This window comes from Limanda limanda, chromosome 8 (assembly GCF_963576545.1).
Source record: "Limanda limanda chromosome 8, fLimLim1.1, whole genome shotgun sequence".
In the NCBI taxonomy this organism is placed as follows: Eukaryota; Metazoa; Chordata; class Actinopteri; order Pleuronectiformes; family Pleuronectidae; genus Limanda; species Limanda limanda.
In genome coordinates, this window is record NC_083643.1 from 9,874,849 (window position 1) to 9,993,009 (window position 118,161).

Sequence of the window (118,161 nt, forward strand, 5' to 3'; positions counted from 1 at the left end):
CCGTAGGAGCGGAGCATTGATTGCCCTGGTTACTGAGAATAACAGCGACAGGTTACATCAGCTTTCCAGCCCCAACAAGGAGTCGGGAAACTCAAAGAGGAAAATGTTAGTCGGTGTTATAACAGTAACACAAGTTGTACATTTTTCACTCTACAGTATGAAAGAGAAAATTGTGTATCAATCAGCACGCAGCTTTTTTCTCGTTTTGGATGATTACCCTCGAGGGCTGAGGTAAAGCTTGATAACAGCCTAGCTCTAATTTAATAAGCAGCTCACTGTGGACAAAAGCCGGGTGTCTCATGTTTCATGTGCGATCTCATCTGCAAAGCTTTGTTGCATTGTGAAGGGGCAGCACCCTTGCATGTTAAATGGTCTGTGTTTGTAATCAATCACCCCCAAAAGTTACAGAGCCAAAACCTGGGTTCATTACACATCCGGCTTAAAGGAACGCCACCACTACACACATCCATCAACCTCACAGACACACACGGCAACGTAACACGAGCTGGATGGGAAACGGTGGAGGCGCTTCCTCACCCAAACACAAACACTCTCACACATACAAATATACATAGATGCACACATGCACACATCCACACACATGCATACATCCACACACACACACACTTGCCTGTGACCTATAATGTTATAGGCAAAGTCATGCAAATAAATTATAACAGTGCGGCAGGAAATGGCATTTAAGAGCAAGTGGAATATTTAATGCAGGTGTAATAATAGAAAGCTTGGAGGCAATCATTGAAGGGTCACCTTTGATATAATGAAAAAGGAAAAGACTAAAATTCTGTCCGCAATAGTCCCGCATGACGTCGATGAGCTGGCGTGTGAGAGACAAACTTGTAAAAAACGCCACCTATGTCTGGTCACGTAGCAACAAAAAAAATGAGATGAAAGCTCAACTAATTGTTTGCGTGACTGTGTGTGAGCCAGCGACTGAGCGGTCCAGCTGTCAGAGGCACCGAGGGGAAGAGAGAGAGCCGTGCATGTGTGTGTGCGTCCGCAAGCGCAGGAGGGAACAACAACAAACGCTTCCTCCACTTTGAAGTGGACCCTATCGCCTTCCCCCCTCTCCGCTCCCCCCCCCCCCCCCCTTCACTGTCCATCAGCGAGCCATAAATCCAGGCTCTCATCTGCCGATGTGCCTCTGAAGTTCAGGAATGTCCACGTGGGACTTGAGGCCCCCGATGAGTTATGGGAACACCTGGGACGGGTGATGAGGCGCAGGCATGGCTCAGAGCAGAAAGGGGGGGGGGGGGTGCTCAGGCGTACGTGTACCTATGGAGGGCAACATGTCGACAGCCAACGAGACTGATGGATTCGTTCTGGTGCTCAACTATCTTAGGTGTGGGTAATACGCCTTTGAACCACGGGAGAAGCATGAAACACAAGGCTACTGACGGCCTGTGCGTGTACCCACACACACCTTTTGGGTTTTTTTACGAGACGGGAACATGAGCGTGTTATACCCGGCTTGCGTGTCCATCAGCAGCTTCAGACGGAGAGAAATGGCAGAGGGTTCAGGGGTAGGGAGGAGAGCGGTGTTTTTTTGAAAAGGCAGAAGGTTATAAAAACAGAACATGGCCGGGGTCGTGGCTCAGCCTGACTCCGCTGTTCCTGCTCAGCAAGCTCACATTCTTTGAGCCGGCACACTCAAAGTCCCCCATCTGCTTGTCCCTGTCCCGGTGCAGGCACTACACTGCACTTGTTCTGTCTCTCTGAGAGCAGAGGTTTGTTTGAAGCTGTGCACCAGGTGTGTGTCCTTGGTTCTTTCTTGTCCTGCTATTTGTTGTGTATATGCTATATATCTGTGAGTCTAATGAAACTGATGACTTTCATGGGGAAAGTATGGGGCCCCGAAATATCGTATAAATCTTTTTGGGTCCATTCATGCACAGATCCAGCATCTTCTTTTTTTTCTTCAGTTTTGTAACATTGCCAAATTGGGCAGTTTTTATTGTTTCTTTTTCAGGGAATAATGCTTGGATCTTACTTTAAAAAATCACACTTGTGGGTTGATATATATGACTGTGCACATTTTGGCTCAGTCTTGGATTGTTCAACCATGTTGAAGTTGATTAATCTTTAAAAGTTTTCTTTTTGCTTAATCAGTTAAAATGCAGCCAAAAAAAAAGTTCATGCCCCCCTAATGCAACACAATTTTTATCAACAATATTTTTTGGAAAGCCACAGATACAAGAGGAGCCAAGTTTAATTTTGTGGGGATTAAGGAAATGAGTCAGGACAGCTTGATACCAGCCGTAAACTCTTGTTTGTTTATTTTCCTTAAATAAATCACATGAATTCCACTGAGTTCAAATTATCCACACACCACGCCAGTCTCTGAAAACATGTATCTTGTGTATGATTTTGAAAAATTAAAAAATACCCTACCTTACTTAAAACTAATGAAAAGCACTTCAACACGCTCTGATTGGATAAACGCCAAAAGGGGAAGAAATATATTCGACTGATAATAACTAATCATCTCAGTATGCGTCTTCTTCTACATGTGAGTGAAGCTGAGCACTCTATCGCTCCCTGTGTCGTCCACATGTCAAGCAACCGCAGGAGGAACATAAACGTCACATGAATATATCACTCTGTTGCCCTCTCTTTGCCCTTTGCTGGAGATGTCTGTTTTCTGTCCCGGTGCATCTCAGAGCCAATCTCTATAGCTGTTCCATTACCTGATGGGAGGCTGTAAATTCTGCCATTAAAATTGACTCATATACACGAGGCTGATCACAGTGATATATTTCGAACCTCAAGCATCCAATAAAACCCCTCTTTTCTCTTTTAAAGGATAAATGATATAGAACAAATGGGATGGTTCAAAAAAATCGAAGGAGTGGGGGGGGGGGACACTAGATATTCGCCTGTGGTAGACAGTGCTATATTACAAAGGATAGTGGAACCCCTTAAAAGATTTAGTTTCTCTTTCAGTGGCATCGATTTTGCGGAAGATGTCTTTGTAACCGGCCCAGATGATTTGCCCCCCCCCCCACACTCCCGCAATCAATCAATGCTCGCAGGATCTCACAATGGCAATATTTGCACAGGCCAAATAGATGAGAAGGAGCAGATTGAGAAAGAAGAAGGGGAATTAAGGGAAAAGGCTCAGAGCAAAGAAAAAGAAGACACAGGAGAGATAAAACCGAAACAAGAACAGGAGTCACATCCCTAAATCAAAGCCTTGTTGTGTGGAAGTCAACCTCGCTGATTCACAAGATGATACGGCTCCTCGGAATTTCCTGCATCCCCGCCCTGTCTGTCAAGCGCTCTTTTTTTTTAGTGAGAGGATAATGAAACCTTCCACTCTCAGCATTGCAGTCACATTGCTCCAGGATGTGTGTTGTGTAAAGTGTAAGGTTAGAACCTTATAGAGCTTTTGCTACTTGAATTGCCTCTCAATGTGGTGGGAAGTGAACCGCTACACCCTCTATTGTTTTCCCCTTTGGTTCGGGTAACGTGAGGGTGTCATGAAGTGCTCGACACCAAGCCTCACCCTGCAGTCATGTCGGAGGACAGTGTAATTGCTGTGGCTGCTGGCGTGGGAGGCCTGGATGTCTTAGCCTTGTTATTTGAGATGAGGCAGGCTACAGGTGTGGAAGGGGAGGAATGTCTTTTAAGCGCGCATAATAATATATAATTAAAAGTACCTTATAGAATACAAGGGGAACACTATATATGTTTGTGTTTTTAGTACCTGGGGTGGATGTAAGATGATGACTTATAGCATAGAAGACTGCAGAAGCGTCAAGATGGCCCCCCCCCCATTCATTTCTAATCAAAGTTACTCTCCAGTCACATACAGTCCACTGTCTTCCCTACCTGCTGCTCCTCTTATTTCATTATCACCAGCGAGAAACCCGTCGATAAGTTGAATATTGTGAAGCCGGCAGCTGGAATATGGGACGTGTTGCTGTCGGCAGGTGCATTATGGGGGATGCGTTGTTAAAAACGTCTCTTTCAATTTTACGCCACTAATATGGTCTTGAGCCTGTGAAAAAAATATTTCACTTTTTGTTAAAAACGAGAGATTCCTCTGCGAACAGATGCCGTCCAGCTATATATTTTTTTTTTTATCGAGCACATAAAAAGATAATAATGTTGGTGGGAGCTGAGATTACCCAGCATGCAATGCTGCCAAGATTTGCAACAAGGTTTGTGAAATCCTGAAGTAGAGTAGGCATGAAATTACACAAGGTTTTATGAGGTTATTGTATATAATATCAGCACAATGTATAGAAACATTGGCCCATTCTAATAGGCACTCCCATCTCACCTTCACTAAGGCATAGCCAATGTTGTTCAAATCACATTGATACTGCAGAGTCAGCCATAAAGCCCCCCCCCAATGTTTGTCTCTAGTGAGCACTTCCCTCTCGACAAAGAGAGGCCGGCGCCTGGACGCAACCCAAAACGACTTCCTCCCCCTTATGCCTGTCTTCATTGCTGCTAAACGTCCTCCTCTGTGCGCTCGAGTCGACTCATCTACTTAACTGATTGACTGTCATGACATTTTCTCACAGTTAGCTTTAATCATATCAGTGTAACAGTGGACCATTACGGAACGAGGCAAGCCAGAGCATTTGTGTGGTACAACAGCTTACTATGGTGGCAAAGAGTGTGATTTACATAGAAATGACACAATTACCGAGCACCGGCGCAACCATTGAGTGCCATAATTCAAAATAACTACAGCGCGAGCAACTCCACGCAGGACTCCGACACGGTGCAGCCTCCAGCCAGCAGTAACATTCAAAAAACAAGTGGTCAGCCGGCAGGAAGGAATGTGCTGTTTCAGCAGGTAGCGGGTATTTTGTCATCAAGTATCACACATCCCTTTGCCCTTCTGTGTATTGATTCTCTCTGCACTTCAAGCATAGAGAGGACACAGCTCCTATGACACAGTCACGGCACACACACAAAGCAAAAAAAATGAACAGATACTTTTGTGCTGATGAGTAGACGGAGGGTTTTGTAAGCGCTGTGCAGTGGTGCAGCATTTCCTCACCTTTCCAGTATTTGAAAGCTCTTCCTCTCATCATTGTTGTGCGCACGTAATCATATGTCCAGACACTTAATTTGGACCAATCAACTTTTTGTCTGGCATCAAGGATTCACATTCAGATTTTCCCCTCGTAACATTTGCATAGAAACATCTTAATTACGACCAAAGTCTCTGTTTCGGTGCAGGCGGCCGTGAGAAAAAACCCATTCAACAGAAAAGTAATAGATTATCTACCTGTGAATGCAATCAGTCATTCTTTGAGGTAGAAGAGTCATTTCCATAAGCATACCATTTCAGAATGGCATACGGATGAACTCGGATGCATAGTAATGACACAGTATGTACGAGATACACGTCCACAGACTGTACAGAGGAGTCAATAAGCATCAGCCAGAGCAAAATCAAAATCCTTCAAGCGTTTCAATCAAAGGCTGTGCAACCTTTCGGTCAATATTACGTGAGGTGGAACACCAGGGAAAAACATTTGAACACAACCAGCTTCTTACAAGACAGGTATTGTCACGCCTGGGTAGTCCTAGATCAAAGAAACAAAAGAAGACTTTTGAGGACATGTGCTGCAGTGGTGAAAAAAAAAGAAGCTTTTGCTCTTTCTCAAACTTTTCCTTCGGCAGGTCTGACTTCAAACTACAGGCGAAACTTTTTCATCTAAATGTGCCTTTACTGTGTGGAAAGCCGTCGTTATACAGAAGATTTATTCCTATTGTCACGGCACATATACCGTTTACATTCTGAAATGGCGCTGCATACCCATTCTCTTTCTGCAATAAAATGCAAATGTTTTACATGAAACCAAATGAGGCTTATGAATTTCTGCAGGCTATGGTGTGACGTTTTTGCAGACAGAGCTTGAGGGACGAAGCATAACAAATAGGATGGAATTAAGTGGTGAAATTAATCAGGATTTATTTTTATGTATGCGTCGACTGGCGTGACGCAAATCGTATTAAGGGAACATAGAGGGAATCCAAACTGAGGTTAAACAGTTCTTGTTTCAGAAACAGTTTAATGGATTATATGCAGATCACCGTCTCCCTCTATACATACTGCCGGCTATATTCTTGCTCCATATCTAATAATACCATTAAGTGGTATAATGAGGAATACTAAAACCTTAGATGACTGCTATCGTGTGTGTTTCTGTCAACATAGCCTCCATCAAAATCTGACATGTCATTAGAGATTGAAAAAATAATCTAGAACAACAGCAGCAACCGCCTTTTGTGATGAGAAGGGACATGATGGATGTAATCTCCCTGTAATCTGCGAGCGTGGCGACCGTGAGAGAGAGGACAACAGCTGGACAGATGTAATAGTCGGTTCCCATGTGACTGGAGCAAAAACAATTCCCAGCCCAAGGTTGGAGGTTTTTCGACTGACGACAGAATTCAGAATTTATGGCAACCTGGTGTTGCAGAAAGCAGAAATCTGTTTTAGTTTTACATGTTCTCATACACGGAGACAGACTGACACTTCACCTTCTCTTTTTAACCTTTTTTCTCTCCCTCTTTACATTTTTATTAACTCCCATTTATCAAGCACTTGTGCAATCTCAGCCGACTTTACAACTACATCCATTAGGGAGAAATAAACCGAGCTGGCCGTCCCTCGTGATGTTTCCAGGTGCAACTATAGCTACATACCACAAATCAAAAACTCACGTCTATGGATAGTCTCTAACTAAAAATACAGCATCTAACATCAACGTTATTTGTAAAGATAGAGAAAGGAACAGGGCGTCTTTATATTTGGCCTGATTAGATTTAGGCACAACATGCTGGGCTGAAAACAGGGGAGGTCACTACGCTTAACAGTTTTTCCTCTCGTTATTATTTGAGGAATGGACGGACCCCCTCAAGTTACTCATTACCTTCGACTTTGTCTTGAGAAAGAATTCCCAAGAGGCCCTGACCTTATGTTTAGAGCCGTAGTTTGGACAAAGCCAGGCTTTGTGCCAGCTCTGCAGGCACACCACAGTCTGGATGTTCAGCCCTTACCACCACCAGAGACCCTCCAGTTGTTGCCCCAGCCCCCCGGTTTACCCTTCATGGCCCATATCCGCTCAGCTGTGACTAAGTGACTCTCCCCCCTAGTATGTGCTGTGTTTCGTAATGAAATCATTCAGTCGTGCCCAGGAAGTTGCTGCTCTGAAAGAATGCCACTTATGTCCATCCACTCACACATGGCAGGTCCACTGGGAGAAGGGAACAGTTTCAGTCAGTTTCCTGATGTTTGGAAAAAACACTGAGTCTTTTATACCCGGTATAATTAAGCAACTGTCAGGTTCTTAACTGCATTGTAAGCAATTTTAATTGATGATATTTTGGACATTTTGTTTGATTTAAGGATTTCCATATTAAGAGGGAAAAGATGGGGAAAGCCTATTTGCTTTTGTCGTTCATTATATGAGAATATTGATACTTCTCTCATGCCTGTCCGCAGAGGGATGTCAGCAGCCTCGAGCTTAGCCTTGCGTAAAGATAGCCGGGCTCTTTTTGAACGCCACAAAGTCCACCTCGGAGCACTCACTCTGCAGCTCACTAATTAACAGGAGACAGTTTTATGAGGTTTGTGTGCTGGACTGTTTCTTGGTCAGTAACTGTCATCGCCTTGAGGTTGCCAGGCAACCAGCAGAGACTTAAAAAAAGTTACCGTGGCCAAGAAATACCTTCAAAACCAGTGTGTCTTTCTGTTGCTTCTTTTGCAGCAAAAAAACAAGCGATTGTGGTGATCAGTGACCTTTAGTTTTGTTGGGAGGCAGATTTCATTATCTTTGGAGCCAGATAGCTAAGCTATAAGCAAGGGCTACTAACTCTTGCCTGTATTGTGATTAATCATCAAAGCCTCAGCAGGAAAGCTACAATAATAAGCGTCAAGTTCTTCAATTTTCATCAGTATGAGCAGCTTTCTTTTAATACAACCTACTGCTAATCCCAACTTTATTGGAATTTTGAAATATCTCAAAGTAGGAGCTTCGCCAACTTATTCAAAGGTTTATGTGCACAGCTGGGACTCCTTACACCCGCCTGCCTGAGACATGTCTGTGTGCGTTTGCGTGTCCATGGAGATGATCCTCCCTCAGCTCCTCTGGAATGTTTGCAATGTGCACAAAGAAGAAGAAGAAGATCAGCTCAAGAACCTGGGGTCTGTGCCCGGACCTGCTGCGGGCCCCTGGCTGTATGACTGTCTGAGCCTGTGATTCTGTCTATTGACGCATTAAACAAGCACATCTGGGAGGAACCACAGAGCCCTGGCATGCATGCAGGCATATTCCCTTAAAGCATAATATCCCACTGCACAAGTGCCACGAGTCCACTTCATTAGACTGTGTCACAAAGGTATAATATGTGTATTGGCTGCTTCAAGGTGGGAAAAAAAAAGAGACTTGGGAATTTGTGCGGTGATCTGAAAGAAGCCAGGCCTCCCCGAAGAGAAAGGGGGGAACATATGCAAACAGTTAAAAAGGGCGATTCAACAACCTCTTTGAAATTCACCATTAGTGTGATTGCAGCTGGCATGGTCACTGGTTAAAAAATGGCTTTCTGGTGCTAAGAAACCCACAAAAATAACTCATTAGGAAAATGAAAGTTCCATTTTTCGTTTAGTGAACAAATGAGGTTGACAGTCGTGTTAACAGTGAAGACAGATGTGAGACAGGAAGAGCACGATGCGGGTGAATGCTGGGGAAGGGAGATTGTGCGTGGCAGGAAAGGAGTAAAGGTTGTGGGTCTGGTTTAGACATGCATTCCTCAGTTTAGCGTTGTGTTTAATCCCTGGTGTCTGCAGCCTGTCATAAATCTCTTCGTAGTGTTTGGCATTAGCAGACGTGCACCGGGTCCAGCTGTGCAAGTGCAGTCTTTGCAGCCGGCACGACACACACATGTCCACATGTTAACCCGACACCCAACGACCAGCGCATTAACATGACCTGCTTTTCCCCATACAACTGTCAGTGCACATATTGATCCCCAAGTCCCTGTTACAGCTGCAGCAGTCTGGTAAAAGCCTCCAGTTACACCTGCTTAAGCCTGATCTGCTGCTCCTCTGCAACTATAGTGACCGAGCGGGAGAAACCACAAATCTCTGACTTAGATGTCGTAATCCATTAAATGAAGCAAGAGCACAAATCAAGTCACTATTTGGACAAGATGGATCCATCCCCTCATCCTTCTCCCTGGAGCTGTACAAACAGAACTGGCGTGCCCTGGAGTTCTCTCTCTCTCTCTCTCTCGCTCTATACATATAAAGGTTTTTAAAAGAAACCAGATGAGGTGCAGTATAGTGAAAGGCTGGAAAGAATTAAACCTCAGTTTGATCATTGACTTTCCTTCTGATGTGCAAGAACCAGAAATCAGACACAGAGTTGGTCCTGTGTTGGAACTAATAAGGAAGAGCTGCTTCCATAAGGGTCAAATTGAAGACGGATTTAAAGTTCAACAGTAAAAGGCAAAATCATACATGTGACCTTTATGCACCGTACCTGTACTTTTCCTTTAAATCTTTTCCGATAACAAATTCAACCTCTCAGAAAGAAATGTAAACAAGATAGTCCCCTGGGAGAACAGCTCTCATTAATTGCAGGTTTGGCCTCTCAGCAGCAGGAGGCTCCAATACATTGTGGGAGTTTTTCTTACTTTTCATGTGAACAGATTGAGCCAATAAGCCATCCATCTACGCCCTGGCTGTAGATGGACTGTTTACAGTTCTGGCATGACACATTTTCTGCAAAACCGTCTTTTGGTTTAGCGATGGAACAGTAAAACCCCTTTTCAGAGGATGTCAAATGATGTCACTTGTCTCCTTCAGTTCATCATTCTGGGTGAGATTATAAAGGGGATTAGAGATTCCTGTGGTAGTGCGCCTGTGGCTGACAGAACGGCTCATTGGGAACTGCATGCCCGTACAAGACACGTCTACAGCACAATGAGAGCACTGTAATGGGCCAGTATGAAGGCTGGAATCCAAAATCCCACCTCTCCACACACACTAGTTATTAGATATATGTGATACACTCCCACAAAGCAGCTCGGCACAGACTACATATGACACAGACAATAGTTAAATTAAATTACAGTGTATTTATCAAAAAGGACAAGAGATTTTGGAATGTTACAATGCACAATTAAATTAGTGGAGCTTCAAATATCCAAAACAGAGTTGGCAGACGATATTTACAACTTACTTACAACATGTACAATGGACAGATGTGACTTTAAGGCTGAAAATGCAATATCCAAACTACCAGAGTGCAGGTACAAGGAACTGTGCAAAAGATTTCCTATAAAAAAGCGAGCCAGACGTCAACAGTAATACAGTTTTCAAGAGTCAACTTATGTTAAGGCTTAGGAGTTTTTCATCAGGATTTCTAAACACAAGGCAAGAATCCAAACACACACACACACACACATGAAGGGCTGCGTTATGATACCCTATAGTCACAAATATATCTTTACATCGATTTCCTATCCAGGTGAGCCTCGGTGGGGTGAAGTTAGATGAGTGAGAGTGGCCTAAATCATTCCTCTCTGTGAGGCGTACAGTGAAAACCTGTGCAGGGAGCTTATAAACACGTGTTTAATTGAATTATTCAGAAAGTAGGCAACACATTCTATTCACAGGAGGTAGTTCAGCTGGATGTTCGAGACAGTTTTGTGTGATGCGCATCGGTTTAGCACAGGTGTGCCAGTGGCGTTTGCAAAAACTCCTTCTTCTGTGCAGGCAAAAAAAAGCACGATCCCTCTTATATTTAACAGAGACAGACATTCCAGTCGGCCGAATTCAATTCAGTTTTTTAATATCTAATTAAGAATGTTATGTCAAGTGGTTCCACGCAACTGGCTTACTTAAAAGTTAACTTGTCTGCGTTAATTTTTTATCGGCTTAACTTTAATTAGTTGAACAGAACAGTATTAGGTAGGTTCAATGTAAGAATAATCAATACAAATGATCTAATATAGTTATATTGAATATACTCAATTCCCTTATGTGTAACTTGAATTGGTTGAACCTAACAGTATTAAGTAGGTTCAATGAAAGAGTATTACATAAAAATGTACCAATCGAGTTAAATATAATATACTCAATTCCCTTGTCAATCAATCAATCAATCAATCAATCAAATTGTGTTTGAATAGCCCATATTCACGATGCACAATTTGTCTCATTGGGCTTTAAACATTGTGAGGCATCCTCTGTCCTTAACCCTCAACAAGAGTAAAGAAAAACTACTAAAAACCCTTTTAACAGGCTAAAATTAGGTAATAACCTCAGGGAGAGCCACATGTGAGGGATTCCTCTCCCAGGACGGACAGAAGTGCAATAGATGCCTTGTGTATAATGTTTTTGATTTCATTTAGTCCATATTACAAAATAATAATTAGTTAACACAGTTGTGTGGACACACTTGACACAGCTTTGTTAAGTAAATCCAAAAAGCCATTTTTTTGGTTGCTCCCTGGATGCTCACAGCTGGCTGTACTTGGCTCTGCAATGCAAAATGTGTTTGTGTAACGTGTCTATCCTGTCCTGGAGGACCCCGGCGTGCTCGTCCGACAGAAATCCCAGTTCCCCGGACAGAGGCTCGCTGTCCCGGTAGAGCTGCAGCAGCCTCGTCCTGGAGTCCCTGCGCCGGTGCAGCTCGGCCACTCGCTCCGTGGTGCTCCTCCTGAACACGCACACGGAGCCCAGCACCGAGCTGTGGTACTTCTCCCACATGTCCAGCACCCGGAAGCCGTGCACCAGTCCGGCCTCGTTGTCGATGAACACCAGGTCGCCGCGGGGGGTCCTCAGCAGGTTGTTGGTGTCCCGCTGCATGACGCGCGGGTCCCACTGCAGGCTGAACAGGTTGCTCACCAGCCGGTCGAAGTTGGCCGACAGGTAGTCGAACAGGACCAGGTCGCTCCACTGCACCAGCTCCAGCAGCTCCTCCAGCGTCTTGTCCCCGAGCTGCTCCATCACAGGGTGCAGCCCGGTGCTCTCCTGCCGCAGCGGGGCCGGAGTGACCACCCCGGTGAGGTTCGAGACCCACTGGGTGAGGGACACCACGGCCCGGTCCCCCCACTGCAGGGCGTCCACCCGAGTCCTCACCGCCTCCCACTGCTCGCTGTCCCCCAGCTGGGACAGGACCAGCGGAGGCAGGTTGGTGATGCCCAGCAGACTGGCGAGGTAATAAGTCAAAGTTTCCCCTTGCACCTGGTCCGGGTTGATCCCGTAGCGGACACACGCTTTGGTCCCGTCCCGGAAGGTGGCGAGCTGGTTGGATCTCCTCCCGCAGCCCGGCTCCAGCTTCACCACCTGCTGGGTCCGGGCTCTCTCTCTCCAGCCCCGGGCATGTTCCTCCGTGAAGCCCACCGGCCGGAGGTCCTCCAGCCACTCGCCCCAGAACACCCCATCCTCCACCGGGGAGCCCAACTTGACCGGGCCCTCCCTCCGTGGTGACCCCTTGTTATCCCCATTTATATGTAAATCTCGACTTCCTGCAGGGACAGTTTGATGGGTGAGGTTGGGAGACTGGAGTCTGCCCCCCAAGTGGGGTCTTTGTGCCGCCGGGACAGCGAGCAAAGCCCGGAAAGTGTTACCGGAGAGGTCCGGTGTGAGCCCCGGGTGGAGAGCCCCTCCGCCCGGGGACAGCCTCCGCTTGTGCCGCTCCATGCGCGTCTCCACCGGGCTCCACACGTAGAACACACCGGCCAGGGCGCACAGGAGGAGCAGGGCGAACAAGTTTGCAGAAACGACCCTCATGGTGGAGGATCACCTTCACCCACTGGGCTCCTGCAGGTTCTGAATAAAACACAGATCCACCTCAATCCACAGTGGACCTGGAGACCCCCCGGACCCCCTGCGGTTCACAGGCGGACTGTTCCAGACCACGAAGAGGAGCTCCGGCTCGGTGTGACTCTCATCCCCGGTCCCGTTCACGTCTCATCGGAGTCTTCCTCTGCGGGAAACAGAGGCAGCATTCTCCTCTCCTCGCCTCGGACTTCCTCTACTGATCCATGGTGGCCCGGGCGGCGTGGCGGGGTCTGACTGAACCGTGCGCTCCCCTCCGCGGCTCCGCATCCCGTCCTCTGCGCGCTGGGTGAGTTTGATTTGTGGTGGAGAGAGAGAGAGAGGGAGAGAGAGAGAGACTAGGCGGTGAGACACGTGACTCCGGTCCCGAGATGGTGGGCGGATCGTAGGAAGGAGGGTGCAGAGAAGAGTGGAGCAAGTGCACCGCACCGTGTGTGTGTGTATGTGTGTGTGTCTATAGTTATGATGGACAATTTTGGTTCAATACCATCATAGTGAGGACATTTTGGCTGGTCCTTACAAATTCAATTTGCTGTTTGCGGGTTAAGAGTCATTGGTTTAAGGGTTAGAATTAGGTTAAGGGTTAGCATTTGGCATTTAGTTGTGACGGTTAAGGTTAAGGTAAGGGACTAGGGAATGCGTTATGTAAATTTGTGTCCTCGTAAAGGTAGAGAGACTTGTGTGTGTGTGTTTGTGTGTGTGTGTGTTTGTGTGTGTGTGTGTGTGTGTATCTGTAGTTATGATGGTCAATTTAGTTTCAATGCCATCATTGTGAGGACATTTTGACTGGTCCTCACAAATTCAATTTCCTGTTTGAGATTAAGAGTTATTGGTTTAAAGGTTAGAATTAGGCTAAGGGTTTGGCATTTAGTTGTGATGGTTAAGGTTAAGGTTAGGGTAAGGGGCTAGGGAATGCGTTATGTCAATTTGTGTCCTCATAAAGGTAGAGAGACTTGTGTGTGTGTGTGTGTGTATCTGTAGTTATGATGGCCAATTTTGGTTCAATACCATCATCGTGAGGACATTTTGACTGGTCCTCACAAATGCAATTGGCTGTTTGAGAGTTAAGAGTTATTGGTTTAAGAGTTTGGAATTAGGTTTAGGGTTAGGGTTTGGCATTTAGTTGTGATGGTTAAGGTTAAGGTAAGGGGCTCTGTGTTATGTCAATGAGTGTCCTCATAAATATAGAGAGACTTAGGATATGGCTCTGCACCAGCCTGTGTGTGTGTGTGTGTGTGTGTGTGTGTGTGTGTGTGTGTGTGTGTGTGTGTGTGTGTGTGTGTGTGTGTGTGTGTGTGTGTGTGTGTGTGTGTGTGTGTGTGTGTGTGTGTGTGTGTGTGTGGTATTGGCAAAGAAGGCCATTATTATAAACGATACCTAGGGCTGAAATACTTTGGAAATAATGCCGACATTTTAAAACAAATTATTTTCCGTGGCTGTGCACCATAGGGAATATGTGTGAGGAGCCAGGCAGGGATGGAGTGGGTGGAAAAACCTGTTTGAACTCAGTTTGCCAACATTTGTGCCAATTCTCCTCTATCTCTCCACTGTGACACCCACATGAGATCACCAGGGGTCCCAGATAGGAGGAATCAGCACGTGTGTCCTCTTTATCGTTTCGGCTCTACACTTCAGCACATTGGATTCGGGACGTGATTTTCAGCTTTAGGGACAGATCACATCCATCAGGGTGGACATGGGACTCATTACCGCTTTTTACACCTCCGGTTTCAGGACACTGTGTGATCCAAATTATACACACAAGGCAGCCATTTATCCCAAATAGTTCAGGATGTTCCTGGCTGAGTCAGTCAACTGACATCAATCCAACTGGTCATGTGATCAACCAGACTGACGGCAAAAGGCTCCAGGGGTGAAATAGCTGCATTAAGGCCGAATGGCAGAGGAGTTATAGGCTCAGCCGGTCACAGGATACAAACCACTGCAGTTCAGTTATTTTGGTTTATTTGTTCGACACTTTTTGCTCCCACAAATGAGGAATATTTTTAATTGTGTTTACACCCTGATATCAGTGTTAGGACCCTTCAAATTAATAATTACAGTTTTTCTTATCTTTATAGTTTTATAGAGAAAAGAGCCCAAATACAAATGTGACCCTGCCTGAGAGTTTCAGAGCACTGCAGATTGGTTTCAGAGATATTTGAAAAAATCTACATTAAGTGCATTTGTATGCAGAAATAACAATAATTGTATTTTGTTATCTTGGAAACTGTTTCCCCATCGTAAAGAGCAGATAGCACAAAATCTTTATCACTAAAGCCTTTTCCCAGTATTTAGTACGTCACGCTCTTGTTCTGTATTCATGAAGAACACAGTTATTGTTTCCTCTGTTCACGTTCCCTACCTGGGGCGCAATAAAGTCAACTCCCACTGGTTTAATCCTCGGCCAAGGTTTTTGTTCAACCAAACGGAACATGCATGCACACAAAACTCCTTTATGCATATCTGCCTCATTAAACTATTCCTCATTAGCATTCCCTTGCACTCTTTAGCATTCAACGCACTGTATCTTGAAACCTACTTTCCTAATCAAATTAATTGGGTCATTTTTATAGCAACATGCTGGCATTCTTAATTCCCTGAGTCGAAAAGACAGGAATACTCAATTACATCCACTCAACTTGAGGTTGGCTAATGTAGGCTTTCAGCGCCCGCAGCTCTGCCATGTATCTCAAGGCTGATATTCACATTATTTTATGGCTGGAAGAGAGAACTGCACATAACCCTGCTAGTTTATCAGATGACGTGCAGAACTGATGCTGATGTGGACATGTTGCTCGTGTAGCCTTCACCTCTTCTTTGCAGAGATGGATCTTTGAGTTAGTTTTGCCATCAGCAGAATAATTTGTTCGATTCAAAGCCTGTGTCTGATTCCCGCAGTGCAGATTGAGGGAAGGGACGGGAAATTCTCGGGGTTTGTGCCCGAGTAAGCGTTTGCAAGTCCTGCCAAAGAATCTCAAGAAATGGTTTTGTGTAGCGGTGCATGGCTGAGCATGTTTTTCTAGAGTGGGTCTTTGTGGATGTGGAGGTTTTCGATCTGCTCTTTTAAACACTTTGCAGATTTCACTCCCAAAAATGCAGTCACTTAATACACCGCCAATAATTTGGAACTTTAAGCTCAACCTTTACAGTAGCCTACATCAGCATAGCGAGTTATCTCCACTCTGTTTTAAATATCTGTCCTCACCTTGGGGGTGGTGGCTTCACTTTCACTTTAAAGACCCCGAACAGCAGCACTTGAGACTTGCAGGGTCTAGACGTGGGAAATGAAGACGGCTTAAGTGCATTGCTGGAATTCCCCCTGATGTCTGTTGCTTTTTGCTGGAGTCACTGTGCTGACCAGGGCTCAGTCTGCAGCAGCACGGCCAGCGGTGTCCCCTTCTCCCAGCACAAGTGTGGGCATGTTCACATATCAAACCTATCCGTTTTCTCACCATGTGTTATCTGCAGGTCAGCCTTCCACCCCCCTCCTGCCGCATTCCTCCCCTCTGCTTTCCCTCGAAAATTCCCCCCCTCAAGGCGTCCCAGGAGGGCTGTAAGTAATGCAGGGGAAAGCTTTGCCTCCAGGACTCGCCGCTGTCCGTGGTCAAACGCTGCAGCGACACTGGGGAGCCCAGACCGTCTGTCATGCTGTCCGCGGCGACACAGTATCCACCCCATCAGCGGCCATCCGACCACACCGCAGCTGTGATAGGATCTCGGGTTGTCCGCGTGGTGCCTGTCTGCCCGTGCAGATGGACAGAGGAGACATGGAGCGACGGGGACAGAGGAGGAGGACAAAGTGCGGTGGGCTTTGTGTCACATCCCCCCTGTACTCTGAGGTTAACTCACGCTGAGCAATAACTCCTGGGTCCCTTGACACTTTGCAGCACTCTGTTTCCTGGACTGAATAATGAATGTGCAGGGCTTCCATTAGTGTTGAAAGCTACGATTATTTCACAGGGCCCGACAATTACTCATGCTCAGAGACTCAGGCACAGGGCGGGGGAGATCTATCGGGACAAATTCATCGTCTCCGGCTTTATGAGTGTGATAAAGCTATCTGAATGTGTGTTCTTTGCACATGTGTGTGCCTGGATGTGTTTATTCGAAAGAAAGAAGTGAGAGGAGCAGATGACGAGAAGGCGTGATGGTTTCATTCAGTATTCCAGTAGTGAGGATGTATGGGGAGCGTGCCTATGTTCCCACAGCCCAATGTTTCCACAGCCCTATGTTCCCACAGCCCTATTTTCCCACATTTCTAATATTCATTACAAAATTAGGCCCTATGTTCCTACAGTTCCCACATTTCTACCCCTGCCTGGTAGTTAAGGGTTCACCATTCCGTAGCAGGTGAACCCTAACCCTAAACTCTCGTGAGCTCAACACCGCTAACCCTAACCCTAACCCTAAACTCTCTTGAGCTCAACACCGCTAACCCTAACCCTAACCCTAATTTTCAGAAAAATCTAGAAATGTGGGAACATAGGGCTGTGGGAACATCAGGACTTATTTTCAAAATAAATCTGGGAACATAGGTCTGTGGGAACATAGGGCCTAATCTTCAAAATTGTCAGTGAAAAAAAATCCTTAAAAATGTGGGAACATAGGGATATGGGAACATAGGGCTGACCCCGATGTACGCACACTGAACTGTCAATACCTGCATCGAATACAGGAAACCGGATATTGAAATCTGCTCCACAAACCCAGCATGTGCTTCTCCCCACTTAGAAAGCAAGAATTTGGCTTCAATACTCCAGACAGAGATAAGACATTTCTTTTAACTACTGTAGATGGAGACAAGATCTTGTCAGCACTTATCTCAGCTCCATCTCAAGCGTTTGGAATAGTGTCTAAATTTCATCAAATTGACTTTAGTGCAGGCACACTACGCTTTCTTGGCTTTTATTAGCAGGCAGATGTTGCTGGTGGTGAACGTTGGGTTTCACAGTTTAATCCCCAACCCCACTATTTCCATGATGATGCTTTTTTTTCTTCTTTTTTTAAAGGAGCACCGAAGCGACCTCCTTGCCAGCTTTATCTTAATAGAAACCGAGGTCTTAGAGGCAGCGAGAAGAAACAAGCAGCCTTTGCAGAATCCAAACGAAGCTGTTGCAACTACGAGGGATCTGCTGCACTGCCGGGACTTGAACATGGCACCGAGCCACCAAACTGCTGCTTCTGTCCAACGTTCACTGCGGTTTCATTGGCCTGCCTTTGCCAATTTCCTGATGCGCAGGCTCAACCCTTTTTTTGCTTCTTTTTTATGAATTGGTATTTGTGTGTGAGTGCAGCATTATTCTCTCGGCCATGGAGAAGGAGCGGCTACATCAGTAAGCACTGTACCCCTCATCTCCATCTGGTTTCAGTGAAGCATCAATTAAATAGGGGGGTTTTGAACCAGCCAAGGAGCGGGCCATTGAAATTCTGTGCTACACAGGGGAGACCCTCTTACGAGAGAGAAACCGGGAGGGAAGGAAAGAGATGTACCGTCGCGGCACTCGATTAAAGAATCAGTGTCCAATCTCCTGGATTACACCCGCTGACCTGCCACACCAAATCCCCCATTAAATAAGTCAAGAAATTGAATTCTTTTTACTTTCCTTTCTGTTAACAGGCTTATTGACTCAAGTGTGCTCAGTGCTTTGTGGTGAGGTTCGCCCTTAAAGTGACTACAGGGAGAGCTTAAGAACACCTGATCATTATTAGCAAAGTCATGACATTCAAAGCATTAGTGTGTGTTTTGCAGATGAAATGCTCGGTGTGATATGGCTCTGCCCCAGCCCTGTTGTTGTTTTGTATGAAGTAAATTAGCTACAGTTTGTCCAACCTACAATATCAAACTAACACAGACACACAGGTGAGTGATCAGCTATGATATTCGAATGAAACTTGTTTCAAGGTCAAAAGCTGAGATTTTTGAATATTGGGCAATGCTGTTGCTCGTTCATTGAAGACTGAAATGAAAGAAGGATATCAGGTGAGATGTGTTAGCCCACAGCAGATAGCTGGTTCAAACTAAGTAGCCTACATGGTTTCAGACATTTATTTTCTCGTAACATTTTCTTGCAAATCTGACAACGCAGGAATTCTATTGATTTAGACAATGTGTAATATCCATTTAAATCAGGGAAACAAATCCTCCAGCCCAGTTTCAGGAAAGTTACATCAGCGAACCAATGCTCATTTAAGTAAACCTCCTGCAGAGTCTGGTGTGTGTGTGTGTGTGTGTGTGTGTGTATGTGTGTGTGTGTGTGTGTGTGTGTGTGTGTGTGTGTGTGTGTGTGTGTGTGTGTGTTTGTGTTTGTGTGTGTGTGTGTAATGGGTGGGGGGTCACACGGTCGGTTAAGATAAGATGTGGATGTTGAGCGTCCTCCTCTAACATTTCAGCGTAAGTATTTAGCCGCTTCAAGTTCAATGGGCAACCAGCGTGAAGTGCTTGCTCTTATCATATCGCACTGGAATGATTTCTGAGCGAGCGCGGCAGGAGAGCTGTGGTTTACATGCATCTTCCCTCTCGACTCCTCTCCGCCCTCTCCAACATTCAAACCAAATCAAGCAACCACTAATGACAAACATTTTGCCTCCTCAGCACATGGCCCCGGCTTTTCCCTGGGAGCCGAGGGAATTCAGTCATCGTCTTTAAGACAGAGAGAGATGTGTGTGTGTCGGAGTGATTTATTTGAACAGAATGTGCAGATCTTTGCTCTTTCTGCACCTTGCTCATGTCGGGTACAGTGTCGTGAAGGTTTACTGAGTAGGTCCAAAAGAGCATTGTAAGTATAAAGATAGGAGAGCTACAGTTTCATATGGCTAAATATAGGGTCTTACTTACGTTTAATAGGCCTGTGCTGCACAATATTGCCATATGCGACATATTGTAAACACATGCGAGTTGAATAGAAGCTGAAGCACCAGTGTTCTTTGTACATTACTTTGGCTGGGATGCTTCAAGGCCTCCAATGTTATAAATAATACGATCTTGATTTTAGTTGACAAAAGAAAATACTAAATGTCAGCAGCTCAGAGCAGCTCACAGTCTGAAGGCTCAGGCTGTGGTTATTAACATGTATTACAGATCCATTCATTCCTGAAATGGGGGCTTATACAAAGTATTTTTATTAAATTGAAAGAAAACAGTTATCTGCACCTTAGAGAGCAACTTAACAGACAAAAAAAATCACATCTTGTACCTGGAAGCATCTGAAAACGCTTCCCTCATTTCCCCTAAGAGTTCTTCCTCCCATGCAGTTTCCTTTTACAACTCCTCAGCTGCAGTAATAGTGGTGTTAAGGGTAAGAGAAAAGGCCACGATCACGGACAATGAGGTGACCCCTTGGCATGTTGACCTTTCTCTACCCATGAGGCCGGTTGTGTTGACAGGACCCTGGTGGGGGAAGGGTAAACAAACGCACCACATGGGAACGACTTGGAGGCACCCGCTGCAAATAAAAACTAAACCTCAGAACTCAACTCCGGCTCTCGTTCCAAATGAGCATGCAGTGCAGGGGGTTCACTGGATGTGAGGAAAGTGCAGCTCGATTCACAGAAATTGCCTGGTCCTGATTAAAAAACGAAACTTTTCATGTTCCCCGCGCAGCGTGAATAAATCAGGAATAATCCCTTTACTCTTATCTTTTTAATCTTTCCTCATTTCTCTGAACTGTGCCGCATAAATAACAACATCCTGCTGGTCGGCAACAGCCTAAATTCAGCACAGCTTTGCTAACATTGCCTCATTTAAAACCCCAGAGAGGAGGCTCAGGGCTATATGGCCATTTGATATCGGGCTTTCTTTCACCGACAGTCGGCTACAGAGCAAAAGCTGATCATTTACGACCGCAGCCTTGTGGAATGAGCTCTTTTCCATAGGCCTTGATGTTGAGTGTATTTTACTTTCCTCTGCTCCACTGGTGCCCGGAATCTCTAATGCGGCAGAGAGACGCTCGCCACTGATAGATTTGTGTCCCACGGGACAGGTTTGTATCACTGTTGGCTGTCAGTACATACATTATGCTCTTTAAGCAAGAATGATCACTGCTATTAACAACAAAGTAGGCCCAATTGAATAATTTAAGTGGTGGGCTGTGGCAGTGGCTTGTTGCTGATAAAAGAAGGGAGAGGAGAATTGATCAAACAACCAGCCCTCACCCAACCGTGGGAATATAAATAATAAAATGACATCAGAGCGATTATACTCCCAGTGCCATGTTACGGTCCGGTGCCTACTACTTACATTCCTTTCCCACTGAGATCCTCACTGTGGACATCTTGATTACACTTTACTGCTGAAATGGTTAATCAATATGCTCCATAACAGATGGAGGCGGAAACGATGCAAAAGCACTTTGTGTGAAATCCTAGAAAGAGATGTGCTGTGTGACCGTATATATATTTTTATTTTAACCTTGATCTTTTCATAGTTTTTTTGGGACTCGGCTGCTGCTGCTTAAGAAAAAAAAAAGACACATCTTCTCTTCCACATCAGGCCTTTTTTTTAGAAATCCTCAAAGGCTGCTTTACAGTCATCTCACAGCTCCGTTTGAAAGGCATTTCAGGTCTTTGTAGGCTCTGACTCCCTCTAGAGGGAGCAGGGTTCAACAACGGGCGATAAGCAACGACACGCTCCTTCCTCTGACTCATTTAATATAAAGATTTTTGATTTCACACTAATCTTCACTGATTAAATGAAAGGACGCTAAATGTTTCCTGTGTTCTTTAATCACCATCAGTCGACAGTTTTCTGGTGTTGATATCCAGCCTTGGCTTCTTGTTCCTAATTGGGTTCTGGGCATTTTGTTCTCGCTTCTGAACTATGCTGCAACTTTGCCTGTGTGAATATTCATTTCTGAATGAATTTGAAAGAACTCTCCCCTGATCTTACTTATGAATATTCTAGCAATAAGTTCACCCGCATCCACCTCTGACTTGTCGTTGCCGATTTACTTTCGAAAAACTCACGATGCAATACACGGTGAAAGGGTGACAATACGCATTTATCCTCCATCTGAAGGTTAATGTCTCCATAGACCGATGAAATTGATTCCATATGCTGTGACGTGTGCTCTATCTCCAGCTGCTCAGACATCAGGATGAGCAATGCCTGATGAAACAGATCTGGGAGAGGAGAGAAACACGCGCTCAGCTATCAGGAGGATTTATCAGTTACTTGAGATCATGGTGCTATTTCCGGCAAATGTCTTGAAGTAGCGGTAGGATCAGGTTTTCATCAAAGATATGATCTTTTTTTGTAAGTTTTGGTTTTGCAAGGGGTTAGTGCTTTTGCTTTTATATTTTTGGGGGATATTTTTTTGTCAAATGATGAAAATAATATGCATATGCGCTTGTTCTTTATCTCTGTTCTCATTCATATGCACAAATGCACACGCACACACACACACACACACACACACACACACACACACACACACACACACACACACACACACACACACACACACACACACACCAGACTCTGCAGGAGGTTAACTTGAATGAGCATTGGTTCGCTGATGTAACTTTCCTGAAACTGGGCTGGAGGATATTTATCCCTGATTTAAATGGATATTTTATATGTTCTAAATCAATAGAATTCCTGTGGTGTCAGATTTTCAAGAAAATGTTACAAGAAAATAAATGTCTGAAACCATGTAGGCTACTTAGTTTGAACCAGCTATCTGCTGTGGGCTACCACATCTCACCTGATATCCTTCTTTCATTTCAGTCTTCAATGAATGAGCAACAGCATTGCTCCATATTTTGTTTCTATTTTATTTGTCTTTCAGCTTTTGACCTTGAAACATGTTTCATTAGATTATCAGAGCTGATCACTCACCTGTGTGTCTGTGATAGTTTGATATTGTAAGTTGGACAAACTGCAGCTAATTTACTTCAAACATAACGTTTATGTTTTGAGAGGAAATCTCCAATTTCAAAGAAGATGCATCTTTGGATCACTTGAAAAACATTCTTAGTTGCTGAGTTCATCCGCTTCCACTTTGACCCTTCTTGAAAAACTATCTCTTAATTCACCTTAGGAGGCATTATCTCATCACAAATTAACACTAACCTCGAAACCACAAAGTTGAAATGCTTACAGTTTGAGACTCACCACTGCAGCTGGTCAACAATGCTTAAAACTGTTTTGAATTGAGAGTTGCCAGATTGTAGTTGAGTTTCCTATATCCCACACAAACCCGTCATCTCAGAGTTTCTGCAAAACCTTCATCTTACAACACAGAAGGGAGCTAAAATGTCAACATCATTGAATATGAGTATAGGACACCTTGGTTTTGGTGAGGACATGTTGCTCTGTCCTTACCAAAATCTAGACACCATGTTCCTTGAGTCTTCTTCCATTCTTAAGGACACACAGTCTTTCCCCCTCCATTATGTGAATTCTATAACAGATTCAGTCACTTTATGTGCCTGTTTCTAAAAAGGGACCATAAAGTACATCACAAAGACTATTGTGTGATGCATCTATGGAAAATTGTGTTATTAAATCAGTGACATTGCAGAAGTCTTTCTTTAATCATTTTATGTCTGAACAGTTATTTACTCTCAATAATCTGCCACAAGTCTTTACACACAATTTTTCATTTGAAAACAAGGAAGATCATAAAACCTTTGTTATTAACTACAATTTAATCGAAATTTGTTCTCTAATATCTAAAAAGGACGCAAGTTGATCATATTACATAGAACGCACACATCCTTTCCTTCTGCACCACAAACTAGTTGTCCCTAAACTTCCAAGAGGCCTCTGACATATGTTATGTTGTTTTGCTGCGCAGCCCAAACGTTGGCCAACTTCAACAATCACCGATGTCTCTTCACCACAAGAGGCCGCTGTGCACATATTTCTACTTTGAAGAACTTTGCCTTCAAGGACATTTAAAGTTTTTAAAGAGAAGCAGAAAAGGGCAACAGAACAGAGATAGAAATCCCAGAGTCGTCTTAACCTTAACAAGTAGGGAGGTGAACACATATCATCATGTGGTCTTACACCAAACTCATCATCTTTTTGTTTGTAAACTAGTGTGACATTGGGAACATGATCACAAGGACCCGGCTTGTATGCAAAGTAAAACAACAGGATGGTTGGATATATGTCCGACTTGTATACCTGAGTTTCTCATAACCATGGTTATCATGGAAAATATTATGTGTGACACCTCAGTTACAAAAACCACAAATTGTCAGAAATAGCAGCACTTGAAGTCTAACTCCTCATCCTCATATCATCTGTTATTTCAAAGCCAATAAACAGTGTGGGCTATTATTCATATATTACACATCATTTTTATATATTATGTATTCTTTCCTGGACCGTTTCCCATTTGACTGCGCTGAGGCATGCTTCACGGTCAGGCTTTAACCTTTGGAGTGGCAGAAAAGGATACCACCCTACACCCAGTGTTATTATCATGGGTGCGGAGCAACATGTCTACGCCCTGCACTCCTGACATCCAGCACAATGAGCGTGATTTCTCTCCTGTTTTGTTTTCCACTTTAAGCCTCATTAAGTGCCTCTGTTCTATAAATCTGTGAATTCCTCCCGTCAGCTGTTCCATTCCTCGCTCAAAAAACGCCACTTATGTCACGAGATCTCGTTGAAAGCACCGGCTGCTGTCTGGAGACTCCTCAGCAGCCGTGCCCGACAGAAAGGAAAAATAAAACGTGGTGAGATCAGAGAGGAGGAGAAGCTGCTCTCCAGACGCAGAGTTGAAGAGGAGTAGATTGTGGAGGTAATTTGCTGTAAAACGTTGGGTTTCTGTTAATGTGGCTGTTTTTTTGCTTTAAAGCACTGGTTCCAATTTTGGTCTCTTTAAGTGACCTCACTGACTTCCCCTCACTTCTCCCACCTCCTTTTTATCTATCTAAGCAGATTATTTCCACCGCACGGGTGCAGCTGTGGTGCTCCTCTCTTGGTGACAGGAAGGGAATAATAATAATTACTAAAAGATGATGTCCAAAACAGAAACCTTGTTGCCATGGTTCGCCAAAACAAACTCTCTGTGTGAGACAGCTGTCTGGGCCATTGGCCACGTGGCTGCTCCTTAGGGGCAATGTCATGACAAGGGTCACTTAATTATAAGGGAAGGAAATGCAACTGTCCCACAACAGAAAGCGGAGGCAGGTCCGTGCGTCTCGTGTCAGAAACCTCCTGAGTCCCCGTTGGAGCCTAGAGCAGATGGAAAGTTTCCTCCTTCCCTCTGCATACCTCCCTCTCCCCCTGGTGTTTCCTTCCATGTCCTTCTGAGGTTTCCATTATAAGAGTGACATTTGTTTTCATCGCGGCGCGGTTCTGTCGTGGAGCTGAGTCAGCAATTCCTCGAGGAGCGACCAGTGCTTCTAAAGCCGGGTCAAGTTGTACTTACCCCCTTTAACAGTTTAGTCGCGAGGCTCATTCGACATTGGACCCCCTCACAGCTGGAGTCTACAGTCTTCCCCATAAACTAGCACGGGCTGGACATGAGTTATGATCATGACATGTACATCCTGCTCTTAGGATTGATTGCTTTGTAGACGGGCGTGCGTCTGACATTGGCTTGTTGTCAATTCTTCTATTTTATTCACTAACCTTGTTGAAAAAAGGGCATAGAAAAAAGTTCACTTTGTCAATTCAGTTTCTTCTTTATCATCATTATCATATTACTACCAGGAAATCCTTTCAGATCGTCTGAGGCAAAGACTACAACCCTTCTGTTTCTTTTCATCCTTGTAGGATTTAATGCCGTCTTAACTTCCTGTTATTTGTTCAAAAGTCCAAACTGTACAAAAATTATTTGAATCATAGCTCAGTTTGTTGCGGATCAAGACCTCTTTTGACTACATTTTGGTCCATTGGTCCAAACCACTGGATTTAAAATGTGTATTGAACAATTGATGTGTAATAATGTTCTCTTCCATCACAGGCTTACATGGGAAGCTGATGTCTGATAATATTTCACACATGTGTTTGTTTGATATTAAAGTCGTTTCATGTTGAAGCGTGTTCTGGTGAGGATCAAGTCATGGTCTGATTCCCATTACACTTCAAAGCTCCCAATTCCCAATATTACAGTCAAACTACAATCTGCCTGGACTGTACAGGATGTTCCTTGTTCGGAGGTTCTTATGGAAGAGGTCACGCTGGGTGTGTCCCTCACAAGGTCACACGTGCATGTGCATATGCTCAGATGTGTGTGCACCGTTCCTCCAGCATCCTATCTATAGGGTGCTATAATAATCTTCTCTTTTATGTCGTCCCCTGCTGTTGCAGTCTCCTGCAGATGGACACCGTTCTGCCGCGGGATTAATAGGATGTGAAATCCAAGCCTTTTGTCATTTCCACGCCAGGGTTCGCAGTGCATAGCTTCCCCGGGTGGAGACTCAGGAGGACGGATTTAGAGTTTCATGGAGGCAACGTGCATTTGACCTGACTTTAGGTTTATGTAGATCAAAGCCAGACAGGGACAATTCAGAATATAACATAAAAGCAAAGAGCAGGTTCATGTGAGCCTAAACCAAACTTAGATCCCTTATACAATCTACTTAGATCTTTTACAACTTATCCAATGTGCATTTGTGGGACTATACAGAATCTGATGGGCAGTGTCATTAACGTGAAATACAGTTATTGGGGAACACACAAATTTGACATTATTCTCCCTTTAATATTAAGTCACTGTAATAGTTTACTCAACCTTTTTCCTTCCCTGTGGTTCTTAATGTGCGTGATAAAGAGAAGTAACTGGTGAGATAAAAGGAGCTGCTCCTATAGGGGCAGATAATCACACATAAACACAGTGGCTGTGGAAGGGTAAGTAGTTAACCTTAAAGATTTCATTTAAACCAGTTGTCTTTATAAGTGGCTTGTTCTCTTTTAAGTGCAGTGTATAAATGAGAGCGGTCTGTACAGTGTGACGCCGCCGCTCCGGCACTATTAAGTTACTAAACTGCACGTCGTCATGGCACTTTACTCCTGGCAACAGTTGTGTGCTCAGAAAGCAGCTGCAGGCCTTCGTCTTACCTGTGGAGCAGGCGGCCTCTTTTCCATCCACCACATCTGATGGAGACGCCAGTTCGTGCCATGATAGAGAGAGCGAATTAACTGTTGGGGGGGGGATGTGGCCGTGTTTACTCTGTGTCCACTGCGTAACCATGGAAATGGAATGAATGTGATGCCGAGATCAGATTCTGGCTTTACTTTAAGCCACATGGCTCCACAGTGAGACACCTTCATTTTGTCTGGCCCTGGAAGGACACTGGAACCTCAAAGACAACACAGCTAATGCACTGATCAGACAACACTTTGGAAGTGTGTACTTACTCTGAAATAACTTCTGTAACCAGTGTGCAGTCGGCAGTGGATTTCTCTCTGCCTGTCATTAAGTGTAATGGCTCATAGGTAATATATTTTTGCCCCTACTGCACCACTCCCTTCATGTACTTAGTAATGAGATTTTACTGTGGGCAGGGGGCCCATTCTTTTTGACCAGCCTCAGTCACTGTGGTGCCAAATGAGTCGCCTCTATTATTCAGCCACGGATGAACATGATCTGTGGGTCATGAGAAAATTAAAATTACAGTAGCATGATGTATGACGGTATCAGCAGGCATCTGTTTGTCTCCCAAGACGATTTCCAGTCATTAATTCTGGACCCTATTGTCCAGACTTTTCCTTAAGATATGAACAATGCAGCAGGAGACTGTACGGGACAGACTCACTCACAACAACAGGAAAATCCCAGGGGCGTTGATGTGAGGAGTGGTGCCTGGGTACAGCATGCAGGACACCAAAAAGCTGTTGAATCTTTTTGTCTTTCCAAAGTTGAAGTGTCATTAACACGCCCCTGGGAGCTGGCTGCATGAAAAACTCAGGAGAAAGGTTCCAGCAACTGATTTGGACATTTGTGTTCTCACCCCTCTGGATAATTTCAGGAGAACATCTGGATTTCAGTGCATGTCTGAAAGTAGCTATTGTCAAATGTGCATATATCTAATTTGGACAATTAAAAGCAGCACATATACCTATAAATCTGCCAAGGTCAGTGGTTCGATCCCGGGCTACTCTCGTCTGTTTGCCAAAGTGTCCTTGGGCAAGACATCGAACCCAAATTACTTTGACGACTGAAGGGGACGTCTACTGCGTGTCACTGCAAGTAGCCTAGTGTTTTATGACGATGTGTGGATTTCATTGGTAGTATATAGCACTTTAAGTGGTTGTTAAGACTGGCTAGTGCTATATAAATAGAGTCTAGTTCCAGTATAATCACAGTGTAGATTTACATAAATTTGTATGAGTAAGTTATGATAATTAAAACTGTGATAGCTACTGGTTTCCATCAAATCCCACTGGACACGTGTTGTGGAGCTCCAGGAACTCTCTAGGAAATAAAGACTTTGCTCTGCACAATGTCAGACTTGCAATTTTGGTCTGAGAACCTCACAAGTATATTCCTTTATGTTTTGAGAACATTCTCCTACTTCTTTTGACCTAAACATATAGAATTCCACAGAATTAACAGAAAATGTATACTTATCAACTATATTTTGCTCATATGGACAATATGTATAGTATTTATAGGACAGTTCAGTTATTTAAAACTTCCCAACCGAGAAAACTGCATAATAATATCCATATCCTACCTTCTAATACTAAGGGAATGACACCCTTCTTGGAATATATTTTGTTAGCTGATTTAAAAGGACATATATAAAAGCATATGAGTTTTGAGAAAAAAAACTTGAAAGAGTAAAATATATAGTTTCTAAATAGCTAGACAATGTGTAAGTGTACCAGTAGACACACTGCAGCTGCCGTCCTTCTGAGAATACCAAAGCAGGGTCCACATTAACCTGAGAGCTTTGGGTTTCACATAATAGGCATCTGGACAAACAGCAAAGAGGTGGTGAAAGGAGGATAGAGGTGCAGAGAGGCAGGCAATATTCTCCCCCCTCCGTCTTTTCTTTTCCCTTTCCCCTTCTTGCATCCCACTGTTTTTTAGTGTCCGTACCAAACACTGCTCATGTACCTCCTCTTTGGTCTAAATCCTGCTGCTTTAGAGAACTAGCAGGGATATGTGACTCTCCTGGGTGGAGCCGTTTGATCTGCGTTCCCCTTTAGCTCTCGCATGCAGCTCCGAGTCCCAGTGGACAAAAAAATAACAAATGAATTAATTCCAGCGCTGCATCCAGCTGGAATAAAACAGACCAAGGAGATCATATAAATAACAAAGGTTTTAAAAAACATAAATAAATGAAAAAACTAACATCCTTAGCAACAGTGTTTTCACTGGCTATATTTCTGTTGTTACTCTTAAGTCTTGAAGTTTAAGAGTGAGGTTAGCGATGAAATCTAATTCTAAACATAATTTACTCCCCCATTTGTTTTGCAAAGTTTCCTCAGCGACCATTCCAAAGCTACAATGGACTTAAGTATGTAGTTAAACACTATTTCTTTGTACAGTTTCCAACTGGTGGAAGTTACAAATTAGAAAAGGCTCATTAGAAAAGCATTTGTGTATTTTGTTCTAAGAATAGTTGAACATTTTAGTTAAATATGCATTTTCACTTAGTGGTCCAAAACTATATGATAAGATCAATACTGCTCTTAGAATGTAGAGGAAACAGCTAGAGGTACCAGGTTGTGAAAAAAAATATAACACACCTACAGGTTTAAAACAAAAAAGAAATGGTGGCGGACCTAAAACGCTGGAGTACTCATTCAACCAATCAGGTTCTTCTAGTCCCAAACGGAAGTTGTGGTACGTTTGTAAAGTACTTCCCCTGGAAATGGAACTTCTTTGGGGGGTATTACAGAAGTTTTATCCAGAACTTTATTTAGACCCTGGTCCCTGTGGTGGAAATGCAAGAAGTTCCTGCTAAGTTTCCTACAGTTCCGGGCGGAAAGTTCCTGCGGTCGAATCGCGGTTAATCTGTCTCAGTCTAAGCGAGAAATATTCAGACACATACTTAAGATGGAAGAGAGAGAGCTCAACGCGCTGCAAATTAAGAAAACACATGCAAATAAAAAAAATAAAAAAACAGGTGCAAATTGAGAAAACAACTTCATCAAATTAACGACACATGCTCTGGAAAAGCTCACTACTGACAAGTAGCAGACTTCATCACTTGTTTGCAGGCGTTTCTGTAGTTGCATGTGTTGCGACTTTTTGCAGCCCGTGTGTCGTCAAATTGATGAAGTTGTTTGCATAATTTGCACTGGTTTTTCTATTTTCATGCGTGTATTGAGCTCTTTCGGCCAATATAGTATACTTCATGTTGTTCCGCTTTGTTGTTTGTACAATCAAATCAAAACAGTGTTAACTAATGAGCTATAAAAGCCCTGGTAGACAGATATCGTCGGGTCAGCGGTTCCCTGACAGTCTCCTGGCTCTAGCGGACCAACATTAAATACATCTCTCTGCACTAAAGCCAATATTCATATTCAGACTGTCTAAGTGTTGCTTTTGTTTCACAGCAATCACCTTTCTGTATTGTTGGAGCCTCCGGAGACGACGCACAGCTACTGTTTTAAAGCTTGGCTAGGTGTCAACTTGAATGGCACTGACCTTGAGACTTTTTAGACATGAACAAGTAGTGAAGCGGCCATAAATCCTATCACCGCATCGTTTACCTTGAAAAGTTTGGCCGGCACTTAGCGTAGAGCATGAGCTGGTCGTTACTCGTGTGTGTGTGTGTGTCTGTGTGTGAGTGCGTGCAGGCATGTGTGTGCGTGTGCGTGTGACTGACACCATAATGACTTAAGCATAAAGCCCTGAAGTCTGCTTTCATGCATGAGCAGTGACGTCGTGCTCGGAGCGGAGCAGTGGGAGTATTTGGGAGACCACTGCAAGTGGAACTCCTTGCGAGGCTGGTCTGTAACCTGAAGCCAAAGAGAAGTGAGAGAGAGAGAGAGAGAGAGGAGAGAGACAGAGCGAGGGGAGGGAAGGACTGCAGGGCCGAGAGAAGGTGATGTCAGCTGAGTTCAGAAAGTAAACAGAGTTCCAGGCTGCAGCATGATGTCTTCGGGACGGGGACTGCAGCTGGGGCCAATCCCCCGGACCAGCACCTCTATCTCTGGGAAGGAGGGCTGGCTCCTCTTCATCTCCCTCTTCATCGTCATCTCATTACCCCAGGGGAGAGCCTGGCCCTATGGTAAGACACTGACCAAGACTTTTTACTGCTCTTCGTTGTCCTCACTCACCTCATTTCACATCCTCTTGGTTTATGTTCTTTGTTCTCAAAAAGCCGGCATCAGCACTCTCTCCATCCCCTCTTCCCTTCTATGCTTTAAAAGTACAACAACGCTCAAAGAGGCTTGTAAAAGAAAACCCAGTGAGAGGCAGTGATGTAAAAAACATACTTTCTTTTTACAGGCTGCAAAGACTTACAGCGAAGTCTGTCTTTACAACTTGTATCATGGAATACAGAGTTTGTTTATTGTCCTGTTTGAAAAAGGACAACTACTCATCGCAGTCGTTCTTTTTGGTGAAAGTGAAAATACTTTTTCTTCTCTTAATAGAAAAAAAACAACAAAATCAAAACACAGAGTTGGATGTTGCAACACATTCCTGAAGGTGAAATGAAGCAAAATAAGACTGTTGAATCTTGGCACTTGATCCCAGTCGTGCTCTCAGAGATCAACATGGTCTCTGATTGTTTACCCTCGGTGACCGGTTGAACTGCTGCAGGAAGACGTGAGTCACGTTTGAGTCGATCACGTAGACTGCTGTCATGTGCACCGTCTCCTTGACACCCAACCAAACCCCTGCCCTCTGGCTGATTCCCTCCTGCACGGCAACCACGCAGCAGAATAATACCCTCAATTTGTATTGTGGCAGAGTGTGGCAGAGGGCTGAGCAGCTGTGTTGAACTTGAATGATTCAGAGGCTTCTTGGAGTTTTACCTTCTCGTGTTATTGTCAGCTGAGTCACTGACTCTGCACGGCTTGTTTTGTAATTCGTGTTTAATCAGCTGGTTGATGGATGTCTTCTGTTGAGCAACCTTTTCCTTGTTTTTAAAGTGCAGCAGAAGTGTTTACATCCAAATCCCAACGTCACGGGAGTTGTTGGTTTTTTGTGTGCGTGTGTGTTATTTGAATCTGTGCAAGTATTGCTGTCCCCACTGGGGCTTTTTTGATCTATGTAAGGCTTCCTGTTCAGGATACCCCACCTACATCAATCCTGAGATGCCCAGTTCTTCTGATACACTCTGCTGATTGTGTTTATCCAAAGTCCACAGGGAAGTTGTCAGGGCTGCAGTGGGCAGTCGGGAACCAACATCAACATTAAAGCAATGACATTAGACTGGAGAGAGATCTGGGCTCAGAGTTTAGTAACAAGAAGGAAAACAGAGCCACTTAATGATCATTTGGAAAAATCAAGTGTCAGACAAGTTTCAATTTGTGCCACAAAACAAAATGTCTTGTTTTCGAACTTCATATTAATGTGCGTATACATATCACCAGAGTGGATAACACCATGATAGGTTATTTTATTGGGTTTGTGGTTTCCTATAGTCAAGAGAAGTGTATTTAAAGCGAGCTGCAGGATGAGCACTGGTATCAGACTACATTCAGATACACAATATTCATGGAGCTCCTCCGGGGGTTTCCCTTGTCCATGATGGCTAAATCACTCTGACCTCAAAATACCAGACAGCTGCTGTGGGCAGGATGCAAAAGGAATTGTACTTTCCTCAAACATGCACACGTGTGCACTCACAGCTATTTTCCATGTGAAATAAACTCAGCTCTGTTGGGAGGAAACTCTTCAGAACTGGACATACAGTCATTTGTCATTCTTTTGTCTGGGAACTTTTTCTGACGCAAGTTCTCTCTCAGATATAGTTTTCAAGTTTTAGGCTGTAGAAGTTTTAAATAAGAAAATATTTAAATGTTGTGTCGAGTTGTGTGCTTTCATTATCCAAAATGCTTTTACCACTTTTCTAATTAGATGAATATAATTGTAATCAAGGTAGCGGTCTGGTTTAATGCATTTGCCTGCAGGAGGCATTCTTTCATTTTTAAACCACGTTTTTTCAATACATTTTCTAGACACTGGTGGTTTTAAAACAAGTTTCTCGATTGGATAAAGGAGTTTTTGTTATCAGATCTAGATCATAAGTTATCAGAGAATCAAGCTGAGCAAACGCATCAAGGCCCGAGACGTCCTGTGTCTGCAGTAATGCTAAAACTCAGATTTATTTAATCTGAAACTGCTTTATTCAGTGTTTTTACTGGATTTACTCACTGGGTCTGTTTATTTTGAAGAGGAGGACGATAATTCAGCTTCCAGTAAAAACCTCCTTACAGGGAGAAGCTGATTGTAGAGGTGGAGAAGACAACAACTCCCATGATCCCACATGAGTGCACAGCATCACCAAATTCTGTTCTTTGTTGAGAGACCTTTTAGTGAAAGAAAATAAATTGTGTGTGTTTTAATAACACTAATATGACCTAATAAAGTAATAAGGAAAGTGAAAGTCTCTCCATTGCTAGATGCCAATATGAGTGCGTGACAAAATATGTATTTTTTTGGGTCAAATCCCAATAGGTTGAATTATTCCTTTGACAGCAGTGACAGATCCACAGCATTGTGTTGTATTTTTGATGAGTGTGTTGAGCTCATCCTACAGTTCTCACTGGGCTACACTCTGCAGCGTATGTCTGTCATTGTGTGGAGTTAAAAATAGCTGAGGGGTGTGGAGCAAGACAAGACAATATCGAAGCTGATAAGAAGCAGTTTCTGAGCTGGGAAAAGCAAAGAAACTGAGAGTAAGTGGATAAATGCCACAGATATACTTGTGCACGGCTGCGTCCCTATTAACATTTTGATATCAAATTATACACGTTTTTTTCTGTGAGGCTCTGAAGGCAGCGCCTGGTTATGAATGGTAACATGTTCAGAAGTGGATGCTGGTGTGAAATCCCAACAAATAAAAAAAGCAGATGCTGACCTTTGAGGTGTATTCTCAGTGGACCTCAGTTGCTTCCAGAACGCGTTGATACAGACTCACTGTCAAGGTCAACCTGGCACCTGCAGCACATTTCCAGCTTCATATTTTCAGAGAGATACACAACTGACTGAACAACAACATCCTTGTCAGACGTCTGGGATTTGCCATGGCTCTCTTACAGTTTAGTGGATCTGCGGGTCAGTAAGGTCAGACGTTAAGGTCACAGGATGTGTGAGTTTCTGAGATCGCTTCTCTTGCCTCAGGTGATAACGACGTCAGTGTCTGGATCCACATCAGGGGAGTGCGGCCGAGACATGTCGGCTAACAAGCTGGGCCTGTGCAGCCTCTGACTGCGTGGAGGCTCTTTGTGACACATCCATCAAACCGTGGAGGTTCTGTCATGATGTCCGCATCGTTCCTATTTTCTTTACCGTGGCTTCTTGACGAGCACGTTGGGGCGTACGTTCAGAGGAGTTCAGCATCTGCTATGGAATGGAAAAAACAGATGCTTACTTACATCAGACCAGGAAAGCCAAAGAACCCACACAAAACTCTGTACAGCAACAAAACTGTGGGGGATCAAATGTTTGTGATGTGCAATTAAATTGTGTTCATATGGCTTCGGGCCAGTAGTGACACACACATACCAGTTTTGTGTTCACTGTGGAAACCATCAGACATACCATAACAATAAGACTGGTTGGATACCAACAGTGCCAGACAGCCATGAGGAGCAAAACAGAAGTAAACTTTGTGATTAGATGTTTGTTTTATTCTATACACCCTCCATTAAAACTGTCAACACTTCCCTTTTGCAAGTACAACCGCAGTCTTGGGTTAAATTACAGGTCTCTGGGAACAGAACATCATGTAAGCAATGTTAATCGGCATAGTGACGCTTGTTTTCACCTTTAATGTTATATTCTCCTTCACTGCGAGCTAAACACTCATCAAAATCACAACTGTTTGCTGTCCTAGCTCCTGAATGGTGGAATGAGCTCCCACTCGACATCCGGACATCTGAAAGTTTACACATCTTCCGCCGAAAACTAAAAACACACCTCTTCCGACTGTACCTTGAATAAAAAAAAAAAAAAAAACACTAACCACTTTTGAAACTAACACTTTCGTAGCACTAAAATGGCACTTACTTATAGCACTTTGTAGTTTTGCTTTATTTCGAAGAAATTGTACTGTCTTGATTCTTGTTGTTCTTGGTTTGTACCCTCGGGGTTGAATGCACTTATTGTAAGTCGCTTTGGATAAAAGCGTCAGCTAAATGAAATGTAATGTAATATTGTAGTGTAGATGCAGAAGACACTTAAATACAACCTTGTGCTGTTTGCACCAATGTCCACTTGTGGACTCGTCCCCGTGCACGTGCAGCTCCACACCTGTTCAGACCTAAACTGCTGTAAAAACCCCATTTTAAGTTGTTACTGTCCAGTGTGTAGTTAGCTGCAGGTGTTGACCTGGAAGCCTCGCAGATGTGTCTTTAACAAGGTGGCAAACTTAGCAGGGTTGAAATGAGTGAATGCAAATTGCTGGGCTACAAGCCAAAGCACGGCTAATTAAATTTACACATTTATGATTGAGTTGAGCAGCAGTCAAAGAAAATTTAATAGATTAACAATTAAAGATGGATTTCAGTGTGTGAAACATGTGAGTCACATTTCAGAGACGAACATAACGGCCTTATCAGCAGAGCTCAGTGTCAGCAGATTAAATCTGTGCAGTGTTTTAAGAGTGAAAACTCTGCTGCCTGTGTTTATTACCCTGGCAATTTAACATAGAGGGGGGGAAAGCTTGCTGCAATCTGGAAATTAATCATGAGTACATGTCGTTGACTGTCTGAGGTCACACAAAAGATGTTTTGCTATCCCTTGTTATTATATTCTAAATCAGGGCCTTTGAGTAGGAGTGATCTTAGAGCACTTACAGCCACAGGATGACATTTCTGTGACGAAGGGCAAGTCACACAGCAGCAAGCCTTCTGATAACATCACAGAGCATCTCATAAAATCCTTTGACTCTTTCATGTTTATGTCCAATAACTCCAGTTTCACAAGCTGTCAGGCCAATCTGTCCTTTACAGACCTACAGTGAGGAAACACAGAGGCGGGTGGGAGATGATCAGCACCTCCCAGTCCCCATGTGGCAGGCATCACACCTTATAAACACTGTAGTAATAATCATCAGAGGGTAACAAGCGACAGCAGGTCCCAGGCTGAAGAGTCAAACTTGCCAGTAACAGTCAATTATCCCCGGGGTCCAGCATATATATAATTTGGGTCATGTTACAATCATAACAAAAGCCATGGTTGTCTGAAATGTCGGAGTAGGTCTATACTGTAATCAAACAATCAGTGGCGTTACTGTTTCCTCAGTGATGTTTCATAGATTTTGCTTTGTTTTTTTAACTGTGTATGGTGAATCGGGGGGGCGGCACGGTGGTGCAGTGGTTAACACAGTCGGCTCACAGCAACAAGGTGTCTGGCTCAAAATGAAGACAGCCGGTTCTTCCCAAGTCTGCATGGAGCTTCTCCAGGTGGCTTCCTCCCAGAGTCTAAAGATTGTTATTATTTGGAGACTCTAACTTGCCAGTAGGTGTGAATCTGAGTGAGTGATTGTCTGTGTCTGTTGGCTCTGCGATCTACCTCTTGCCCAGTACCAGCTGGGATTGGCTCCAGCTCTCCCTGCAACCCTCAAAGAACGAGCTGTATAGATGAATGATGTGGTGCTGCATTGATTTTGATCTTTATTGGAATCTTGTGGAATCTTATTGGGGTGTTTGCAATAACAGACTGTGAATATGAATTAGTTAGTAAGTCAGAGTGTTTCTTACATGTTGTCCTTGCTGTGAATGAAAACAAAATCTCTTTGCACTAACAGTAAAACACATAACTGTTACTTCTTCTCATCAAAACAGACTTTCTCTCAGCAAGCAGGCCCTGCTCATGCCTTGGATGTTTGTGGTTTATGACATATGATCAAAATAATGCACACTAAAAAACAGAAAATCTGACATCTTACATTCATTTTAACCGCAGTTAACTATTCCGGTGGTTGTTGTGGTGGAATGGGCGTTGTGAAAGTGACGGGTGTGTATTGGCCTCAAACTGATGGACATTTAATCCGTCCCGAGATCCACCGCACGCCATGGCACGGAGAGGGCAGACTCGCCCACTTGTTGTTACTGGCCTTGCTGAACATGGTTTGAGGGTATAACACAAATAAAGCAGAGCCCCATGCTATCAAAACAACAAATGACCCCGGCAACAGAGGAACCATAAAACAACCTAAACTGTTTTATGAAGCACAAACTCTGTCCCGAGGAAACCCGCGATAAACTTGACCTAGTGGCGTTGCACAACCTATATTCCTGCGTGATTAATGTCCACGTGCACGTCATCCCTCAGTGTCAGAGAGAGAGAGAGAGAGAGAGAGAGAGAGAGAGAGAGAGAGAGAGAGAGGGAGAGAGCTGCAGAGATTCTCGCTGGACTGAGATACAATTTATGATATCATTTATGTAGAAGGCCAGTGCATGCGACACACGCTATTGCAACACAACACTGTGGCGTCAAGCGACCGCAAAGAGATTTTTCATGTGTTGCTTTGCGAGTCTCTGTCTTAAATTCTTCGTTTCCAAAGTCTTATGTAAACTGTAAACAAATGTAGCGTGCAACTGCAATTTTGCAAATAAAGTCAGCATGCAGCGAGTGTGTCTGGCTGTGAGCAGAATTAATAGTGGGCGTCTATTGTTGAGGCCAGAGAAGTTATCGTGATTGCAGGGTGCATGCAGACCGCTGCAACGATGCGCTGCCAAGTTTAAAGTGCAGCTTCTGTTAGTTCTCAGTCCACATCTGCCAGGAGAGAATTTCCACTTGTCTGTTTCAGCTTTAAACCGATTGTTACATAATTATAACCACTCGGGCATAAAGTTCCTCAAATCGCTGGTTTCCACTCCAATTAATCATCACATTTATTGGGTAGAAATTCAAAAGAAGGAGCTTGATGTACTTTATGAAAAATTATTTGATTATCTTTTTCCTTGGAAGCGACCTACTTGTTGTACTTTTCAGATCATAACATAGGATGAGAACACGCAGAGATGGTAAAGTTTTGCGACTCGCGGCCCCCCCACAAGAGGAGCTTGCCACCACATGGCAGTGGAAACAACCAGAGAGCAGGAGCTGGGATAAACACTGAACTCGCCAGAATCCTTCCACTGCTTCTCAACCTTCTGCTGACCATGACCCATGTGCGCTCACACTTTCCCACAAGGCCGAATATATCACAGCTGATGTCTTTTCTCCATGCTTGACTCATCTCTCTATTTTTGTCCACTTACGAAACGATGGTTAAACCTGCTTTTCTTTTTGCGTGAGACTGCTCGAGTTGCCGACTCTGAGGTGTCGTCTCCTTTAGATTACAGGTACTTGTACAACCACTGCCCGGGCCCAGAGTGGAATGTCCTGTGCAGAGGCTGCTGTGAGTATGACGTGATCCGCTGTAAGTGCCCAATCCAGGGGACTCCGGTGGGCTACGCCGTGCCCTGCTGTCGCAACGCCATCAACGAGTGTGACCACTGCATCGTCCATCCAGGTAGAGAGACAACGTCAACATGGAATAATGACTCCCTCTACTCACTCTCCTTTTTACTTGTCAGAATTAAGCACTCTCTTTATTACGGTGCACAGCTGTTCATTTAGCCTCTGAGAATTTAGCGTTGAATATCCATCAGACTCAGTGCGGCCTATCGGCCGCACAGCTGTTTGCATTGTAGCCTGACAGCAAGTGTGATAGAAAGAGCAAAAATCACTTCTGTATGAGAGTCTGATCTAAATTTCCTGGCCAACTTCACATCGACTCCCTCGCTAGACTTACTGGCAGAATCCCCGTGATTTGGCTCTGAGTGAGAGTGTGATCACACGTTCAAAGAGGGTTGTAAATCTGTGTGTTTTATGCTCACAGATGAGCACATCATTGTCTGGTGTGAAGCATGTACGGAGCATAAAAAGAATACAGTCACCTGGAGACGTCTGCTCTGCACGACATGTGCTGCGGCTCATGTACTGAAACTCTCGTTTTATTCACACTCTTTTCCTCCATGACGTTCGCCTATAGAAGTATGTCATGTTGTCTTCACAGCTTGAACACTCTCATGTTTTGCTTTATGAGAAAAAAAGACAGCTGTTCAGAATTCAATAGATACTTGAATGTCACGTTTTTGCTGTAAAACACGCAGAAAAATGTACCACAAACCGCTACGACCAATCGTAAATCCCCATGTGTACATCCTCAGCGCATGTTGTTGTTGTTAAGATTCATACCTGTGCTCACGTTGAACGTTGCTTTTCAACTCCCAGCGGACAGAGCAGCCGCTTAAGTGAAAATCCATCCTTCCATGAAACTATGTCAGATGGTTTTCTCACCGTTTCTATTTTAGGAAGCAGCTGTGGTGGTGAAAGATGAGCTCATTGAGTTTTCAGAGGAAATGTATCTTAATGCAAAGTGTGTTCTACTCTGGCAAACAATAGCAGCTGTGAGACCTAATGTGATTTGTTTGTGCCTGTTGTCTTTTGGCTTTTTTTTAGTCTGGCTCCTCCTTTACACCAATTACTCTCCTGGCTCTACTTCTTTCAGGTTGCAGTGTGTTTGAGAACTGTAAGCGCTGCAACAATGGGACGTGGGCCCCGAGGGATGACTTCTTCATTAACGGCAAATTCTGCGCCGAGTGTCGGCCCGGCTGGTCTGGAGGAGATTGCATGAGTGAGTCTCTTCACTCTCCTAATTACGGATCCTACACGGCTTCGCTATAAATAATTTCTCTCCATAGGCTAAATGAATGTACTTCCTTTGCTTCCCTGCTGATTTATCTCCTGTGCCAATTTGGAAGGCGGCCATATGCCCAGGAGATTTTCCACGAGGAGCTGAATGACAAGTCAGAGTCAACATTCAGGAATCCCATAAAACAATTTAATGTGCTACACTTGGACACTGACTATAGCTCTCTCAATATGGAAATATTCCGTTACAGGGCACAAGAGGAATACATTTAATTAAAAGCAGGAACCTGGACAGGCAGCTGGAAGTGTTTGTTGGCCCAGTGCATATTGTGTTTATGCTTGTTTATGTCCATGAACACAACACAGGACATTTACAGGGCCCTTGGAATCTTAAATGTAATTACCTTTGGTGTGAATGGTAACCAAGGCAGCTCAATGTTTATGGCCAGAATTATAATTAAGGTCTAATTTACAACTGCTGATGTTTAAATGGTTCCCCATCGCTGCACAACGTAAATTCCTGTGTGTTTCAGAGTGTGGGGGAGTCATCCGTAAACGACAGGGCCACTTGGTGCTGGAAAGTTACCCCAACAATGCTCGGTGTGAGTGGACCATACAGGTGGAGCGGCCCTTCACCATAGAGCTCAGGTACAACAATAAACTGTCACTTTTTATGCTTGTGTACTTGACCACATTTCCAAAATCTGTCCAAATCAGTTAGCGATACTATTAAAATGTTAGTACTTAGCCAAATGCCATCATTTTGCTATATTTTATGATCATAGCTTATACCTTAATGTTAGCATGCTAATATTAGCACAAATAACAGTCCGATTGGTTACATTTTTTACATATTTCATTTACAAAATAAAAGGGCGCTAGGACAGCACATACCTCCACCAAAGGTAATGCCAGATCTTGCCAAGTAAACAGTTCTGGCTTCCTCCTTGGGTCATGCCTCATCTCTAGAACACATTTTAATGATTGAGTAATTTCTGCATAATCCTGCTACCAAAATAAACCCTTTTTTAGACAGGAAGTCTGGAAAATGTTGGGAAAACATTTTGGAGTTTGCCTTTTTACATATGAAGAACACAGCAGCCAGACATGTTTACAACAACAGGAAATAATCCAGATCATTCAGGAAACTGGGTCTAACTGGAACCCAGCTCTAACTGGGTAGAGCATGCACGTGTCTGGCACCACTTTTTCATTTCGAGATATGTCTAGGTTTTTTCTGAGCGGTCGATCAACTGACAGGAAGACAAACCAACATTTCAATCTTTTCAATCATAAATAGAGTCCAGTATCCCTCCTTAGTGAATAATTACATAAATTTGCTTTGTTTAGTTTTTATTTAATTTGCTTCCTGTTTTAGAATTCCTTTAAAACCACAGAGAAATCCCTTTATGTTAAACACCAGCCAAACAAGCATAGCTTAAGGATAAATGTGTCTGTGGAAACAGGATACAGGGAATCTTTGTGTTAGTACAGTCCAGGTCACCACAGGTTAATCTGGCATTACACCATCAGTTTTTTCATTGTCCATCTGTGATAGTTCTTAACGGCTGGCCCACTCAGTCAACTTTCCCCTCGGTTCAGATACTTCTGCTAAGATATACGTCGCAGACCGTTGGCAAGTCGACAACAGAGTTTGGAAACCGCAACACCCCTGTTTAGTTTATTCAGGAAAGTTATTACTTTTCAGTCCTGTGATAGATTTCTATTTCTGTCATTTTCTCCATTACACATGCAGCGTTTTTACAGGCGAGTGCCTGTGCAGGACTTTAACAGAACAAAAGCTCCATACAGTTAAGATTCAGGCTGAGCGTGCCGTGCAGATGGCAGCGGGTTTGTTGTGTGCATTAAAGTGGTTTAATAAAAGAGTTTCTCATAAAGCTTTGCAATAAACCATGAACTGTGACATATGTACAGTATATGTCGGGGCCAAATTCTATTTAAGAAGAAAAGGGAAAACATATCAAGAAAGGCATGACTAATATTTAAATGTCGTATTTTTATATCCTGCAGTTACGACATGAATCCAATAAACCTCTGAATGAGAATGCACAGCTGAGATAAGCGATAGACAGGTGGAAAGTTATTATTAGGGTATTTTTTAAATTATACTTCTTTGTCTTTACCACAGCACAACCTCGTAACAGGCAACATGTACGGAATTACAACTGGCATTAATTGTTGGAGCCGCTGCAGGCTCACATGTAGCTTCACCGAAAATCGTATTAGTCCACGCTTCCCTGACCAGAGGGTCTGTGATAAAGAATACAATTAGAGGATTAGGGAGCATGTCATTGTTTTCTGTGAAGTTCATCATTCCTTCATGTCTCTTCCTGTCTGAGGCCGAGGGTATTGCATCTGAAATCACAGAAAAAAGGGGAAAGGAGACGCCATTTGTGTTTTTCCTAATCCCTCCGGCAGTTTTCTCAATGTCACGCTCTCACTGCAACCAGATAACTTATGAAAGTGTGTGTACATGTCTTCTAACAGTCATTATCATCACCTAAACTCTCATTTGAATTGGCCCTACAGCCAATCCTTCCAGAGTTCCTGACTGTATTAAAGCACACAAAGATATGCAAACACATTACCCTGAAATCCCACTCCAGTAATTACCAGTGCGAACGACTTGCTTTGGAAATAATGTTGTGCAATCAACATGTGTATTCAGGGATGATGGATATATTTTATAGACGTTTAATGACCGCAGATCTGAAAACACGAGATGCCTGTTTAAACTGGGACGACTGTTAATCGGCAGTAATTACTTTTGTCACTAATTGCATAAATGTTACGGCAGTCATATGTGCACTTCTGCATTTTAATGGGCACATAATGAGCGTTAATGATAACTGATCTATTAAATATAGGTGTGAGAACATTCTTGAGAAAGATAGACATCTCTTTTTGGTTCTGGAATGTACGGTACCCTTTTATATTTCCTGCCAAGTATGCTTCACATTTAATGAGTGCCCACATTATTTTGAAGGTAGTCAGTTCATACAGATATTGTGGGCTTACTTGCCTTTACCTGTCACAGTCATGATCTCACTCAGGTGACTCTTTTGGGCTGAAGGCTACATCTCTGCACATCCATGTGTTCATTACTGGTTGGCTAGGGGGCGTGTGACTGACTGAAGCTACACCATGGGTCAGCCACTGAGACTCAGGAGTTTTCCCCCTAGACTTTATAAAAATATGGATGACGCGCCTCTTCTTCAATCCAGAAATTGGGTTAATATCCCAGATATGAACGTTGCAATCTTGCGCCTTTGGAGACTCAGTCTGCAAAGTAACGATTGGGGGATCTAGCTGTGGTAGCAAGGTCCCTGCTCTACAGGTGCTGGACCAAATGGGAGTCATTTTCAACTGTCAATCTTTACAGCAGCACATAACTAAATAAAAAAAACTTACTGGAAAAATGAACACACATAACATACATCATTGTGATATGAACTTCACAAAATAACAAATGTCCCATCCACTAACATGGAGGTGGCAGGATTTATGACCGAAACTTTAGCCAGCCACCAGGGGGACTATCGAGACTCTATGGCTTCTCTTGTGAGGAACTGTCATCAACAGCCGTCCATCTTTATACTTGTTTCAAGGACAAAATGAGAAAATGTCTGCCTTCTTTTGTCATGTTGCAGGCAGTGCACAGTTTATAATGAAATACACACAAGGACAGTTGAACTGAACAGAACCATTGTTAATGCTACACCTGCTATAACCTGTTACACATGTCTGCTGTGAGAAAGGTAGACTGTGGTTTCTTCACATTTTATCTACGTCCTTGGTTTTCGAAAATTGCCCAAGTTTTGCCCTGGTTCTTCTCCCCAGGTTTCAACATCTTAGCTCCCATGAATCTTTGTTCCACTTAAAGAGAACTTTTGACTGCTGTGGTGCCTGGTTTAAATTGAGACACATTTAACACCACATTAAGATAAGTAAGCTACGTAATTGTGGGCAAATCACACTCAGCTGTTAATGTAATCAGGAGCTGTCATTATTGTCCATTACCAGTTTGCTGGCGGGAGGTTTTTAAAGCTCCGGTACCTCGATGCCAGCTGGTGTGGCACTGCCAAGGAACACAGGTGATCTCATGATCCACAGAAAATATCAGAAATACAACGTAGAAATCAACAAACAACTTCTACTGTTATTTCCTTCACTTCACAGTCATATTGATAACATTTGTAAAGGTGAAATCAATGAAAAGCACAAATCATTTCCAATGAGGACTTGTTTTCTAGCTTTGTTTTTCGTATTCTTCCCTTGGTGCCAACAGGGTTATGATGATGAGTCTGGAGTTCCACCATTCCTGTCGCTATGACTTCGTGGAGGTCCGAGATGGCGATAGCATCAACTCGCGTGTGATTGGTCGATACTGCGGGAGCAACAGACCGGCCCTGATTCAGAGCTCCGGCAACAGTTTACACGTCCTCTTTGTGTCTGATGGTTACAAGAACTTTGATGGGTTCTTTGCCACTTTTCAGGAGAACTCAGGTTGGTCAAATACCAATAAGAGTCAATAAAAATAATGCTTATCATATTAATTATGGTAATGATTTGTATTTACTTCTACATTAGGAGCCTTCGTAATATAATGCATAACCTAACCAAAACCTGATCCCCTTTCTGCAGTCATAGCCCGGGATATATTTTAAGTATTGTTTAATTATATTTGAATCATTAATATGTGAGCATTGATTCTAAAGCAGTCGCTCCAGAGTCCAGAGTATCTAATGACAACGACAGATTTCGGTAAAAGCTTACGGACGACTGGCTCTGACCAAAATGTCCTCACTTTCCATAAATGACCTAACCCTCAAGGTTTTAAACTCAAAAGCAGACACACACATGCACTTGTGCTTAAACTGTGCACGTATTCCACCCGTGCCAAAGCCAGATCTAGTAAAAGTAAACAGAGGTTCTCTGTGTAGAAATGCCCACACATCTTTACAAATGAAAAGTCAACACTACACTTAAATGGCACCAGCTTTAACTTTGAATCCCTTAGAGAAGCTAGGTGTTTACAGCCATTTTTCGATATAGAGATTCTGTCATTCTGCAGCGAATAAATATAACATTTCTTTTTTTTATAGTACCCTAATGACATGTGAGTGCACATATGTGTTTACAGCCTGCAGCTCCTCTCCCTGCCTGCACGATGGGACTTGTATCCTGGACAGTTCTTCCACATATCACTGTGCTTGTCTGGGTGGCTACACGGGCAAGAGGTGTGAGGAAGGTGAGTCTAACATAACTGAAATCCCTCAAGTCTGAACCTCCTTAAGAAATGCTGATATTTCATATTTCAGGGAAAAAAATAACCTGCAGGCTCTGCTACAAGGGAAGAACTGTGGGAATGAATTGAATTGTCCATCCCATGAAGCACTTGGAGGCACATTTATCCTGACAAATAACAGAATTGATTTAATAGTTTTCTTCTGAAATCACAACCAGTGACAAAATGAATCACTGAGATTTACTTCATCCTGAAATCCCATTTTATTGTTGGTGACTCAGTTACAAAGAAGAGCTCTGTGGTTTTCCTCCCGTCCATGATCCATAGTCTTGGCCAATCAACTTTTTGAGAAATATGAAATAACAAATATGTTATACTGATGAAATTAAGCCGCACTGGGTCAACAAATGTATGAGTCATGCTGCTGAGGACAGAAACTGACAGAGGAATTTCATGAAAGGGGGAAAGTAGTCCAACAAATATCTGGAGTTTTAAAGCTGAGGTGGAGGAAAAAAAACAGTATTTCTGAATTTGGTAACTATTTTGGTTTCTGAGGATTGTCAATGTAGGGTACTGCTCCCTCAGGGTGTGGCTGCAGGTATTTTGGCCTTCAAGCTAAAATTTCGTAAATTTATTTACGAGCGTCTGGACCTGAACTTGTTTATTTTTGTACCTCCCTCAAGATCCAGCAAAAACAGAGCTCCTGATCCCATCTCCCGTTTTCCTTTATGGTGTCGTTTTCAGGGCTAAATTTGAGTCTATGAAACTGATGGAGAAACAATTCCACTTATATAACAGCTTTTATCTGCCAGTTACTTTTCATAGGAGGAGACACCTGTTAAATAAAAGGAGGGGTCCGGTGTTTTCATTGCACACGGTGTGCATTCATCTGTGTTCCCAGGAATACTCAGCTGTTCATTTTAATGGAACTGAGCTGGAACAACACTAATGACTCACATTTTGCAGGAAAAACGTAAACTACATTTTTCTGCACCAGTTTCGGATGGAGAATTTTAAGTATGAACCTGACATCTGACACATTTTTTCGTCTGCAATAATCAACCTGTCAACTGCAGTAATCCTGAGCTGACACTTATTCTGCAAGAGAGAATCTGACACTTTATCACAGAAACTCGAGATAGGGAATAAATTCTCTCTTCCGTTCTCTCCTCGGCACAATTTTAATCTGTTTTGGAGTGCAGCGTTCAGCATAGCTTCCAGGGTATTTATGAAAGGAATAGTGATTCACTTACAGTATGTGTGTTCACATTCCACCTTAATAACTCCAGACTCATCTCATTCTGTCTGCGCGCAAAATCTGACATGGAAAATGGATCATTCAGCAAAACACATGAATGCCCGCAGCACTTTCAGGGTTCTTCAGCATAAAAAAAAACAACAAAAATAATACAAAGGTCAGCTACAGTTTACTCCTCTGATTTTTGGTTGGGCAGCAGATTTCTCAAATCCCCCGAGGGACTTGGAAATGTTGTACGGCACAAATTCCAAGATTATAGGGAGGGTTCCTTGGTTTGGAGCTATAAAACCACAGATCTGATCTTAATTGGATGATAACTGTAGTGTTAACACATGTGTTTGAGTTCTTGTGACTTCAGTTGTGGGTGGCAAAGAACTGTTCTGCAATGTTTGTGTGCAAATTCGCAATTTGCCATAGAAATAAAACCCATCCGCCCAGAAACAGCACATCACAACAAACTAACGGAATTACACAATTTATCCATTTATGACATAGTTCTGTTTGCTCTAGGCCGTCATATAACGGAGCCACACGCGCGATTCCACAACCACACGACCGATCTTTACTTCCCCACTTCGTAAAAATCTACTTTTACAACACTGGAAAAGTGAACAGCTTTTATTGCATCTACTTCATCCTCATTTACAAGGTGTGTGTTTACGCCTTCTGCTGTGAGTTGCTCACACTTCAGCTGAACGGGTGAAACTGTTTATTAAAGAGCAGCTCAGGGCGCTCTGGAAATGTTTAAATGAAGAGTAATGGGTCTGAGAGCTTCGGTTTGTCGGGTACCTGTCTCACCTGCAAAACTCCAGAGGGGAATTCACTCACTGAAGGTTTATTTGTTTGTTTCTATACAGCAGGCAGATGCAGTAAACTGATGTTAAAGGGATGCTTGAAATGCCTCTTAAATCACTTACGCATGCTCCTCTTTGAATTGAAGAAAAAGGAAAGTAGGACAACATGTCTTCATACGTAAACTGTGCCTGTGCCTGTTTTTCCACACAGTGGTGGGATGCCGCAGGCCTCCGGTGCCAACCCATGGATCCACAAAGGGTGTGTTCCACCACTCAGGGGCGCGCATCACTTTCCATTGCGACGCTGGGTTCGAGCTGCGGGGGGTGCGTACTGGCATCTGCCTAAGTGACGGCACCTGGAGTGTGCCTGCCCCGGAGTGCGGTAAGACAATGATGTGAATTGTTTATTCGATTATGAATGTGGGGATCTGGAAAAGTCGTGTGTGTGTGTGTCATCTGCTCGTAGTTGGACGTCATTCGTATTCCCCCAGAGATGCTGCTGATTTTGGAAAAAGTCTGATGTTCTTTCCTGTCTCCAGTGCCAGCGGAAAGAGTCTGTCCTCTGCCACTCAAGCCAACACACGGGGACCACTTCTTGGTTTATGGACCCAATGACGTCCTCATTGCGCTACAGTACCTGTGCTACAAACCCTATGAACTCAGTGGGACGTCCCAGAGAACCTGTCTCCCTAACAACACATGGAGTGGGACGCCTCCTCTTTGCACCAAAGGTCTGTGCAATATCTGTTATTCCAGAGAAAATGTCTGAGTCACTGCAAATAGTTTATTTTGCATCCATTTTTGAAAGGGTAGCAGCTTTTATTGGATAGGAGAAAATTAGTCAGTGCCTAAAGACGTTCAGTGTGATGAGCCAGACTTGAAGAAAACAGATTTGCAATCAGCAGCTAAATGAACAATCCAGCAATGATCTGTTTTTGTTATGTTCTCTTCCCACAGTGAATAACACGCTCACTGAGACAGAAAAGGATAAAGATATAGAGATAAACAAAGATACTGACAAATCTAAAGAGAAGGACCCAGACAACACTACTGGAAAAAAAGAAAGCGTTGGAGGGAAAGATATAAATACTGAGCATGGGAATACAACAGCAGTCGACGCCGAAGATAAATTTACCGGGACCCGTCCAGAGAAACCTGTGGCCGAGGATAGGAATGAAGGAGAGCTGGAGGAAAGAAATACTGGGTCACGGAAACCTACTGGGGGCAGCCAAGATAAGGTGGATGTTGAAGAGCCGGATAACAGCCTGAACACAGTTGAAAAGGAGGAAACTGGGGGGGAAAACCCACCTGAGAAAAAAGATGACAGCCCCGACACAAACCTGGAAACAGGAAAGACGGATACCACAGAGACGGTTGTGACAAAAGACAAAGGACAGGAAGAGAAGGAAAGAAAAGAGGAGCAGGTGAATGGGAAAAGGGATAAGGACAAAGTGGGCCCCAATGATACCAAGCAGAGGACGGTCATATCGGAGGGGGACAACACAGTGGAGATATTTGAACTGGAAATGACAAAGAACAACACAGTTACAACTGATGTGAAGGACTCAAAGACAGAGAATAACACCATAGCTTCTCCAGATCCCGGGAGGAGAACCATTCCCTCTCGAGTCAACGTTACTCAGTTCACTCTGTACAGGGCTGGAGGTGAGGAAAATGGGAAAACGACAATAGAAGGGGATAAAACAGCTGAGAAAACAAAAGAGGAGTTGGATAAAGAGAAGGAGGAGGAGAAGGAGAAAGAGGTCAACCAAAGCTTCTCCGGTAAGAAAAAACTCTCTCTTAAATGCAATATACCACATTTTTATTTGACCTTCACCTCACTTACTGTCCGTTCCCCTCCTGCAGAGAAGAGCTGCCCTCCTCTCCCCCGACTGCACCACGGCTACCACCAGGTGGCGCCAGGGCTGGAGCCTGAGACGCTGGAGTTCTCCTGTAACCACTCATACGCTCTGAGTGGTGACGCCCGACGCACCTGCCAGGCAGACGGAACCTGGAGCGGCAAACAACCCGTCTGTCTCAGAGGTTCCGTCATAGTCAATGATTCATAAATTCAATGTTTGGAAACTTGTGGTGGGCACGTATCTGTAGATTTGTAGAGCACATATATCATTTGGACAGTTTTTTCATTAATCATTGGGAACCACTTTCTAATAAGGTGTGTTTTCTAAAGATTGAGAAGTACTAACATACTTCACACTCAGTGTTTCATTCCCAAATGATTATCTAATAAATGATCATGGGTTTCATGTTGTGATGAAAAGTGTAATTCATAACAGCCAGGGTTCTGAAAAGCTAAACGCAAAATAAATGCCAAATGTCAATGTTAAATGCCAGCGAGTAAATGATTCTGCTGTACAGCGATCGATCAAGTCCGGAGCTGTAAATGTTAATTAGTTCTTAATGGATTTTGGTCTGTCGGCTCTGCAGCTCTTTACCAAAAAGGCTGAACCGTCGTACAGCTCAACTTTCATGATGAGTAGAAGCTTGTTCTGTAGAGCAGCGAAAACCTTAAAAAGCTGTTCTGAGAGTTAGACAAAGAAGAAACCAACAAGATATAAAGTTTTTATTTCTGTGGGCTCAAGATGTGATAGTATGTAAATTTAGTTGTTTTAGAACAGAGCCAAGCTAACTGTTTTTTACTTAGTCTTTATGCAAGGTTAGGCTGATATACAGAAATGTGAGTGGTGAGGTAAGGTAAGACAAGGTAGAGACAAGATAAGGTAGTGATAAGATAAGGTAGACATAAGATAAGATAGAGATAATATAAGGTCAAGATAAAATAAGTCGATTCCACACTGGGAAAAATCAAAATTTTACAGTAGCAGATAGTAAAAATCAGGAAGACAAAAGAACACGTGAAAGTATAAAAAAGAATGAAATAGCCAATAAAATATCTAGAGAATATGTACATAAGATACATCAGATCTTCAATCAATTATACAATAAGTACTGGTGTATTTATTGTGTGTGTTATGAGTGTGTGTGTTCATATATGTGTGTTTATTTGTAGCATGCCGGGAGCCCAAAGTATCAGAGTTGGTCAAACAGAGAGTTCTGCCACCTCAGACACCATCCAGGTATTTTTAACCACCACTTTACGAGCTGTAGTGACGTAATGACGACTCTCGTATCATTGTTCAGTTTTATATACTCACATTCAAAAGCATTAAAAAGTTAATGTCTTCTGCACAACCCGGCTCTCTCTTCCTCCTCTCCCCTCAGGAAGACACCTGTGCTCAAGCTCTTCAGGGCCTCCATGCTGGGCCCTCAGCCGCAGACCCCCACTAGAATCCCCCCGGTGGTCCCCCAGCTGTCCCAGGGCTTCCACCCCCTCTACACACAGATAGAGTACGAGTGCTCTTCTCAGTTCTACCACCACTCCGGAAGCTCTCGCCGCACCTGCTTGAAGACGGGGAAATGGAGCGGGCGTCATGTTTCCTGCTCGCCAGGTGAGGGCAGCAGAGGACTGCTAGATGAAGGCACCCTCAGGAAACACACTGGCTCATACAAACAGTGATAGATTAAGGGGAAACCCAACATAGTGTGTATTTGATAAAGCGTCAGGCCATCACAAGTCACCAGAACAACTCCAGATCCAGATAGGACATGATTCCTTCAAACCACTTTCCCTCCATGTGGTGGATCGATGATGTTGGTGGAGAGTCCGGTCAAATGTCCACTAGGGGCACACGCACAGTGGCACTTTCTAAAAATACAGTTCACTCCCTCTAATTGGTGACGTTGAGCAATACCTTGTCAGCTTCTTCACCCATCTCACACGGATCCTTGTGAGCCAGAGAGCTGCAGGCCTCTCATTACGACTCGGTGAAAGCTCCCTCAGCAGCTGAGTAGAAATGCCATTAGCAGACATGTTCGGCAGAGCTGTGAGGAAGAGAGAGAGAAGAGACTGACAGCAGCTTGGTTTCCTCCAGGCTGTGATCAAATGTACAACTAACACACGTGGCTCCTGTCGGTTAAATATCATTCACAGCAACATCCGTCAAAATAGTGTTGATTAACCTTAGAACACTAACATACAATTAGTAACACCATCACTAACGTCAGGTAAATTTTACCCGATATAATATACCCAATAAAAATACTTCTCATCAAAATATATTAATGTACAACAAATACAAGGCAATTTGAAGTACTCTTCTTTTATTTTCCTCGATACAACATCTCATTAAACGAAAAAAAGGCTCTAAAATTAGAGAAAAATTAGGGAAACGTTAAAGAAAATTTCCCCAAAAAATAAATAATAGCTCTGGGAACTTGTTCTTCGGTCCAGCCGTTCCTGGGACATGTCCCCGTGAAGGAACAGCCTCCCTGCATCATTTACAACTTATATTATATACAACAAATATTTTACCCTCAATCACTAACGTCGGGAGAAAATCACCTGAACACGTGCCTATTGAATAACCAGGGATGGGAGCAGGGAAACTAGCCTACCTTCTATGACGTCAGTGAGCAGACTGAAGCTACCCAAGGACCCACGCCACTCAGACAGCAGCAACACAATGAAATCCCATGGCCACACTCGCGTTACCCGACATTAGTGTTCCAGGGTTAAAATAAACTTTATTTTTATAGCACTTTGCTAAATACTTACTTCACAAAAGGCAAGGCAGGGGCATTATCATGCACAGGTCATTCATTGTGCTTTATGGAAATAAAATGAGTAAAGTAAAGATCATAAGAAGCATAAAAAAACAAAGAACAAACAACAAATCAGGTTGATTAGTTAAAGTGCAGGATTAAGTGATTTAGCTAAGGCCCTGGAGTGAAGGTTATGGTTTGGGAAGATAAAAAGCAAAACACAAAATCAATAAAAACGGAACCATTAATTAATTCAGAAACATTAATATAAGATTATTAAAGACTTTCCAGTGGAAGTTTTTAGAAAGGACATAAAAGATACAGATGAAAAAGACGAGAAAGTCGTTTCCAGAGCTTCAGGCTCAGAGTAGAAAGGCTCTGTAGCCTTCATCTTTCTACCTGGTAAACCTGTGGCAGAGGATCTAAAGCAACGCAAAGGTTCATATGGTATAATAAAATATTCAATATAATCAGGAGCCAGGACCTTAAAAGTGATGGACAATATCGAGTGAGTGGAAAGTGGCTGAAACAGGTGCAATAAAACAGTTGGTTTGCAGAAATCTAAAAGTTTGAAATATAACAGAGTATCTATGACCAAGCAGTTCTATCATTGATTTAAATGGGAAGTCTCTTGTTTACATAACAGCAGTTCACACTTGTTGGGTTCAGTCTAATACCTGGTTTCATCTGATTTCAAATAGTTTGGTCGACTGGAACAATATATTCAGCACATGGTGGGAAAGACTGTAAATCCATTCAGACCAGGCCCTCCTAATTTGTTTGGTTTGTCAAATGTTTCTACAGCCATTATACACTGGTGTCATACCATGAAACCAATGGGTTTCCTCTGCTTCTTTCACTCGCTGCCAGGACTAATCACACAAGGAAGCAGACTCTTCATGCTCTTTATCTCACTCTTTATCTGAGTGGTTTCCTGCTCTGTGCCGAGTGGAAGGAATCAGACTTAATCAGTATTTGTAGCAATCACAAAATGGCCTGTTTGTTCGGATTCCCAACCTGAAGAGGTGGTGGGTCTGTGGGCAGCCGTAATGAAGAAGCTCTGCACACATTCTATCATTCTAGTTGAAACCTGAAACCTTATCTCCTACACTGAAACATTTTGTCGACGGTACAAATAATAAATCGAACGTACATTTATATTTATGGCCTTTTTAGACATTTTCTTTTAGATTCAGTGCATTAAAGCTTCTCTCACATTTAACAAGATCATATGGAGAAACTGGGTGTTTTATGTGTTGCTTCATTCGTGCCACTGCTTTGCATTTTGGCAAACAGTGTTTAAAATACAAGCTTAGTGCCACAGTGAGGAATGTTGACACAGTCTCTGTTCAAGTCTAATTTTTTCCCTACTGCCCACCCCCATGATCATGGTTTCTCTCTCATCCTGTCACCTCCTCTTCCGAAGTGTGTGGGAAGCATCCAACCTTTGACCAAGAGAGGCCGGCAGAGGCTCACTGGCCTTGGCTGGCAGCCATCTACCGCCGCTCCACCAACGGCGTAAAGACCAAGGTGACCAAGGCAGAGAGCCTGGCAGGGTCCCTGAAGAAGGATGGCGGAGCAGGAACTGGCAGCCGTGATCAGGCTGCTGACTGGCAGCTGGTGTGCAGCGGGGCTCTGGTCAACCAAAGGAGCGTGGTGGTAGCGGCCCACTGTGTGACGGAGCTGGGGAAGGTGTATCCTCTGGACGCAGCCAAGATCAAAGTGGTGGTGGGGAAGCATTATCGTGATGACCGCAGGGAAAGTAAAGGTCTCCAACACCTGAGGGTAAGCTGCTTCAAAAACAACATTCAACATTTCACTACATCTTACTTATAACACAGGTTCAATCAATATTGTTTGTTTTCATTTTTCTTTAAAATAGCACAATAAATGTGTCTCTTTGGCCTCTAGGTGGCCTCCATTGCAGTTCATCCACACTACGACCCCAATATTCTGGACTCTGACATGGCTGTGGTCAAGTTACTGGACAAAGCGAGGATTGGGGAGAAGGTCCAGCCCCTCTGCTTCTCGGAAACCCCGGGAGAGGTGACCTCCGGACACGGGCTGGTGACAGGCTGGTCCCCACTGCCCGATTCCAGTTTAGGCGCTGATGAGAAGGCGAGGGTTGGGCTGGTTCGCCTTGCCGATGTCGTCCCTTGTGAGCAGCAGTACGCTCGCAACGGCGTGCCGGTCAGCGTCACAGAGAACATGCTGTGTGCCAGCCAGAAGCCAGACTATGGACCCTCTAACATATGCCCCTCTGACACTGGGGGGATCCTCGTTCTCCCTGCGCTCTCTGACAACCAGCAGCCTCCTCTGAGCTTTACACCGGTGCAGGGCCAGAACAAAGGGCTGTGGAGGCTCCTGGGACTGGTCAGCTTTGGTTATGACCATGGGGAGTGCAATCCCGACCTTTACACAGTCTACACACATGCGGCCAACTTCAAAGTATGGATAGAGAGCAACATGAAATAAACATCATACTCGCTGACACACCAGGTCCCCCCCTATACTTCAAAAATATTCAAATGCCTTTATATCTCACCGTCCTATCCCTTCAGATTTCTGTCTATTCATCCTTTCTATTCATGCATTTTTTTGGTTTTATGCACCAGGGCATTTTCCTTCTGAATGCAGAAGTAACACTGGACAACACAGGGATCTAACTGAAGGGGGTGCTAACGCATTAGATGTGCTGGAAAATCAACCTTTGAAACGAGAAGACTTCAGCGTTCAGGTCCCTCAGGTTTCAGACTTTAAAAAATGACCAGAAAACCATTTCAAGCCTCGGGCCGACGATGGTCTGTGTTGTAATCAATGTATATATGAGTTATTCTATCGATTTATATGACCCCGTGAGATGTACATATTGTAATGAGAGACTGAAAAATAATGATGTTTTTAAATAAAAAGGAAATGTGGGTGTGGTAAAGCTTGTCAGATTGATTGCTTTCCATGTGCATCCTGCTGATGAGGAACAGAGTTAATACGTCACATTAAGACGCTGTGAAACACCTCACATTTGCTCCATGAAGCACACAGTGGGTCTGTGTTGTGGAGCAAATGAATCCAGGTCAGAGCGGCACAACAACCATAAACGGAGCACATTATTCACAGATCAATTCTCGCTTCTGTGCTCAAATTAAATCAATTACTCCCATTCTGACCCTCCTCCATTATTCAGACTTGAGTTTACCAAGGTAGAGGCGCTGCAGCCCTATATTGAGTTCCAAAAAAAGAGCAATAAAAAATACATTATTTCTCCGTCTGTGGGAGCTTCAATAGAGGAGCTCAGCTTTGGTTGTTCTTTTCATTTCATTTTTTGGATTCTAGATATACATTTCGGTTTACAAAGGGCTTCAAATCGAGTAGTAAATCCATGATTAAATAACCAATTTCTTCAAAATGCAATAATGAGAGTGGTGAAGTCAAGCGATTCTCTAAAAACTAAATAAAATAAATTGCAATGCGATGAAACCTCTGAGACATATGAGAGCTGTGATGTCCTTGCCTGTGACTGTGACACTTTAACTTCCAATGGAAAGTAACGGACTAACTGTACACATTGCACAATCCCTCCACTGGTACTTATAGTATTTTTTATATTTTTTATATATCTTTCTAATTTATTCTTGCATAAATACACCACAGCCCATAGCAAAATTCTTGCACTTTCAAACCTGCTTGGCACTAAAACCCAGAATCTGATTCTAGAAATTAAACAAATGGGGGAGTGATTTAATGATATTACCTCAGGCAGTAAGCTCCAGAACTGAAGGGTCCTGACTGATAAAGCCTGGACATTAAAGTCTTGATTTAGGCTGCAGTCAGAGGAACCCTGGATCAGGATGTGATCTCCAGAGTACAAGAAAATCTGCAGTAAAGCTGTGAGTCAGATAATGAAGACCTTTAAATTTTAATCGGGGACTGATATACGAGCTCCGTTCATATGCTTGCAGGCAAATATGCATCCCCCTTCAAATGGAACCATGTGAGGGTTTATTTGGAGTCCTTCCCTCTGATGGGTCGATTTGGGCGTATTTGGAGTCAGTGTAGATTGGGGAGAGAAAGCATGAAATAAAGTGTGTAAGTAGGAGAGATGCAAGGATGTAATCTGTGGTGCAGTGCCTGATCAAAAACTGTTTTATAGCAGCATGAGCACCACAATATAACCTTAAACATTTCTGTTATTAGCAATCCAGTGCCACACTTTTCATGTCAGGATTCTGCAGCCTGTGTCTTTAGATGTATTTTCTGATCTTCACCCATTTTCTGTCATATTTTGTCACAAGATATTTTGCTTATGGAGTCTCTGAGTTTTGTTCATTGCAGCCATACATATACAACATTTTTCCTCTCTTGAGCTACTACAAGAATAAACTTAATGTATATACCACTTTCTAAATGTTGTAGCATAAAGGGTTCTACACATTATCCAATGTTGCTCAAATTCAAACCAAGCTTTCAGTGAATGTCACACAAAGGACCTCTGTCAATATCAGTTAATCCCCAGACAAAACCAAAGTTATGTAACCCAGCGTCTCACTTCAAATACAAACTTCAAATTCAGAAGTAAACACCTGGTCTAGGACTGTAAAGCAGACATGCCTCAAAAGGAATCACATAAAATATAGCTTGACAGTATTATATATTATAAATATTCCAATTCCACAACGGTGTTTAATTGTCAAAGCCTAACTGGAATATTGCATGGTTTTTCTGAAAACCTTATGTAATCAAACATGCCTTGACAGCTCCCAGTCTACGATCTCTTCTGTCAAGGCCATAAATCTGGAGAGGAAGGCAATGTCGTTAAAAACACATTTGGGATGGGCTTTCGAAAAAATGTATACCGTCTTGAATTGATTTTGTATTTCTTCAGAGACATATTTAAGTTTTTAATTGTTAGAATAAATATAAGTATTCTAAGTCTAATTCCAAACGACCTTCAGCAGCACATCGTAAGGGCTGTTTAAAAAATAAGTCGTTCTTTACTTTGTTTTCCTGATATTTATCAAAGAAAATATCCAGCCACCAGTAAAAAGTTGGTGTAAATCGTGTCAGATCTCAATTTCAATGCATCTGCCTCGTTGTCTTTTTCCACGCTCCACAGAAACAACACCTCTCAAAAGGCTTTCTGTCTTTCCTTCCCCCCCAATTGACTGAGGCTGAACAACAGCTCAGTATGGTCCCATGTTTCCCAGAGGAGAGTCCTGTCCACTTGGGCTGGGAGACTGTCCTGTTCACAGGCCCTGCTGCGCTCACAGGGCATCATCAATAGAAACATGGGCAGCTCTTAACCCAAAGCTGACTGGCCTGGGAATTGTAATCCTGAGCAGAGTACCTGGGTAATGATGAGAAAATGCCTCCATGAGAACTCTGCAGTTAATGCTGGAGAGGCGGAGGGGTAAGATACTTAACACCGGACTTAAACCAAATGTTTAGGTTTCCGTCCAGCTTCCCAGTCAGGCTGACGGACCCTCTGTGCTTTGTCCTCCGACTGAGGAGAAAAGCCCTTTGAACTCAAATATCCTGGCACCAAGAATCCGCACACAGCTCCACTGTGGGATGTGGGACTGCTAATGTGAAGTCCTGATTCAACTGGAGGTGGGACAGTCGATTTTTCCGGAACTTCACTGGTTGATCAGTTGGTTGGTTTATTGGCCGATATGAGCCTTTCACAGACACTTTGTCTTTATACACACTTTAGACACTTTCACTTCATAGTTGTCGATATGTACTGATGCGAAAACATTTATTTTATAGATTGAATATGAAGAAAAGATCTGCATTTATGTTTACATGAACATTTTTAAATATTGTGACAGCGATTCAATCACATGTTTTGCTGGATTTAAACATGTTTTTCATGGTTATTTTGGGAAGATTTCTTACGAGCATTTATGAGCTTTTTAACTGCAAAGGTAGCCATGTTGATTTGCTTCGTCTGAAAGCATTCGGGAATGTCCGAATACCAATTTGTTTATGGGGGGGTTCGTGAACACACTATGGTTGAAGGGATGTTTGAAGGGCTAGACGGCCTCTACCCCTACATCACATAGAGAAATGGAAAACACTAATACTAGGGACAGGACCTTGGTGTTAGCTTGTTGGTATTATAAAGAGTCATTAGCCTTTTAGCGGAAATGTGTTAACAACCCTATAATATTATCGCCTGCATTCTCATTCTTTGCGAATTGTGCCTTGAGCAACTCCTCGTGCTACACCCACAACCGCTCTTCTTCCAGCTCAGTAATATATACAGCCTGAGCAGAGCGGCGTATTATGCAGTCATTACCAACCATATATGACCATATAAAATGGAAGAAAGTCATTTATACACCGCTACACAGCCATGAATAAATATACAAGACACTCATGTTTCAACACACAAAGCAATTTTACTGTATTGATGCAAAGCCCCAGCTGTGTTTTCATCCATATGCAGGCAGGCGACTGGATTGCACAGCCAAAAGGTGGCAGCAGTATGATTTATAGATGTGATTGTTTGACTCTGACAGCAGCTGCAGGAAGCCTGCGTGAAATCCGATGGCACCTACTGAACTGAGAAAGAGAACGTGTGTGTAAGAGAACATAGGGAACCGGAGAATGTGAATATAAAGATAGTACGATAGAGAGAGGATGAATGAACGAGACAGCAGGAAATACAGAGTATGAGCATGTGTTCACAGGTGTAGTTCCTTTGTTTGGCCAGTCGGTAACATTCTTTCGGTTTCGCTGGTCTTGTAAACGTAGCATTTACCATCATCGAAACCAATCTTTCAAATATAAAAGGCTTAGCACACAGTTCAATACTTGCATTTACCTCCTCTCCCCAGGGATGTTTTTGAAGACTTGCCAATTTGATTACCCTCGATTATTCTCGTAAAACTTCTCTGGGTTTGCTGATTGCTCCTCAGAAGCCATCCCCACCATCGTATTAAAGGGACTCTTACCTTTGTTGCATTTTTACACTTTTTGTGGATAAGGTTAAATTGGTATTAATAAGGTAATGACACTCTAAAATGCAAGACAGACCCACCAGGAGTAAAAACAAACAATTATTTCACTCTCATAATATTTAGTGAAAACTTCAACCAATAAAATTCTTCGGACCGAAGGACCTTATTGGCCGACAGACCTGTCTGTTTGCTGCATGGACATGCAGGTTTTCCATCTGCTTCTTGTGGCGCATTCGGGCCCGCGTCATCAAGGCGCGGGCCCGAATGTATATAACTTACCGGTGCTTCTGAATCCGAATCCATTGCTTTGGTAAACAAAAACTCACGTGCGTGCGCGGAGGCAGTATGTTGTAAGTCTGCTTGTGTAAATAAAGTTTCTTCAAAAAAACACCGCGGATGGGAACCAGGGGGTGGGGCATTGGAGGAAGGCGGGATGATTTGAATGTGCTGTAATTCTCAAATGCAACAAAGGTAAGAGTCCCTTTAATGCAGGTGTAAATAGTAACTTTTCATCATGGTTTCTTCCCTAAACAGCTTAAAATGGCGCATTATACTTAAAACGTAGAGTTCTGCACACAGATTTTCCCACATCTGAAATTCAAATGTCCAAGTCTACCAATCACTTTGCGCTTGTCATGGTAAAGTTACAATAAGACCAATACGTGAAGAGAAAGACCAAAGTGCACATGGGCCCGATGTGTGTTTAAATCCCCAGAGTTGCATTGAATACACTGGAGAACCAATTGATTTGGGACATTTGCTGCCCTGTTTTTATCTGTATCCTTTTTGGCGTCACTGGGACGACACAGCCAGCGAAAGCAGGAGATAAAAGACTAGAAACCTGTACATCAAAGGAGTGATGGACTGAAGCTAACTGACCAACGTGCTTCCTAGTTGGACAAAGATTTCTCAATGGAAGACAAGCCACCGGAGTCACAGAGATTAGCACCATAGAGTCAAATCACACAGACTAATATCTATATCTGTTATATATGCATTCCTCTCTTTTTCTATTCAGTTGATATTGAGTAGGATGATTGAGCACCCAACCGGCCACACCTCTGCTTAGCATAAAGAAGAGAATCCTGGTATTTCTTATACTGACACTCCCTCACTGAGCACAGCCACGTGGCGGAGAAGCTCGGGTCATATTATTGTGTGTGTCTCATGAACCAAACCCGGTGAGGCGCATGGCTCGAAAATACCTGAGTTGGTCAGGGAGAGGTTTACTTGCGGCAACATGCAGACAGGGGCCACAAGGCAAGAAATAGCACAACACTGCAAACTTGTAGCAACTTGTTAATACAGTAACTAAGACGCATCAGAAACTGAACAAACCTGAGCAGGTTCAACGGTTTTCTCTCAGTTTATGGGTCAGAGGTGTTAAGCAATCAGCAGTGACGTGTACAGGAATGTGGCGATGTGTATAGCTCAACTCAGGTTGAAGCTTTGGTCTCACACACTTTTATCAGGCCATCTATCTGTGAGCAACCTCTTTTTAGAACCTTGGACTTCTTCCTTCTTCCACCTACCTTCTTCCTTTACTTCCTATTATTGAAATGGGCCCTGGAGGCCACCTAACAATTACACATTACTATAGGTCCGACTTGCACAGGCAACCTATGAGATTTTTTATAAATGTTATGAATATAGAAGGGAGGGGGGATTATGAGGCGTTGAGGCAAGATGGAGTGAGGAAGTGGACAAGATGGCTGCGAGTCGTGGCGTGGGCAGGTGATCAATACGCCAATGAGCAAACAGAGGCACAAAGATTGAAAAACACTAAGAATTAAACCACAACAAAACGGCGCCGCTATGACCGCAGTGGGTCGTACAACGATCTGGCGAGGAGTGGTTGAAGAGCCGGGGTTTTATACTGGAGTTGATGAGCGACCTAATTTCCAAAGGAATATCATTTCCTGTGCCATGTTTTGACTGAACTTTTTACTAAACTTCTACAGGTCAAGAAAAAAAAATCTGATGTTAGTGGGACAAATCATTCTCAGTTTGAAAAATGTCCACATTATGGTTAAACTTCGATTAAAATAATAAAGGTAAATGAAATGTCAGTTGCAAGTTATTTCAGGCTGTCAACAAAAAGCAGAACTTCTCTCATTCTCAGCCCAGCTTCGATATCATCCTGCCCGAACCTTCTCATTCTCCAATAGCAAGAAGCATTTTCTGTCACTTAGATGTTTTTCGCAAAATCTACGACTGAGACTATAACATAATTGCATTTATTGAATTGCACTGAATTCTGTCATATTACGATTCATATGTGCTACAGCAGCTGCGTATATATTATTCTTATCCTAATTGTTAAAGGTTGCAAGGTTAAAACCAAACACAAACACTGTTGCATAATGGCCTGCAGGCACATCAAAGTGTTTAAACAGTTGGGTCTGATCCAATTATCAACATTTACATGTCATGTCTGGTGCAGAGGTGGAAAATCCACATACCTGAGAAGTCGCTCCACCTCTATCACACGCTCACCGATCGTCAGTGTTCGGCTCCGGAATTTTTTTCTTATTGCTCCCTTCGCTCTCATTTGCAGCCTAATATGCTCTGAACACCTACAGAGCTCTGACCCAAACGTAATTGCTCAAACAATTCAGTTCTACCTCCTCTCATGATTAGTCTGATGAGCAGCGCTTGCACTTTAGTTAGATTGGATGACCGTGAGTGCTGCTGTATCACCATCTGGGGAAGGTCTGCGAACAGCTTTGTTTTTTAACGAGCCGTGCTGTATTATTGGATTTTTTAAAGGTTGACGGACACTCAAGGTGTTTTCTTTGTAAGAAGGAGGATGCAAAAAGGGTTTATCAGGTCAAGTGAATGAAAAGAAAGCCTGGTTTCTACAAGCCGGTAAATTCTGGAAAGCAAACTGGATCGTGCAAAGTGGCGTCTAGCCGTCTAAAGTCACGCTTAAAGGATGAAAAGCCCGTGGTCATAGTGAGCGGCTGTAAAAGCTCCAATAGGGGGAACACACCTTCTATCAGATTTGAGCACCTGTTTGTTGAGCAAGAAGGGAAATGGTTTCAGAAGAGCCAGTTCAAGCACTTTTCGATATAGCATACTAGCATCTTCATTGTGCCTTTGGTCCATCCAGACAACGCTCAACTTTGAACGGCCACTTGAGTCCTTGACAGGTAAACCTATGTTTTTCAGCCATTTGAACCAATTACGTGGCGTCCATGGCTGCCTCACAAACAAGAACCATTAACCTGTTCAAAGATTTCTACCCCAAAAGCACATTGGGCAGAAATAGGAAATCACTTCTCAGTCGTGTTAAAATTCCATATTTCCTTGTTTTGTATTTAAATTGTGTTTGTGATAACGATGTGCAGCAACTCTGAACTTTATTATTATCACATTGTTTTGAATGTCTCTCACCAACTCATAAATGTCCAATATGTCGCTCAGCGAAGATTTAACTACACATTACATTGATTGAATTGATTTCCTGTCAGTCATTGTTGAGGATACAACATGATCCAGGTCCACCTCCTCCAGTGATGGATGGATGGAGAGAAAGAGAAACTGAACGATTTTTAGGGAGGGTAAAGACATGAAAACAGGACAGGAGTAGGTTCCGATGGGTAAATTGCGATGTACATTTTTCGAAATCACCCGACATTTATAGACAATTTATGTCTCGGGCAACATATTCTTAATTATCTTTCTTGTGCGTTTTTAATTGTTTAAATTGCGCTTCAGCCAAACCTTGTTCGTCTCAGCCAAGCACACAACATTTGGGTTTCACAGAGAAGAAGAAAGCTTCGGGCTGAATTATCCTACAGCAGCTTTTCTGTTAGAATCGTCGCAACTATTATGGACCGATCTGGTCAACAAGTTGTTTTGCACGAATTTGCTTTGCTGCTCTTAGTCACTAAAACTAGATTTCACATTATTTTGTCATTCTGTTCGTTTCTGACAGACGTGATGCTTTAGTCATCCATGGAATATGATGTGTTTTTAATTTTCAAGGGGGCGAGTAAAAGTTTCCCAAGATATTGGACAAAACATGGGAAAACAGAAATCATTGTCACCACCACCAACACCCACCTCTTGAGCCAATCCTTGCAGCCCTTTTCCTCCTTCGTAAAATGCACGCACACTTTTCCATTTTGCACAGCCAACTTATTTTTGTTCCACCTGATCCTTGACTCCACGAGCTAGAGTCAAACAATATTTGCCACATTCTGTCACTTTGGGTCAAGTCTGCACCTTCACAGTCCTGAAGCGTCCAAACTTTCCTCAAGCCTCTCTCCCACTTACATTTACCATCTATCCCAATTAACGTTTATACAGTTTAACATGGATAAACAAAGTCTAAAAAGGAAATGCATTAGTTCTTCAGTGTACATTGTGTGACATAATATGATGTAGAAGATTATGGATGCTCTCATGTTGAACCAGAGCCAAGAAGTAAAGGTATTAACAACCAGTTTGTCCCATGGGAGGATGATGGGAGCAGCTCGTCCTCTGCATGTTAACACACGATCTAAGGGTAAAGGACGTTTTTCACTTTCAGGAAAGGTTCTGAGGTTTTGGCACTTGTCCTCCTCCCAAACAGGTTTTTTTTGTTGTATCCTACTTGGTGTGTGAATCGTCGAGCGTGAGAGAGAGAGAGCAAGAGAGAGAGAGAGAGAGAGAGAGAGAGAGAGAGAGAGAGAGAGAGAGAGAGAGAGAGAGAGAGAGAGAGAGAGAGAGAGAGAGAGAGAGAGAGGGTGAGAGAGGATGGGTACCGTATAGGCTGCATCCTCAACCAACGGGAGCTGGCATTCCCACGAAGAGGGGGGGAAGGGGGGGCTGTAGGAGGTGGGTGGGGGAGTAAAACGCCGTGGTGCGAGGTGAGGCTCAGCTCATTCAGTGGGATCGCTGAGCTGCGGTGCTCCCTCGGATTTTTTACAGAGAAAATCCCTTCGTGTCGGTGTGTGAATCCGCTCCTGTCCTGGACCACTGCTCGCCCCCCCCACCCACCCCGGCCACACGTCTCTCCGAAGCGGATCCGATAAGACCCTGAGAGGGGACAAGACCAAAAACTTTTCATCACCGCAGTTTGCAACAAAGGTAAGAGGCTGTTTTTATTTTTTTTTAAAATTCTTATTATTTCAGTCTGCAAGCAGGAGAGGAGGAAGAGTGGTGCGTCTTCATCAGAGCTGCATTTGTTTTTTATGGATCAATTACAGGTCAATTAAAAACCACTGATTTCATCGAGAGGTTGTTTGCGCGTCAAAAAAAAAAAATCAGATTTCAAGTTTAGCAGCAGAGCTTCTTCAAATCATCCACTGAGGGTTTCTGCACACCAGTCAATTTCAGATTTGTTTTCATATTCTACACTTTATCATAAAGACAATAACATAAAGGCTTGGAGTGAGAGGCTGCGGTGGAGAAGTCCAGGAGCGCAGAGCGTCAACATTACATTACAGGGCTGAACAAAAGAGCTGCAGTTACTCACACCTTTCTTTAGGTTTCTTCAGATTCAATTAAAATGTATATTACGCATAACCTTTTTTCCCCCTTTTGTCAATTACACCCCGACCAACAGGCAAATGCGCAGTTATGTCTCAGGCAACTCTTTCTTAATTCTCTTTCTTGTGCGTTTTTTTAATTGTTTAAATTGCGCTTCAGCCAAACCTTGTGCGTCTCAGCCAAGCGCACAAGGTTTCGGTTTCACAGAGAAGAAGAAAGCTTCGGGATGACTTATCCTACAGCAGCTTTTCTGTTAGAATCATCGCAACTTTTATGGACCAATCTGGTCAACAAGTTGTTTTGCAGGAGTGTGCTTTGCTGCTCTTGTACAGATCACAAAATTTGTCAATCTGTTCGTCTCTGACTGACATGATGCATTCTCTTTTTATTATCTTCCCTCCTGTGAGGCTTAATTGGTGGGAGTCTTCCGCCGAATTCCATGTGTGTCCATGTGTTTTTCATTATACCAGAAAAAGCTCCACAACAAGGGGGCGCGTCAATTTTCCCCAGACATTGGACAAAAGATGGGAAAACAGAAATTCTTGTTACCACCAACACCCACCTCTTGAGCCAATCGTCGCAGCCCCTTCCCTCCTTCATAAAACGCATGCACACACACGCGCACGCACACAGTTTTCCAATAGCACCATCAGCGTCGCCATGGAAACCGACTGTCTTGGCACCATCAGTTGATGCCAGCAGCATTACTCTTGGCTGGTCACATGATAAACGTGAACAGGGTGTGTGTGCAGACGCCTTCCTCCACTGGGTGTCGATGATTGGTTTACATGTTGAGGTTCCTGCACGAAACAGATAAGGAGAAGATATGAGGGTTTTTTTTTCTTGTCTCAATGGACATGTTGCCTAGGTGGTCCATGGTGGAGGGAACTGGCTGTACCATGTGTACTGTGTGGAAGGGATGTGATGTGAAGAGGCCCTGGCCTTCAGCGTAATTGCAGGGAGAGACTGTAAAGGAAAGTGTCCAAGCATCTAATGCGTTTTGTCCTTTCCCCACAGGCGGCTCTGCTACTGTACTGTGGCATTTGCTGCCTTTACATCAATCAGAGCTCACATACGCTGAAAGGCAGGATGAGTCATTTGAAAGAAAACTCACGTCTTTTCAAAAAAATCTTAAATAAGCATTGTGCATGCCGCCTCTACAGCCAATTCACACACATGCGATTTTTACATCAGTGGGAGTGTTTGGCCACATTATGCACATAATTTGCATTTGTTCACAGAGGAGAGCATCATTAGTGAAGGGGAATTCATGCAGAGACTTCTCTCTGGGCGTGCTACATTAATCCTTCTTACCTGCGTTTGTCAGGAAATAATAGAAAACAAATTTCCTTTCCAGGATGTTTTGTCATGTGCCTTCTTCTTTCTAATATTCCTCTCAACATTTTGTGACGTTCACAGTTCAAACAGCTTCCTGATTAATTCAGGCTGTTGAATAAATTGGATGGATTTAAGTGAAGATATATGGAATGATACTTTTTCTTTATAGACAATGTGAGCTTTAATATATATATAAACACCTTATTAAGGAAACTCACTGATGGATGAAAAAATTGAGTTTAAATCAATTTGGTGATTGTGACAGTAAGCATTGATTGTGATGGAAAACCACGTCGAAATGTGACTGTAACTGTCAGGGTAATTACATTTGAAATAAGAAAGGACCTACCTTTGAATGCACACACATACACACACACACACACTCACACACACACACTTACAGGCTGTCACATGCCCAGACTAGAGCCTGCAGCGTCGCCTTTCACCAAGTGGAAGTGAAATGAGTCAAAATCATATTTCTCAGAACGTGTTATGCTAACCATCTGTGCAGACGCTGCTTTAATTAGGGTAGTTGCTCAGGGTGCTCAGGGCAGAGTAGATGTTTACATGCATGTGTGTTGTGTGAGCGCGTCTTTGTTCTGCGATGCACACACACACACACACATACATACACACACACACATACACTCGCACATACCAATGCACATACACGCCTACATGCACACACAAATAGGGGGAGGGTAGTTGTGTAGATATGCAAGTCAGGGGTAAATAATAAAGGGAGGAAAAGGAAGTAACAGCACACTGGCCCCAAAAAAATCAATATGCTGAACTGACAGCTTCTCCATTGACTGTGAAAATTTAATTTCTACCAATTGATCTCGACTGGTTTCCTATGGATCGGTTTGAGTGTTGGGCTTGAGAGTTATTATTATTATTATTAGAAGACGAACGCTCCGGATGGATTTGTGTGGGATACTCATGTGATGAGTGGTAATGGGAGACCAGATGGCAAATGAGCCATCACCAGCGAGCAGGAATGATGATTAAAAGAAAATTGCATTTACACTGCTGCAGAGTAAGCCGGAAGATTAAATGAATACTATAGGATTGTCACATGTAATGGAGAGAATGTGGCTTTATGGTTTTATTTTTTTATAGCAAGACATCGTTATGTTTTTAATATAAGACCTGAGAGGCTGCAGATTGGGCCCCGTCTATTTCCCTCTTTGTGTTCAGGTTTCGTGTTGTTTAGCTCCCGGGAAAAAACAATGAAACCCTTTAAACAATGTGGAGACACTTCGTCTTCTGCCAGATAAACTGAGATTTGACACTGCCAGAAGTGTTGGAGAGAGCGGGGGAGTAACACCGAGATGTGGGAGTGACGGAAAGTGAAGAAGACGAGGAGCACTGACAGTAGAAGATAGACCTCTCTCTGTTGTTCCGAGGAGACAAATGGCCAAAGGATGGAGTGAGGGAGTGTGTGAGTGAAGAGGGCAGAGGCTGGGGTAGCGTCTCCGCTCCTTGATGTGTCTCCGTGAGCTCTGCCAGTGCACGAGGGAGTGAAGAAGAGGCCGCACACGCAGCCCGGGGGTGCAACACATGTCACCTGTCCAAGCGCTGGCCAAGTCAAACCTCTCGTGTCACTGCCGCAGAGAGTGATGTAGATAGAGGGTGAGAAAAGAGAAAGGAGGCGGAGAAGACGCTGGCCAAAGTGATGGAATTCAAAGGGAAAGGGTTTTTTAAAAAGGGCAGGAGCTGGGTAAAAAGATGGAAGACAGGAAACAGGTGACAGGGGAGGCGTCTAGCAATATGTTAGTGCGTCCCCGAGTGTGTGTGGGTGTCCTTGTGCGTCCATTCATGGGACTCCTCTGTGCCTTGCTGGCAGTCTGTGGCATCCAGTGCTTGAGTAATCCTCCTGGGAACACGCTGAAGCTGCCAAAGTGCCATCCAGTTCCTCTTTTCACTCTTTACCACCCTCAAGCTCGTCCGTCTCTGTCTCTTCTTTTCTCACTCTCTCCATTCTCCTCTCTTTTTTCACTTAGTTGCTCCTTTCACTTCCTCAGTCCTCCCCAAATTACTTTAATATCCCCTCCTTCAATTCTGCACCTGATGTTCCCTGAACGTCATTACCTGCTCTCTTTACTTCGCCCGGACATTGGATGGTTATCCGTCTCCTCTTCATCACCGTGATCCCGGTGTGAATCTTCCCACTATGAGGGATTCATGCTCGTTTTTGTTTCGTTTTTTTTGCTCCTGTGGTCCTGCCTATAGAATCAGTGTACCAGTTCTCAGAGAGCTGAACAGAGTGAGGCCTTTCCCATGGGTTGACCAAACAAAGAGCCTGGCTCCCTTCTCTTCTGTGTGACTGCACAGGAACAGAAACACAGGCATTCAGCAGCGAGCCTGCTGCTGGGCGGCGGAGCGATAGATCTCTGCTGGCTGTGGTCGAGGCATTTCCTCCGAGTTTGCTATGAGACAGCAGCAGTCATTAAACTGCCCAGACAATCTGTAAGGGAAGGAGCAGAACCTCCCAAAGTGGACGCACGTGTGTTGATCATTGAATGGACTCTTTTCAGCTATTAATCTGGTTTGCTTTTTAATAACAACTCATTTGCAATCCATTTTCTATACGTGTTCTGAGGATTATTCCACGTGCTTTCTTGTGATGACATCTATCGTGGGATGAAAACACAAAGAACACAGTTGTACATTGAGTTGAGTTGACTTTGCTAAAGATATTGTTTGGAAACTATGTGAGTTTGATGAGCTCATAGGTTAGAACAGAAATGGACAATAATCAACAAATCATAAAAACAAGCTTCAGCATTAAAAGTTGTGTTACATATTGTAATATAGAGAAAACATTGAATGAATGCAGTAGAATGAAAGCAACTATAAAATTTAAGAATAAACGTACACTTTTCAATCGCAACCAAAACGATTTCAATTTATTCTAATTCAGATTTATGAATCTGAAACAATTTCAATGTTCTTGTAGTTCATCATGTCTAAAGTTGAACGAACAAATGTCTGTGTTGCCAGTGCAAACACCATGTGGTGTTGGTTCCCATCCGGTAGACACAGGTCAGAGGTCAAGGTAACTGTCTAACCACCAGCCTGTCAGGTCTACCAGTTCAGAATATTTACATTGATTTTCAAAGCTAAGAGACGAGTGTGAGGGAAACACATCCTGAAAAACAGTGCGAACTCCTCTGATCGTTTTTTTTACACATTTCTGAGAAATGTATTTTCACTATGACTCAGACTCGGGCCCCAGAGGGGACTGAGTCAGTATTTACCGGTTCAGTGATGGCCTCATCCCACCCACCTTTCCACCACTGTCCTCCCAAAACCCCAAAACACCCACATCCCTTTGGCACCTGCTACGTCGGAATTCAGGTCAGCAGGGGGGAGTCACGGAATCGCTCCGAGAGTGAACGGGAAGCAGGGGTCGGACCGGGGGGGTGGAGGGGTGGGGGGGGGTCTCGTTTTTGTGTTGTTGTTTCTTCTTCCTTTCTCTTGGCACCAACGACCATGCCAGTGAGAACAATCGGCCCTCTGTGTGGCAACAAAAGAATCATAATTAAAGCACATTGAGTGAGTCGTTCAAAACAAATAGACGACTTCATCCGCAGATTCAGTCTGACGGATTCCCTCTGTGTTATAAGGTGTGTGGGTGGTGGTGGTGGTGGGGGGCTGGGTACTTGTGCCATCGCTCTGTAAACATTATGGCTCAAGACACACACTAAATAATATCTAGGATTAAACTGGGAAAGAAAATCGGACTTCTGCGATTCGCCGACACGTGACTGGCAAGCGAGTCCAGCGCCTGAGTGACAGGATGGTCCGGCGGCCCACCAGTAAGACGGCCCACTTGACAGTCAACTCCACCCACCGATGTGGGGGGGCCACTGGGATGTGTCCCCATCCTCAGTCTGACATTTCAATATAAATCAATAAATCTCTAATCTTTTTACTTTCATTTAAATTCTCGATCTAATATTCTGGATCATATAACCAGAAGATGCTTCAGAATAAATGAAGGAGGTCTGTTTTTGTTCCTTGTGGAGAAATTGATTGAGAGATTGAGTTGCTGTGGATGTTTGTCTCCTTCGCATCCTTTTCCTTTTTCTGGAGCAGAGCTTTTATGACAGGTTCATAATGAGGATAATGGGGTGGGGGGGGGGGATCAGTGAAAGGGGAATAAAGAGGATGAAGAGGAAAAAGGAGGATTGGATAATGCCTCGAGGTTCCATATGGTGACAAAGATGTAGCTGCCTCTTACTTTCACACATGATCCTCCTGCTGTATCCGCTGACAGGGAAGGTGACTGGGAAGTTAAAATTTAAATAAAACTATTCTCATCACCAACTTCTCTCACTCCCCCTCCCCTGTCTCCCCCCACCTTCCTCTTCCTTTGCCCCTTTTTTCTTCTTCTTCTACTATTCCACAAATCCTCAATTAAGTGCGTAATGGGCCCCTGAGGCAGGTTTGTGTGCCTCTTTGTTCGGCTCCGGGGGCATCGCTCGGCACTAACGCTCCTCTTGAGTGTGTAAACAGCCCCGGAGCGGTGGGAGCACGGAGCCGAGCTGCCACTCGTCCGCTCCATCTCACAGAGCTCCATCACTTCTTCGGGGACGTTTCCTGGAGCCAAACACGGGACGTGCATGAGAACTTGGGGTTGAAAAAAGGAAGAAAACACACAATGCCCCACACACTCGGAGGAGGAACATCAGCGCCCACGACCACCTCCCTCTTCTTCCGGAATAACCCCCCCCCCCTCCACCCTCCTTTTTATTGGGTCTCTCTCGCTTTCACTCTCTTTTTCTCTCTCCCCCCTCCTGATTCCCTCAGGACCCCTTCTCTCCCCCAAAACTGCCAGTGGCCCCTCTTCCCCTTCCTCCCCCCCCCCACCTACACATGCCCGACCAATCCCCCTCCGGCCTGTGTGCTGCTCCCCACTGCTCGGCCTATCCCGTCCCACCGTGGAGCCCAGCTGACGGACCCTCCGTCTCCTTGTGTTTACCTCACCCACTCGTCCAGCGGAACACACAACAATCCCCTTCATTGCCTGTTTGTCAGCCCCCTTTTCAGACCTAAAAGAGGGGGGGGGGGGGGGGCGTGTGTGTGTTTGTGTGTGTGTGTGTGGAGGGGATGGCAGGGGGTGAGGGGGGGGGTTACAAAAACAAAAACGGAGGAAACAATTAAATTGCCCCTCCTCCCCATGAACCCTGTGCGAGCGGTTTCCCAGCTCGAGGTTCTGTGAACTCACTTGGAGGCCTGTAGACTGGCCCATTATCCTGGTCGGGGTGGCGTGTTCCAAGAGCTGCTCGCCTCAATGGCTGATTAACACAGAGAGGGTTTTGTTTGAGGGTTTTGGCTCCACACATTATGCACTGGTTAATTAGGAGCTCTATCTATCCATCTATCTATCATCCCTCGATTATACAATCATTATTTATATATATATATATATTTATCTATCTCTCTTTAACCCATTGATTATACAATCATCATATCATTGTATCTATCTGTCTGTTCGCCTGTCCATCCATTTATCTATCTATCTGTCTATCTATCTATCTATCTATCTATCTATCTATCTATCTATCTATCTATCTATCTATCTATCTATCTATCTATCTATCTATCTATCTATCTATCTATCTATCTATCTATCTATCTATCTATCTATCTATCTATCTATCTATCTATCTATCTATCTATCTATCTATCTATCTATCTATCTATCTATCTATCTATCTATCTATCTATCTATCTATCTATCTATCTATCTATCTATCTATCTATCTATCTATCTATCTATCTATCTATCTATCTATCTATCTATCTATCTATCTATCTATCTATCTATCTATCTATCTATCTATCTATCTATCTATCTATCTATCTCTCTCTCTCTCTCTATCTATCTATCTATCTATCTATCTATCTATCTATCTATCTATCTATCTATCTATCTATCTATCTATCTATCTATCTATCTATCTATCTATCTATCTATCTATCTATCTATCTATCTATCTATCTATCTATCTATCTATCTATCTATCTATCTATCTATCTATCTATCTATCTATCTATCTATCTATCTATCTATCTATCATCCATCGATTATACAATCGTGATATCTTTGTATCTATCTATCCGTCCATCCATCCATCTATCTATCTATCTATCTATCTATCTATCTATCTATCTATCTATCTATCTATCTATCTATCTATCTATCTATCTATCTATCTATCTATCTATCTATCTATCTATCTATCTATCTATCTATCTATCTATCTATCTATCTATCTATCTATCTATCTATCTATCTATCTATCTATCTATCTATCTATCTATCTATCTATCTATCTATCTATCTATCATCCATCGATTATACAATCGTGATATCTTTGTATCTATCTATCCGTCCATCCATCCATCTATCTATCTATCTATCTATCTATCTATCTATCTATCTATCTATCTATCTATCTATCTATCTATCTATCTATCTATCTATCTATCTATCTATCTATCTATCTATCTATCTATCTATCTATCTATCTATCTGTCTGTCTGTCTGTCTGTCTGTCTGTCTGTCTGTCTGTCTGTCTGTCTGTCTGTCTGTCTGTCTGTCTGTCTGTCTGTCTGTCTGTCTGTCTGTCTGTCTGTCTGTCTGTCTGTCTGTCTGTCTGTCTGTCTGTCTGTCTGTCTGTCTGTCTGTCTGTCTGTCTGTCTGTCTGTCTGTCTGTCTGTCTGTCTGTCTGTCTGTCTGTCTGTCTGTCTGTCTGTCTGTCTGTCTGTCTGTCTGTCTGTCTGTCTGTCTGTCTGTCTGTCTGTCTGTCTGTCTGTCTGTCTGTCTGTCTGTCTGTCTGTCTGTCTGTCTGTCTGTCTGTCTGTCTGTCTGTCTGTCTGTCTGTCTGTCTGTCTGTCTGTCTGTCTGTCTGTCTGTCTGTCTGTCTGTCTGTCTGTCTGTCTGTCTGTCTGTCTGTCTATCTATCTATCAATCTATCATCCATCGATTATACAATCATGATACCTTTGTATCTATCTATCTATCCGTCCATCCATCTATCTATCCATCTATCTATCTATCTATCTATCTATCTATCTATCTATCTATCTATCTATCTATCTATCTATCTATCTATCTATCTATCTATCTATCTATCTATCTATCTATCTATCTATCTATCTATCTATCTATCTATCTATCTATCTATCTATCTATCTATCTATCTATCTATCTATCTATCTATCTATCTATCTATCTATCTATCTATCTATCTATCTATCTATCTATCTATCTATCTATCTATCTATCTATCTATCTATTTATCTGTCATCCGATAAACAGGAACATTTATACCACATAATATTATCTCGTTGTATTGAGCGCAGACTTTGAATTTGCCTCATGTGTGAATTAAATAGATTATTGTCGACGTTTGCTGTCAAGTTAAATTAATTTTGATTGATATTTTCATTTATTCCTCACTGTACAGTCTCCTGCTCCTACAGCAGGATCCTGTCGTCACTGGGAATCCTGGTTCCTCTTATAATAGGAGGATTACAATGGACAAGGATTTCGGAGGGACTTTGTGTTTTACGCCTTCCATCTCCACTATAGGGGGTTTACCCTCCTCTGAGCGGCCCAAGATCAGTGAGCTCTGGGGATTTGGCTGCGTCGGGGATCAGACAGTGGAAATGTGTCAAAAATACTCCTGCCCAGATCTTCTGACAAGCCTGCGACTACAGGCAGGCTGTCAGAATTAGGCAAGCGTGTTTGCTCTCAACGGCATTCCAGTGCTGCATGTGACTGAAGAAATATTTACATAGCTGCACAAAGTATGCCGCGAATAATGACACTGGAAGAAAAACAACGAGCCGAGGAGCTACAGGGGCCCCGCTGTGGCTTCTCACATGTAACAGCAGTCAGTAATAGGAAACAGTTAGCTTCTTATTTTTACAGGATTTCAAGAATTCCGAGGAAAACACAGAGTAGACGTGGTTCTGAAGGAACAGAGGCAGTGAGTTGGTCCTGAAAGGAAAGCAGATGTAAAGAGAGGAGAAGCCTCTCTTCCTTCATGTTACACAACAGACTGGAGTTACTGTTTCAACACAAATCAGGAATATATCTTTAAACATTTTTCTGTATATTCACGTCAGGCATCACTGAATTTGTTGATATTCTTGCTGTTTGCCTGTCTCTGTTTGCTGGACCCAGACCCCAGCAGGTTTTCATACAGGTCCAAGGTGCCCTGTGTGTTTTGATGCGTGGAAACAAGACGAAAACACAGTTCGAAAAATCTGCCTCTACTGAAATTGTGTTGTACATCAGGCAAGTGTGTGTGTGTTTGTGTGACTAAGAGGGAGAAACAGGGAGAAGATGAGGGAGAAACAGTGAGAGAGATAGAGAGAGAGAATCTGTAATGAGGAAGAGAGAGTGAGACACTGACAGCTCTGTCACACTTCCACGCTCTCCTGATCCGTCTCTTGTTGGGTTCTGGTCGGATCCTCGACGCGCTGTGTTTTTCTTCGATGCAGATGCACAGATGAGGAGTTTTCAGCTATTTAATGATCTTACTTTACACAAAATGTGTGTTCATCATCACCTCAGGCCATGTCTGCATATGTTTCAGCTTCTGTCTACAGTAATGAGCATAGCATGACATCCAACCAGCAAATACCATATGGCACGTATCCAAGGAGCACTGGAGTTCAAGCAATACAAGATCAAATTGGTCCTAGTGAAAATCTCAGGAAAGATGTTAGAGAAAGTATTCAGTATATTTTTTCTGGCACAATGTGGTGTGATAATTTAAATATACAGCGAAAAATACTTTTAGTAAATATGCCAAAACACATAAATTAGCATGAAATAAAAACTCTTTCAAACCTTTATAAAGATATCTAATTAACTGTCCAATTTCCCCAACTAGGAATTAATAACAGATCTTATCTTGAGGTAATTACTACATCTTAAACCCTTTTATTTTTTTAACCATATGAGCTGGCACACTGGCTGTTAAATGAGCTTTGTATGTATGTGTGTGTGTGTGCGTGTATGTGTGTGTCTATGCATGTGTGTACAGGAATGCCCTTCCTGTCTACACTGCAGGGTGGTGTGAGGAGAGCAGGGCAGGGGACAGCGTTGCGGGCTGAGCTCAGTCCCTACAGACCCCCAGGGTTTAATTAGTGAGAGAACATCCATCCTCCTTAGTCCTCTTATTGGCAAATCTTGAGTGGGACTGTAACCCCCTCCCTCACACCGCAGCAGATACCACGGGACCAGACCAGCAGAGATTTATGGCGACAGTGCGATATTTTGCGCGCGTGCCTGCAACATTTGTTGTGCTCGCACTAATGTCAGCCAGAGGGGGGGGGGGGGGGGGGTGCACAGTGAGAGTATTTGCACGTATCGTCTACACATATTTAAATGTGAGAGTGTGGCAGGTGAGGCTAGTGATGTATGAAACGTGGTGTGTGCAGTAATCTGTGTTCCCAGGGCCAGCTGCCCCACACAGATGTCGGCTCCTCGTGAATCCACAGATAACCTGGAAACACGGGAGCTTGTCGTGTCGCCATGGAGACCGTCTCACTCACCACTTCCATTGATTACTTTAATCGGACCTTCGCTCCAACCCCTGATTTTCCTCCCGTGTTCGCCATTTCATTCCTTTGTCTCCATCCTAACACCTTCATCAGCCACACCTTCCCTTTCTCCAACCCTCCCCCCCTTTTTCCCTCCACCCTTCCCCCATACATTGTTACATATCTATCCGTTTCATCCCTCCCACCCTTTCCCTCCGCCGACTATACATCTCTCTGCCGCTGTCATCCCTTTTCTCGGCAATGGAACGGGTATGCCATCGCGGTGGTTGGAGTAGTGGGTGGGGGTGGTCCTGCCTTATAGGCGGATTTAATGAGGTCCCGTGGGGAATCGGGCCGAAGCCATCAAAAAGCTGCGTGCTGCCATATCGCCAGCTCTGTCAAACAGATGCTAATGATAACAGTGTAGCATCGCTTCATATGCGGCCGACTCGAACCAGCAGCGACTGTAGGTAGAGAGCGATTAGGAATGAGCTGGAGGTGTGGAACCCCTCATGTGATGGAGGAGGCTGAGTGGAGGTGCGGCAGGAAAATCTCACTTGACTATGGATGATCTTCTTTCCTCTGCTGACCTTTCATCTGAGCAGCTTTAGGCAAAAGGTGGGGGCTGGGGAGAGGGGGAGTAGCAAAATCCTTCGAAAAGACCCAACTGCAAAAATGACATCACTCTTGGAACATCATGTAAGAGTGAAGGATGAGTGTCTGTGAGTTGGGAGCACTTCATTTTGCATGCAATGGATATAGAGAAAGCAGGAGAGCCAAAGGGGAAGAGGACAAACATGCAGGGATGATTATATCTGAGTGTCAAGCTCAAGTTTGATTAGATGCTCTCAAACTCTATAGACATTATCCAGGCGGATGGGAATCACCATATTCAGTCCTATGACAACCGCTCGCAGGCATAATGGGCAGTTAGCACATAATTACAGTGGGACTGGTCACATCTGAGAGACCAATGCAGACTACAACACTAGCCTCAGGATTCCCAGAGGCTCCCTCTAATGACCGTCTCATTATTGACACAAAGGGACGTGTCAAACAAAGGGTAACCTTAGAGGATGCTGAGGGACAGCCACCTCTGGTTCAATCAGGCGTTGTCGGGATGCCGTCGCAGCCTGATTGTAAAACAGAATGGTCAAAATTGCAAAATGTGGTGAAAGGGCAGGGACAGTGTTACAGCTGTTACAATGCATGAAGGGTTTCTTTTGCAAATTGGCACGAACTGAAAAGGAGATTGATCATGCAGATACAGAGGGAGGCTCCAATGCAACACCACATTAAATCTGGACAAAAGACAAACATTTAACAAAAAAAAAATCTATGACCGTTCAATGTATATTTGATCTGTGCTTAAACACCTCATTTGATTTGAGGATTGATTAATGCACTTCAGAGTGTCTGAGCCCAAACTCGATCTCTGGTTTGTTTTCAGTGTTCAGGACTTTGTTTTTGTTCAGCCTTGTTCTGATGATTCATAGCATTTCGCAAGAGACCTTTGAGTTAATTCTAATATGTCAGAACAGTTTTGCTTTTAAAGTACTGACCAAACCCTTATAACATGTGATATTGCAATACTGCAGAGGATCCATGTTCACATGAGTAAAAAACAACAGGAAGGATTTGTTAACTTGCTCCTAAAAGAGATGAAGTGGAAGAGACATTTTTTTTTTAGTTTGGATTTTTTGTAGATAATATTAACAATGCAAATATTTACGTGAAAAAAACCCTTGGCTGCTGTTATAGGAAAACATAAAGAGACAAAAGACAATAAAATGAGAATTAATTCCTCTCAGTGTAAACAGTTTATACAGTCTTTCCTTCAAATTTATTCTTGTTCTAATTGCTGTAAATGGCTTCATTCTGCAGACATAATTAAACTGCAAAAGTGTTTTCTGTCACCACCATTTAATAAAGCTTCAACAATATAGTACTGATTACACGCTCTAATAAATTGATGTCTGATTTGTTTTTGCTCCACTGTGGCAACATCTGATCTTTGCAGCAGCTTAGTACTGTTGTGGAATTAGATTCGACTGTAAATGTGTAGGAATAGTGAGTGGGAATGTGGAATTGACTTTGGAGAATATCAGCAGAAATCAGCGTGGTTCAATGTGCAGGTCATTTGGCTCCGCCCGCCCCAGTCGTTGCTCCAACTGTATTCTCACTCCAGAGTTCACTTGGAATCCAGTTGCACCGCTGAGTGACTCACCTACGTTTGTGTTGGGTCACTTCTTTTACATGAAACAAATCCAGAAAAAAAAGGCTGCGCTCCTGTTACAGATATTCTCTCTGTTGAAGCTGAAGTGTGCTGTGGGCTCAGGAGTAGATTGACCTGCATGCCTGGGATGAATTGATAAATGCAGACATATTAAAATGATTCATGTGCAGAGCAGAGGCTGATAATGAAACACATTTTCCAATCATTGAGCAATAATATCTCCATTAACCCCCCGAGACCTTGGTAGATTAATTTAATTAGGGGCGCTTGTTGGAGAAACCTTGGGAATGTGGGGCCATCGCAGTGTTGATTCAGTCCTTGTGGTCGGGGGTTGAGGATTGAGGCAACTTCCACCTGATAGGAAAGTTTGTTTCCCACTGGTCCCTCCTCGTATAAGAGATACTGTTTCTAAGAGGGTCTTCCTCCATTGAAGAACAGACGCTTCCATGGCTGATGGAGTTGACCAGATTTGCATGATAGTCCACGCATCTCTCTCATCTATCACTGAACGCATTCATCCCCACGACCATCCAGGGATACATAAGTGAGAGGCGTAGAGTGACAATGCGTCCCTTTCTTCTGATGCTGGAATTTATCTCCCACTTCCTATGCATGGCACAACCTGAAGTGTTTGCTAAGAGCTTCATTTGGGGGAAGTAGAGAGGGAGAGAGAGGGGTGGATGGGTGGGTGGGTGGGTGGGGGGGGTGTTTTTTCACAGCTCCTAGGCAGCCACGATGTGTGAGCCCGTTTCTTCCCACTGCATGGCAAGTGGCTGGGAGGCCCACGGGGTTCAGATATATCCGGAGTCTGGCCCGGCTCCAGTTGTCTTTACCTCACAGGATACTGTGATGCACCAGTCATGAGAACGGGCATTGGGCCCCTTGAGAGACCAGTGGGAAACTGGTGTCCTCATTTACATTTGCCCCCCCTGTGTGCGATCGCAAGGATCAACATATATTGAATTAGACAAGTATAATCACACCAGTGGTCTCCAACACAAACGTGTTAATTATTATAAAAGCTCACGTTGAGGTTGGTAGAGTGGCAGTGATTGTCATGAATGATGTAGATGCTAAAGAAGCGTTTCAAATCTCCGCAGGTTTGTTTTCTGTATGAAATTCACTTTGGTGATGTAACGATATTAGCTGCTAATCTATCAAGCTGCCTCCCATCTTATTGTGGTGTGTGTGCGGGATGTGTGTGTGTGTGTGTGTGTGTGGCATTAGCTTCCTCTTTCCCCCCCTTCATCGTCCTCTAACTAAGCCACAGAGTGTTGCTAGGACAACCCCTCGTGGTCCTTGCTGCATGGCGTTGGCCCTCAATGCCAGCACTCGGGGAACCTCCTCGCACTGGGAAGGCAGCATAAAATCGGGATAATCGCTGTCGATTATGGGACACAATGGGCGCCGCTTCTGAAAGATTCATTCATCCTGGAAAAAGAGACTGTGGAGGGTGGAGGGGGGGTGGGAGGGGGGGTAAAGGGGCGCCTTGGTCCCTCCGCTGCTCTCCCACGGTGGGCACAGGCATGACATCAGTGCCCCAAAAGAAACTGGCATTCTGGACATGCCCACTGACCTCCCTCCCCACGCTATACCCAAACACCCCCCCTCCCTTCCTTTCTCACCCCTGCCAGTTTGGATGCAGCGCTTGGCCGGGCGAGTTGGGGCCACTGCCACTGTTTGCGTGTGAAACAAAGCCCCTCAGAAGGAAGAGAGAGGAAGCAGAGAGCTTCACATGGTACCAGCCAAAAGCAGGGATGGCTGCCTCGGCCTTCCCCTCACAGGCCCCTCTTTTGGCTGAGAGGTGCTGGTGTGACCCCGGTACCCCTTTTCCCCCTAGTGTCCCTCTCAAAACCCCCCCCTACCCTGTAACCCCTTCTTCTCTGTCTTGGTCCCTCGTTCTCATCCCCGGAAAAATGCTCCCCTTTCCCCCTCGAGAGCCCTTTGAATGAGTATGACATGTCAAGGGATTTAGGATGAGTGATTTCTCATGACACAACCTACGCCGACAGAGATGGCATTCCTCCGGCTTTTGTTGTGCAGCCGGTCATTTGTCTGACGAGGAAATAGCTTTCCAACACATTTCCCTAATTAGAATAATGTGATACTGCTCAATACCATGTGAAGTCCCATGCTGCTGGGAGACTAGAGAGAAATCAGTGTGACACCATCCTCGCATGAATCACGTTGGCCATTTGTGTGCTTCGGACTTCAGAGCTCTGGAGTCGTATTGAGGATATGTAAATCTATAAATTGGAGACCATGTGGCTTGAATGCGAGAACCTTTTTTGACAGTATCGTCAAAAGACATCCTTTTTGTGTCTGTCTTCCAATGATAACAAATGATCCATGAGGCCACTGGCTCTGTATAAACCCCGATATCTACTGTGCCTTTGAATCAAAGGATATTGACAATTGGTCTTGTGTGGCATCCTGCAGAGAGCACCCGCTGTGATATAATATTGTGTTGCAGCTTAACAACAGGCAGACGTAAACATTAACCTCTCCCTGCTGTCCATCAGAATTGACCCCAAAGCCCCAAAAACCACAACATTATGAATATTAAATCTTCCCATCCGTCATTCCTTTGTCGTTTATTCCCTTCTCAGCGAAAGGGCTTCTTACAAAGCATTGCACTGTGCCATTAGCAGGCATCATCAGGCTCATCCATGCAGCCCGGCCGTACCCTCGCCATCCCCTCGTGGATGAGTCTGCGGCCGAGCTCTCTGGGGGGATTACAGGGTCCAGGGAATGGAGGATCCCTGATGGATTTGACTGTTAAGCTCCGAATATTGACTCCTCCCCTCCACTTTTTCTTTTGTAGGTATTTATATTAACTCCCTAGGTTTGTTTGATGTGTGTGTGCATGCTGTGTGTGGCTTAGCTGGCTGTGGCCGACGGCGGTGGTGATGGAGTCAGGGGGGTGGGGGCTAAGGGGGGTTGGGGGGGGGGGTTGCAGACATCAGGATGGGGCAATTCAGGTTGCCGCGGCTGTGACTAGGTGCGTCGTCTGGCTCTGCGTTGACCCGCTCCTCTCTGGATGCGTTTGGGACGAGCTGCTGGGACAGCTGAGAGCCTCTAGCTGTCAGAAGAGCTCTGGTGCTTCCTGCCGCCGGCTCGACCAGGGACCGTATCCTCTGGCAGCACTTCTCTTTTTTTTGGGGGGGGTGATGGAGCAGTTGTGATCCCACTAACAATTTCTTGTGCTGATTCCCTCTTTAAAACCAAAGCCTGGAGTTTTGATCCTATAGTTAATGTAGCACTTACCTCAACTCCACCACAAATGAAGTAAGTACTATGCATTCCATACAAACTTCTAGGTATACCTTACTTCATTCATTGTAGTACACTCATGCAATCACTTTTTTTTATGTCGAAGTTAAAAGTTGTTACACATCAGAAGAAAATGAGGGAACTTATTTAGAGTACAAGTTGTAGTTTTGGATCATTTTAGCGTCTTTTAGTTGAGGCTGTGTGTCACATAGTTTGATATCAGGTGTTGGTTTATTAAGATCTTGATTAATTCCTTCTGGCTTTCGCGGTCCTGTAATGAAATTAATGTGATTAAGCCCTCGGCCGAGATTAACCAATTTTCCTAAATGATTCAATTAGAGACGGAGGAGAAGAAACTCTGTGGGTATGTGTGTGTGTGATGACTTCTGAATCATGAAGTTTGCTGGACAATTTGGTCAAAATCAATTATAGTCCCTTCATGGGCGACTTTCTACGTGGCAGTGAAGGCTTTTGTTTTGAGTTTCCAACAGAAGCAGCTCAAATCCATTTAATTGGACAAAGAAAAAGATTCAATTTCCCAGAATGATTCTTGAGAGCCGAGATAATTAATTCTAATCTCATGCCATGTTAATGAAAGTTTAAATAAAAAAACCCGCAAGGGGAATTTTCCATCTTATATAATCATGCGTTAATAGAAACAAACCTTTTCCTCTACTGGTGTGAAATAGCACCTCTGTGCAGGAGTTTATTATCCTGCTGTATATTCTCTTATTCATCGATCATTGGGTTGCACAGGCCCACTCTCATCTGTCTCTGACTTGGTGAGAGAAGCGCTAATGAGAGGATCATGACAGAATAATATCCGACCTCTGTGACGTCCAACATCTGCTTCCTCTCTCTTTCTTCGAGCTAAAAATAATGAAAAAGGGAGAGAAAAGGAGGGGAAATTCAATTAACGGCTGTCATCATCAGTCTCCTGGAATGAGGTCTCACTTGAATGCACAATATTTCATGGTTTTATTTCTGGGGGTTTTACGCATTCATCCAGCTTTTTCTGTCCCCCCCCACACCACCCGTCAGGAGTATGAATAGCGCAGAGGTATGAGTGTGATGGCGGCGACTGTTTCCCTGCTGTTTGCATGCATTCTGTTTTTCCCACCTCACTTTGAAATGAATAAGATAAGATGGGACACATCCATCTGTGCGCCTGGAAGCCGACCAGGTGGTCTCCTATAGCCAAGCGCACAACGCAGCAATACACAAAGCCGGGGGAGGTGCGTCTTCTAGTGTGTGATTCCGTGTGTCTGCGTGCTCATGTGGAATTATTGGTGCCTACTTACACTGCAACAATAACACAATAAAGAACCTTCGGTCGAAAGGAAGTTCGCCCACTGAAGTCTATTGATTTGTCTTTTCTTTGATCAAGTCTCAGCTCGAAGAAAAAAGGAAAGCCTGACGGGCGACTTGATAAATATCTATGAAGTGTTCTGACTTCCTAGTGGACTATAGGGGGAGGGTCCGCAAACAATGATAATTAACTTCACCATTGTGGCTTCCCTTTTTGGAGGTTTAGGCCATGAACCCCAGGGGTGAGGTGAAAGGTCAAACTCACTTTATTTCTTCTTTGCTTCTCTTTGTAATCCACCCCAGCGGAACTTTTTTTCTTTGTCGGGTTATTGAAGATGAAAAGCATCACCGAGACGTTTCCATTTTCTTACACACAAAATATATGTCAAAGCAAGTCGCGCAATTTGATAAATCGTTCCAGCAACTTCTCAAGGACACAATGGATCTAACGCCTCTTCTCTTCTTTTCTCTCCTACAATTGAATTTGAGGTTTTTGTGTGATTCGAAATGAACTCTTTCACCATCATATCTGAGAGGAGGCATAGGAGAGTGTTTCACAGGCGACGTGTCTGCTCCTCCTCGCTGTAATTTGTGGAGTGATTGTTCTGTGAAGTTGGCATTTTCCTTTTTTTTTCTTACTCTCCGTCTGTTTCTCTTCTTCATTGCCGTCTTAAATTAATACCCAAAGGCATCCACCAGGGAATTTTGTCAGTGTTTGTCTGCGCCTCATGTTGTTATTAATTAAAAACATTACATAAATGCTCGATGTTTGCTAGATTTCGGTGAGTCTAAAACTTGTGGGTTTTTTCACTGTGATCTGTGGATCTGTACGCTGTTCTAGAATGCTGCTTTATAATAATGTTAATCTATGTAATTATTATATATTTAATTATATTACTTTATGGATGGTAAAAAAGTAAAGAAAGTTATTACAATCAGTGACATTACATTCTTCTAAAATCCCATAAAATCAGTTTATAATAATTCTTTGTTACAGATGACTCCTCAGTACTACAGAGAAAAAATTAATCTGTTCTCAATAGAAGGACAAGACTCAACAGTAGTTTTTTAAGCAGCAGTTAGCTGTCGTCCTCTGTCTGTTGTTGTCACCATGAACAATGTTGGACTGACAGCTTGATAACACACTTGAAATCTCAGTATTCTTTTTTCATTTATGGTTTTCAGGTATTACACATGCAGAGTAATAACTGATTTCTGTTTTCAGTGGTGTACAAAGTACTTGAAAGCCATACTTGAGTAAAAGTACAGATATCTTACCTGAAAGTGACTTGGGCTAAAAGTAAAAGTCAACTGTCAGAAAATGACTTGAGTAAAAGTCTTAAAGTAGCTCATATTAAAAGTACTTAAGTATCAAAAGTATCTGGTGTTGAAATGTACTTAAGTATCAAAAGTAAAAGTACATGTACCAAAATTAAAAATGCAAAGTGCTTTTTATAGTAGGCCTATACAGACACAAAACAACCCAAAATGTTTCTCCTCAAGAAATATCTTAACTGACGGAAAAATGATAACAACAATATGCATATAATGTATATAATGTATCATTTTACCAATTTTGAACCCTAGATGCTGAGGTTGAAATAGTAATGGACCAGCGCATCTGAACTTCTAGAGACAACAAAGAATCAATTATAAACAAGTGCCTCTTGTGTCTGCCAAGAACATTAATAAACCACAGTATAACCACTAAAACATTCTGTAAATATCACTAAACATGGACCTTTCATCAGTAGCAGGAGTGATACACAATTCCCCTTATGATAACTGAGCAAAGGGAAACAAGTTCTAGACACACAAAATAAGATAGTTTCTCTTTTGTTAACAGCCTGCACAGTGCTGGTACAGAAAAGAGAAAATCACTGGACACAGTCTCGTTTTGCTGCCAAATTTCAGACAGAATACTAAATAGTGAACTGAACCGAGCTCCTGCCTGAGCACCTGTCTCTGCGTAGAAGCGTGCGGCGCTAACCTCCGCTGCTCAAGTAACGAGCCAGTTTTGAGAATGTAAGAAGTAGAAAGTACAGATGGTTGTGCTCAAATGTAGCGAGTAAAAGTAAAAAGTCGTCAGGAAAATAAATTCTCAAGTAAAGTACAGATATGTGAAAAATCTACTTAAGTACAGTAACAAAGTAATTCTACTTCCTTACTTTCCACCACTGTCTGTTTTATGGTTTTCTTCTTTGCATAATGCTTCACTTATTCTAACCCTGACCAAACATGACTGAACGTGACCATGTGATGTAAACTGTAAACTGAATGACAATGCTGTTTTGACAAGTGTGTGTTGACAAGTGTGTGTTGAAGAAAGTTGTGCATTTACTAATTTGTTTCCTTTCTGTCACAGTGCCAACAGTATGCCTAAACAAGTGGAGGTGAGGATGCACGAGAGTCACCTGGAGCCCATTGAGGCCCGGCCTCAATCCAAATGTGCCAGAATGTGCTCCAAGCTGTTTTCGAACCTGCTGCTCACACTCACCATCCTCGGTAAGTCGCCTCGTTGTGTCAAAACTTTCATTCTTTCTTTCTCTAAAATTTCCCAGGGCATGCTAGAGATGGGCACCACCGCTGAGATCAGTGTTCTGTTAAATCAAAGCTTGATTATGCAGCTTGCTGGTAAAATGAGAAGGAGAGGCCATCTGTGCTAGCTCAGTGTACCAGACAGAGCGATGACTGGGTGTCCTGACCTTCCTCCGCTCCGTGCCACCTGTTGCTGTCGACAGCTCTCTGAGGCGCTGGTCACCGAAAACAGTGGTGCATGAAAAATGCCGTGATTATAGCACTGACTCACTGCACCACAGGGGGGAGATTTAATGAAAAAGATATAATGAAAAGAGGAAAGGGCACGAAAGTAATGATGCAATTTGTGGTTAAAGGCCTTAAATCAGATTTGTGTTTAACCAGCACATCATTTACACTTTGTTGTGTCTGACACCTATGTGGTCTCTTCACAATCCTTTATAAGGGTAAGCGATATGGATGTGCTGCCTGTGTGTGTGTATATATAGATTGTTCAGCAATGTGTGTGTCTCTCTATCTGTGTGTTTGTGTGCATGTGTAGATCTCACCCCACTTGGCAGGACTCTAGCAAAGCAAGTGAGCCAGCATGATCATTGATCATCTGTCACTTGGCAGATAGGAGCCTGAATGGGAGCTTGCAAATTGGCCAAAGGGAAGGCACAGGAAATCAAGTGCCATCCAAAACTGTTGGGTGTGCAGTATCCACAGGATGCTGCTAGACTGGAGGTTAGATTGAATCCCAGAGGACAGTTTACGATTTTTTTCCAAAGAAGGCTCGAGGGCTTTTGATTCCAAGGGTTTGTTGTTAAATAACGTCTTGGGCTGTATGATCTTTGGCAGTGGTGGGGTAGCAGAGGAAGTGCAGCCCTGGGGGGTGAGGAGTGGGATGCTGGGGATTTGTCGGAGGCCAACTTCTGGGAACTGGTGGGCGGGGCTGCAGGGAGGTGAGAGGACACAGAGGTCATCTTTACTTCTGGGCAGAGAATAAGTTGTTGGCTGGAAGCGACATACAGTATGTCAAGGGTCAACAGAGGCTTTGTGAGAGAGGGGTTGAACTTTTAACATTTTCAGGGTGGTAGGGAGTAAATGGAAGCCAGGGAACAGGTTGGGATAGAAAAAACCATTAGATAGCCGCAATATCCCAGTGAGGCACAAAGTGAGCCTGGGATTAGGGTTAACTCTCTTTCCCTCCTTTACTGAGAGTTAGTATAAGTCTTTTTCACCTTCGGCGCCACAATCCTCGAAAAACGTCTTGGGTTTGCAGACATTACAGATGCTTCACCAGAGAATCTGACATGCTGCCTCTGCCCGGCTGCTGCCAAGAGATCTGATCTTAATCCTCGTTGAGATTTACTCTCTCATAGCAGGTTTCCGTTTTATCTCTTGTAAAACTGTCCTCGCTAGGCAAGCAGCAGACAGCCTCTTGCACAGCTCCAAACAACTCCATCGATAAGGCAGGGGCCAATTATTGAGGCCATTTTAAGGACAAAATTGTCGATCATTTGTTTCTTATCAGATTGTATCTAAGCTCCTCTCAATAGAGGTGAAAACACCCACTGGAATGGCTTTACAAAAAATGAATCACTTCTCTGTCTGACTTCATAACTGATGCTCTTCGACTCTTCTTTCACTCTCTAACACGTGCCTTGCACTTCAGGTGTGATCTTGGGAGCTGTATCAGGATGTTTGCTGCGTGTGGCCTCCCCGATTCACCCAGATATCATCATGGTGATCGCTTTTCCTGGAGACATCCTGATGAGGATGCTGAAGATGTTGATCCTGCCACTTATCATCTCCAGTTTAATCACAGGTGCAGTGAGACCGATCATTATTACAAGATATAACCTTAGCGATTGTTTTTTTAATCTTTACAAGTTATTAGCTTCTTCAATGCTGAGTCTTATTGTGAGGACAATTTCACTGATAATAACAGACATGATGCAAAAGTTCTGTTTGATTGTAATTTTGAAAATAAATTGTAATCGCAATATATTATTTCATCCATAATGCAAGAATCACGCACATGATCAAACACCGTTATGCAATCTTCTGATTTCAGTTTCATTCAGCCCTCATGCAACAGAGTATTGAGTTCACATTTCCATGTAATGTTACCAAGCAAATATCAGGTAAACACAATGACGCTTGTTCTGGCTGCAGGTCTGGCCGGTTTGGACGCCAAATCCAGCGGTCGCCTGGGCACCAGAGCAATGGTCTACTACATGTCCACCACCATCATTGCCGCTGTCCTGGGAGTCATCCTGGTGTTGCTCATCCACCCTGGCAACCCCAAACTGAAGGAGAATCTGGGCCAGGGCGAGAAGAATGACGATGTCTCCAGCTTGGATGCCTTCTTTGATCTGATCAGGAACCTGTTCCCAGAGAACCTGGTGCAGGCTTGTTTCCAACAGGTAATGGAGGACCAGATGATGAACAAGTGCATGTCTGGAAATTGGAAAGCGTGGGGCTGTCTTTATAGCCTAGCGGAGGATTTATCAACACATAAATTCCTACACACATTAAATCATAGAGGATAACCAGTGACTCTGGAACTCAATGATTGTCAGTAGAGTGTCATTTGATAGCATAATGGGCCCAGTGTCAGTCAATAAGCTCCGCACTAATATTTCTTCCTTTGTAACCTCAGGTCGCGACGGTCACAAAGAAGACTGAGATACCATTTGAGGAGAACCTCAACGCCACCACCATCATGGAGGGACTGGTGGCCAACATCACCAGGGAGCCTGAGATCCTCGTCACTAAGACCCTGCAGTTCAAAAGTGGCATGAATGTCCTGGGTGTGTGACCCCATTTCCCTTTCCCACGTTAAAAAGCTCACAAGATGATTACCACCGTTAAGATTAACAGAAATGCTAGCTGCTGTGTGAGGATGTACAGCATGCTAACATTCTCACAGTGACAATGCTAACATGTTTAAGCTAAGCAGGCACCACATTAAGCATGTTCACTGTCATTTTTTAGTGTTATACCACACTATTGGCTTATCAGTGCTAAACACTGCTAGCACTGGTTGCTAACAGGAATGTCATTAGCTTGAAAATAAGTATTTAACTAGAAGATAAGTCAACAAAGTCATTAGGATCAATTAATGTCTGCAGCAAACTTCATGGAGTGTCATCTATTAATATCTGACCAAAGTAGTGGCCCCCATCAACAGACGTTGCCATCCCTGGAGCAATGTCGCTATCCTAGCTAGGACTGAAAGTGTCATTACACTTTCATTACTACACCTCCACAATTTGACAGAAGCAAACCCTTGAACAAACCTGATGACCTTGAGTTGTAAATGTGAAGGCTCATTTATGCTGCCATAACACATGAAAAGAGATGCGTCCAATTTACACCATCGGAATTTCTTCCTCGTGTTCTATCATTGTTTAGCTTGAACTATTGGCGACACTGCAACGATTTCGGATGGTAGGCTACTGCTCCATTTTGTCCTTATCCGTAAGCTTTCAGAAGAAGTGCACAAATACAGACAAAATACAGACAAGAGGCTATGTCCGTTTCCGTATATCTACCAAGCATTGAGCATAAATTTGTCTTAAAATGTCTCACCTATCGATAAGAGTTCCTTCATGCTACACATTCACACACAAAAACTGGTATTCAAGCTTAAGGATACATTTATGGTTTTCTGTCACAGGTCTGATTGGTTTCTTTATTGCATTTGGCATCTGCATGGGCAAGATGGGAGAGAAGGCCAGACTCATGCTTGAATTCTTCAGCATCCTCAATGAGATTGTGATGAAACTTGTCATCCTGATCATGTGGTTTGTATCACTTAAGAATCTCATTGACTCATTTTGAAACTCATTTGGTTATTTTGAGACAGAAATAACTGTTTATACCCAATTTAAGTCATTGCGACATTTTTGTGAAATTTTATGCAGAATTGGACAGTTTCCTGACAAACTGTTTTTGTTTACTGCTAAATTCACCGGAATAACCAACGCTTTTTACATCTCATCAGGTACTCTCCCTTCGGTATCGCTTGTCTGATCTGTGGTAAGATCATCTCCATCAAGGATCTGGAGGTGGTGGGAAGGCAGCTGGGCATGTACATGGTCACTGTCATCATCGGCCTCATCATTCATGGAGCAATCTTCCTGCCCAGCATCTATTTCTTTATCGTCAGGAAAAACCCCTTCACCTTCTTCCTGGGTATCTTCCAGGCCTGGATCACTGCTCTGGGTACAGCATCTAGGTAAGCACCAGGATGGATGGAACCTTCTTAATGATTATTAATTCAATGTATAACCTACACTCTTCTGCTTTCCCCTCCAGTGCTGGAACCCTGCCCGTCACCTTCCGTTGTCTGGAGGAGAACTTGGGTATTGACAAAAGAGTCACTCGTTTTGTGCTCCCAGTCGGTGCCACCATTAACATGGATGGAACTGCTCTGTACGAGGCTGTGGCTGCCATCTTCATTGCCCAAATGAATGGTATCTACCTTGACCCGGGCCAGATTGTCACTGTCAGGTCAGGAAACACTTTTGAGAGTTTGTCTTTGTGCTTAAAATATTTAAGATGTGGTCGCACTGTTGAATTGAAGTTAACAAATGTGAACATCAATTAACTCCATATAGGAGGTCTTGTTTTCTTTGGTGTTAGTTTGTCTGTTTGTTAGTTAGCAAGGTATAGCAGAAACTACCCAACATGGCGTGACAGGGTGTTAGACTTAGTGGAGGAATGCACTCTCACAGGGTCCTTCTAGTTCTGCATATAATTTCTACAGAAAGGTTGTAAAATTCGTTAATTCAATTCAATTTTTATAGTACCAAATTATAGCTTATGTTAAAGGAACTCTACAAAGTAAGGTTGAGACCTTACAGTACTGTAGAGAAGCCCAACAGTTTCCAGAATGACCCTTGCCATATTCACGCTCTCTTACATGGACTCTGTTAATGTGGCACAACCAAAGACTCAAGTGCACAACAAGATTAAAAAAACAGAGTATGTTGTGTCTTATTGCACAGAGAGAATGCATTTTTCACAGTTAATAATGGAGACCTGAGGATAAAGCTCAGTAAACACTCTTAACCACACACCACCTACTTTGTCTCGAGTGTCTGTAACTGACTACCCCGAATACTCCTCTTTTAATAGAGTGAGTCAAGGATTGATGACCTTAAGCCTGACATTTTTATGGTGCATCAGTCTATGAACCCTCAAATTAAACATCCCCTCTCCCACATTCATATCACTTCATGTGCGATGGAGGACCCACTCTGGCGCTCTTCAGCTTGTTACACAAGCGCCACAGAGAGTGCATGTCTTCAATTGTAATAATGAGGTGAAGCGATTTCTCGTTCATTTGCGCCTGAAGAGTTGCACTGGGGTGAAGAGGAGTGGTGTGGGTCCTTCGGTGGATCAGAGAATGTGACTGAGTGCTGATTTGTTGTGTCTTCCTCCAGTCTGACAGCCACCCTGGCCAGTGTAGGAGCAGCCAGTATTCCCAGTGCTGGCCTGGTGACTATGCTGCTGATCCTGACTGCTGTCGGCCTGCCAACGGAAGACATCAGTCTGCTGGTTGCTGTTGACTGGCTGCTGTGAGTTTGACAAGTCAAATGTGTATTGTTGTCACAAATAGGTTATAGGTTTGTGTTTTTTCTTGCATCTGCAAATTCCTCCCAGCATTCCGCTCGTTTAATTTACTCTACATATCCCGGTGCCTCTCCCTGCAGGGATCGATTCAGGACCTCGGTGAACGTGGTTGGTGACTCCTACGGTGCAGGCATCGTGTACCACCTGTCCAAGGCAGAGCTCGACGAGCTGGATGCACACACGGCTAAGTCAGACGACATCGAGATGATGACGAAGACCCCGTCTTACTACGACGACATGAAGAACCACCACGAAAACAATTCCAACCAGTGCGTCCTTACCGATACCGCTACAACCGCTTCAACTACTGCTAACATTTCTGTCGTAGTAGATGAATGCAAGGTACAATTAACGCTAACGGACATAGAGACTTGTATATAACCCTCTCTTTTGTTGCATGCTCACCCTTCACCTTTGCTTCATTTATTTTCTTTATTCATTGCATCTTTGTCTTTAATTATGTGTAAATACTCCCACTGTTGTTTTATGCCAGAAGTGAAGCGAGAGAACAACAGATGCATGTGTATGTATTTATTTATTTAATTTCTCGGGAATAGCAGCTTTTGTGTCGATCAGATGTCTAAGAATTTTAAGCGCTTTTACCAAAGGGTTTTTCAAAAATCGAACAAACCAAAAGCTGAGTCAATTTCAGCGCATGCAAATGAGGGATAACTCGGCTCGAGCTCAACAGGTAGCTAATCTGATGACTATAAGCCTTTGGGGTTTGGCTCTAACTCAAAAGGCAGCACCAGATAATCCTCATTATGACCCTGAGGAATTATTTAGCAGCTTTCCCAATCCATCAAAAGTTCACACTACATCCGTTTCCTAAATCAAAATATCTCCTGATAGAACATCATTTCTCTAATTATTCGTATTTCTCCTGAAACAAAGAGGATTTCAATTGTTTAACAGAAATGCTTCCAAAGGGGTCGTCCCTTTGCTGTAGAATTTAAAATGCAGAGAGGAGAAGTGTTGCAGCTAATTAACAGTTCATATATTCCCTACATACACACATGTACAACGCAGCCACTGACTCGTTCCCCGTCAGGGCTTTTGTATTTTGACACCATCTATTTTTGTTCATTGTGAAAGCTGTGTTGAGAAATCGGAAAAGCTGTGAAGCAGCTCCCACAATGTAAAACATAACACAGTTTGAATCCACACTCTGAATGTATCATAGGCTTTTAGAATAATGTAGTTCTTTACTGACACACGCACGCACTGGCAGGAAAGGTCTGCTGATGAGCCTATTCATTTATTAAAGGGTGAAAGGTGTTGCCTAGCAACACTGGCATCCTGTCACACCAGCAATCTGTCCGTAGTAAAAAAAAGTGATACCCTCCACTCTGAGTCTCCATTTATTAGCAGACATTTATATTTAAATTCAAAGGCTTGCTATTCCATGACTGTTTTTTTCTGTCTCTGTTCTTTTTGCCTGTAAATAGATCGACTCACATTTCTAACACCATTTTTCAAATATGATTCTTCCACTGTAGAACGCTTGCAAACTAGCAAAAAAAACTAACAATTGCATTCATTCTGTAGTGTTTGTTGTCTGTATAATGTTTTGTTTTGCATTCACAGTTCATTCACATGTGTTGTTTTTTAATGCCTGATGAGTTATTGGTCATAAATGTTTGATCCCAGGTCAGTAACAGAAACTCTTAGGACCAAACGCATGATCATTAGTGGTCGGACAGGGGATCAATACTGCTCTAACGTTTTTGCATGTTGCAAAGTAGCTATAATAAGTAAGAGGCTGTGTTTTAATTGCCAAGTAACATACAGCGCAAATTTATAATATATATATAATTTATAATAATATAATATAATATATTTTAATACCTAAACAGTATTCTGGCTTTACACGGATATGAACTTTTACAGCCTTTATTATCTAAAACCATGCATATATAGCACAGTTGATTAGTAAAGTTGTTATTTTTAGATACCATAGCTTGGTTTTAGTTATATTCGGTGTACAAGCTGTACAAAGCCTATCGACCAATCATATTCCTGGGCTGAAGCTAAATCAAAGTTTTTATTTAACCTAGAAATTAAGTGTGTGTTTTGTATCATGTGTGCCTTGGATTGGTTATTTAGATGTCCCTGCTGACTGCTTACAGGTAACCTCAGCCACTAACGGCTCTGCTGCGGAGTGCACGCTTGTTGAGGAGGAACCATGGAAACATGAATAATGGCAGCACAGAGATCCCCTGCTCCTGGGCTCCACAAGCTTTCCTACCTGCTGATAAAAAAAAAAAAATGAGTGAATGAAAAAAAAAGTCAAACGAACAGAACCACTAATTGTTTTGTTTTTTAAATGTAGTTTAGTTTTCTTTTCTTTTCATTAGTCCCTTTAAAGGTTTTTGTAACTGTCTATCTGACTGATATATAATACTATAATTCACTTAACCGTGAAAGGATAACAGAGGTATACTTTACCTGTTAGAGCACAATTTTGTCCTTTATAGCAGATACTTGCACAACATACTTCAAGGCTTGGGGGAGGGAGGGAAGAGAAATTAAAATGTTATTCTCAGCAATACGTGACGAGGTGAGAGAAGAAGTGGCTGTAGAACACGGGATGCCTTTAGATCATCTTCCAAGTTTCGTACAGGGGATTTAATTCTTCTAACGCAGGACGACGAGAGGTTAGATCGTTACTCATGGCGACCAACGTAGTTTCTTTCTCGCTTTGCATCCCTGTCCGGTTCACGTACTAGCAGAAGGCCGCTGCTTTTCATTCCCAGCCCAGTCTCTCATCTCAAGACCATCGCGTAACTGCCCCATATTACCCACAATTCCTGAGGTGCAGCAAACTGATGAACAGGCAGGAGGTAGTGAGACAAACAGGAAAACCAATGCTGAGCCTCATACACTTACAAGCACAGTCACTTATAAAGCACAAATAATACTATTATAGAGCCCATTTTTATCTCCCTTTTGTTTTCCTTCTTTTTAGCCTACTGTGAAGAAAAAGGGACTTTTTATTCTTTAAGTCACCTGTTGAGAGATATAACACTTGTTTGTGTGTATGCGTGCGTGTTTGTGTGTGTGTGAGTGTGAGTGTGTGGTGGAGAGAGCGAGAGAGAACATGACCAAGTCAAGTATTGGGACCAAACCGGCAGAAAATCAATCAACTCACAGAGGCCTTCGAGCTGCCTCCATGACACAACACACCTTTCAGTTTCCTGTGTGACGCAAACAGCGGGAGCTTCACTTTTTAACGGCGAAGCCTCAACAACTTAAAGCAAAGAAAAGCACAACCCTAAATACAGACGTTTATACAATACTTCCTCTATTCGTGACGCCAGTGAAATTAAAGTTAACTTAGCGTCAACGTGATTATGACCAGAGCAAATCAGAATAATATGTAATTGACATATCGGGAAAAAAACGAAGCACAAAGCAAAGATTTGTAAAGAGCACAAACGAAGCGAACAGAGCACAAACAAAGCCAAAACACCAATGAGGATAATTATCATTCAGCGATAAAATCAAAAGTCACGCACATTACCGTTCCATGTCGACACTGATCGCATTCCAAGTAAAATAAGAAGATAAATAAGGGAGAGAAAAAGACACTCAGGCTTGTATGTTTACTCTTACAGGGAATAAAATGATAAAATGTTTACCAGCTCACTACTTGAGCTTTTCACCTCAAGAAAAAAAAAGCCACAAGCAGCACATCCGTGGAAAGCTTTGCCTTCCATGTTGAAAGAGAATAATTGTTATAAAATGATAAAATGACAGGAAGGGACGTTTCCCCAGCACATACGATAAAACCACACACATACACACAGATTTCAGGCTAAATCCAGTGTTGAATAAATCGAAAGCACAGACTATTGACGACTGACACAAAGGGTTAACCATCGGAAATAGAAGAAATATGGCAGACAGATAATTGGAGAAGGTTTCCAGTTCCTCATTTATAAAAGTGAAATAATCCATTCAGCCACCAGAGCTCAAGACTGTTCCTACAAACCCTACATGCTGCAGCTGTGTGTCCGTACAGGCGAGAAGACAGTTCAATGGACACACACAGTAACACACATAAAGCCAGAATGTTGCCAACTATCAGGTAATATCACACATTTTCCTCTCATACAACCACATGGCTTAAGTAAAGAAATCTGCAAACATAAAAAAACAAAGATGGACTACTGGCTCTTTTTTTAGCCTGTGTGAGTGAGAGGTGAGACTCCTGTGACGTGGATTTGATTTTTTATTGTATAGGTGTCCGTCTCTCCTGTCTTTGTGCTAAACGGTGACCTCGCCTTGACGGGGTTCGCTTCAGACAAACACCGACAACACGCCGCCGCCCCCCCCCCCGCAGTAACACTAAAGGAGACTTTTAACCCATATAGCGCAGCACCCTGTCATTTTAGCTCGTCTCAAATGACACCTTACACTTTGCTTTTTTATTGATCACAGCTGACTGAAGTGTGATTCGACGTAAGCGCACACTCTGCCGTGCCCTGCGCAGACATACACATAACACGAATGCACAGACACACACACACATACGTTTCCTTTTTCCGAACACACACATACAAACGCTGAAGGTCACTACATTTACATTTGTGATCAGCGCACTGCAGAGCACAGCTATGACACCCTAACACGGCCTTCGAGCCCGACCTTTCGACCTTGTGATCTCCAGGAAAAAATAAAAGATAAAAAAATGATAATTATAGAAGAACAGAAAAACCTCCCCAGCGAGGAGACGATGCAGACCATAGTGTCACCCGTGGGGATTGAGTGTTGGACCGCTGTTACGTTCAACCTCACAGTTTTAGAAGCATGAATAAAAACAAGATATAATGATGATTATTTTTTTGCACCACTATCTTAAAAGCATGATATTTTGAAGTGCCTCCTTGCACTTTGTGTATATATTGTAGGTAACAGATTTTTTTTCCTTTTTGTTTTCTCTTGGGGGGACGTTGAAATGGTTCGTAGGAGTATAGTTTCATTGCTGTGACATTTTTCATGTAATCCTATAGAAAGAAAAAAATATCATCTGTGTCCTGAGTAAAATTAGATTAGATACAAATGTATAGAGAGGAATCTGTGTAATAAATTGCTTGTTTTTTTTATTCTCTAATAGCTCTTAACTTGTTGTTTTACTGACCTGTCACACACACCAATATATATATCATTCTTTTTGTATCTAATGTAAGCGTTTTGAATGTTTGTTCCATGAAGATATAAGCCGTGTGCATTCATTTTCATTGTACATAAATAAATATATAATTGTTCTGTTCAATGGCAGTGCAGAGTTTTCCAGAGTTACAGTGATCCTCACGCAAACGCTGTTTGCATGACGGCGAGAAAAGAAAAGGGGAAAAGAGAGTGGGAAGGAGAGAGAGAGGAAGAAAGAGAGCAAGGGGATGTTTTTGCTTTGACTATAGGGGCCAACTTGAGTTATTTAGGAAGGAGTTATACTTTGATAAAGGCTGAAGAGAAGAGAGACGTATTAAATGGAACTAATTTAGCCCAGGACGTAGAGCAGAGTGAGGAATCCAACACGACCTATAGACGCAGATTCGAGCGAGAGAACAGACATCATGTATTCAGATGCCTGTTACAGTATCAAGCAACATTCCTCAGGTGACTCATCTGAAGCATTTTGTCTTTTCAGTGGAGAAAACTGGCTTTAGTCTCAGGCGTCTTTGTTTACCCCGTGCAGAGATCTAGATCTTTTAGATCCTGTGTCGAGCTGCCGCATCGTCACACATTTTATCCACTGAGACGCGACATCGTGGAGGCTGATAGAAATCTCAGCTCCATAATCTGCCTTTACTGCGCTTGCCTTTTCGTTCGCTTTCTAAAACAGAAACTATACAGTATATGCACACACAGACACCTGAGTGATACGGTACCGATCACACAGATTTTGACCGACAGTGTTTTGACAAAGAGCCAGTATATCTTCAAGCTTGTCCTTTTCTACTGCTGATAACCCGTCTCACTCCTGCCTACAACATGCTTTCCTCATTTTACTTTTCTAGGCCTTCTTCCTTCTTTGTAAAGTTGTTGTAATTCAGATGTAAAGGCAGAGCATATGTGTGGGGGGGAGATACACTATCGAGTAAAAAAAAGACAAAAAAAAACATAAATTCGTTCCTCGGTCTATGGTATACACAAAAAAAATCTGTTTCTACATATCAAGTGTTGTACCTTTGGTGTACATATACAAATATAACTAATAAATGTTGATTCATAACTAAATTCTGCTTCCTTTTTGTATTTTTTGCACTATTTCACATGGAAATGTTTGAATGCAAACTAATGTTATCTACAATCTTTTAAATGACTCTGGATGGACAATAATCAGTTTATTGCCTTTTTCTAAAGGAATCTCAGCTGCTTTGGTCAGTCATGTCCCTGCTGAGCCAATAAGGGAATAAGTAATCAAGTAAATTTGAAAGCAAAACAAAAACAAAGCTTTGCTGAATTCAAGTTTGCGAGATGTGAAAATATAGGAAGCTTGATGTAATATGAACTAGAATGAGACTCAGAAGAGTGAGTGTATCTCTGCCAAGGTCGAAGAACCATACATTAAATGTGTCTGATAACCTGAATTATATACTTTTCAGAACATGTTGATATAAATGTGGACATAACATATTTAACTCTACACTACGTGGATCTGCTCAAGGGAAATAAACTTGACATAATAGCAACTCACACTCGAAGAGCAACGGTTTAACAAAACACTTCCCCCCCATGAAATTGTAAAAATCTGCTGGATTCAGATTCTATTCATATCTGCAACCACATCCTTGAAAAACATGAAAAAAATGCTCATGGAGGAAGTGCATATTGCAGAGCTGGTGGTCCTGGTGAATGTATGAATATATATGAATATACGTACAATAGGGCAACAGCAGTTTTGTGTACATGTAAGTATGTGTTTGCAAGTATATACCTGAGCTAAAGGCTAAAATGGTATATTTCTGATTATATGCAACATCAAAGTGAAGATATGAAAATGAAAGAAGAAAATTGGCGTCATCAATGAAAAAAGTTGAAATCGAACACTGATGTTATTTTTGACCCATCAGTCACATTCCCTGCTTGTTTCAGAACTCTTTAAGTGCATTGCATTACAAAATCATGGGAAGGTTTAAAAGGCTCACGCAGAGACATAGAAGTATAATTTTTCTTTGAATCACCGCTGCGTCATTTTTAATGCCAACGTTACGTGAACTTCAAAAATAAATCTATGCTAATTAAGTATTACTCTGTTATTGATGAACATTCAACTGTGCTTCATGCAGTTTAACTCTTTCAAAAGGGCCCTCTTTGTATTCCGCGTTAGCATGTTCTCTCATCACGACCCCGGCACCATGGAAACCTCACTTCCTCTTATGTTGGGGCGGAGGGGGGGGCAATGTCACCATTTGCATCCCCTGTCATGCCATTCACCCGCTCGCCTTTGTCTTCGCACACAGTGAGCAATCAGTGAGTGAACACCACATTCCATCTCTTTCTATACACGTTTATTTCGTTCATGACTTCACAAAGCTTTTTTTTTTTTTTTTCATCTTTTGTTAATTGCTCATGAAACCTGCCTACACGACTACGTCTGCTACTTCCTGTCGGAGTGAATGATAAAAGAGCAAAAAGCAGGAGCGACAACGAAACAGGTCAGAAACAAAAAAATCTGCTTACAGTTCAGTTTTTACACCAGGAAAAAAAAAATAAGCTGTCACACTGGGAATAAAACTGATTACACAATGTATGTTATATTTAGCCAATGAGAAGGTCAGTAGCAAAAACTGCAGCATTTCCATGTGAGTGGTTTGTGGAGAGCAGAACACTGGGTTCATTCACCCTCTCCCCCCCACCCCCCCATCTCCAATCAGAGATATTTCAATAGAATCTCATGAGAAGTCTTTTACATTGTAAAGTGTTTGCAGCACATGGGCTCCCCCTTCGTGTAATATTTAGTTCATGCTGAATATCATATATGATATTTAGCATTCAAGTTAATAATCTCACATTTACAAAATGATCAATCGGCTACAAATACAATCCAAATCTTTCTTTTGCTCGTTTCCCCCCCAAATCAAAGTACACACTGTGTTTTCATATACATCATGATTATCATTCTGCTTATCCTCAAGATAACATCAGGGACTTGATGTAAATTTATACCATATTAACTTGCACAAATTGCACATTTCTACAATGCTCGAGCTGATTCATGCAATACCCACAGCAATATTGCTAAATTCATTTTTACCTCAGAGTTGCTTTTTCTGATTGAATAAATCTCAAAATGAACACATTCTTCTACTTAGAGAGGATATAAAGCCCCTTCCTGCCAAAAATAAAAAAAAGCGTGGGCATCTAATGCTAAGGCATTTCCAAACATGTACTTTATATACAGAGACCAAGGAAAAGGGGACTTAAAGATGCATAAATTAAGGTATTAAGGTAGAACTCCTCAGGTTTTCTTGAAAATTGAATAAAAACAAGCTTCAGTCCACAGGCAACGTCTGAAATATACACAAGGTTACAACATTCAGCAAACGAATAGAACAAAACACATGAAAATTCTTCTTTTTTTTTTTCTATCTGCAGAATCTCAAATAAAATAACACAGTTTTCATCATCGACTTCCTACAGTTTAGGATTCACCAATTCTATTACAAAGAGAATAATCTGTAATTAACATGTTCGTCACAAATGACGCCCTCCTCTACCCACCCCCCTCCCTTTAAAACCCATGCCTCTCCAGCCCCGTCATCGACACGCAAGCGCACAACTCTCGCAAACACAAAGAACAAGACACGAAACGCGCTCGCACAACCTGCTACGCACCGACGCATGACACCCCACCTTGCACGGCACTTTTTTGACCAGCACTCGGTCTGAACTAAGGATCACCACATGAGGGTCCCCATCTGGGAACACCGCACAAACTAAATGCTGCACATGTTGGTTTGAAAAGACCTGGTCCCCTCTGAGAGGCAACAGCTCCAGACCCAAAACACTTAAGTTAGACACTTGTTCTATAGTAACACACACATAGACCCTCACTCAGCGTCCATTCATTGCAGTGGTTCCAGTGTTTGAAGCCCCCAACCCACGTCTGTATATACTCTCTCCACCTTCTCCTTGCGCTCTCCCTCTTCGCCTTCAAACTCCACGACTCCCGTCTCACGCCTGCTGCTCTTTATCCGGCGACTCCTCTAGCGTGATGACGGTGAACTCCTCGGTGTTGCCGTTCTCCTGGATCTTCTCCTTGTTCATGAGGGTCACCATCTCCTGCTCCCGCTCCTGGGAGCTGGAGGCCAATGCTGTGGCGCCGTTCCCCTCGCCGCCATCCTTGGACGTGATCATCAGCGTCTGTCGTTTGCTGCACAAACTGGACGCCGACATTTGTTTAGTATTAAAAAAATGTTCTAGCTCACTTCCTTCTAGCCTGCAGCAGAATATGTGTAAACTCTGGCTATTGTCTACTGCTCCTAAAACACATTACAATATAGTGTAGAATAATGAAATGAAAATATAAACTGGACGTCTCACCTGTTTCTTTTGACAACAACTGCACATACGAAAAGAATCGCAGCAACTGCCGCAATCACCCCAATGATTACCAGCCAGTCTGGAGGGAGAAATAAGAAGCCACGAGGCGACAGTATTAAAGCCGAGTCAGTTGGAAATGTTGGAAAAAGAAATGTCATCAGAGAATAGGAACAGAAAGAGGAAATATTCTCACCCAGATTACCGCGGCTCTCCTTTCGGTCAGATTTCGGATCAACAGGACTCCGGACCTGTCCTTTGCCATTTGGTTGTTGTGGAGCTGCATGTTGATAAAACAAAAGGTAGACATTGATTCTCAGATACAGATTATTCACTGACATAATAAATATATAAGCATATTCAAAGCGTAAACCTGGATGACATAAATATACAGTTTATGTGGCTGTATCGAAAAGAATGTCCTTTAACCAAATACTGAAAGTTACACAAATATTATGACTATATTTATATTCACTTTGATGTATTTAACACGCAGTTTTATGTTTGAAATGTTTATTAAGTTCACTGAGAAAGTGATGAAACCATTGAGGCCTGTTTAGTAGCAAATATTCTCCACAGCTCAAACTGACACAAGGGGGCGTCCTGTGTTCTTAAAGTTACTTCAGTCCCCTCGAAACCTGTTGCAGCACAGGAGAGGATGTGGTGTTCTCAGAATTCATTTTGAGCACAGATGAACTAAAACGCCACCATTTTGAATCATCATCTTTGTGGATGTATAGCAGTTGGACCACATAAATGCAAACTTGCAGAATATATTCCCAAAAGTGATAAATCAGCATTCTCCACAAAAACATGAATACAGTTTGTACCACTGAGGTGTTTTTGTGTTAGAGATAAAGTAAGGAGCTGAGTTGTAATCACATGACTGCTGTCTAGTTGTGCAGTGTTTAACTTTTGCATGTGACTTCCTTACGCTCTTTGGTGGCGTCATCGCTTGTGCCCCCAGTCTCCTCCTCATTTCCAGTGGGAGCTTGTGGTTTCTCTGTTTTTCCAACAGGGGCCGTCGGAGAGACTCCTTCCTCCTCAGAGGGGCCTGGCGTCATCCCAGATCCAGTGGGCTGGTCCAAGTCCTCCAGAGGGATAATGAACCCCGGTGTGATGGGGTTATCATCCAAAGTTGCCGTAGCCTCTGGATCCTCTGCACTCACATCTGTGGGAGGGGTGGCGACTAAGGTGGTCACTTCAATTTTCCAGAGAGATACTGTAGTGTCACCCCCCTCAATGTCAGAGGAATCCTTGGGTTGTGACTGGAGAGTGGACCCTGAGTCTGCTTCGCCTGATATTGTTGGATAGGTCTCGGCTGATTGGAGAAGAGCAAAGTTCAAACATTGGTTATTATCGCTTGTGTATACATATTAGACTTCTCTTGGCATTAATCTAGAGATAATGTTACAGTGGTTTGAAATCCTGATTATTATTTCATATGGAACTAATATTCACTTCATCATCTCATGTAGTTTTATTGTGCCAACATTTACATTACAATACATGGTAGAGTTCATCAGTGAAGCTGAGTTTATTATTTTGACGGTGAGCTGTGCTTCATATTATGTTACTGCATATGTTTAAACATTTTTAAAGTAATTGAGAAAGCGGATCATGAATGACAAAACAAAATGACTCACTTCTTGCTTGAGACACTAACAAGCTCTCTTCTCTTTTAATTTCAAACGTTAAACATTTTAGTTTTATTATGCTTCTTAACAAAAGTGTTAATTGACCAGTTGATATGGTTGATAAGTTGATAAGATCCCACTTGATAGTATTTGTTTTACTACACCGAGTTATTTGTGATTTCCTGCATACAATCCAGTTTCTGCATTTGCTGCATTTCTTTGTCAGCACAGACAAATGAGGCAACGCAAAATGTTACTACAGCGTCTTGGTTTTGCAATTTAATAACAAAAAAAGGGGAAATAGGATGACTAATGATTGAGTAACTCGGTTGACACCCAATCGTATTTCTTTCTGAACCAGATTGATCTGTGTTGAATATATGTCCCAATGTTGACGTTGACCATAGCGAGAAGATCATTAACTTACAAGACTGAGGTCCATTCCGTTAATTCTTTTGTAATTCAAATATTAATACTTTAAATAGGAATCTGAATTAAATTTTTCCCCTTTCAGTTTAATGACAATTCACATCAACTGAGTTTAATAACCTGGAAACTGCATGATAGAAACAGTGCTGTTTGAACATTCATCATTTCAAAGCTTTGTTTATCAGTTATTATTAGCTCTTAAACCTTTGATATATATCAACATATGAGTATAATTAAGTTGAGGGTGAATGAGCTTATTGTATTCAAGGCATATTAAACTGACCTGGTTCATCTGAGAGTAAAGATCCACTGAATCGTTTCGAACAGTTCTTCTCAGGCCCAACTGGAACATGGTGAACGGGAAGTAGATGTTACCAAAATGGAGAAGCAAACAGAAATAGGTCTGAGAGATGCAAACTGTAGATTCACATGACTGGAACTAACTGTTTCCTGTAGTAATTAGTCACCTTTGTCATCAAAGCAGTAGGCATCATATTTTTCATTTTCAGTGGGTGGATGAACAATGAAGCCGCTCAAGTTCCCTGCACAGTTTTCATGGTGCGAGTGTCTGAGGATTGCGACGCTCCCGTTGTTGATCCAGCCGTACCTAAATGGACACAGCAATGTTATTATTAGAAGACATTTTCGGACACAACTAAGAGACGTTTGTTGATGTAAGATGTCTCCAAGTAGCCAAATCAGAGCACATTACATCACATGAACAACTGAACTAATTCAAACACTGTCGAAGAACAGATGCTCGTTTTGCTTTATTGAAAGTAGGTTTGATTTCTGCCACATGACAAACAGGGTGTATCATCACACATATGGAGAACCCTCTTCCTCTTTTCTGGTTTTGCATCTATAAATGTGTAGTGTGGGGTGTGCGCTTAAAGTTGAAGTTCAATTGTTAAATTTCAGCTATGATTTATTTATTGTTAGTGGAAAAAAATGCATTTCATCGTGACCTTTTAGACCTTGTGACCTTCAGATGTTGGAAGTCTGAGTTTAAATAACAGGTGTGAAAGGTGCGTCAGACCACGGTCTGGACCAACGGACCAAAATGTGACCCCATATCAAACTCAACCATTGTTACAGTGTGAAAACATTTGGTTTAAATAGTTCAGACTTTCAGGCCAATTCCAGAATGTTGGAACAGCATTGAACAATTGAAGAAGAAAAAGACGCAGCTCGCATGTTTGCTCGTAGACTTTGCATCCAATTAACTCATTTTGCTAGTAGTAATACCACAATGACAGTGGCAAGGACATTAACAATGTGGACAGGTTCATACATTTTCTCCATTCAAACAAAATAAAACTACTTCCAGTCAAATGGACAAGTCGCTGGTATTAGACACACAGGTGTAATGTTTGCAATGTAACAAAGACTTGAACCTTGGTTCAGAACATGGTTCGGACTTTCAGGTGAGAAAACATCTTTGGGAAAATCAACGTTATGGGGCCCAGTAAACACTTCATCATAAATGTACAATCCGTACAATCAGTTTAATTAAAATTGTTGTTCAAAATAATGACATTTTTTTCATACAAAGACTTGATTTTTCACCTGCAGGTTTGCATGGCTTTATCGTAGGCCTCCTCGACTTGATCTCCACTTGCCAGAGTGGTCTCGAGCTGCTCACACACCTTTTCAGCCAAGGAGAAGGTGAGGGAGTGACGGGATTGTCCCTCGACCAGGAACACGCCGGCATAGCTGCAGCTCCGAGAATTCACTGCAGGGAAGAAAAAGGGGGAACAATGTACTTTATATTATAAATAATGATGATTTGTCCATAATTTGAGTGTTTTGGCTTCAGAGGGAACACAATATGTTTTAGAAGAGATACAAAACTGTTGAGTTCACTCAAGAACACAAGTAACTGATTTACACTAAACACATCTTATTAAAATACATGTAAAATCTAAAATGATTTCATTTTCTTCGTACCTCGGCATTTCAAAATCATATTTATAACAGCAGATACTGAAACAGAATAAAGGTTGAGACCCACAGTTATTTTGACTACAAACCACAGTAAGGATGCAGATGCTGTGGCTCAAACAATAGAAATTATCACATAGTCGTGATTAATGTATTACACAGTGGGATCAATTTGAGACAGCTGGGATTCATTCAGGGGTTTTGAAAGAGGAGCTCTTCACTGCTCAGTGATTTTTTTTAGGACACTTGGAGCTTTTTTTGTCCTGTTTGAGGAGATGCAGTTCTTTCACTTGGTTTCACCACCACATCTTTCATTCTACAGTTGATTTCTGTCATATGTTGTGATGGAGCATGTGAATGGTTTCACATCCATGCAATGTAAAATTAGTCAAGTAATTGTTACTGTATACAGTACAACATTTTTTGCCAAATGTTGAAATGGAAACACCCAACATTCTTATATGCCTGAAGGTGTAAAATAAGGGTGGGGAAAATATGTATTCGCTTATCACTGGAAGGCCTCTCGCTTCCCCAAAACAAGACATCTCTCGCCCTCAGATTTGCAAGCCAATAGAATTTAATAACCAATAGCCGTCAAGCTAAATTTAAATAACCCCGCCCATCCGCAGGTCAGCTTTTGAGTCACATGCCCAGCGGAATAGAGAAGTTACCACGTCTGTGTCACAGGTACCATGGCTTTTCACCAAATGTCATGCAGGACATTTTGTCAGTTGATCTATGCTTAGCGTTGTTATAAATAGCAGTCATTTGCTATCACCTAATCAAAAGGAGAGAGAAAGAAGAAATATAAAAATAACACCAGCCTCAAAGTGTTTGAGAGAGGTTTTAAAGACCTGATTTTAACTGTTGATTCAGGAGATCATCTTGCTCTTAGACCTGACGGCTGCTTTTGACACTGTCGATCACACAATCCATATTAAATCATGGATGGACTTAAACCTTCTCAAACTAAATGAAACAAGACTGAGGTCATTGTGTTTGGAAACCTTGAACTGCTGGATTTGGGCACCCTTGGCCCTCTAGCCCCAAATATTCACTCCTCTGTGAAAAGACACTTCTGGCAGTGTTTTTAAATTTGATATATTTTTGATATATTGCGCATTGCTGTTTTCTTGTTGTACCTTTCAATTTGTAAAGCACTTTGATCAACCAAGTTGTTTTAAATGTAATATAAAAACAAAATTGACATTGACAATATCTCAAACATATCTCTACAACAAGAACCTATGAACTTGTCATTTGCCAGTAAAACAGGAAAAACTGCTTATCGTACGAAACATATTTTAAATTTATAGATCACTGAAGGGTTGAACTATAAAATCTGGAGACTAGAACACAGTGTGTGTAGTGTCATTCTTCTTGGTTTCGTTTGCCATAGTAAAGGAGAAACTTTGTTGAGATTAAACCAAAAAATGCAAACTAGGCCCAGCAAGCCAAATGAGTACGTGTGCACATGCAGATCACATTATTCAAATAGCCTCACACTTAAGCCAAAGTAAAGGTGTGAAGAAATTATTTACTTTGGGAGTTTCCGGATATCAGCAGATAATCATTTGCAATGTGAAGAAAACCAGAGAAAGAACCTGGGAAGATCTTGCTATATAAACAGAGACAGAGCTTGTACTATTTACCCGTGACTTTGTCTCCATAGTGATGTATGTGCTCTTTACATGGTTCCCCTTCCCAAACAGAAAAAAAGTGTTCAATGTAGTGTAAGAATTTCTGTGCAGCTATTTTGAAAGCACATTATCATTAGTTGAAATATAGAACTAAAATCTGATGGCTGCCATGAAGATCATCGGGTGAAATAGCAAACGACTTAAAATTCATTATCAACATGTAAGCTGTGAAAATCTGATCATGAAGTGATTTGTGCAGTAGGACAAAATAAAAGCATCAGTGGTTTCATATCCACTTTTGGGCAAAAGTAAACTACGTCACCTACACAAACACTGAATGAAGAAGAAGATTTAGTGGCATCTGCACATACACTGAGGAAAAAGTCCCTATGGGCATTAGCTGTTTGCTGCTTGTTTGGATGCGTTACCATGGTGACAGGTGCACGAGTTGCTAAAGATGTCTCAGCCACATCAGACTCGGACAGGAAGATGACACACCACATCTTATGTTACTTCTGTTAGCACTATGTAATAACAGTGCATCAAACTCTACAATATTTTTTTTCTTTTAGCGGCAGTATAAAAAAACTTTCGGTAACTATAAAAACTGTTGCTTCACAATAATCGAACTGCTCAACAACTTTTTTCCAGTAGGTTGCACTTGTTGTAGTTGTGGATCACGTTCCATTAAATATTTTTGACAAATACAGTCATAATAGATATTTTTCACACTGTTTAGAAACCACTAGGACAGATTTCTGATACTACATTCTGACCTTGACTCTTGTATTGCAGAATGCAAATAGTGGAATATTGAGTTGAAGAAAAAAAAACATATTTATTTTGGCTTGAAGAAAATTCCATTTTGAAATCATCAAATGATTTGGACGTGTTTATCTCATTGGTGTGTGGAAAGCCGACTAGATATGAATCGGTGATTAAAAAACTAAAATCCCCTGATTTTTCCACTGGCTGCGATGCGTAAACAGAGCACTCGCAACAGCAGGAAGTTGAAGTCTCGACTGTTAGTGGCAGCTGGGCAACAGGAGTGCCAACACTTGTTTTGCAAAGCAGTTTCAGTTCTTTGTTATCTCTCTCTGTCTCTCGCTCTCGCTCGCTCCTTCTCTCTCACTCACACACACACACACACACACACACACACACACACACACACACAGATACACACGAATCTGAAAGGACCTCTACACATGCTGCCACATGGCTCAGTGTCCCTGAAAGTAAAGTGGTGAAAAACAGTCTTGGCCTTGCAAACCTACCCAGAGAGATCTAAGACAGCGCAGCTATCAGTGAGCTGAGAAAAGGGGGGCTGACATGAATCTGAGGCCTGATCATTAGTATGCAGAGGGATCAGTCATGGGTGTCTTTATACAGTCCAGAGGCCCGCTATGCCAAAGCACAGATTCTCCCAAAGCCTCCATTGTCACCTAATGGAGTTGAAACCAAGGAGACTGCAAAGTCTGGGTGGACAGAACCAGAGAGAAAGGGAGCTGTAACACAGTCTCTGTGCCAAAATCTCCAGCTGCTCAAGAAGTAATAGACAAGTCTGACTCTCCCTTTCACAGTCCTCCTTCCATCTATCTCATCTCCTCCTGTTTTCTCTCATTACTCTGTGTTTGTCTTTTCAATGCCAGCAATAAAGTACAAATAACCCCCTGCAGGCTGGCGCACAAACACACAGGCACATCAAAGATGCAGGCAAACACACTTGAATTTCATCAGATTATTCCTTGAGTTTGAGCTTTTACTGAGCTGTTACCTTGCATGGACAAGAGCAACAGACTATATCAGGTCAATATCTTGATGTCAAGGTTAAAACCACTCACCAAACTGGCTCATATAAAACTTGGCCCCAAGTTTGTCATCTTTAATGGGACTTTGCACTGACTCCACTCATTGTGGAGAGCCTAACCAAAACCTTGACCGTAACTTTAACCATGACTATTTCATGGTTAACCATAACCATTCACATCTTACCCTTGACCTTAACCAGGCCCTGAGATTTGATGTTTGATGTTTTGCCTCGTTACGACCAGGCTTTGGTCCCTGTGAGGACTAGTGGTCCTCAAAAGGTCAGTGTTTATGCTGGTCCTAAAGAGGGCAAGTAAACCCACATACACAAACACACACACACATTCTTGTATGACTGTCTGAGTGAGGACACTAATCGGCATAATGCATTCCCTAGCCCCTTACACTAACCATAACCATCAAAATCTAATGCCTAACCATAACCTCAACCTAATTATAACCTTTACTTTAAAACCAAGTCTTAACAGGCCTTTGAAAAAGTGAGGACTGGCCAAAATGCTTCACTCAGTAAGGTCTAGGCTCAAAAATGGTCCTCCCAAATATATAAGTACAGGTACACAATAAATGGCTTATGTAACTCCAAAACTTCCCCTAACCTTAACCCTAAACCTATGTCTTCTCAACGTCACATACACACATGCACTTAGTTTTCCTTTCTGACCTTCATTTTTCCAACACCTCCACCCATCACTGTTGAAAACAACATTAAAATGTATTCCTCCAACTATAAAAGGCAGATGTGCTTATTATTTGTTTAAGATTGATTTGTTTCAGAAGGAATGGCCTCACATTTCTCTTCTGAATTAAATCCATTGAATCTAAATAGAGGATCTGTGATAAGAAGGCCGACCTCCTTCGTTCTGTTCAAACAGTCATAATAGAGACAGTTGGATGAAATAACACACTTAACAACACTTTTATCTCTGCGGAGGACTCCTTTCACTGGCGGCTTTCGTTGGAACTATTAACTGGCAACCTGAAGTACATTTTACCAGATCAAAGTTTTTATCAAATAAATATCTGTCTCTTTAGTCTTTTACTATGGTTTAAACTGCTTTTTTTTTTACTTTCTTTTTTATCGCATGTGGTTTAGGAAAATGCCCTTACTCACTTTTCTAGCTGATAGCAGAAGGCTGTTAGCCTAGCTTAGCTCACAAAACATGAAGAAACAAATCTTTTGCTCGCTCCATAGTTAAAAAATGTGCTTACTGGCACATTAAAGGCAACATATCATGTTTGTTTGATTTATACACTTTGGACATGACCAAGTTAGCAACTTTCTGCTTCTAGTCTTCATGCTAAGAGCTAAGCTAATCATCTAGCTCCACTTGACATGTGTCAACCCTAACCTCTAACCCTCACCCTGTCCATAACATTGGTTCTAGACATTTCCAAGACAAGAAAAGAGTTTATCTTTCACATCAGGAGATGGTTCGAGTCAGACACGTTCACGACAACAGGAAATTGTCTGAAGCAACTGACTCTGACATTGCATCCTTACATACAGCCCGCCCACAAAATATCTGGTAAATTTCCAGAAATGTCTGGGGCTTGGTGCATGTCTGAAAGCAGTTTTAATCTTCTAATATAAAACCAGTGGGAAAATTAATATTATTTTAATTATCAGATTAATCAAACTATTCTTTAATGTAACATGGTTGTTTTTATTGATCAAGTTTTGTCTTCTTCGCAAATCTATGAATCAGACACCTCGTTGATTTTGGCACAGCGCGAACATTCAATGTCAATTAAAGATTCAATGCAATGCTCTGTTTTTATGGTGATACTGGAAATCCCAGCCTCGTGCTAGAAGATGATTGTACATAACAGAGCTTTTACTGAGCAGTTTTCCCAGGGACACAAAGACTTTAGTGTATATGAGAAGGGAAGGCAGACGGGGGTAATGGGGGGGTGTACAGGGGGGGGTGGTTGGTATGTGTTGAGAGCATGAAACTCTCAAAATGGTGTTAAAAAGTAATTAGTAGGTTTAACTGCACACAAAACCCGAAAATTTGAGAACCCCTAATCATTTAAGAGCAGCTCAATCAGCGTCGGCGGCTCATTGAGAAGAAGGGAAAGCGAGCAGAAGACATTACATGAGATATTGGTGCAGGGCCATTTAGCTTCAGGGTGGCTGGTTTGCAAAGAATGGTGCCTTGGTAGAGGAAGCAAACACGTGTCTGAGAGTCTCAGGTGGCAGGAGATGGTACCCAGGGGCTCCACAGGCACAAGCCCTCTTTGTCAGGGTCCGGTCCGGGTCCACGGGCCCCCTGTTCGCCCGTCACCTTGAAACATGACACGGGCAACATGCAGGACGGGTGGTTCAAGCCAAGGAGGCAAATACAGCGTTTGCAGGAAGTTCAGTGATCAGGTTGGCCCGAGTGCATGCTTTTGAGTTTGTGTGTGTGTGAAAGAGACTGATCCTCTTTGGTTGTGGTCAGTCTGTTAGTTACCATATCTGCACTTGATGGAGGAAACTCAAAATATAGGAGAGCACACATCAGATAAAGTAACAGTAGAAGTATTAGATGAGGTGAAAGCTCAGAATATTTTTATCATTTTTGTCATCAATGTAAAAAGATTACTGAGTGTTACGGACAGGAAATTATGAAATTTGGAAGGTCTCGGTTTGATCCTAACTCTTTCCAGTCTCATCGTCAACTAAATTATTGAATGGCACTAATGAATTGAACTGATTCCAAATTGGATTTTTATTACACCCCTTGCAGAGGTCATATAGCTATGAAATTAAATAGATGAGATTAATTCAATTAGCAACTGGAACTGACTTATTTGACTGCCTTTAGAGCAGGTTCAGTCAAGAGAAACCAGTGACCAAGCCATTCAGGCTCATAGATGCTTATTGGTGTGCATCCAGACAGCATTCTAAAAAACCCTCTTAATCCCATCTTGGTTTACACGGAAGTCTGGCCACAAGTCCTCAAGTCCTGCTCTCAATGCTGTAGACACAGCTACGAGTTTCAGGTTCAAAGAAGGCATCTGGACCAGGACGACCAGTAACAACCTCAGGGCACTTTGATTCAAAACCAGACACCAATTCAGTTCAACACTCAAACATAGAGATGCACGCACGCAAGCCACTAACAAAGGGAGTGGATGCACCTCCCTCCATCCTTCCACATACACTCCGTCTACAGTCTCTTATTTCACTTTGAATACATGGAAAATATCGGTCAGAGTATAACTTGCTGCTAATTGTACTTGTACCAGAGCTCTTTGTGAGCAGCCCCACCACCACCACCTCAAGGGATCAAGCCGAAAAAAACAAACCTTAGACCTGTTTGATTCAGCACCAACTTCTCCTCCAGAGATATAAATCGCTCCGAGCAATAAATCCCGTCAAAGCCGCACACACACAGAGAGAGCACATGTGAGACAAAGAGAGAAGAGGGAGACTCCGAGGGGAGAAAAGCTACAGCAACTGCGACTGCTGAACATCCTTTGTGTCAGAGAATAGAGCGTTAAGCGTGGCGGCACAGACTCCAGCTGTAGCAGCACTGTAAGGAGGAGGGGGGGAAACAGAAAAGAGGAAAAGATCTTTTATTTTTGCCTCTAACTAAAAACGAGGAACGGATTCTGAGAGCCACAGACTGATCATCCAAATCCCTGCTAAATACTTCCCGGCGTGTGAGTACGTGTGAGACAGAGCATGAGCGAGAGCGCCGGTCTCCTTTGTGTCTAACAGGAGTCTGAGGCTGCCAGACGGAAGCCTGTCTGTGCTGCTGGAGCACGCGCTCTCTTGCCGGCATCCACTTGTCCATTCTCACGAGCAGCAGCAGCAGCCTCAGCCTCTCTTTCTTTCCCTGTCTTCTTCCTCGCATGAACACAAATTCTCAATTATAAGCTCAGATTGTGAATAAAGATGCAAAATAATAATAGAAAAAGTAATCAATACTGTCTGGTTGTGCAATCGGGTAACAAAGGAGGTTTACCAGACAGTCAGACAGTCACAATTAAGGCAGAGAAAGATGGGGGAAAATATTTAAATCCCTCAAACAAAGAGCCATCCACTGGGCGAAGGCACAATCCCCTCACCTGCAAGTTGCTCTGACCTGGACGAGGCCAGTAATCCAAAGGTGACCCCCAAGAGAAGCATCCACATCCTGAGCAAAGCGTCGGGCGATGAATGGGGGACTGGTTGTAAAGGTGTGTAACAGTTCTACTGTGGTCCTGTCTTCCCTCTGCCAGGAGTGGTGTGTGTGTGTGTGTGTGTGTGTGTGTGTGTGTGTGTGTGTGTGTGTGAGTGTGAGCACGTGTGTGTGTGTGTGTGTGTGTGTGTGAAAGAGAGAGGCTGTGAATGAGTGAGAGCAGTAAAAAAAAAAAAAAGAGAGAGAGAGAGAGAGGAGGACTGGTACTGTGGAGGGAGTAGCTGAGAGTGTCTGGTCGCTCCTGGAGCTGAGTCAGACTTTACCCCAACTTTTCTATTCTGTGCCCGAGAGACGCAGAGGCTGGTGGCGGGTGGCACACACACACACACACAGACACACACATACACACATACACACACACACACAAACACAGACACACAAATACACACATACACACACACACACACACACATGTGAGCACACACCCTTCTGCCTCTCCCACATTTGCCCCACCTCCCGTCCCGCCCCACCTCTTACAGCCTCTCTCTCTCTCACTCTCTCTCTCTCTCTCTCTTTTTTTACTTTCCCCTCTCTTGCCCTCCACCCTCCATTTCCGTCAAGGCAGGAAGAGGAGGAGGGGGCAAGAGAGGAAGGTGAGATAAGAAGAAGGTGATATCTCTATTCTTTCTTTTTTTTGTGCCTAGCCGTCCATCCTCCTCTTTTCATGCTCCTGACAGCAACAGTTTTTGAGAGACCATTTTTTAGTCTTTGCTCAATCCATTTTTCGACTCATCTGGTTTTCCCTCGCTCTTCCTCTCTTGCTCAGCGTGATCCGGTGCCACCAATTGAAAGGGGTCACATCCATTTCAAAGAGAGACACCTCATCTTCAAGCTTTCACAGACACATAAGACGGAGACAGAAATCTCCTGTTGCGCACATTTCTCTGCTTTCCTTATCTCATCTTTCAGCAGAAGGATTCACTCACTTTAAATTCTGATCCCAAGACCCATGAATGGCAAAAATAATGGTCAAGAAAAATCTACTCCATCTACTTTATCCCAGCATCCAGATCACTTTCCACTTCCAGCCCTCAGGTTTCACATTTGACTTCACCAGTTGACGGACTGAGTTGTCTCGGCTCCAAGGAATTCTCCCCGGCAACAGCCTCTCCTGTGTTGTTTGCATGTGATGTGCAATATCACGATTATCAACTGGGAATAGAAAGCATGACTGCTGGTCTGTAATTGTGTGACTTCCTCACCAAACGACCATAAAGAATGGGAAATGGCTCAGCGTGGCCAGTAACTTTGTAGTCATGGGAACAGCACTCAAATAAACTGATGTGACCTCAGACCCTTATTGTGACCATCAAAGGCTCATGGTGTTTAAAACTGTTTCAAAAAAGTCACTCCATTATATCAGGAGGAGCTGGGACCTGCTGGGGCCACAGGGAGAGAGAGGAAATACATTCTGTTCATGTGGAGATTCTCTAATAATAGTAACGATATTCATAGCAATTTAAACCTGTGGCTGTGTGCAATGTTATTAAACTGCAAAATTACAAGTTATGTCTCTCAACTGGAAACTTCTTTCACTCTTCGGGAGTGAAAAACTGGAAGTTCCAAGACAAGAAGATTGTAAATGTATAACGGCTAAATGCTAACATCAACAACATAGTTCTACTATACGACAAATGCTTACATGTAATATAATATATATTAGGCAATTTTATTGTTTGCCATGTTAACAATCTTTATTTAGTATTCTATTAGTTCAGCAGTACATAGCTAATATTTACTACTTACCAGAGCACAGCTGAGGATAATGGGAATATTTCACTAATGCAGCACTCTGTCTAAACACGTCCGTTAGGAATTGGCTGCTGGTTGCGTTTTATTTTTTAATTACCTGCAGTAATGGGCCACGGTAAAAAAAAAGACCAACGGACTCTTCTCCCCCGCTGCTGCTCACCTGTTTATCCAAAGCTCGGGAAACCCCCCCCCGAACTGGAGAGTCAGTTGTCGCCCATTGTCGTAAACGCGATGTTAAGATAAGATAAGAAAACTTTATTGATCCAGACACTGTGGATTTCAGTTGTTACAGCAGCAGGCGGCTCAGAATGAGGCAGAGAAAAGAATGATAACTTAAAAAAAGGTAAAAGAATGAAAACATGTTGTCATAATCGATACCATCACTTAGGTTGACTAGTTCCTTCAGCCGTGAGGAACTCTTCTTGAGATATACGAGCCACACTCAGACAGACAGACACTTGGAATTATTAGAAAGATATATTGAAGTGCTGGATTTTTTTTTCAGTTGAAATGATGAGCCAATGGTGAAGCAGTGGCTGGTATAGTCTTTGATTTATATTCCTCTATTTGAAGTGCAGCACCAGATAAGCTTTTAAATAAGGGGGGTTTCTGACTTGAAGGGGTTTGAGGTTATAGGCTTCGGGCTATTTCAGTTCATCCAACGGGGATCACGGATGTATCACATCTCATGGCGATCAATCAAGAAGCATGTGTAGAGATTTCACACAAAGCCCCAAATGTCCACCTTGTAGTGACACAAGAGAGGAGAGCAGGGGATTTCCAAAGGCAGCACGATATCTGCAACAGATGTCATGGACATTCATGTGATAGTTGAGATATTGCCGTGTGGAAAAAGGTAGTGAACGAACCAACAGATGGACGCTGCCATCCCCAATAGAGCCATGCTAAAAATGGCAAAATACACCTGAGCACAAAAGCTGACATTAGAGCCTTTAATGAGTCCTAACACAGAGCTACTTCTGATTTGTGAATAGACAAGGCAATGAATATGTGGAACTCAAACAATGCTTAAGACAATGAGAACGATGGAGATGTCTCAAAGGGAGTAGCCCTTTGACTTCCGGGTTTGGGCAGATCAGAGAGCTAAGTCAAGTTTTACTAGTGAATATGAAAAACTGACAGACTGATGGTCTGTAGGTAAATGTTGGATTCAACTGGAGAGTTTATAGAGCAGCATGTTACACAGATTCTAAAAGTGTATCTCTTTGATCAAGATCATGATGAAAATGATTCACACCTCCTCCCCCTAGACGTACAAGTGACTTCCTGTTTCACCTGTTGCCATAGTCACTGTTGCTCTGCAGCAAGAAAACAACATGTTTACACCATGCAGGAAAACCAGGGTTTAGTTCACTTCTATTTTATGTGTGTGTGCAAACAACACTGAACTTTTGCTCTGGGTATGAAATGTGCAACATAAATAAAGTTTTCGCTTGAAGAGTGTGCTTTCAAATGACTGCGTTTTCTATAAATAATAAAAGAATAAAAATGTATTTATATTCTGCGGTAAAGGTAAAACATTGAACCCCCAACAGATAATGAGAAACTGAGCATAAGAGACAGAGACACAGGAGATTAATTATTATCCAGCCTGAGTTTGTTTCCCTCTCAGAACAATGTCTGTCCTCATTTCTCCCTGTGGAGAAACAACATTGTCACAAGCAGGAAAGGCGATCAGCTCCTTTTGTTGAACAGTTGAGTCGGTGTGGGACATTGGCAGTGATTGATAAATCTCTTTTCAAACAGTCGAACAAGGACACGTGTCCCATTGTAGGCTAGGAAAACATCAAGTCGGTCAACACTTCAGTGCGATGGAATGGACAAATCTCTCCATCACCGTCAGTCTAAACAAATAAAATAAACTTCTTCAGCCCATCGTCCATTTTTAAGCTTGTGTGAACATGAATTTGACCTAAATGGATCATATCTCTTTATTTACAGTCTGAAGTGGCTTTGAAAGAAGTGGGACAAAGCAAATTTATCAGCATAGCAGCCTGACCACGGATGGCTCCAGGGTTATTATCTTTACCATCTTTGATGTGTGACATCACGGCAGCACACCAAAATGAATCATCTGTATCTGAGGCATGAGCCTAAATTAAGCATCTGGCCGACTGCTGAGTCAGCGGCCAGCTCACATCCAGCCACCGAACCAAACTTTCCGTGATGGCTGCTTGGCGAGGACACCCACGTGCGCTCTCGTCAGACGTCCTTGTGGCCGGGGATCGTTGTGGAAACAGCCGAGTAGTGGCAACTCCTCAGCATTCCTCTGAGGCAACGTGCCTTTTTCCCCCCATCCAGCGCACTGACTGGAATGTGAGCAGGAGATGACCATATACGTGCAGAGCAAGTGAGCTGAAATCCGTCCAAATTTGCCCTGATGTGCTGTTATGACGTTACTTTGTGAAGTTTGTGGTCCGTAATATATCTGTAAAATATCAACTGGTGAGAAAATATCATGAAGATTCCACACATTTTGATCTGAGCCACCTTAAGAAGGACATTCATCAGACAGTTGCTTGTTGGCCTCTTGCTACTTCCTCCTCAGTGAAGCTACCGAGGGGGCGATCGAAGGTCTGTCTATGCTGCAGCCCGTGCTGGAGGTGAGGGAGGTTGTGAGGAGTGTGCCCTTATTGTGTATCTTTGGTGGATGGATGAGCTCGGCCTCACCGCAGCAGTGTCTCGGACTGAATGAGCTATGCCAGCGTCATGGGAGCATGACTGGACTGCTTCAAAAGGCCGGGCTTTGTGCAACAACAACAAAGCAAAGGTCTCGCTTGTGTTTGGGTGCCGGGACAGCGCGGCAGGCGTGTTTGGACAGCGAGTGTCACAGACGACTGTATAGCCAACTGGAATGTCGTGTGTCATCCCCCATCTGGGTCGTACTTTCAGTCAGGACGCTCTTGATAAGCCTCTGTAATCTCACAGGTGAAATGTTTGCAGATGCCACACTTTTTTTTCCTTTGTCTCTTGTCTAACTACTTTAGGTGTATTACGGTTTGAACTGGACTCTGGAATCTAGTTGTTCTAATTGTTCAAAAGCTGCAGATTCCTCATTCTAACTGCACAACGGGGTACATTTACGGAAATGCAAGCTCACATCAGAACAACAACTAAGTCGGCAAAATGTTGGTGACATGAGATGCTGACATTATCACTCTTTTAATAGTTTTACAATTAGCTCTCAATAGTAGCTTTTAATGTCAACCTGCCCACATGCAAATGTTGGAGAAGTGCAGTAAAGGCTCTACAGACAATACTAACACCTTTTGTTTTGTTTTTTTCCCACATTTCGACATCCAAGCACATGACACACACCAAAACTACTTCACAACTCACTAGGGGAAAAAATAGAACTTCCAAGGAGCATGTGAATAAACACTGAAACAAAAAAGCTATGACAACCCGTAAATTCCCTTTTTTTAACAAGTTTGTGCAACTTTGTTTCAGTATCTGTTTCACACATTGTGACTTTTTCAAGTTTTTTTTCCCGATGCTGGGTAAAAGAGGCTTTTCAAAGAAATGACCTAAAGTTCTAAATGTGGCACATTGTACGTTGAGCTCACACAGAAAGAGGAAGGGGAAGTCCAAGGTGGCAACTTTGTGGCAGCTTTTGTATTTAAAGTGAACGACTCAGATAAAAGACGACCGAATAGAGAGGTGCCGGCAGTAAGGGAAAATGGAGAGAGACAAGAGGAAATCCTGTCAACAATGGTTGAACAAACTTGAGCGTGAGATAATGTTGATGAGAGCAAGCCACTCCCCGACACTGGTGATCATTCACTAAGCCTATTCACACAGGGAAATGTGTGTGTCTGAGAGTGTGAGGGAGACCAGGGAAAGAGACGGGGATGGACTTGTTGTAGAAAGTTCCCTGTAAAGCGACAAAGTCAGGGAACGAGAAGAAAGACAAATGTGTCACTGTTCATAGTTCCAGATGAAAGTCAATCACCAATGTTTGACCCTCTGTTGCTTACAAGTGAGAACTTTCAGATCATAACAAGAGTCATATATTCGCCATCAGCCTCTGGTCACAAGCTGGTCACAAGGGCAAGATGTTTGCGAGCTCCTCCCCCACTGGAGTTACTGTACATCCCCCGAGCATGTGACAGGCGTATGGTATTCACATCAATACAGTTACAAAGGCATAGATAACGGAAACTTTACGCTTCATGCTAATTCACTTTCACAGATTCCTGCCTGAAATGGTTTATAATTTGATAAAACCATTAGGATTTTTTCCTGTGACGTGAGCAAATGAGTCATGATTGATCCTTTATTTTGATCCTGCCAAACACAAGCTTACTTCGGAAGACAAAGTATCCGTTTAAAAATCCAGTTGATTTCATTTGGAAGCCTTGGACCAGTTCATTCATGAAGTAGATGGAGAACCCGTCTATGACAGAGCCCAGGAGGAGGAGGAGGGGGAGGAGCTGGATAGGGAACGGGTGTGGTGCAGACTCATTCAGGCCCCTTATGCTCTTTGGAACAACATATCTGAAGGACATCCAAATACCAGCACAACAGAAGTGCTCGCTTGCCCACTTCTGTCGCCATAGCAACTGCCTCCATCCCTCTGCAGCACACTGTGAGTCCATGACTCTGACCTGCACACCTTGGCCCGAGCCGCCACGCTATCTCCAAGAACCTTCGTGCAGTTCATCAAAAACCTCGGAGGGAAAAATATCTGATCACTTCAGGTCTGGCGGCTCTGTTATCCAGCTGTTACATTTAACGAGATTGGCGGGCAGATAATGGCGGGCGGCTGTCGGGGGAGTAAATGTCAGACTGTGACAGGAAAGCTGAGGAAATGTCAGAGCATGTTTTGCTGCGTGTATTTTCGCACCGGGCTGATATTTGGAAGGGCATTGTTCAACTGCTCTGCTTAACAGCCGCTGTCAGGCTGGTAGCACAATGTGGAAGAGCACAATAAAGGGTTTAGAAAAGGAACATGATTTCAGCATCTTGACATAAAGTAGTGCAAAAACGACATAGAAGAAACAGAATAAATTACTTCATCACTAAATACTCTGCCTGTAAGATACAGAATACTAATGACACAAGGAGGCTGTTTCAACACAGGCATCTATGGCAACACAATTAAGTGGTACTCATCATTAACCCTCAGCATTTCCCAGTCAGTCTGCTACTGGGTTCTGTTTTTTTTAAGGGAATGGTCTCATTTTCTGCATCTGACTCGATCTGACTCCACAACACAGCAGCCCAGGGTTATGAGCACAGCTGACCAAGCAACACCACGTTTAAATTCAATTAGGAAGCGATGAGTGGGGATGAAGAACAGGATCAGTCTGGTCGAGGCCCTGAAGTGATGC

The 118,161-nt window shown here is 43.0% G+C and overlaps 4 protein-coding genes across 4 annotated transcripts; 2 read left to right on the forward strand and 2 right to left on the reverse strand.

The window, feature by feature from the left end:
* Positions 1-11,190: 11,190 nt before the first annotated feature.
* On the reverse strand, positions 11,191-12,790 carry fjx1 (four-jointed box kinase 1). The gene has a single exon (XM_061077170.1). The coding sequence runs from the start codon at positions 12,788-12,790 to the stop codon at positions 11,513-11,515; it is 1,278 nt and encodes a 425-aa protein (XP_060933153.1). The 3' UTR covers positions 11,191-11,512.
* Positions 12,791-30,840: 18,050 nt separating this feature from the next.
* Positions 30,841-54,455, forward strand: pamr1b (peptidase domain containing associated with muscle regeneration 1b). The gene is made up of 14 exons (XM_061076628.1): positions 30,841-30,988; positions 38,219-38,395; positions 39,437-39,562; positions 40,113-40,227; positions 43,889-44,106; positions 44,744-44,851; positions 47,112-47,282; positions 47,440-47,631; positions 47,858-48,682; positions 48,767-48,943; positions 49,932-49,998; positions 50,144-50,370; positions 52,950-53,308; positions 53,435-54,455. The coding sequence occupies exons 1-14, from the start codon at positions 30,850-30,852 to the stop codon at positions 53,996-53,998; spliced, it is 3,465 nt and encodes a 1,154-aa protein (XP_060932611.1). The 5' UTR covers positions 30,841-30,849; the 3' UTR covers positions 53,999-54,455.
* A 25,911-nt stretch (positions 54,456-80,366) lies between these two features.
* slc1a2b (solute carrier family 1 member 2b) lies at positions 80,367-92,058 on the forward strand. Its single transcript, XM_061076206.1, has 11 exons — positions 80,367-80,398; positions 84,057-84,196; positions 85,887-86,039; positions 86,390-86,640; positions 86,877-87,027; positions 87,897-88,023; positions 88,224-88,457; positions 88,538-88,732; positions 89,668-89,802; positions 89,938-90,199; positions 91,987-92,058. The coding sequence occupies exons 1-11, from the start codon at positions 80,394-80,396 to the stop codon at positions 92,056-92,058; spliced, it is 1,725 nt and encodes a 574-aa protein (XP_060932189.1). The 5' UTR covers positions 80,367-80,393.
* A 5,672-nt stretch (positions 92,059-97,730) lies between these two features.
* cd44b (CD44 molecule (Indian blood group) b) lies at positions 97,731-111,101 on the reverse strand. Its single transcript, XM_061076205.1, has 8 exons — positions 110,943-111,101; positions 103,042-103,207; positions 101,940-102,079; positions 101,756-101,815; positions 100,341-100,727; positions 99,603-99,686; positions 99,410-99,488; positions 97,731-99,248 (listed from the first exon to the last, which is right to left on the reverse strand). The coding sequence occupies exons 1-8, from the start codon at positions 111,007-111,009 to the stop codon at positions 99,041-99,043; spliced, it is 1,191 nt and encodes a 396-aa protein (XP_060932188.1). The 5' UTR covers positions 111,010-111,101; the 3' UTR covers positions 97,731-99,040.
* Between the last annotated feature and the right edge of the window lie 7,060 nt (positions 111,102-118,161).

Coding starts and splice junctions, on each gene's coding strand:
- fjx1 (XM_061077170.1), bottom strand. CDS start 12,790: ATGAGGGTCGTTTCTGCAAACTTGTTCGCCCTGCTCCTCCTGTGCGCC.
- pamr1b (XM_061076628.1), top strand. CDS start 30,850: ATGATGTCTTCGGGACGGGGACTGCAGCTGGGGCCAATCCCCCGGACC. Junction 39,563..40,112: donor GTCTGGAGGAGATTGCATGA/GTGAGTCTCTTC, acceptor TGTGTGTTTCAG/AGTGTGGGGGAGTCATCCGT. Junction 48,944..49,931: donor ACAACCCGTCTGTCTCAGAG/GTTCCGTCATAG, acceptor GTTTATTTGTAG/CATGCCGGGAGCCCAAAGTA.
- slc1a2b (XM_061076206.1), top strand. Junction 87,028..87,896: donor AAGTGGCATGAATGTCCTGG/GTGTGTGACCCC, acceptor TTTCTGTCACAG/GTCTGATTGGTTTCTTTATT. Junction 90,200..91,986: donor TCGTAGTAGATGAATGCAAG/GTACAATTAACG, acceptor GACTGCTTACAG/GTAACCTCAGCCACTAACGG.
- cd44b (XM_061076205.1), bottom strand. CDS start 111,009: ATGTGGATGCTTCTCTTGGGGGTCACCTTTGGATTACTGGCCTCGTCC. Junction 102,080..103,041: donor AAAGCCATGCAAACCTGCAG/GTGAAAAATCAA, acceptor GTGTCCATTTAG/GTACGGCTGGATCAACAACG. Junction 101,816..101,939: donor CTACTGCTTTGATGACAAAG/GTGACTAATTAC, acceptor ACCATGTTCCAG/TTGGGCCTGAGAAGAACTGT.